General features: G+C 37.0%; 4 protein-coding genes and 3 long non-coding RNA genes across 13 annotated transcripts; 5 read left to right on the top strand and 2 right to left on the bottom strand.

The window, feature by feature from the left end:
* Positions 1-36,207: 36,207 nt before the first annotated feature.
* On the bottom strand, positions 36,208-42,986 carry LOC126810262 (angiopoietin-4). The gene is made up of 3 exons (XM_050535287.2): positions 42,638-42,986; positions 37,886-37,964; positions 36,208-36,959 (listed from the first exon to the last, which is right to left on the bottom strand). Exons 1-3 carry the CDS (start codon positions 42,926-42,928, stop codon positions 36,298-36,300), a joined length of 1,032 nt encoding a protein of 343 aa, XP_050391244.1. The 5' UTR covers positions 42,929-42,986; the 3' UTR covers positions 36,208-36,297.
* Positions 42,987-57,015: 14,029 nt separating this feature from the next.
* On the top strand, positions 57,016-67,632 carry LOC126810250 (uncharacterized). 3 transcript variants are annotated; one of them, XM_050535264.1, is made up of 7 exons: positions 57,016-57,155; positions 58,194-58,255; positions 59,546-59,869; positions 61,072-61,383; positions 62,522-62,650; positions 64,462-64,540; positions 65,650-67,632. In XM_050535264.1, the coding sequence occupies exons 2-7, from the start codon at positions 58,198-58,200 to the stop codon at positions 66,104-66,106; spliced, it is 1,359 nt and encodes a 452-aa protein (XP_050391221.1). In that variant the 5' UTR covers positions 57,016-57,155; positions 58,194-58,197; the 3' UTR covers positions 66,107-67,632. The 3 variants fall into 3 exon arrangements, with proteins under 3 accessions (XP_050391221.1, XP_050391220.1, XP_050391218.1); XM_050535263.2 differs by having other exon boundaries at positions 57,031-57,213; XM_050535261.2 differs by lacking the exon at positions 57,016-57,155 and adding an exon at positions 57,324-57,698.
* Positions 67,633-69,179: 1,547 nt separating this feature from the next.
* LOC126810238 (uncharacterized) lies at positions 69,180-79,675 on the top strand. Of its 2 annotated transcripts, none has more exons than XM_056098891.1 (7): positions 69,180-69,258; positions 73,748-73,806; positions 74,605-74,937; positions 75,335-75,411; positions 76,102-76,138; positions 77,114-77,198; positions 78,046-79,675. In XM_056098891.1, exons 2-7 carry the CDS (start codon positions 73,752-73,754, stop codon positions 78,776-78,778), a joined length of 1,320 nt encoding a protein of 439 aa, XP_055954866.1. In that variant the 5' UTR covers positions 69,180-69,258; positions 73,748-73,751; the 3' UTR covers positions 78,779-79,675. The 2 variants fall into 2 exon arrangements, with proteins under 2 accessions (XP_055954866.1, XP_050391198.1); XM_050535241.2 differs by having other exon boundaries at positions 75,335-75,715; positions 76,058-76,138.
* Positions 79,676-81,154: 1,479 nt separating this feature from the next.
* On the bottom strand, positions 81,155-86,422 carry LOC126810244 (uncharacterized). 2 transcript variants are annotated; one of them, XM_050535249.2, is made up of 6 exons: positions 86,163-86,422; positions 85,204-85,265; positions 84,028-84,342; positions 83,064-83,300; positions 82,418-82,493; positions 81,155-82,195 (listed from the first exon to the last, which is right to left on the bottom strand). In XM_050535249.2, the coding sequence occupies exons 2-6, from the start codon at positions 85,259-85,261 to the stop codon at positions 81,349-81,351; spliced, it is 1,533 nt and encodes a 510-aa protein (XP_050391206.1). In that variant the 5' UTR covers positions 85,262-85,265; positions 86,163-86,422; the 3' UTR covers positions 81,155-81,348. The 2 variants fall into 2 exon arrangements, with proteins under 2 accessions (XP_050391206.1, XP_050391207.1); XM_050535250.2 differs by lacking the exons at positions 85,204-85,265; positions 86,163-86,422 and having other exon boundaries at positions 84,028-84,447.
* An 18,367-nt stretch (positions 86,423-104,789) lies between these two features.
* On the top strand, positions 104,790-119,263 carry LOC130010808 (uncharacterized). Of its 3 annotated transcripts, none has more exons than XR_008786085.1 (3): positions 104,790-105,002; positions 118,269-118,385; positions 118,563-119,263. It is a non-coding gene; the product is annotated as an uncharacterized LOC130010808 (long non-coding RNA). The 3 variants fall into 3 exon arrangements; XR_008786086.1 differs by lacking the exon at positions 104,790-105,002 and adding an exon at positions 111,238-111,411; XR_008786087.1 differs by lacking the exon at positions 104,790-105,002 and adding an exon at positions 114,897-115,050.
* On the top strand, positions 108,009-109,101 carry LOC130010810 (uncharacterized). Its single transcript, XR_008786089.1, has 3 exons — positions 108,009-108,325; positions 108,574-108,619; positions 108,849-109,101. It is a non-coding gene; the product is annotated as an uncharacterized LOC130010810 (long non-coding RNA).
* A 5,887-nt stretch (positions 119,264-125,150) lies between the features above and the next one.
* Positions 125,151-142,375, top strand: LOC130010809 (uncharacterized). The gene is made up of 5 exons (XR_008786088.1): positions 125,151-125,228; positions 136,842-136,958; positions 137,747-137,917; positions 140,970-141,086; positions 141,782-142,375. It is a non-coding gene; the product is annotated as an uncharacterized LOC130010809 (long non-coding RNA).
* The last annotated feature ends 1,804 nt before the right edge of the window (positions 142,376-144,179 follow it).

The raw sequence follows: 144,179 nt of genomic DNA, 5'->3' as shown, positions 1-144,179 counted from the left end.
GGTAATCCTCACCTATATAGAACCAGAGATGGCTGATAAATCATTTGAAGTCAACTGTGGGCTTGACTATGTTGGACGTATGGAACTACTACATCGGAAAACTTGGTGTAGTAATGTCAACTTCAATCGCTCCATGATAGAATATGAACAAGGATTTGGAAACATCATTGAGAATTATTGGATCGGATTCAACAAATTAAATGCCGTTATGTATAGCCGACCTTCTACGTACAGCTTGCGAATCATGTTATATAAGGGTGACTGGAGCTCCTGTGAGCTCTACTACAATGGATTTCAAATAGGAAAAAAATCGTCTGGATACAGCTTTGCTTCTAGTTCCACCACAACCTCTGCCCATCAAGCTGATTGTGGTGATTCAATGGCTGGAAGTCTGAATTTAATTGGAAATTCTTTCTCTACCTATGATGTTGATTATACTGGGGTCAATCAATGTGCGAAAAAGCTTGGAGGTGGCTGGTGGTTCGATGATAGTCCTGATAGTACAAGAAGTTTCTTAACTGGTTCTATAGATGTTCCATTTCGAATATGTTCTGGCTGGATGATCTAGATGGAGAATTATTCTATCGATTTTCCTGTTATATACTTTAGTATGTCTCGCATCTATAACAGTACACTATTAATATTTGTATTAGTAGTCTGTAAAAAGTGTTTGTTTTGTTTTTGTATTTAGTTAATTTATTCATATAACTCTGTAATATAGGTTATTTTCTCTCTTATTTATTATCAAACATTTGGCGCTGATAGCCCGGTTGATGCTGCCGTACACTTGAAGAAAATTAATTTCATAAATTATTACAGATATTATAGTACATTTAATATTACCTTCGACAACACGTTGGCAGTTATTACCATAGAATCCCATCGGACATGTTGTAGCATCAGTTCCATTCCCTCCAATATTCTACAAATAAAAAAGACACTAGACTAGAAATGGTTCCAATACGGACAACTTCCCTTAATGTTCAGTAAATCTGGTCCCAAAAGGTACTACACGTAGCCTTAACATACAATTAACGAATCCACATTAAAATCAAAGGGAAACCTTACAGCATAATTATTTGATTTTACGTGGGCAACGTCATGACAACTTATTTGTGTACATACAATGTAAAACGCATTACCACAAAAATAAACTGTTTGGTGCTTACTTCATACTTCTGTGTTTGTGATTAAAAGCATTTATTTCAAAACAAATTATGCCAAAATGTGTTAAAATTATTAGTTTGAGACGTTTTTACTTGTCACAGTGGCTTAATGGGTAAGACGTTGAAGGTCTCGCGTTCGATAGCTGCGTTGGCCGAGATATCCAATGGGACTTTCCGACGTGGTTCCATCTTGTCAATGGTGCAGGGCAGTGGGCTTTGCAAGGGATAATGTATAGTTGTTTGGATGGGATGAAACAGAGGCCATGTGTACACATTAGCGTGCACGTACACGATCCCTTGACAGTTCGTATTCGATATCAGAGTAGGCCGTAGTGCTGCTGTCCGGGCCAAATTCCTCGCATAGCACATTGTATGGTGTATATTCTCCCTCACCTCCTGTCTCTCTCTCCATATCTTAGTATTATGTTTCCGTAAAACGTGTAAATTTGAGCTTTGTGTTGACTGCTGTATTTCCAAGATGTTGCTAATGAAATTGAATGTTTGGGTCCAATGACACCTGATATTTCAAGATTTCATCGGTGGACGACCACCGGAACCTAATATCCCGAGTCCACCACTGGTAATACGTACAGTTTTAATAGTTATAATACCTTTCTGTAACAGGTACAACTAGTAGAATCACCTGATATAATAGAATCAGTACCATGTTGATATAATATACATCTTGAATACTCACCTTCCTGTAACAGGTACAACTAGTAGAATCACCTGATAGAATACAATCAGTACCTTGTTGATATAATATACACGTTGAATACTCACCTTCCTGTAACAGGTACAACTAGTAGAATCACCAGATAGAATACAATCAGTACCATGTTGGTATAATTGACATGTTGAATCAGACGAACAGAAAGCAAATCGTCGACATTCAGGATTCTCACCACAGGTATTACCACAATCTAGACTGGAACGAGCAGTAGTTGATATCAGAAAATCGTCTTCCTCACACGTATCTGCACTAATCTTACTTTCCGAATAAGAAGAATACTGAAACATCTTTATCAAAATTGTTTGTTTTTATTTCAATTAATTCAATAAGGAAAGTCATTTCTCTATCCTTCCATTTGAATACAGATTATATCTGTTTTTAATATTCCTTGTGCTACTCAAATTATTTATTTCGTACGTAAACTGGGAATAAAATAAGCCTTTTTACAACCAACGCTTGATTCGTAGCTGGACTGTGTCAATATTAGGGCCGGATTATGGGCCGAGGGGCAAATACGTCCACCCTTCCAGCTGCTTCGTCATTAGTGAGGTGTAAATGAGGAGAGGAGGTGTAAAGAGTATATAAATATATTGGCAACTAGAGAAGCAAATTGGTACCCATCGGAAAACACTTACTTTGGACATACTTCCTCCCCGATCTCCAGAAGGTTTTTTCAATCTGAAATTCTAACGCTCCTCTGATGTTCGGTATCGAGGGCAAGGCTTAGCCTGTGCGCTATAGCTCATTAAGTCAAGTGCCGGGGTTTCGATTTCCAGCTTGTACGTGATAATAATGAGTGGTATCGTCTGTCCAACTTCGTGCGTTTTCTCCGGTCCCACCAGTTTCTCCCCACAGCTAACAGATAAACGCACAATCGAACCAGTTGAACGTGAAATGAAATTAGATTTAACGTCATACAGTGTGCTGTGATGGTAATATCGGACGATCAGTGGTGCTAAAACCAATTCTTATATCTGCATGGGACCTTGTACGTACATAGCACCGTTTTTTTCAACCTATCCTGGCGACTACACGTCCCTTGTCAAACCCCTGTCCTACATCCCAGACAAGAACCCACGCCGAAAAACTTTATCGATCAACGCCGGGATCGAACGCGGCACCTCCACCCCAACGTACCAACGTCTTACTCAGCTAATAACCGAGGCTCTGACATATTAAACAGTAGTAATGGAGATTTGTTTCAATCCAGCCAAACATAAATAGTAACAGTCTCTGCTCGATTAGTGATTCTTGGATTCAATTTTATTTACCAAATTGTACTGTTATGCTCCTAATCTGGGCTAATGAAGACGCGCATACGCCATACAGTGTGCTATGAGGCAAATTTTGCCCGGGCAGCGGCACTACGGCCTACTCTTATATCGAATTCCAACTGCCAAGGGATCTATACGTGCACGCCAATGTGTACACGGGACTTCGGTTTTTCTTCCCATCCGAACGACTAGACAGCCGTCCTGGTCAGGGCCTCCGTCCTGCAAGGGGAAACCACGCTGGAAAATCTGGATGGACTTTCTTGGCCAATGCAGGGATCGAACACCCGACCCCCAGGCTAGCGAGCCAGCGTCTTACCCACTTAGCCACGTGATCCCCTAGGTTAATTAAACACGTACAGCTAGTATAATCATCGGCCATAACATAATACTAGTCTGTTTGTACCATATATAACTTAAATAATAATAAATAATAATATGTATTTCTTATTACACACATTACATAATAAAAATAATCTCAATGTGTAGTACAAAAGCATATAACATGGAAATAATATGATATAAAAGCATAATACAACCAGTACCATGCTGATATATCCGTCTTAATCTCACTGGGTATCGAAAGTTCTATATCAAACATGTTTGCTTTTAGTAATAGAAGGAATTGTAAACAATCATTAATGTCAGTGAAAGAATGAACGAAAGTGCAACAACTCGGATGCTGTTCGATTCGGGCATAATGAATTGTGTATGGGGTCTGTTTATTAATCAAGCGTGCCCCACACAAAATAAAATAAACACTGGGACGACGAAAACTACTGGTATATTCAATAATCGTAATAGAATAGTAAGTACAGGGAAACCGCATAGAATTACACAAAACAAATCCACAGGCAAGACACAATACGCAGAAATCACAAACGAATCCACATATCAGATTAAGTAAATGGATCCGGGGGGTAGCCACAAGCTTCCACTACGCTGTACAGTCCCGAGACTGTAGTGATAAACACTTCACTCAAAAATGAAATCAAATAATAAGTAATATAACACCCAAAAATTGTGTAATACTATTACGATTCATAATCTGCTAAATGCCATATGAAATATGAATGTAAACATATTGAAGTAAAAAATTGCCATATTGGTGAAATCTATAAAACAAAAAGCCAGGTACTGTAGCCTAAAACCAAATGGTACATGATATAGTGAGAACCATTTTAAACTTTAAAAGAATTGAGGTGTACTGACTACAAAGTTAGAGCATACGTACCATTTACCAAAAGACAAATGAAAAAAAAACAATACTAAATACAAAGAAGCAAACGGAGAGATTCAACATTAAATTTTATTTAATAGCTCAACGACTGTCGAGCTACTTCACTCCTTCCAGGAATTTGTAGGCTAGGCACGTGACTAGTACTGACGGTGATCGTGGTAGATAACTGCCATCATGCTGTAATGGAACTGAGCTCAGCTCAGCTACGTACGAGGCGCGAAAAACTACAAAAGTACATGGACGCAACGTATTACGTATCCGTATTGTGGCGATACGCATACGTGATACAAATGGAAAAAATTCCGCTTGCCAGAAGTCTCTATTGTATAATATATAATGTGTATTGGTTAGTTAAAATTGATAGCAATCATACTTTCGTCATTAAGAGGCGTAATATCACGAAGGTGTTAAAATTGTGACTATTGATTGATATACATCACTATTAGCCAGTTTATGTATTCAATAGTGAAGGTTGTTATAAATAGTCATGATATTACACTTGAAGTGGCACATTTTACTCTAGTTACATCTGCGTATTAAACATGCATTATGCAAGAGCAAAATCTGCTTAATACAAGTCTTTCTTTAGGCCTGAAATGTTATCTAAATGATCAATTAGACATTAATTAACTTATCCAGACCATAATAAACTCTCGATGTCAAGGCTAGCCTTCGATGTAGGCTGCATTAGCTTCCTATATGCCGCTAACGGCCAAAGATAATTAAATCAGAAAACGTGGATAATCGAGACTATGCTGTTTATATTAATGATTTTAGTAATGATGACCGAGACTATGCAAATATTTCACCCGCTTCTTTCTCGGCTCATAGTGGATCAATTTGACTGAAATTTTCAGCAAATTACCATTACACTATCTAGTTTTTAACTATTATAGCGAGAACTGCCATCTCTTTAACTTATCTCCCATAATGTATCTTTAATGACAACTGTATAATTTCTAATGACTTTCTATACATACTAGTTTAAAATAATGATCACTGTTATGATTTAATGACAATAGATTTCATCACTATAAGGCCAAGGTTCATAAGTCAATGGTATCAGCTTACCAGTGAGAGAAAGAGAGAGATGGGGTTTAACGTCCACTCGACACAAACTAGGTCATTTCGGGACTAACATGGTTTTAATTTTATTTCAATAATTCGCTTGCGTGTAGGGGTCTTTAGCAGTGGGAGGAAACCAGAGGACCCGGAGAAAACCTACGAGGTTGGACAGGCGACCCTACTCCTTGTCACGTACAACCGGGGTTTCGAAACCACGCCAGTCGACTCAATGACAGACTTTATGATACAGCGCGCGCCTTGTTATTGTATAGGTAAAAAAAAATCATCCGGTAGTTGGATTCGGCCACTATGTAAAATTAATTACTATCAAGTGTCGTCATCTGATCATTTTTTGACGCCAAATATTTCACATATGGTTACAATTATAGACAATGTGATCAAATCCGTATAGAAGGGACATAACTCGTATATCCCACAACGTTCAATAAAACTACGGCTTAATCATTATTCGGCACGCAGGTACACACATATATTAAGTAACTCAATATAGTAACTTTTGTTGGTGTCTATGTAGTTTAAAGTACTCAATATAGTAACTTTTGTTGGTGTCTATCCACCATCAGTTACTTTAGTATCGATGTCTGATAGAGGCTAGCCTCATCGTTACCACACGTAAACTGGAAATAAAGTAACATGTGTACAGATAATGCTTGATTTATACTTTGGCTTGGAGAAATAGCAGGACCCGCGTAGGGGTACAGGGGCCAATGCACCCACCCAACCCGGTTGCTTCCTAAATATAAAAAGTGTAAATGCGGAGAGCGGACGTAAGCCCCCAGCGTAAGAGTATATACATATTTTGGCAACTAGAGGGGCAAATTGGTGCCCATTGAAAAACACTTACTTTTAAAATACTTCCTCCCCAATCTCTAAACATTTCTTCAGTCCGAAATTCTAACACTCCTGTATCTTATCTCCCTTAATATGTGTGTGTGTGTGTGGTGGGTGGGTGTGTGGGTGGGGGCACGGCGGGGGGGGGGGGCTTAACTGAAAATGGGCTACAAGCACACATGATTAAGTTGAAAATGAAATGAATTGAAATGGGATCTAACACTAACATCCTGCTGTTCTGTTCCGACTTTCCTGATAAATACGGATATTTGTTATACAGTGTTATGATGGTAGTTTTGCACGGTAAGTGGCGATAAAACCAATTGTTTTGTCAGCAATTGAAGAGATCTTTTACTTGCAAGTCCATGACACCGTTTTTACAACCTATACGAGCGACTACATGTTGTCCCTTTTCAGACCCTTCCCCTAGATCACTGACAAGAACCCACGCCGAAAAATTCCCTGATAAACTTTATCAGTCAACGCCTGAGTCGAAAGCGGAACCTCCACGCCAGGGAATCAAGGTATTACTCACTTAGACACCGTGGCTCTGACATATTAATCTGTAGTAATGGAGATTGTTTGATTTAGGCCCAACATAAATAGTAAGAGTCTCTCCTTGGTGAACAATGTGGGTTTCCCAGTGAGTTTAGTTCTGCGCAGAAGGTAAGAAGTATTCCAGTAGGCTTATTTTCAAAGCCGGTAATCTTGGACTTTTAATCCAGCTTTCTATTTGTGTTACGAAATTGTGGTTAATGAAACACGTACAGCAAGTATAATCATCGGCCATAATATTATACTAATCGGTTTATACCAAATATATTTTAAATAATAATATTTATTTCTTATTATACGCATTACATGATAAAAAAATATATCTCAATGTGTAGTACAAAAACATATAATATGGCATATATAATTTAAATAATAATTCATATTTATATAAATGTGCATTTGGCATAAATGGAGCGGAGTCAGTTATGGCATTGTCGATGAGAAAATGTATAATGTTTCGGAACTTTCTTTGTCAAAAAAAAAAAAAACAAACAAAAAATAAAAACAACCCAAAACACTGTATCGGCATTCCGACTGTTTATAACACATTTAGCATCTTCTGAGTAAATATAGACTTTAGTTAAATACGTAATACATTTATAATAAGTGTCATTTTTGGTGTTGGGCCCACTTCAGTAACAATATTGTACTGAATATTCAGTATTGTTGTTTAGGACCGCGGATGGGGTGGGGCGTCTTGGGTTTTGTTCAATATATAGAGAATATCCTACTCGTCTTTTTTTATATCAAAAAATATCAACACGTCGATAATAAAGTAAAAAGGTCATTGTTTCCATCAAGGTCAATTAAATAAAAATAATTCAGTTTTGATAAAAAAAAAAAGAAGTTATTTTTAATAAAAAAAATGAACTTTTCTTTGAAAATACAAAAAAAGTAGTTCCTTTTTAACTGACCAATCGCCTTAGGAGATATCGCAGTAGATTATAAAATTTACCGTGTTTTTTTCCATTCCTGGAAAGATTCTAGAGGTACACGAAATTTACCAGACCAAGCTTCCATACATTTCCTGATTTTAGATTATTATGCAACATTTTGAAATTTGTTTTACTTTGTTGTTCTCGAAATTGTGGTCCAAAGTGGAAAACTCTTTTAAGATTTTTATCGCCAACAAGATCGAACTTTCCTGTGAGTATATGGTCCTGAAACTTATCTTTTAAAAGGACAGTTGACGCATTGACATGTTGTATTATCGTAATTGTCAATATATTCATGTACGTTCAGAAATGAAATGAAATGGGGTTTAACGTCCTACTGTTCTGCTCCTATACTGGGCTAATGAAGACGGGCATACGCCATACAGTGTGCTATGAGGGGAATTTTGCCCGGGCAGCGGCACTATCGCCCACTCTTATATCGAATTCCAACTGCCTGGGGATCTTTTACGTGCATTCCAATATATACACGGGACCTCGGTTTTTTGTCAGGCCCTCCGTCCTGCACCACTGACAAGGGGAAACCACGTCGGAAAATCTGGATGAACTTTCTCGGCCAATGTCCGGATCGAACACCCGATCTTCAATAGTTTCATGATAGTTAAATATTTTATTACGAATTCGGTGAAGCAATTTACATAGCAATTTGCTGGTGAATTTTTAGGAATAGTATATGGTATAGATTTAATTAATGATCGGTTTCTCTAAAGATGCTATTCAATCCAATGTAGGGGGGGGGTGGATGGCTGAATGGTTAGCGTGCGCGCTGTATCATAAAGTCTGTCATTGAGTCAACTGGCGTGGTTTGGAATCCCCGGTTGTACGTGACAAGGAGTAGGGTCGCCTGTCCAACCTCGTGGGTTTTCTCCGGGTCCTCCGCTTTCCTCCCACTGCTAAAGACCCCTATGCGCAAGCGAATTATTGAAATGAAATTAAACCATATGTTAGTCCCGAAATGACCTAGTTTGTGTCGAGTGGACGTTAAACCCCATCTCTCTCTCTCTCTCTCTCTCTCTCAATCCAATGTCTTGTATATTTTTATCTTTCAAAAGGATTATACATAACACATCAAGTATTGATCAAATCGATTATAACATCTTAATATTGAGCACGAAAAAGTTCATTGAGTATATAAGCGGGATTTCTTATCAAGACTAGTTCATTTACTAACCGAATCCCAATTGATAAAAACAGGTGTATTCATGTATAGCTAATATTAAATTAGAATCATTATCACCATATTTAATAATATTTCATCTAGATCATGCAGCCAGAACATATTTGAAATTAGGACTACCCTGGAACACCAACCACCTGGTGGACGGATATGTGACGGCATAATACGCCCATGAATACAAAAAAGAATAAAGTTATGCCCATGACAAATTGCATACGATTTTCAACAAATGTTTTTGAACCAATAAAATTATATTTTCAATTCTAACCTTTTTTCTATATAGTTTAATATCTAATTATCGCCACCGAGATCATGAAATGTGTTCAAATAGAATATTTAGCGTAATGTTTTTTATTTAGTTTAATATTTTTTCATTATTATCTACCAGTTGTCAAACACCATTACTGGGATCATTAAATGCGATACAAAAGATCTTCTAGGTTACACAAACCACTGGGATTATTTGTCTCTTAAAAAAACCCAAAAAACATATTGATATAACTTTTAACGACATGGCATGACAATGCAGCGAGAACAACAATACAAACCTCAAATATTTGAATAATTCAGATCTTCCATTGACCCAAGAGCAAAACAATGTAATATTAACTGTGGGCCAATGAAAAGTCTGCCTATTAATAGAAGAAGTTCAGTGTCCTTATTCCATACACCTTAAACAAATATATACTCTTTAAAAAAAAGTAGGGGATATTCAGAATCAATACAAAACTGCGGAAATGTACTGTTGGTTTTATTAGAGGTAAACAGTGTATGTTAATAACCGGCCACTTGCCTACACATGAACAAAAACAGTTCATATGGGCGGCTTATCTGACGGCCCCATTTCTCTCGCAAAGAGATACACCGTCAAAAGTGAAAATGGACGTTTTTGATTTTTGTCTTAATAATGACTAATTGCTCCACCAATCCTCAGACATTCAGCAATTCGTCATGGCATGCTCCTAATCACCCGTCCAATCACGATTTGGGGCAATCTGACCCACTCCTCTTTCAGTGCCACGGCCAATTCTTACAGTGTTGTCGGTTGACGTCGACGAACACGTCTCCCGATCAAATTAAACGTAACACACTAAAGCAAAGATACGCTAAATAGTAAATATTATGCAAGAAACGATAGGAAAGCAAACATGGATAGATAAACCAGCACGCGGCAGTTTTCATCAACCCTTTCTTGAAGCGTCAAATTTGAAAATGAACCCCTCCCAGGTATATGGCGCTATTGCGTGTAGCATGTGCAGCTCAGTAGTTCTGTTGGGACGATAAGTTCTTCATCTGTGAACATACTCTCAAAGCATGTCAAATGTCCATGACTATTTATCACATCACAACCTGCATAGGTATTTGCATTTTAATACCCCCTACTATTTTTGAAGAGTATATTACATGAAGACCTTAACTCGTAGCAGATGAGAAGGATTGCCTAATAAAACAAAATATATTGTAAGGTTTTATACTCCAGGTTCCTGATCATCAGAATGAATTGAATGTTTTCTTCCTCTCGCCTTGGAAATAAGCTGCAAGACACGCGGGTTTTCTGGTGTTTTATCCAAGTGCCAATGGTGCAGGATGACCTGACAAAGAGCTTTCAATTCGTTCGGACGGAACGAAAAACCGAGATCCTGTTGACACAGTGACGTGCACGTAAAATTTCCCTTGGTAGTTGGAATTGTCCGGGCTAAAGTTCTTTCATAGCACACCGTATGCCTGTTATCATTAGCCCAGTCAGAGTAGGACGTTAAACCCCATTTCATTTCATTTTTCTATACATCATATCAAGTGATTGGATCCGGGACGAGTCGTAAACTTCACCGTGCTGTTTCCTCCAGGGCCTGCCGTGAGTAATACAGACTTCACCCAAAATGAAAACAAGGGAAACAAACGAAGAAAAATAAAATGGAAATACTGCCTATAGGTTGTATATATTGTACTGATATAGATTTCTTTAAAATAAATCAGATTATAGGATGAGACAATTTTATTGATTATATTCAAAACATTTTGAAACCTTCTAAGATTTAATTTAAGTCTTATTCTGGAAATAAATCTTTATTTTATTATCCACTGAAAACATTATTCAATTACATTTCTGTATATTTAAAAAAACACATATTTTGAAACATGAGATTTCAATTAAGTCGGATTACCGTAAGTATTACATATTAATTAATAATCCATCAATAACATTAGTCCCGAAATGACCTAGCTTGTGTCGAGTGGACGTTAAACCCCATTTCTCTCTCTCTCTCTCCATCAATAACACATCACATTATAGATATACGCCCATTACATGGTTGTTGAAAGTTTTTTTTTTTTATTATATAAAACCCGTTTACTTTTAATGTCAATAAAAAAAACATGCATTATGCAAGAGCTAAATCTGCCCACTGCAGGTCTTTCTTAAGGCCTTAAATGTTATATAAACTATTAATTAGACATTAATTAACTTTTCCAGACCATAATCAACTCTAGATGTCATCTGTTTGGAAGGATTTTAAACTGATTTGAATCCGATCTGCGATGCACCAGTGTGTAGCTAATAATAAAATGGAATCCTTATTTAATTTTTAAATAAGTTTATGATCGCCATGTTCAGTACTTCTCCATCTAGATCATCCAGCCAGAACATATCTGACGTTGAACCTTCTACAAAACCAGTTAAGAAACTCCTGGTACCATTAGGACTATCCTCGAACCACCAGCCACCTCCAAACCTTTTAGCACATTGATTGACCCTAGTGTAATCAGCATTATAAGTAGAGAGGGGATTTCCAGTTAAATCCATACTCCCAGTCATCGAATCTCCACAACCAAATTTAGAGAGTGGGATGTAACTAGCACTAAAGCTGTAACCAGAGGATTTGATGATCCGAAACCCGTCATAGTAGATCCTGCAGGGGCCCCAGTCAATCTTAAATAACATGATTTGTAATTTGAAGGTGGACGATGGGCTATACATAATATCCAATAAGTTCTTGAATCCGATCCAATAATTCCCGAAGATGTTCCCAAAACCTTGTTCATATTCTATCATGGAGCGGTTGAAATTGACAAAACTAACCAGGTTTGCCTGTGTAGTATAATGGTGCTTAATCCGCCATATTCAAGCCTACACTTTACTTCAATTGGTTCGTTGGCAATCGCAGGATTTATATACGTCAGAATGTCTGTGATTTGAAATTTCGACTGCATATTCCTGTTAAAAGCATCTTTACAGTCTGTAAAGCAAAACAACAGATAATAGATTTTTGGCATAAAATTGTACTGCATCTCAAAGTTTCGTTATCGGATGGTCAGTTTTTGAATTACTTGAATTGTACCTCATGTTAAGTAATCGGGTGGCAAGGTTCCTCCTCCGGCATTGGTCGAGATGTTTGGGAACATGTCAAGCCCTTATAAACGCGTCGGCGTGCATGTACAATCCACCTTGCCATTTGGCGTTTGAAGAGGGTACAAGCCCTGATGTATTTCTGAGCAACTGCCCAATGTACACCTCACGAAGCTTATATTTATGCTGATATTTTATTAGATGTTTCTAAAACACTGATTTTATATGCCGAGGCAACGCGAATATTTATTATCTCTCTGACGTCGGGTTCATGATAAGAATAACACTATAGATACAACGTTCCGGGGTAGCACAGACCTTTCCTTCAAACTTTGTGAACAGATTATAAGAGATGATTTTTGGTCTATCGAATTTTCCTGTGATATACCTGCTATAGTTTGTCTCGCATCTATAACCGTACACTTTTAATATGTGTATTTGTAATCTGTAAAAAGTCATTTTTTGTTTTTGTATTTTGTAAATTTATTCATATAACTCTGTGATATACGTTAGTTTACTTCTTATTTATTATCATACATTTGGCGCGAATACCCCGGTTGGTGCTGACGTACACTTAAGATCGTATATTTCATTAATTCTTACAGATATACTACATTGTTAATATTACCTTCCACAACATGTTGGCAATTATTACCATAGTACCCCATCGGACATGTTATAGCATCAGTTCCATTCCTTCCAATACTCTACAAATAAAAAAGACACTAGACTAGAAATGGTTCCAAAACAAACAACTTCCCCTAATGTTCAGTAAATCTGGTCCCAAAATATACTACATGAAGCCTTAACATACAATTAACGAATCCACATTAAAATCAAAGTGAACTCTTACAGAATATTTTTTTTTTTACGTGGGCAACGTTTTGACAACTTATTTGTGTACATATACAACATGTCGCTTTTAAAATGTAAAACGCATTACCACAAAAATAAACTGTTTGGTGCTTGGTTTATACTTCTGTGTTTGTGATAAAAGCTTTTATTTCAAAACAAATTATGCCAAAATGTGTTGAAAATTATTTTTACTTGCCACATTGGCTTAATGTGTAAGACGTTGAAGGTATCCTGTTCGATAGCTGCGTTGGCCGAGAAAGGTCAATGGGACTTTTCGACGTGGGCTTTGTAAGGAACAACGTATAGTTGTTTGGATGGGACGAAACAGAGGCCATGTGTACACATCAGCGTGAACGTACAAGATCCACTGACAGTTTGATATAAGAAAAGGCCGTAATGCTGCTGTCCGGGCAAAATTGCACACTGTATGGTGCATGTTCTCCCTTTCTCTCTCTCTCCCTCGTAGTATTATGGTTCCGTGCAACGTGTAAATTTGAGCTTTCTGTTGGCTGCTGTATTCCCAAATTGTTGCTTATCAAATTGAATGTGTGTGTCCAATGACACCGATATTTCAAGATTTCATCGGTGGACGACCGCCGGAACCAAATATCCTGGATCCACCACTCGTATTACGTACATAGTTATGATACTCACCTTTCTGTAACAGGTACTACTAGTAGAATAACCTGATAGAATACAATCAGTACCATGTTGGTATAATATACATGTTGAATACTCACCTTTCTGTAACAGGTACAACTAGTAGAATAACCTGATATAATACAATCAGTACCTTGTTGATATAATGTACATGTTGAATACTCACCTTTCTGTAACAGGTACAACCAGTAGAATCACCTGTTAGAATACAATCAGTACCTTGTTGATATAATATACATGTTGAATCAGACGAACAGAACGCAAATATTCGACATTCAGGATTCACACCACAAGAACTTCCACATTCTAGTTTGGAACGAGTAGTAGTTTTTTTTTTTTTTTTTTTTTTTTTTTTTTTTACATCAGATTTCTACAAGCATATATTAAGTACATTTATATCTTAAATGATAAAATACATTATTCTATATAAATGGTGAGTCGCAGGGTTCCTACTATACACAGATCTAAGTACATAAATCCATCAATGGGGAATCGTTATGGAGGCAATCTGTTAATTCTTAAAAAGATATTTCCATTTATTTGTGTATAATTCTGGAGATATCTCAATCTCCATTTTAGCATGCTCTACTAAAAAGCTTTCATACTTATTAATATTGAGCATTTCGTTTCGTAGTTTAGCCCGATATATATAGAATTTAGTTAAAATAATTACATGATTAATGAAAATCCATTCAGTATTACTTATATAATTTGATTTGTTAGTTAGACCAAGGTGTATTATATGTGTTTTTATATTTATCTTTATATTACCACGATCTAGGATAGTATGAAGATGATTCCATATTATTTGTGAAAATGGGCAAAGGACAAAGAGATGTTCTACATTTTCTATATTAGATTCACAGAAAGTGCAGAGTGTGTTATCAACTTTTCTAATTTTGAATAATTTATCATTTGTGAATATAATCCTATGGAGATATTTGTATTCAAAACTCCTCAGTTTTGTACTAAGACATACAGTGTTTATTATTTTGAATATATTTTCTACGTCTAAATCACTTAACTCGGTATCTAGAATGTGTTCCCATTCTTTAATGGCTTTTGGCCTGCTGAACTTTGCTTGTATTCGGCTATCATAAATATTTTTTACGTTTACGTTGTGAAAATAGGTATTATATATTTTGTAAAAATTAGTATTTATATCTTCCAAGGGAGTTCTATTACAATTAAAATTTGTATGTACCGCACTTTCAAACTCGCTCGCTTCCTGTACATACTGCAAGATACACTTTTCTATTCCTTTTAAGATAAATTGATGTTTTTCTAAATATTGATTATCGATCTTATTTATTTTATCAAAATATTCACTAATGTACCGAATATTATTGTTAAAAAGAAAGTTTAAAAATATAGTTTTATTATTAATCTTTATATTTGTATTATTCCAAATAATTTGATTTTCAGTGTGGGCAATGTTCTTTATATGCATAGTGTAGATTGTATACCAGTTGGCATACAGGTTTTTATAAAAAGGAATTTTTAGATTTAACTTATCTGGAAAGTTGCATGCAGGTAATAAATTTCCACCATATTCAGCCATAATGAATTCATATGGTATGAGCCATGTTTGGATTGGTGACTGATATATTTTTTTAATCCAAAAAATGCTATTACATATTAGGAATTCTTTTAAGTCAATCATTTTTAATCCGCAATTTTTATTTTTTTTGTATAAGAATGTCTCGCTTTATTCTGTCAGGACCGTTCCATATAAATTTGTAAAAAATTGTGTTTAGTTGTTGAATAGTAGAATCCGGTACTGGATTAACAGTGGCCGGGTAAAGAATTCTTGGAATGCAGAATGTTTTAATTATTTGTATTTTTCCAATTAAAGATAATTTATGTTTATCCCATACTTTTAATATTTGTTCTATTTCATTTATTTTATTTCTAAAGTTTAATTCACTAGTAATTTGAGTATCTTTTGAAAAAAGGATCCCGAGGATTTTTATAAATTTTTCGCACAATACTATACCGGTTGATTTTGATTTTTGCATTAAATTCATATCACAGCTATTTAAATCTATTGCTTCTGTTTTATTAACGTTAATTATAAGCCCCGAAACTAAACCGAAAAGTCGCAAAACCTCAAGCAAATGTCGTGCAGAGCTAAAATCTTTTAATAATGCCGTTATATCATCAGCAAAGGCTACAACTTTTATGGATTTTTGACCAAATTTTATTCCATTTATATTTATATCGTCTCTAATAGCGCATAACAACAGTTCTATGATCAAATTAAAAAGATTGGATGACATTGGATCGCCTTGTCGTACACCCCGTTTTACATGAAAATAAGGGGTTGTAAATCCATTGTTTATTACACAACAGGTGATATTTTTGTAAAGGGTTTTTATCCATCTAATAAAGTTACGTCCGAAACCGTACGACGATAAAGCTTGTATTAAAAAGTTATGGTTTATGCTATCGAAGGCTTTTTGGAAATCTATAGCCAAAAGAAAGCCTATTATTCTTTTTTGTTTCGCAAGATCGAAACAGTCGGAGATAATACGGGTATTTTCATGAATGTGGCGACCTGATATAAACGCGGATTGATTTGGGTGTATTAATTGGTTCAAAAATGGTTTTAATCTATTAGACAAAACTTTGCTTATCAGCTTCACATCGACATTAATAAGCGTAATGGGTCTCCAGTTAGTTAAGCATGTTCTATCTTTATTACCTTTAGGAATGAGTTTAATAACTGATTGACGTTGTGTTACGGATAAAGATTCTTCTTCAAAGCTACAGTTATACGAGTCTAATAATAATACATAAATATCTGGCCAAAAATGTCGATAAAATTCAATTGTGATACCATCATTTCCTGGAGATTTATTTATTTTAAACGAGTTTAAGGCCTTCTGAAGTTCGAAATAGTCAACTTTGAATTCAAATAAATCCTTCTGGTATTCATTTAGCCTTTCTACGGGTCTAAAATTTGTTATAAAATTGTTTTCCTTTTTAAAAGACGTATCTTTCGACGCATATAAATTTTTATAAAATAGAAATATTTCATCCGAAATTTCAATGGGGTCAAATATAGCAGAATCGTCTGATTTTTTAAGCTTATTTATTGTCGTAGCACATTTTCTATCTTTTTCTAAGTTTAAAAATAATTTTGTGTTTTTTTCACCATTTTCATACCAGTTTTGTTTAGATCTAATAATTGCTCCTTGCGTATCATCAATGTAAATGTTATCTAATGATTGTTTAACTTCAGTATATTGATCATAAAGTTTTTTCGATAATTTTGTTGTCACAAGGTTCCTGTTTACTGATAAGGGATTCAATCTTGACCAGTTCTTCAATTAGACTATTTTTTACAGCTTTTTTAAGTTTTTGTTTCTTTTTGGAATATCCTATAGAAGATTCCTTTATCTTAAATTTATTGAAATCCCATAAACCATTTTTATTTTGTTTGTCAAAATATTTACTTTTCCATATCGGTATTGATGATTTTATCATTTTAGTATATGTCTTGTCTTTTGTTAGCGAAGAGTTAAATATCCACAGATTTGGTCCGCGTGGATAATTGTTTATTTTGATATGTAAATGAATTGATGAGTGATCAGTAAAGGAAGTTGGCTTTATTGTACATGATTTTATACAATCTTGAAGTTTTTCCGATATCAGCCAAAAATCGATTCGACTTTGTATCAAAGGCTTCCTTTGTTTCCAAGTAAAACGATTATTATATTGATTTAGATTTCTGAATATATCTAAGAGGTTAAAATAATTAATTATATTGGATATGGCAGTTTGGCCTTTTCTTTTCAGTTTATAATTGCCGCCATATCTATCAAGTTGAACATTAAGGACATTATTAAAATCTCCGCCAATTACCATTGAGAACGTGTCAAGTTCACTACATAGCTGTTGTAAAGATTTAAGTAATCTTGTATAATAAATGTACTGGTCATTGTCAGATATAGGGCTATATGTATTGACTAAAACTAAGATATCATTATAGACACTTATTACTAAAATGTTAAAATAACCTTTTTCATCGGATTCGTTTTTAATAACATTTATGTTATTGTTATTTTATAAAAAAATAGCTGTCCCTGCTGAGTTGGTTCTACTATGTGAAAACAATATGCGATCAGCCCATTCGTTCTGCCAATCGGTTTCATCGCATACACTGCTGTGAGTTTCTTGAAGGAAATTAATAGCACATGATTGTTCGTTTAACCAATTAAATATCTTTTTTCTTTTTAAAGCATTTCGAATTCCTCTTACATTGATGGACAGAAGTTTAATTGACGTCATTTAATACTATTTAAAAGTAAATAAACAAATTTAAAGCTTTGGAGGGGATAATAGATCTGTGTGTATGGAAGCCCGAGTAGTAGTTGACGACAGGTCATCTTCTTCCTTGCACGTGTCTGTAATAATCTTTGTTTCCGAATAGTAAGAATATAGATGCATCTGGGTGACATGAATTATCGTCGAAACGATTGCTAAAGAGAAGAGTGCAATCATATTTTACAATTCAATTCTCACTATTTACAATGAACGACCAGTCTTCCTCTGAAACAGTCCGTAATGTCATCTAATCTCACTGCGATTTGCTAGTATGCATGTTTGTCACGTGTTCGTAATTTGAAGAAGCTGGGTTTTTTTTAAAAGCTAAGATATAATATCTATTTATGAGATAAGTTCGCATCACTTCAATTGCTGCTTTTACTCCATACACATGGAATCGATTAAATATGCATCTGTGATAGTGTGAAGTATGCCCTAAGATTATTGAAATATCTTTATCAAAACTGTTTGTTTTTATTTCAATTAATTCAAGACGGTATTGAACTATAAAGCAATTTCTCTATCCTTCTATTTGGATACAGATTATACCTGTGTTTGATATTCCTTGTGCTACTCAAAATATTTATTTCGTGCGTAAACTGGGAATAAAATAACCCTGTCTACAATCAACGCTTTATTCGTGTCAATATCAAGGCCGGAGTAGGGGTCCAGGGGCAAATACGCCCACCCCACCCCGTTACTTCGTCTTTATATAAAGTGTGAGGTGTAAATGCGGAGATGAGGTGTAAAGAGTATATAAATATATTGCCAACTTGAGAAGCAAATTGGTACCCAAAGGAAAACACTTACTTTTGACATACTTCCTCCCCGATCTCTAGATAGATTTTTTCAATCTAAAATTCTAACGCTCCTCTGATGTCCCGTATTGAGGGAAAGGCTAGTCTGTGCGCTATAGCTCATTAAGTCAAGTGCCGGGGTTTCGATTTCCAGCTTGTACGTGATAATAATGAGTGGGATCGTCTGTCCAACTTCATGCGTTTTCTCCGGTTCCACCGGTTTCTCCCAACAGCTAACAGATAAAACCACAAGCGAACCAGTTGAACATGAAATGAAATTGGATTTAACGTCCTACTATTCTGCTTCGACTTGGCTTATGAAGACGGGCATACGTCATACAGTGTGCCATAGCACCGTTTTTCAACCTCTCCGAGCGACAACACGTCCCTTGTCAGACCCTGTCCTACATCCCCGACAAAACTTTATCGACCAACACCGGGTTCGAACGCGGGGCCTCTACCGCAGGGTACTCACGTCTTACTCAGCGAATCACCGAGGCTCTGACATATTAAACAGCCGTAATGGAGATTTGTTTCAATCCAGCCAAACATAAATAGTAACAGTCTCTTCTCGATTAGTGAACGATATGAGTAGGTTTATTTTCAAAGCCGGTAATCTTGAATTCAATTTTATTTACCAAATTGTGGTTAATGAAACAGAAATGAAGACGAGCATACGCCATACGGTGTGCTATGAGGGAAATTTGCCCGGGCAGCGGAACTACGGCCTAGTCTTATATCGAATTCCAACTGCCAAGGGATCTTTACGTGCACGCCAATGTGTACACGGGACTTCGGTTTTTCGTCCCATCCGAACGACTAGACAGCTGTCCTGGTCAGGCCCTCCGTCCTGCAAGTGGAAACCACGCTGGAAAATCTGGATGAACTTTCTTGGCCAATGCAGGAATCGAACACCCGACCCCCAGGCTAGAGAGCCAGCGTCTTACCCACTTAGCCACGTGATCTCCTAGGTTAATTAAACACGTACAGCTAGTATAATTATCGGCCATAACATAATACTAGTCTGTTTGTACCATATATAACTTAAATAATAATAAATAATAATATTTATTTTTTATTACACACATTACATAATAAAAATAATCTCAATGTGTAGTACAAAAACAGATAATATGAAAATAATATGACATAACAGCATAATACAACCAGTACCATGCTGATATATCCGTCTTAATCACACTGGGTATCGAAAGTTCTATATCAACCATGTTTGCTTTTAGTAATGGAAGGAATTTTAAACAATCATTAATGTCAGTGAAAGAATCAACGAAAGTGCAACAACTCGGATGCTGTTCGATTCGGGCATAATGAATTGTGTATGGGGTCTGTTTATTAATCAAGCGTGCCCCACACAAAATAAAATAAACACTGGGACGACGAAAACTACTGGTATATTCAATAATCGTATTTGAATAGTAAGTACAGGGAAACCGCATAGAATTACACAAAACAAATCTACAGACAAGACACAATACGCAGAAATCACAAACAAATCCACATATCAGATTAAGTGAATGGATCCTTCCACTACGCTGTACAGTCCCGAGACTGTAGTGATACACACTTCACTCAAAAATGAAATCTAATAATAAGGAATATAACACCTAAACATTGTGTAATATTAGTACGAGTCATGATCTGCTATATACCTATGAAATATTACCATATTGGTGAAATCTATATAAAAAGCCAGGTACTGTAATCCTAAAACCAAATGGTCCATGTTATAGTGAGAACTATTTTAAACTTTTAAAAGAAATGAGGTGTACTGACTACAAAGTTATGGCATACGTACCATTTACCAAAAACAAATGAAAAAAACAATACTAAATACAAAGAAGCAAACGGAGAGAGTGCAACCTGTCGCGACGTCTGCCAAATGACGTTAAGAGTTAAATGTAATAAAAACCAACAGTAAAATGGTCGATATTCATGTTAAGACAACGCCAAAAGGTTAATCAAGTGTCAATTTAGGAACTAATCGGAATTTTATTTTGGAAAAGAATAGCTCTTTATCGTTACATATTATTAATCGTAATGCTTGTGAATCGGAAACATTATATAGCGTGACATCTGGTATGTTGCTATAAATTGACGGGTATTTTGTCACTTGTGTCGAAAATGACGATAAAATTTACTGTTAACTGTATTAACATCCAACTCAAGAACAAATGAAGTTATAATGCCAGAATTTTGTTTATTTAATATTTCTGGGGATATATTTCACTTGAAAGTTCCGTACCATTGATATGTGTTATGTCATCGGAAGATATAGTTTAAAATGTTAGCTACTTTGTAATCAGTTTTTCTTTTATGATCCTGAAAGCAGATTTCATATTTATATAAATGTACATTTGCCATAAATGGGGTGGGGTCAGTTCCCATTGGTAAACCTATTGTTTGCTGTTTTATCTGATCCGCCAACCGCAAATATGGCATTGTTAATGAGAACGAGTATAATGTTTTGGAACTTTTCTTTGTCGGTATTCCGACGTTTTCCTAGCCCATTTAGCGGCTTCTGGTTAAATGGCCATCAAGTGTCTGTCTTCCCTGAAAGCTCCATTGGAAGCTTTATCCCAAACCAATCCATATCATCTTTATGATCTGAATGTTGAAGCATGGAGTTTAAAAGTCAAACGTTTCTATTGATTTATCATTAAGTGTTTGATTGATTTTATCTAAAGTTTCTACGATTGGTTTGTTGTTAGCAATTATAAAAAAAAATAGTAATGCTATTAATGTAACCGCGGAGTGTTCAGCTCCAAATCTCATGTTGGGTTAGGCATAATTTAAGTCCCTTAGTTATTGTTTTAGCCAGAGGATATTATGTATCTCAATTTTACCGGGTTTTTATGGAATTTAGGTATAGAATAAATGTAACGCAGTGTATCTATTTTAACATTATCTGTAATATCATTGCTCAAGTTGAAAGTATATTGATTATGTGAAATATCTAGTTTAGTTATATCTGTAATGCACTGTATAAGTGTCATTTTTGGTGTTGGGCCAAAGTCCAACTTCAGGCATTTAGTAGCAGATGTATTGATGTTTAGAACAGCAGATGAGGCTTGTCTTGGGTTTTGTTTAATATACTTTATTCTCTTTGACAAGAGATCAAAAGTCGTGTTTTTCCATTCTCCGAAAGATTATAGAGGTGCACGAAATTTATCAGACCAAGCCAATCTGCAATACATTTCCTGATATGAGATTTTAGATTATTATGCAACTTTTTGAAATTTGTTTTACTTGGTTGTTCTCGAAATTGTGGTCTAAAGCGGAAAGGGTTTTGAAGATTTTTATCTTCAACTATATCGAAGTATCCTCTGAGCATGTGGTCGTGAAATTTATCTTTTAAAAAAACAGTAATTGTCAATAAATTCTTGCATGTTCAGATCTTCAAGAGTTTTATGGTAGGCCTATTTACCGAAACTCAATTTATGAAACATTTGTATTCATTTATAGCTAATATTAAATTAGAATCATTATCGCCAAATTTAATAATTCTCCATCTAGATCATCCAGCCAGAACATATTTGAAATTGAACCATATATAGAACCCGTTAAGAAACTTCTGGTACAATCAGGACTATCCTCGAACCACCAGCCACCGCCAAGCCTTTTCGCACATTGATTGACCCCAGTGTAATCAACATCATAGGTAGAGAAAGGATTTCCAATTAAATTCATGCTTCCGGTCATTGAATCACCGCAATCAGCGTGATGGTCAGAGGTTGTGGCGGAACTAGAAGTAAAGTTGTATCCAGATGATTTATTTCCTATCTGAAATCCATTGTAGTAGAGCTCACATAAACTCCAATCTGCTTTATATAACATGAGTTGTAACCTGTAAGTAGACGATCGGCTATACATAACGGCATTTAATTTGTTGAATCCGATCCAATAATTCTCAATGATGTTTCCAAATCCTTGCTCATATTCTAACATAGAGCGATTGAAGTTGACATTACTACACCACGTTTTTCGATGGAGTAGTTCCATACGTCCAACATAGTCGAGCCCACAGTTGACTTCAAATGGTTCATCAGCCATTCCTGGTTTTATATAGGTGAGGATTACCGCGTGTGTAAAGTTCGCCTGGATATTCCTGTTAAAAGCATCTTTACAATCTGCAAAGCAAAGATATAGATTGTTGTTAATGGTATCCCCCTGCTGTCCATTGGCCACGCCAAATCACTGGAATATCGACTTGTTTGTTCCTGGTTCAAACCCCGGCTTTGGACGAGAAGGATCTTCGATAATTTGCAAGTCCCTAATGTTCGGATGGGACAGGACGTTATCAAACCTCCACAAATATGTCACGTACAGTAACCTTTGGGGTGTGAATAGGAAGACGATTACATCATGATTAATATCCGGTAACAATTTACACTAGTATCCGATAATTATAAGCGTCGGTATTTTGTCGTCGTCCCTGTCCGTCCACCCGTCCACAATATGTTTGTAGACACTCTAAAGGTCACAATTTTTATCGGATTTTGAAATATAGGTTTATCTCTCAATGCTCACGGTTCCTGTCGATATTTGCATGTATCGGGTCGTAACTTCATGGATTATGGCCCATGATTGTACGCCAAATCAAGTTGTTAGCTTGTGGACACTCTCGAGGTCACAAGTTTGATCAGATTTTGATGGGCTGCTTTCCACGTCTGACATAAAAACCCATTGTGCTACAGATGATGATTGAGTTCAAATTTTAGGAACCGAAACGAAACGGTCCGACACAATGGCCGCCCCTTGTATGCATTTGTGTATGCATTTCGATATTTGCGCATTTCAGGCCATAGCGTCCTGGGTCATAACCGTTGTTCTCTATCCATCTCTTGCAAAATGTGGGCGTATATTGCCTTGCAGCCACCAGTTTAATTTTTTTTAAACCTGTGATTTAGCTACATTTTTTTTGGTTTATGTAAGATTTCATTTATTGATTCATGTAAGATTTAGTTAGAAATGAAATGAAATGGGGTTTAAAGTCCTACTGTTCTGCTTCTATACTGGGCTAATGAAGACGTACATACGACATACAGTGTGCTATGAGGGAAATTTTGCCCGGGCAGCGGCACTACGGCCTACTATTTTATCGAATTCCAACTGCCAAGGGATCTTTTACGTGCATTCCAATGTGTACACGGGACCTCGGTTTTATGTCTCATCCGAAGGACTAGGCAGCTGTCCTTGTCAGAGATTTAGATAGAGCTACAATAGTTAAAAATAGATGATGAGAAATAACATGTCTTGAAAGTCTCAGTATCATCCAAAGTCTCCGACATTGAAAACACGAATTATTTGTAAATTTAAACCAAAACTGGTGTTGTCATCTTACCGGGAAAAGATGCGCTTCGAATATCCAAGATTTTACCATTGGTACAGGAATCGTGTACCATCATGCGTTTCAGCGCCATTTGTAACAAGCTACTAGAACAACGAGGCTAGGCATATTCCACAATATGTGGAGCGCATGCGCGGTAAATACTATCGGTGTAGACTGGAATAACCAGACGCTATACATTATTACATTATTTTATGCTTTGCGACCCGTTTGTGTCAATTGCTAGGCCCTAAATATTAGTTAGTTTAGTTAGTGTTAGTTGTATTTTACGTCCGCTTCCACCGAGGTGATATCGCAGACAAGCTAAATATTAGCGATTTATCTTCTTTAAATAGTACCGATTATCGGGTACCATGCAAACTGTTCAGCTTTGGAAGTGGATGGGATATCGATAATTAATTGATTATTACAGTCAAACACGCGCGAAATTAAAACATTTAACGATTAATTGGATAATCGAGACTTGACCTCGAATGTCAAGTACCGGTGCTGCGATAATGAACAATGTATGCTAGGTCTTGCCAATTCTTCCAGCATTCAGAACCTTGGTCAGAATAAAGTAACTGGATATTCGAGACTTAACCTCGATGGTCAAGTACCGTTGCTACGATAATAAACACTCTACGCTTGATCTTGCCAAATCTTCCAACATTCACAACCTCGGTCAGAATAAAGTAATTTGAATGATATTTTCTATATAATCATTTTCATCATTTATTTTCATTTTTCATTATTTATTTGTGAATAAAGTAATTTGAATGATATTTTCTATATAATCATTTTCATCATTTATTTTCATTTTTCATTATTTATTTGTGAACTAGTTTAGCAAGAACGGTCAGCTCTGTATCTAAATCTTACATAATGCATCTTTAAAATGTAAATTGTTTTGGCATAATCACTTATAAGATGTGTGATAATCATGTTTATTTCTTAAAACACGTGTGGGTCCAGGGTTAGACCACAGTTAATGATATCTGTCTTCAAAAAATAACATAAAAGCAACAGGACACACCCCATCCCCACCGATGTTTAAAAGTCATTTAATATCGCCGAATATATTAGAACATGGCGTATAGGTATATTGGATGTAAGCACCGACTGTGGAGCATCTTTAAATCGAGAATTATCCCTTTATGACCAACTGAGAAATTGATACACCATCAAATGGGGCTCACAATTTATAAAATATCAAGCTATCGGTTAAAGTCAAACATAGTGTATCTTGTTTGTGTCAGTTGCTAGGTTTATATACATATACTATACTAAAATCATATTTCTAATATTACCTTCGACAATGTTTTGGCAGTTTGTACCATAATATCCCATCGGACATGTAGTAGAACTATCCCCATTCCTTCCAATATTCTACAAATAAAATACATCAAGCTTATTGACAGTCTACGTACCTGTATCGGCTATTTCCTTGTGGCATAACGCTAAACGACGTAACAGCATTCCTTACTTTGCAAGAACTACGATTAGATCATAATATTATTCAGCAAACACTTGTTTCTTTTGAATTGCATTAATCATATTTCGTAATACGGTCTGTTTCATGAAATTAACGTCAACCGTGGTTAACTACAACAGCCATCATGAAGTCGTATAACCGGAACGTTAATGTATAGAAATGAATGGGGTTAAACGTCCTACTGTTCAGCTCCAACGGGCAATCGCCATACAAAGTGTTGTAGGACTTTAACCCCATTTCATTACATTTCGTATAACTGGCACATCTAATACGGTCCATCCTCAAACTACAATACTTACCTTCCTGTAACAGGTGCAACTAGTAGAATCACCTGATAGAATACAATCAGTACCATGTTGATATAATATACATGTTGAATCAGACGAACAGAACGCAAATCGTCGACATTCAGGATTCACACCACAAGAACTTCCACATTCTAGACTGGAACGAGTAGTAGTTGACGACAGGAAATGTGTTTCCTTACACGTATCTGAAATAATCTTGGTTTCTGAATAGTCAGAAGATGGGTGAGTCTGAACAACATAAAATATCGTCGACACGATGCTTAAATACAACAGCTGGATCATATCTTATAATTCAATTGTGTCTTTTTACACTTATACTAAAATATACCAATTTCCACACGGGTTGCCCCGAGGTTAGGTTTGCTCCGACTCGCACCGATATTAAGTCGTTTTAAAGATATTACCCGTTAATTCCAATGCTCTTTGTTCTCAACGGCTGGGTCATATTTTACAGTTCAATTTTGTCTTTATACAATTATTATACTAAAATGCAACAACGTTCATACTGGACACCCCGCGATTAGGTTTGCCCCGACTCGAACCGATATTACGCCGTTATATAGATATTAACCGTTAATTCCACCGCCGCTCCTTCCCAAGTGCGGTGTTGTTGATTGGCGCGTAGTCTCAATGAATTTCAATAAGCAGATGATAAATTGTTATAATCGATATAGAAAACATTCAATATTGATCGATGCAATTGTCTGAAGGGATGTAAAAGAGACGGGGATAAACATCTAAGGAGATGTTACCCCGGTTCCAGCCGGAAAATATCTACTGTGATAGAGACCGAAAGATATTGTCTACTATATAGCAATACAATATCCTAAGGTTAAACCTATAACAATTCAAAGTCAACACAGACCCATAATTCAATAATAATAAAAAAAATAATAGAATCTCACGAGAGAGAGAGAGAGAGAGAGAGAGAGAGAGAGAGAGAGAGATGGGGTTTAACGTCCACTCGGCACAAACTAGGTCATTTCGGGACTAACATATGTTTTTTAAAATTTTATTTTAATAATTCGCTTGCGCATAGGGGTCTTTAGCAGTGGGAGGAAATCGGAGGACCCGGAGAAAACCCACGAGGTTGGACAGTATTTCTTAAAATTTTGATTGTATCTTAGTTTAAGTTTTCGTGAATAAGGGCCCTGTAACTTAAACACATACAGCGGGATATAAAATTCCAATCCAGTATGTCAAAGATAAAAAAATCCTCCTAAACCATCCAACACTAATTTCGTGTCCCGTCTTCATTAGCCCAGTCGGAGGAGAACAGTAGGACGTTAAACCCCATTTCGTTTCATTTCACTTCGACTTTGAGACATAAAAGGCCAATAATGCAGTCAAACATCAACTGAATCCAACGAAACACTAATTTGATATGCAACTGGGTAGTGTACTAAATTTCAATCAAATATGCCAACGATTAATTTAAAACAACTTTCTGGAATACAAAAAAAACGGGACGGCGAAAAGTCCGTAACCCCCTTCGGTTTCCATCAGGCCATTTAAGATTTTCGATAATCATACAAATTGTTCCATTCAATGTCACACACTGATCAATAATACCCCCGTCTGACCGGAGTGACGTCCTTAATGAGCTTCTACGGCGACGGAAAAGGGTCCTAGAGCGCATAAAGATCGCCATAAGCGTGGTGGAAACGCCAGAAATCGTGCTGTGGTCTTCATGGTCGCCGTGTCACGGCGTTATTTTTTGAGCATGTTCAAAACAAACGCCAACGTTCTGCGATGTGACATGGACAGCTGTGAGAACGCGGCTTTTTTCAAGTTTGTTATTTTTGGGGACATTTTATCGCGTTGTGTTCACGTTTGCCGGCGACCTTGTGAAATTTTTTGGTTGCCGTATGGTCGCAGCAGCGCAGTAAGAAAGCCACCCGGTCTGACGAGGGCATAACCAAGTGTGACGGGCAATGTGCCAAGTGTACTAATAGTTACAATATTGGACCCGTGTGACGTATTTCATTGAAATGCACGTGCTGGATAGTGTCTATATTTTAAATTGCGTAATATATAGATATTGCCCTCGTGCTATCGCACTCGTACATTATCAATATAATTATTACTTAATTTCTCGCACTTGACCATTAAAGTACACATACACATCCCTACAACGCATCAATATAATCTTGCAGTCTATATAAGGAACATTAAAAGGAGGCAAGTCGCTAACTAAATATCATCCACAGTTCTCGATACTGCAAAAAAGACTTATTGGTCAATTTAAATCAACACTGATATTTTTATCTTCCCGTGAAAAGACGGACTTCTGATATCCTATATTAAGACAAAATAAAAATGTTACGATTGTACCAGCATGCATTTCAGCGCCATTTGTAACAATGGACTCGAAGAACGAGGATAGACAAATTTAACAGGAGAATACTACATGTGTAGACTGGAATAACCAGACGCCAAAGATTGCCATTAAATTTAGACTCTTCGCGTATTTTGTCAAACATAATATAAATTACAGTAAAAACAGAAACGATTGAATGTAAATCAGTTTATACACATTCATATTACATTATTATATGCGTTGCAAGCCATTTGTGTTTATTTCTATTTGCCAAAAAATAGATATTTAGGCCCCTTTAAGCCCATGTATCTCACTGTTTAATGGATGTAGTAGAAGGGGGAGAGGGGAGGGGGGCTGTTTTATTACTTCTATCTAGAAATATATTTACTCCTTTCAGGATTGTGATACCATTGTTTTCTACAGCGCTGAACATTCAGTCGTCGGACTGTTCGTTATTCGGATTCAGTTTTTAAAGCTGTATTATTTTTGTTCAAAAATGACAAACGGTACAACCAACCATATTCAACCACGTACGAACGGGATTGTCGCTTACCTGTCGCTGTGTTTCCATCCCTCAGTGGGTCAGTAACTTATTTATAAAAACAAATGTCCAACATCCGTACAGCCTGGATATGATATATACTCATTGAGTAAGCATATTATTTACTCACACAAGGCCAACCAGTTACCATATCCAATCAAGACAACGGGGAATTCACATACCTAACAAGTCTCTGTGCGCATGCAGCAAAATCAAACTGAACCTTTAAAACTCCTTTGTCTACACCAATAATCCACCGGCTACATCAAAAGAAATTTAAACATGCATTATGCAAGAGCTAAAACTGCCTATTGCCTATCTTTTTTTATGCCTGAAATGTTATCTAAATTATTATTTAGACATTAATTAACTTATGCAGATCATAATCAACTCTAGATGGCACCGCTAGGCTGTGATGTTTATTGGATTAGGTTCCGATTTATTATTCGACTTCCATTCATAATTGCATCATAAAATGGTTAATCGGAGACTTTGTTTTTTATCCTACCGACTTTAGTAATGATGATCGAGGCTATAGGCAGAAAATTTCAATCGCTAAAATCATTTTGACTGAAATTTCCAGCAAATTCCCTTTACAGTATCTCTAGTCCCTCGGATGAGACGAAAAACCGAGGTCCCGTGTATACATTGGAATGCACGTAAACGATCCCTTGGCAGTTGGAATTCGATATAAGAGTAGGCGGTAGTGCCGCTACCCGGGCAAAATTTCCCTCATAGCACACTGTATGGCGTATGCCCGTCTTCATTAGCCCAGGTTAGGAGCAGAACAGTAGGACGTTAAATCTCATTTCATTTCATTTCATTTCATTTACAGTATCTATTTTTTTTTAACTTTTATTTAATTTCCAGCTATTTATCTAATCTCCCATACTGTATCTTTAAACTGCTAAGATTTATGCGTCTTTAAATGGAATCAGACTAAATTAATTGATGGAACGGTATAAACAAACAATGTACAATAACTACTCGTATTCATATATGTCTATATCAAATATATGGCTTTGTTGCTCCCTGGTCACTGTTAACCCCCATCAATTAACTATATTTAAGTTTTAATTATCCTTTGATCAATTTAACTATTATCTTGTATTATAACAGCATTTATCTATGGCTTCTTTTTTGTTTTACTATAAATATCACCTTTTAGTTTAACTAAATTCGGCTCTCCTATGTCTTGTCTGCGATATCACTTATGTGGAAGCAGACGTTAAACACCAAGAACTACTACTACTACTACTACTACTACTTAACTAAATATCATTTGTGCTTGATAACGATAAGAGAATACTTGTCGAAACGTCGTGCTATACTTATAAACCAGTGATTGTATTTCCATATAAACTGTGTTGTGTTTTTGTATTCATTACCTTTTTAATAAGACATGTATGCATCAATATGTATAGATAAAAAAATATGACCAAAGGCATAAACAAATATTTTCTTTTTGTCTCAACTACGTGATTGATGGAATATGAAAACATTCTTTTGTGACCAAAGGTATATTTACAAAGCAGCGTTATTCAGAAACGGATTGTGTTGGAGATCAATGTTCTGTTTCCTTATGTAAATATTTAATCCTCATGTAAACTCAAAATACCAGTTTATGGGTAAAAAGCAACACCCTAGACTGTGTGTTACTGAATTCGATTAATGTTATATAAATTAGTATTTGTTAAGATGACAAACCCATAATCAACTCGCTGACTCCGATGTTAAGTAGATTAGCACACCGAAGCCATTTGACATTTCAACAATAAGATACATACATTGTATGTCGAACCTTATGTAAAATGTATACTCGACAGATCGCAACGTAGTGTTTTAGCAAAATTACGTTGTGGGTCATTGCCCTTAGCAATAGAAACTGGACGCTTTGTAAGACCAGTGACATTATTAAAAGACAGAAAATGTAATTATTGCCACACGTCAAATATAGAGGATGAGACTCACTTCTTGTGTACATGCGATTGCTACTTTGACCTGAGACGAAAGCTATGGAACGCCGCTGCCACCATAAACCCACATTTCCCAACACTGACATCAACTCACCAGCTATGTTCCCTAATGACCAATTCGCACCTGGTAAAAATCCTAGCTGCCACTGTTAACAAAAATTTTTTTATCGCAGAAAATATTTTAACATATGATGACACTTTGATTACTTTTATTTTATATGCCTATTTGTTTTTAGTTACTTAATGTGTTCTTATTCTAATCGATTTATATTGTGATTGCTAAAATACTAAAGAACATGTAATAGGAAAATATTATTGTTAGTACGATTCAAATTTTCATTTTATTTTTATCTTTGTTACTACATGTATTTATTTTTTTTTATCGAATGTAGATGATTAAAATCATGCTTGTTGTGTCTCGTAGGCCTTAAAGGCCGGACATTGTAGACTTATAATTTTTGTTTTTTCGCAAATTGTGTTTTTATTGCTATTGTACAATGTGTAACACATTAATAAAACAATTCTTCCTCTTCTTCTTCTTCTTCATAATCGAGACATAGTTTTGAACTCCTTATCCAATTCTTACATAATGCATCTTTAACATGAATTAAGATAGTATACGTTCTAATCATAAAACTATATGAATATTTGGAAACAGAATTCTAAATGTATTTTAGATGAACTAAGCAATCCATCTAAATCCAAACAGCAATATTATTATGGAACTTATTTGATGTCATATGTGCTGGTCTTCAGATAGTCATTGGCGAACCAGCTCTCCTAGCCTTTTCCCTGTCGAGATGAGCACAATTCGCCATTCCCATTAGATATGTTTCTTTGAAAAACTGGATCCTAAGATTGATTCCATAAATGTCAACCGATAATGTGTTTCTAAAGTTATATTCCAACCTTTAGAACCGATTCCGATTTCATTTTTCGGTCCAGGATGGGGTACTGGTTTAGTTTCAGCCTGTCTTTCTTAAAGATGCATTATGTACAAGCTAATTAACCCCTTTTGTCTGGCTTCAAATGTGTTATACATTATTAGTGAGACATTTATTCACACGACAACCTCATAATCAACTCTCTAGACAATTAGATGGCAAATATATTAAGTGGATTAGACAATGTCCGCCATGTTTTCGTTAAAAATTAATATGACCAAACAGGCATTTAGCCTAGTGCAAACGTTAAGGTTTTATAACTCAAAATACGGTAGTATGACATCAACTTCCAACATACTCATTTCCATGTGGACGTATTATGCCATCGCCCCTGTCCTTCCATCCACAATTTGTTTGTGGACTCTCTACAGGTCACAATTTCCCTTTCGATATTGACATGTTGCTGACCAAAACTTCATGGATTATGACCCTTGGTTGTACGAGGAATCAGGTTTTTAGCTTGTGGACACTCGTAGAGGTCACAATTTTCATCTGAGTTTGATAAAACGTGATATGCATATTTATAACCCAACGATCTTGGTTCTTTTCGATATTCGACCAGATCGGATCAAACCTCACTGAATTATGGTCCCTGATTGTTTCCAACTTGTGTTCTCACTGCGGTCACAATTTTTATCCGATTTAAAACAAACAACGTTCGAATATATCACCGTTACACAATAATGTAAGTTGAGTTCGAATTTCGGGACAATCGAAACGAAACTGCCCGACAAAATGGCCGCTCTTTATATGCTATGCCAATTGTGTAAACATGTGTAATACGAAGGTTGTGGACCCCTAGAGGTCATAATTTTTATCAGATTTCAAAGTATATCTTTATATCCAAAATCCCTTTCGATATTTACGCATTCAGACCATAACTCTCTGGATTATGGCCCCTGATTGTACGAAAAATTGCTTTTGTTTTTTAGCTTGTTCTCTATCCATCTCTTGCCAAATGTGTGCGTATCGTACCTGACAACCGTTGGTTCATTATCTGTGTACTAACTAGTGTAACAGGAACAGCTATATATCTACATTTTACACAATGCATGGTAGTTTGATGTTAACCCTGCCTCTGAAAAAGGGAGGGGGGGGGACTGCGTGCGTATTAGAGCATGGCGTGGTTTCGATTCCAATCTTGTACGACAAGGAGTTGGTCAAATGTCGTACGTGGTTATTTTTCTCCGGGTCCTTCCGGCAAGCGAATTATTGATATACGATTGACGAGTTTGTTAGTCCCAGTACAGACCCGTGTAGCACCACGCGTCGTCTGTCATACGTGAAAAGCGGGCCACACACTTAAACCGGTTGCCACATCCGGCTTTTCATATTTTGGAACAACCCTTGATCGTCTAGTATTGTCTCTTGTCGCATCTGTAATTCTTTAACTGGTTAGGACGCATTTTTAAATGTCATTCTGACATTCTACATTAATAACGGCTTCACGTTGTGATTGAATATACTGCATCATAAATAGTATAATTAACAGGAACAACAAATACAAGAGTTTCTTGATAACAATTTTATATTAAGCTCCGATACATAGGGTACAAGCATAGATTATAATCAATCCCTATCCCTCAACCCAAATGTTGACACTTGGACCTCAGCGGACTCTCCTAACGAATTTCCTCTCTCAAATCTTCATGAAGTCTACCCTTGAGCGCACATTCTACGAATTATATACTTTCAGATTCACAGCCATTAATTATTCTATTGGCTAATTATGATGTAATTAATCATGTGATTGGTCACTCATGCCAAATATGAAATGGTAACTTTCATATCACGAGCTTTTAGACATAGAATTTTTCCTTGGCCTTAGACCTCTTTTCCTGTTATTCTCACAATATTTCATAAACAATTAAATTAGCGTTTTAAATAAATTCATATCGTAGCTACTATTTTGACAATGAAGTATAATTCAAGGTCATAATATTATTACTCGTATGTGTTCTTTTGCACAAACCCCGCCCCTTTTTCTGATACGAGACATATAAAGCTGATATTTTTAGTTGTTTGGTGGATATCTTAGTTATATTTATACTATTCAAAAAAAGTAGGGGATATTTGATTTTGGGGGCATAATACTAAAATATGCAAATGACTACGAAAAAAGTCACTATAGAACCTAACAGAAGAAACATTTCCAGTTACATGTGACGCCCAAACGCACCAATAGCTACCGCATGGAATGCAGGTGATGCTTGGGATCATCATGGGGGTCCAACCCAAGATTTGCACGACTCTGACGTTGAATGTTACAGTCATTGTGGCATTGAATTCCAGGGTGGAAACATCAGTTTAATTGTTTTAGTGACCAGAAAACAAATTTTGATATGCGTCGGCTTACCCAAAATGAAAGGTTACGTGCCCTTGGCATGCTACAGATCGGCACAACACAGGCGGTTGTGGCGCGGACGATGAATGTTTCTCAGTCTGTCATAAGCAGGCTATGGTCCAGATACCGTGATACACAATCTGTACAGGACAGACCACGCTCAGGTCGACCAAGGGCGACAACTCAAGCCCAGGATCGATTTATCCGTACCTTGGCCTTGAGAAATCGTGTCATCACAGCAAATCAGATCAGCGCTCGTCTTCAAACAGACACTGGTGTGAGAGTGAGTGGCCAGACGATTCGGAATCGACTGCATAGGGGTCACCTTCGCGCCCGACGTCCTCGCGTGATCTCTTGTTTGAGAGATCATCACATTCAGGCAAGACGTCGTTGGTGTAGGGATCGTCAACACTGGGATAATCGACGCTGGAGCAATGTGATGTTTTCAGATGAGTCAAGGTTCACTGTTGGTTTTTTTGACAGACGTAGGAGGGTGTGGCGTCGTCGAAACGAGCGCTTCCAAGACGTTAACGTCATCAGACATGATCGATTTGGGGGTGGTTCTGTTATGGTGTGGGGAGGCATCACTGTTGCTGGAAGAACGGATTTACATGTTGTTGCAGGGCGTGTTACAGGCCAGTACTACCGGGACAACATCTTGGCAGTCCATGTTGTGCCGTTCGCACGACGTCATGGCCGCCGTTTCATCTTCCAGGATGACAACGCAAGATGTCACAGGGCCAGGATCGTTACAGGTCACCTCCAACAACAGAACATCACCACATTACCTTGGCCAGCACTGAGTCCCGACCTCTCCCCCATCGAGCATGTCTGGGACATGCTTGGACAGAGGTTACGTCAACGTCAACAACGTCCTGCCAATGTCCAAGAACTTGCTGCTGCGTTGCAACAGGAATGGGACAATCTGGACCAAAATGACCTTAGACGTATCATTAGGAGTATGCCACGTCGGATCAATGCTTGTTTGGCAAACAGAGGAGGATTTACCCGTTACTGACTTGGTTGTGATGCTGTGGTAACTTTGCTGTTTGACCCCGGGTATCATTTTACCCTTATAATGGTCAGTCTGTGCCTTACTTAGTCTAACGATCATTTGGAATAAATCGATGAATGTGAACTTCATTTCATTTTGTCATTTGTTTCTTCGTCAGTTTCATTAGGTGACTTTAATAACACTTAAAAATCAAATATCCCCTACTTTTTTTGAATAGTATATAAAACATTGAATTTTGAAGAGCAGATCATTGCTAATTAAAGGGAGATAAGTCATGTATTGTTTGTGAGAACTGCACCGTTGCCGTATTTACCCCACCCTCTCAAAAGTAGTCAGTGAAACCCAAACACAAAATTTCAAATAAAAATCTTTACAAACACTATTCAATACTATATTTCTATGTTATTTTTATTTGTACACATTAGATATTTCCCTTGTCAGTGATGCAGGACAGAGGGACTGACGAGGACAGTTGTCTAGTCGTTCGGATGAGACGAAAAACTGAGGTCGAGTGTACACATTGGCGTGCACGTAAAAGATCCCCTGACAGTTGGAATTCGATATAAGAGTAGGCCGTAGTGCCGCTGTCAGGGCAAAATTTCCCTCAAAGCACACTGTATGGCGTATGCCCGTCTTGACTAGCCCAGTTCGAAGTAAAACAGTAGGACGTTAAACCCAATTTCCTTTTTATTTACATTAGATATGACTTTCGAAACATGTATTAGATATTGAAGTTTAGTCGAAGACAAGTTTCGAATGTAGACATTGAAAGATTATTATACGGCAACTATCAGTTACCACCGTGGTAATGATAGGTATCGTAGGTAAAGCACGCCATGCTTACGGAATCAATCCATTGAACTTTGTATTGCAACTACAGATGATTAGGAACATTGACGTTTCTTGAGAATAGGGATAACTGTGTTAATGATGAAATGTAATACTAATGTTTATAAAAGTCAAGTTCCATCTAAGAACTGAATCCAAAATTTTGGAAAGTCCAGTATACTACTTCGTTAAGACGAATTTCACCATATTCAGTAATTCTCCATCTAGATTATCCAACCAGAACGTATCTGACGTAGAACCATCTACTGTGCCAGTTAGGAAACTTCTGCTACACTGAGGACTATCTTCGAACCACCAGCCACCTCCAAGCCTATTCGCACATTGATTGACGCCAGTATAATCATCATCATAAGTAGAGAATGGATTGCCAATTAAATTCAAACTTCCGGTCATTGAATCACCACAATCAGCGTGATCCGGAGAGGGTGTGGTAGAACTAGAACCAAAGCTGTATCCTGAGGATTTATTTCCTATCTGAAATCCTTCATAGTAGATCGAACAAGGGATCCAGGCAGTATTAAATACCATAATTTGTAGCCTGTACGTAGACGGTGAACCAAGCATAATATCAAGTAGAGTGTTGAATCCGATCCAATAATTCGAATCAAAGTTCCCAAACCTTTGTTCATATTCTGTAGTTGATCGATTAAAGTTGATAAAGCTACAATATCTTTTCCTGTGCATTAATAGGGTGCTTCCACCATTTCCGAAACCACACTTTACTTCAACGGGTTCTGCGGCAATCGTTGGTTTTATATACGTGGGAATATCTTTAATTTGAAAGCTCGAGTGGATATTCTTGTTATACGCATCTTTACAGTCTGTAAAGCAAAAACAAAACAAAACAAACATTAGGGTTTATTTTTCATTAATAATAATATATCCATTGGCTGTCCATTTCCGACTGACACTGTCTTAGTCGGCCACATGGAACTGGTCTCTCGGCTTAACAGTCCGTGGAAGGAATTGTGGCATAGACCGAGAACCCCCGAGACAACTCGGGTCCTTTGCGGACGAGACCAAAAGACGGATGCTACTTTCCAGGCAAATTTCACGTACAACAAAATTGATAATTACTATAATCTAGAAATTACTTAAATATTTTGCTGAGGCTAATACAAAAATTTTAAAAAATCGATAAACTTAAAAAAAAACTAATAATGCTACGTCCCCACTGTCGTGCAAATTATTACAATAGGATTGTCCCGGCCCTCGTGTTGTTACAATGGGGATCACGTGGCTAAGTGGGTAAGACGCTGGCTCGCTAGCCTGGAGGTCGTCGGGTGTTCGATCCCTGCATTGGCCGAGAAAGGTCATCCAGATTTTCCAGCGTGGTTTCCCCTTGTCAGTGATGCAGGACAGAGGGCCTGACAAGGACAGCTGTCTAGTCGTTCGGATGGGACGAAAAACCGAGTCCCGTGTATACATTGGCGTACACGTAAAAGATCCCTTGGCAGTTGGAATTCGATATAAGAGTAGGCCGTAGTGCCGCTGCCCGGGCAAAATTTCATTTCATTGTTGTTACAATATATTACTTAATGTCTCGCTCTTGCTACGAAGTTCCATACAGTGTAGAGTCCATGACTTGATCGACTCTAATCAGATATGCATACCCCATGAATTGGGGTGTGTATTTGAGCTTTTAACATACACACTCACTAAAGAGAATGCGTGTATTATGTGTTTGATTAAACATTTGTTTGAATGTTCGTACAGGCTATGCGGAAACAATATTACTAAATATTACCTTGGGCAACGTTCTGGCAGTTGTTACCATAGAAACCCACCGCACATGTGGTAGTATCATCTGCATTCCTTCCAATATTCTACAAATAGAATAGATAAATTTAGACCTTGGCTGGCTCAAGCTATGTCGGTTTAACTTTAAACAAATCTATGTAACTTTACGGATTCGTGGAACTTTGTACATTTCCAGAAAACGAGTTAACTATTGCACTACTAACATTTGCCTACCGGTGTCTGTGATTCTCCCAAAACGGGAAGTCCAAAAAATAAGGATAATGCGACTTAATGATCGGGGTGCCTTTATTTCCCGGGTATTTGTATTCTGATGTAAAAATTAGAACTCCCGAAAATTCACAAAAATGAAATTAAATGGGGTTTAACGTCCTACTGTTCTGCTCCTAACCTGGGCTAATGAAGACGGGCATACGCCATACAGTGTGCTATGAGGGAAATTTTTCCCGGGCAGCGGCGCTACGGCCTACTCTTATATCGAATTCAAGCTGCCAAGGGATCTTTTACGTGCACGCCAATGTATACACGGGACCTCGGTTTTTCGTCCCATCCGAAGGACTAGACAGCTGTCCTTGTCAGGCCCTCGATCCTGCATCAGTGACAAGGGGAAACCACGCCGGAAAATCTGGATGAACTTTCTCGGCAAATGCAGGGATCGAACACCCGACCTCCAGGCTAGCGAGCCAGCGAAAATTCACAACTAAACGAAGAAATGTTATATGATAATACGAGAAGGCGTCTATTTTAAATGGGGAGCCACGGTGGCTAAGTGAGTAAGACAGGAGATCGCGGGTTCGATCCAGGTGTTGGCCGAGAAAGTTCATTGGGATCTTCCAAGGTTGTTTCAACCTCTTAGGGTGCAGGATGGAGGGGCTAGCAAAGGACAGCGGTCTAGTCGTTTGGATGAGACGTAAAAGATCCCTTGGCAGTTGGAATTCAATATAAGAGTAGGCTGTAGCGCCACCGTCCGGGCAAAATGTCTCTTATAGCACACTGTGTGACGTATGTCCATCACCATTATACCAATCGGAGCAGAACAGTTTGGACGTTTCATTTCATTTTTTCTATACACATATCCATCCAGCAAGACTTGCGGCTTACCCCTCTGAGAAATTACGAATTCGACTTCACGAAGTCCCGCCATATACACATGAAACAATGTTATTGTTAATAAATAAATAAACTAATATTTCTACTTTGAAAATACACAAACTAATTGTTATAAAAGAAATCTAATAAGATAACTAAATGTTTGACTGAATGATAGTGAACTTGAAGAATAAATGAACAAAATTTCGTTCGTTCGTTCGTTTCTGGGGTTTTACGTCCACTTCCACCTAAGGTGATATCGTAGTCAAGGATGTTTCCTAAGAAACTTACTGGAGGAAGCCGTATGGATTATGCTTTGGTCCAGTTTAATTTGAGACATAGTGTCTTAGCAGGGAATGCCAAAGTTAAAAATCTCATCGAAAGGAGCGAACAAAATTTGATGATGATGATGAGTTAGTTGTATTTTACGTATTTTACGTCCGCTTCCACCGAGGTGATATCGCAGACAAAATTTGAAACAATTCATCTTATATAGATAAGCAAGTATTAAACTCAATGTTATCTCCAAATATTACAAATATTTGTCAAAACAAAAATGTACTCTGAGTTGATGTTTTTGCTTTGATGTTAAAAAACAAGCTATATTATAATGAATAAGCTATTTTAACAATAATCATTACCTTAATTAGATCTCTTAATCAGTGGAACAGTTCATTGCTGATTATTTGGGGGTCAGGATTTTGAGGGTAATAAAATTTGTAGTCGAAATGGGGTGTAGTCGAAATGGGACGTAGTCGAAATGGGAGTGAACCAAAAATTGTTAGTATAATCAGACAGGAATCATTAAGTAGGTGTTATGTTACTGAGAACGGGCCGTTTGTTGCGTTCTATATTGAGGGAATCCTGTGCGCAAGATTCTACTACAATACGTAAGGGTTGGGGGGGGGGGGGGTGTTTACTCGCTTGGCTGTTTCGTTCTCAATTATCCTAAAAATAAATTAGTCTCTAAATCAGATGAGGTTGTGCAACATGTATGTTTATTTCCAGAGTGAATATATATGTCGCACTCTGCTTGAGTTTATATACATGTTGGTAACCAGGTCTGATTTAGAGCGTCCTAGGATTAACTCATTAAACAATTAGCACAATAGATTTAATTATAAGAATACAGTTTGAATGAGCTTAAGTTATATATCTCTAGACGTTTTGGTAATTAAAACAATTAGATTAATTTACAACTAATCTATCAAGACTATAAGACTATAAGAAATGTGTAATAATAAAATATATGTATATACGAAATGAACATGTGTAGTAATAATAAAATATATATAAAACTTTAAATACATAATATTTCACAATTAATGTTGTATGTACATGTAGAGTTATACTTTACTCTATCACATTACTAACGTGTTAAAACCGTGACTATTGGTTGATATATACGTGATTATAAGCTCTGTTTGTGTATTCAATAGTGATGGGTGTTATATTTTACTTAATTGTTACTCTATACATAACTCTACTGCCAGGATTTTTAAATGTATGGCGGTATATTAGATTCAAAATTCTAACATGCTATCGTCTAATTTCTTACTTCCATTCATGTAATTTCTAACTTCCATTCATGTAATTTCTAAATTAAGACAATGTATAATCCAACTTCTTTATTTGTTCAATGTAAATTTTAATTCTGTTTCATCTTATTTCTATTATTAAGACGAAAAATGTCTACTTCATTGTCGCTTTACATGTTAAACATGAACGTCAAACAAATTTAGAATTTTGATACTTCTACCTAGCAACCGTCATTATGACGTCGTTTGGTGTCGCCACCGTGTGCTCAATTTGGCGATTGAGCACCTGATCGGACCATTCTGTTGATAAAAATGACTCGCTCTTCGTCAGGTTGAATGGCTTGGCGGAGTATTAAAATTGAATACATCGAGAGAGAGAGAGTGAGAGAGAGAGGGGGTTTAACGTCCACGCGACACAAACTAAGTCATTTCGGGACTAATGTATGGCTCAATTTTATTTTAATAATTCATTCGCTTGCGTGTAGGATCTTTAGCAGTGGGAGGAACCTGGAGGACTCGGAGAAGAAAACCCATGAGGTTGGACAGGCGAACATACTCCTTGGCACGTACAACCGGGAAATCGAAACCACACCAGTTGACTCGATAACAGACCTTATGATACAAAGCGCACGTGCTAACCATTCGGCCATCCAACCCCCCAAACAACATCGAACGTGATATGGTTTGCAAATACTGTTTCAAATATAAGCTAAACAGCATTTTCTTATTTTTATTTACGGCAAGTGCAGGATTTGGAGAATTTTATTTGATTTTTTTTTTTACAATTGAGCCAATTATTATTTATATACTGTACGGTCTATATTAACACAGGGTACAATTTTATGGATACACAATTACTGAGTTTAATACTCGACGTTTCGACGAGGATACACTCGTCTTTATCAAGCCCGTCTCTCTCTCTCTCTCTCTCTCTCAGCAAATTTCAGTCCAACCTTCAACCCGACGAAGGACGAGTCGTTTATATCAACATAATGGTCCCGACCAGGTGCGCAATCACCCAATGAGCACGCAGTGGCGACACCAAACGACTTCATAATGATGGCTGCTAGGTAGAATGTAAAAATTCTAAATTCGTTGATGTTGGTGTTAAACGTGTAAAGCATCAATGAAGAAGACGTTTTTCGTCTAAATAATAGAAATAATATGAAACAGAATTAAAATTTACACTGTACAAATATAGAAGTTGGATTATACATTGTCTTAATTTAAAAGTTACATGCATAGAAGTTAGAAATTACATGAATAGAAGTTAAAAAATACACGAACAGAAGTTAGAAGTTAGACGAAAGCATTTTAGAATTTTGAATCTAATATACCGCCATATAAATGTGTAAATGACACTACAGCTCCTAAATAGTTTTGTGGAATCCGTTACCGGTTCAGTTGCGTCAAAATCGTCATTCAAGAACATTTAAAACTCACTATTTTCAGTCAAGTTATAGCCTAACTATGGCACGGGGGGGGGGGGGGCTAAAGACTTTTTCTGAAGATCTATTTTGCCAAGCGGCACTAACACATTTTTTTGTGGAGATTTGGCGCTATAGAAATGGACACGGACATTGAGTCCATTGGGTTTTGTTCTTATGTCAATCTGATTATTATTTCGTTTCGTTTTTTTATAGTTCAAAATTTCGTTTTATTTGTATTTACTACACTTTGATCTGGAAGAGTTGTTATATAACCGGCAATGTGGATGATATGAGAGATAAGCCATTGAAACGATCTGTTACGGCGAGGTTTTGGCGTGAGGTGCACGGAACTTTGGGTAAACCATTAAGCTAGAACCTACTCTATTGCACTGATAAGCACCCCCCACTATTTCCCCATCCTAACGACTAGATACTAGATGAAGATGACGAATGATTAAGACTAAAATGCGTGTAGGAAAGGCTAATGCCGTGTAATTAATATTATACACTTTGAACTGAGGCCTCTAGATCTCCAGGTTCAAAGTTTCAGCCTATCAAGCCTTCTTATATGGGCACATCTAGTAATATCACCAGTTATAATACTCACCTTTCTATAACAGGTACAACTAGTATAATCACCTGATAGAATACAATGTTGATATAATATACATGTTGAATACTCACCTTTCTGTAACAAGTACAACTAGTAGAATCACCTGATATAATACAATCAGTACCATGTTGATATAAAGTACATGTTGATTTAGACGAACAGAAAACAAATCGTCGACATTCAGCATTCTCACCACAAGAAATTCCACAATCTAGACTGGAATGAGTAGTAGTTGATAACAGAAACTCGTTGTCCTTGCACGTATCTGTAATAATCTTGGTTTCCGAATAGTCAGAAGATGGGTGGGTTTGAACTACATAAAATATCGTCGACACGATGCTTAAATACAGCAACAGGATCATATTTTATAATTCACTTTTGTCCTTTTAAAATTATTACATTAAAATACACCAATGTTCATGCCGGGGATCCCGCGATTAGGTTTGCTCCGACTCGCGCCGATATTAAGTCGTTTTATGGATATTAACCGTTAATTCCACTGCTGTTTGTTCTCAAGAGTGATGTTGATTATTGGCACGTAGTCACAATGAATTTCAATAGACAGATGATTTATTAAAGATAAATTATTATAATCGATCTAGAAAACATTCAATATTGATCGGTGTAATTGTTTGAAGGGATGTATAAAAGACAGAGATAAACATCTAAGGAGATGTTACCCCTGTTCCAGCCGGAAAATATCTACTGTGACCGAGACTGAAAGATATTGTGTGCTAAATAACAATTCAATATCCCAATGTTAAACCTAAAACAAAATATTGATTGATTTTAATTCAATACAGGCCAATAATTCAATGAAAAAATAATAGAATCGCAAGAAATGCAAATTTGATCTGTGTACCATACACACAGCGGGATACAAATGTCCAATCAAGTATGTCAAAATTAAAAAAAAAAACAACAACTCCTAAACAATTCACTCTGATTTCGAGTCCCGTCTTCATTAGTCGAGTCGGAGGAGAACAGTAGGCCGTTAAACCCCATTTCATTTCGATTTTGATTCATAAAAGGCCAATAATGCAGTCAAACATTAACTGAATCCAACGAAACACTATATTGATGTGCAGCTGAGTAGTGTACTAAATTTAAATCAAATATGCCAACGATTAATTTAAAACAACTTTCTAGAATACAAAAACAAATGGAACAGCGAGACGTTCGTAACCCCCTTCGGTTTCAGTAAGGCCATTTAAGATTGTCGAGATAATCATACAAAATGATTCCATTCAGTGTCACACACTGCTCAATAATAACCCCGTCAGACCGGTCCCGTGTACATATTGGCGTGCACGTAAAATATCCCTTAGCAGTTGGAATTCTATATAAGAGTAGGTCGTAGTGCCGCTGCTCGGGCAAAATTTCCCTCATAACACACTGTATGGCGTATGCCTGTCTTCATTAGCCCAGTATAGGAGCAGAACAGTAGGACGTTAAACCCCATTTCATTTCATTTCATTTCCCGTCAGACTAGGGTGACGTCCTTAATGTGCTGCTACGTTGACGGAAAATGGTCCCGGGGCGCGTCAAGGTCGCCATAAGCGTGGTGGAAATGTCAGATATCGCACTGTGGTCTTCATGGTTGCCAAGTCACGGTGTTTGTTTTGAGCGTGTTCAAAACAAACGTCAACGTTCTGCGATATGACCTGGAAAGCTGTCAGAACGCGAATTCTTTTCAAGTTTGTAATTTTTTTGAACATTTTATCGCGTTGTGTTCACGTTTGCCGGCGACTTTGTGAATTATCTGGTCACCGTACAGTCGCAGCAGAACAGTAAGCACGTCTCCCAGTCTGATGGGGGCATAACCAAGTGTTTCAGGTTACAAAAATGAATTTCTGGATATGACTCTCTGAATTAATCACAAAACGTTTACGTTTCTCGTGGGGGTTCATATAGCTAACGCATTGTTGTTGATCAATTGCATACGGCAAAAGTAACCCAATAGAGACTTTTGGCAAACGTAAATTATTGGTCCGTATTGCGTATCCGTAACGATTTTGCGTGTGCCGTCATCAATGCGTGTGTATTTCTCATACTTGATACGGCACACGGATACGGCAGCACGTATGGAACAGCTTTCATACGGAAAAGGTCCGTATAACATCGTCATCTTTTTACCGTATGTTTTGCTACTTTTAGACGCTGAAATGTTGTGCCGTAGCATTTTATGAATGTGTATCCTAGAACACGAAGGTGTGTATTTGACGTGATTTTAACCATGGCAAAGACTGCAGGAATTTAATTATTACTTTTGATGAGCTTTTCATATGTTTCCTGTCTGTCGGCACGCTGGTTGATCTACGTGCTAAATTTAGGGAGGTGGGACCTTGCAAATCTGTAAAAGGGGTATATACTTTCTGAGATGATACATTCATGAAGATTTTTAATAAGATTCGACACTATATTTTTTAAAAAAAATTGTAAATAACTCAGCGACTGTCGAACGACTTCACTCTCGTCAGGAATTTGTAGGCTAGGTACTTGACTAGTACTGATGTTGATCTTGGTAGATAACTGCCATTATGCTGTAATAAACTACGCTCAGCTCAGCTACCCATACGTACGCGGCGCGAAGTCTGCCGAAGCTCTAAAACTAATTAACGCAACGTATCACGTGACGATACGGATACGTTATACGGATGGGAAAAATTCCACTTGCCAAAAGTCTCTAATATTTCAAATGAATCTATACCTACGTATAGTATAATCGGAAAGCTAAAGATTGATAACATCGATACTATCCCTTTAAGTTCAGTTTACCCGGAACTACCTTAGTTTATTTTTGTTTTGTTTTTGAAAAATAGGTTTATTTTAATTTCATTAAATTAGTAAACATTGTCCATGAACGAATTTGCAGTAAAAAAAAGTTTAATTTTGCAAAATTATCTGAATCATCTAACGTCACCAAGACAATGTCAATCAACTAATCGGCGTTATAGGAACTTTGTTTTTATCTTAACTGTGATTTTTACTGTCAATAAAGTAATGAAGTGTATATAATTAGCCTATGTTTGTTTGATCAGCACTGCGCTAATCACAAAATGAAACATCAGTAGCTCTTCAACTGTATGTGACGTTATTTTTTAAAAAAAAAAAAATCTAGATTCTATTTTTTTTTTCTTTTGGAGGTCAGTTCATTCAGATTTTCCGGCGTGGTTTCCCCTTGTTAGTGATGCAGGATGGTGGGCCTGACAAGGACAGCTGTCTAGTCGTTCAGATGGGACGAAAAACCGAGGTCGCGTGTACAGATTGGCGTGCACGTAAAAGATCCCTTGTCAGTTGGAATTCGATATAAGAGTAGGCCGTTGCGCCGCTGCCCGGGCAAAATTTCCCTCATAGCCCACTGTATGGCGCATGCCCGTCTTCATTAGCCCAGGACGTTAAACCCCATTTCATTTCATTTCTTTTGGAGGTGGTGTGTGTGTGGGGGGGGAGGGGGCATCGGTTTCAAGCACGCGCTTTAGACCATAACATCTGTCATTGAGTCGTGGTCTGGACTCACCGCTTGTACGTGGCAAGAAGTAAGATTGCATGTGAAACCTCGTTGGTTTTCTCCATGTACTCATGTCCCCCCCCCCCCCCCCCACACACACACACTGCTACAGACGCCTACACGCAAGCGATTTATTGCATTAAGGTTGATCCATATGTTTTTCGCGACATGACCTTATTTGTATCTAGTGGACATTCAACTCCATTTCATGAGTTTAAATGACTTAAACAAGGTTAAAGGCTTAATATTAGTGATTCTATCAACGGTCAATGCATAGCGCCTTGAGTATGCATATTAACATAGATCTGTGCGCGGTATACATATTCTAAGAAAAAAAATATAAATATCTTTTACCCATGAACTGGGAACAGTGCACCCTGTGTACAAAGCAATGTTACAAGATTTGTCTCATAGTTGCATCAACTGCATATGCAAATTGACCTAACAACTAGTCCCGAGTGCTCGGCATTTTCGGGTGTTTTTTCCTTGTCGGTGGTTCAGTAGCGAGGGCATAGCATGGAACATTGTCTAGTCATTGGGATGGGAAGAACAACAGAGTTTGCGTGTGCACATTGGCGTGTATATAAAAGAACCCTAGACTGTTGGAATTCGAAATAAGAATGGGTCGTAGCGCCGTTGTCCCGGTACAATTTCCCGGATAGCACACTGTCTGGCATATGTATTTCTTCGTTATTCTTCGTCTTATTTGGCACAGACGGTCTGTTACGGCGAGTTCTTAGCGTGCGATGTACGTTAAAATATTGCTTTTTATTGGATACATTTTATCTGTTAACTTCCCGGTTAATCGAGAGCCAGACAGCCGTATGAATGGGGCTTAACCTATTTGTTATGGCCAGCTCAATTTTTGTCAAGGTTGCTGAGATGTAAATAAGGTTAGGGCACGTGATTGTTGGCGAAATGGTAGGCTCTGGTTAGGGTAAGCCCTGTTTACATCTCGTAACCTATGACGAAAAATTGAGAGAGAGAGAGAGAGAGAGAGAGAGAGAGAGAGAGAGGGAGGGTCCACTCGACACAGCCTAGGTCATTTCGGGACTAACACATTGTCCAATTTTTTTTCAATAATTCGCTTGTGCGTTTGGTCTTTAGCATTGGGAGGAAAAAACTCCACGAGATTGGATAGGCGACCCTACTCCTTGTCACGTGCAACCAGTCGACTCAATGACAGACCTTATGATACAGCGCGCACGTGCTAACCATTCGGTCATCCAACCCCCCCACGACAAATTGAGCTGACCTTATCATTTAACACTAACCGTATTAATGGCATGGTTCCACGTGCCAGGAATTTGTCCTGTTACTAGTTCCAATGAAACCTGATACTTCTTCACTAGTGGGAATTATTTTTATAGTTTTCCGTACATCAAGTCTTCATACGATTTATTTCTGTTTATGGACTATTCGTGTTTATACATTCCTTGTGTTTATCACGTACATTATTTATAGTTCTCTACCTGGTTGTTCAATAACATCGATCATCTGAGATACAAATAATTTTATAGCAAATTCTTAATTATGCTTACTGTCTGTCTAACACACTTATTTCTATAAAATCAATTCCTGTAACTTAGCTGGTTTTTACTAACGTTTCTTATATCAACATTGCCTAACATGTATTTCTTATCAGTTTATCCCCATAACACAAATATTGATTCATTGTCTTCATCTTCAAAAACTAACTTTAATTATCACAGGCATATTGTTTTAGCTCTGTATATAGACTCCACGTTGATTATCTAATATCTATAGCTTTGTTATTTTTGCGACAAGATTCATGTAAAAGTTAAACAGAGAAAATATAAGTATTTATAAATGTTTACTAATCAAGGGCATTATATGACGAATTACATACATTATTTTTTGATACAAATCTAATTTTATTGACGATTATCATTTCGCTAAGGGCAGTGCTCATCCTATCATTGTCCAAATGCTTTACATCGAATATGAAAGTTGTTTTTTTACAAACTGTAGTCTCTATCGCGAAAAGGGGGGGGGGGGATAACTCCGGAACGCCAAATATTGCTAAAGTTCGTTTTCTTATGACGCGAATGTTTCATTTGTATATGCCAGATTTATAGCCTTTGATCGTTTTAAAAATCTGTGTCGACGCTCTAGGTACCAAACTGATCAACCAATTGTTTACTTACTGATACGGTCATGAGACAAAGGTGGATATTGATTTTCAAGAATTTCCGATAAATAATTCAAGAGTTATGTCCCTTGACGAAATGTATCCACAATGTTTAAGGTTCCATGCCACATAGGTCTAAACTGCGAAAGGATAATCTCTATCGTGTGCACAGGCCTCTGCGCGCATACGCCCACGCCAGGGATCGAAATAAGTATCTTTAACTTTATGAAACGATTCTTCACATTCTACAAAAATAAGGGTAAAAATATATACTGAGCGCCATGGAAAACGCATCACTTTTTTTTTCCCAAATATTTTATTCATAGGTGGTTTTGTATGTATAATATTATGCAATACTATGTACTATTGTTTCACACACAGCTCCCAAACGCAAAACATATCGGCCCGTGTGCACAAAAACAAATTGCACGAGATGCACATGAAAAACCCAATATTCACGTGCAGCATTGTGTGTGAGCACTTTAAAAGAATGCATGTTTTCAACTTAATGTGCAGTACATGAACTGTGAAACGTCAACCTGTCGTAATTTGTTGTTGGACGTGTGAAGGAATCGAGCTAGAGATGCCGAGACTTACTGAAAATCAACGGAATGAAGCCATGTGAATGTCCAGGGCTGGGATGTCTGCACGTGCTATTGCCAGACATTTCAATTGTCATCAGTCCACTATTGTAAGGTTGGTGGAACGTGTTCGAGTTACTGGATCAACACGTGACCGTCAACGTCCTGGTCCACAACGCGTTACAACCCAGGCTCAAGACCGCTACACCCGGTCACTCATCTGCGTGACAGATTCCGCCCAGCGACTCGAACAGGTGCAGCAGTCGTCGGAAGACAAGGACCAGTAAGTGCCAACACGGTAAGACGTCGTCTAAGAGAAGTAGGACTCCATGCACGACGACCTTATGTTGGAGCTATCCACAGGGATCATCAAGGTCAGCGGCGTTTGATATGGGCTCAAGGACACCAGACATGGAGAAAAGTAGACTGGCTTAGTGTGCTCTTCAGTGATGAGAGTCGCTTTCATCTTTATCACGCTGATGGCCGTCAACGTGTGTGGGACGTCTTGGGGAACGTCTTGCAGACTGCTGCCTCTTCGAAACTAATCGATGGGGTGGGGGTAGTGTAATGGTGTGGGGAGGCTTCACATTTCATCACCGGACCGCCCTACACATTTTCAGGGGTCGCGTTAATGCCGTAGCCTACCGTGATGATGGCCCGTGGAGGGCACACGCGCTACTGACATCTGTGTCGTACTTGCATTGCTGAGTCGGAAGTCATTTTCCAAGGCGCCTAGTACACATATGATATTTTTTTTTAAAAACGTAATCCGCATACTTGTGAATTGTTGGGTTACAAGCACACTGGTGGATCTCGGTAGTGTCATATGAGCCCCTCAGACGCCACGCCACAGAATCCGGGACGTTATCTGCTGTAATGACAAGGAGAGGTGGAAGCCAGAAATGGTGACAAATGAATCGTGCTTAACGTCCTCTCGATATAAATCAGGCCAGCTCGGTCAGGGGCGCTGATGATGTGCTGTTCTCCCATCATGACATTTTTTGAAATTCTAGTATAGAAGCAATGAAGTTTTCTTGTTTTACCAGTTAAACCCCGTCAGATCCAAAATGCGAGATCATTTAACATCCTGGCCAGAAGGTGTCCCATAGAGTTGATTATTATGGACTTGTGAGAATAAATGTTTATATAATAATTTATATAGAATTTGAAACCCGACAAGGATCGACCCGTAATAAGCTGATTTCGCTGTAAAGATGTCGGTGACGATGTTTTAAAAGCACATTCCGTCTGGCGATATTAAATACATGAAAACCACTTGCCAGAAGCTGATTTGGCTGTAAAGATGGCGGTGACGGTGTTTTTAAAACACATTCCGCCCAAAGATAATAAATACAGATAATACCTGTTTCACAATAACCCGGTTGGAGATCATGTATAGAGTTGCACCAATGTACATCGTGACCAGAAGTCGAGTATGTGTGATAGTGTTTGAGATACAATCTATGTCACATACAATGTATGTGCTTTACATTCCCTGGGTTTAGCTGCCACGCATTGCTTATTTGGCGCAAAATTCGATTTTGTTCGAAGAACAACGTAAACATTTCATTCTTGGTGGATGAATGAGAACTAACTCACTAGCGAAATAAAATCGCTTAAGAAATCATTAGGCGTGGTGTTATGCAGTAATTCAGTCCATAACTGATGTGCCTTGGGAAGTCGATAAAACATTACTAGCCGCAATACAACTAAATACTACCCAATACCACCTCAATATTGTAAAAAACTAACAGAATACTTCAACCAAATAAAATTCTTAGAAAACTTGCAAAAATGTACGGCGAAAGTGACGGCCAATATCTCGACCGTTCAATTACCTCCCTTGGTCATCCACTACTAACAAATTAACCCATGATGGAGGGTAAATTGGACCAAAGTCTATTCCTAACGTGGTTTAGATTATATGGGTTACAAGCTATTCCTGTTCCTCAATACCTTTAAATTTCTTATTAAAATATTGTTTAAAAGAATTATATTTATAAACGGCGAGCATGTTGGACTCAAGTTGGGTCTAGTGTACCGCTGACCATTAACCCTTGCTATCAGAAATCAATCCATTTCTGTAAAAACATAATGGGGCATTTTCCTAAAAATCAGATAAATGATTAATTTTATTACCCAATATTACCCCAAATAGGATAAAAATACAATTATTTTAAATAACAACACGTTTATTTCTGGAAACTAAATTATTTATTCAATGTTTAGCCGTTTTATTTATCTCTGATGCTATTCAAATGTTTGCACATTTAATTGGAATAAACTAATCGATATTGAAGTAATTGAAGAATTCTGTCTGTTTTGGTTAATAAAAAGATAGTATATGGTTTGTATGTTGTAGTATTAGGGTATAATTGGGAGATATTTGGTCATATTTGGCTATACTTTTAAACGTTAGATCTACCGGACACTGATATTATCAATGTACTTTTCCAGTTTTAACTATCAAAATCGTAAAAGCTTTTTTTTTTTATTTAATTGAAGTATTTTCACAGTTAAAAGGTATTATGTCGTGGTATTTGGTAGTATTTAATTAGTATTAAGTAAATCGTCATGCTGAGTTACTACAATCCAACTTAAGAAGTATAATTGCTTGACATAATCACCGAAGACGTAGGATAGTAATGCTTGTTTTCCAATTTAATTGGACTTATTAAAGGGACAATAACACTCTTGCTGGCTTGACAGCTCCAGAAAATAAAAAAATAACCTTATTCTAAGTACTAGATGTGTTAGTGTCTTAACTGTTGTGTAAATTATCCATTAAATCCTATTTTACTTGTACAGAGGGTTCCAAAATATTTTTCAATCCAAGTCACATTTGAAAAGCTTTACGTCAGACTTTTCAAATCATTTAGTTGAATTTTTCCAATTTTTTAAATTAGGTATGTTAAGATGAAATGTGTATCATCAATCAATTGGAATATTGTAAAATAGTACAATTTGTTGACCAGAATAAAGATTGGGACATATTATTCAATTACAACAAGAGTGGTATTGCGCCTTTAATAAAGGGAGACTATGTCTATGTGCTGGCCCAGTTTCAGACCACAATTAATGATACTTTTTTTTAAAAAACATTATATCAGTTCAATTTACCGCACAGCCACCAAGCTCCCTATTTAGCACAGACCATGTTAAAAAAATGGTGTTAACCTGCAAAGATCAGAGTTGTACTTGATCTAAGTTCAGATTACCATGGAGCATGTTTTAACCTATAATTATATGGCCATCAACTGAGATAATTATTGATACATCATCTATTGTAGCTTACACTTATGGGCATATCTAAGCTTCCGGGTCCTCCGGTTTCCTCCCACTGCTAAAGAACCCTACGCGCAAGCGAATTATTGAAATAAAATTAAACCGTATGTTAGTCCCGAAATGACCTAGTTTGTGTCGAGTGGACGTTAAACCCCATTTCTCTCTCTCTCTACATATCTAAGCTACCGGTTAAAGACAAACATAACGTATCTTCAGGTATCTAAACAATTGACATGAATGATTAGATAACATCGTGTGAATGTGTGTGTCATTTTCCAGCGTAACACTAATAATCAACAAAGAATTTATAACATTATCAAAGTAATCAACACAGACCGGCGCTTGCGAGTTTTAATCTCACCGATAATTGATTGGTGATTGCTTGTTAATCTTTTCTGGCTTCACACCCATTGAGTGTTAATCTCACCGATAATTGGATGCTTCACACCCACCGATTGAAGTACGGATTATACGGTGTCGATTCAATGGAAATTATGTGACGGGACGGCTGATTGGTGTCGTAATCCGGAACATACAGAATCCGGATTTACCAGCTATTTATTGGCTGAAGTAATAAGTAAATAAATTGGGACATGAAAATCATGTCGGATGTCACAGCAATCCGGAGTGATCAGACATCGGATGAGACAGAGTCCACTGTATAATTAGTGTTCATTATTACAGATATAATATTCTAAAATCATGTTGATAATATTACCTTCGACGACGTTATGGCAATTATATTTGTACCATATAATCCCATAGGATATGCAAGAGTCAATCTCCATTTCGTCCAATATTCTACAAATAGAATATGCAAAGCCAGACCATCCATGCATCTATAATGATTAAGAGATTTAAACTCTTAACTAATCATTTATTTACTATTTATAAGAGTACATTTTGTCAAGTTTATCATTTCGTATTCGACCTTCATCTGCGTATACGATTAAATTTTGTCAAGAGTATTATGTCTAATTCAACCTTTACCTGCATAATGGAAAAACCCCGTAGTAAGCGTACTCGTGTAGAATTAACCGTAAAATCAAAAGTAGAACTTATGAAAAAGAGTGACCCTAGAAGCCAAAGACAATTGACCGAAGAATTTGGAACTGGTAAGGACCATGTACAGACTATTTTCAAAAGAAAGGCAGACATTCTTGTTGGATACGAAAGAAAAAAAGAGACAGCGACAGGAAACGTCTCCGTGTTTGCTCGCCGATGGAAGAATTAAACACTCTGATGTGGTCGTGGTTTCAGCGTGTGGGTGGAAAAGGTGCCAATGTTCTGATCTATGCTTCGCGAAAAAGCTTCGCCATTCGCCAGAGAACTAAACATTCCTGAATCTGATTTTAAAGCATCAAATGGATTTAGAGAAAGGCACATTTCATTTTTAAAGATATGCGGTGAAAGTGGTAGCGTAGATGACGAACGTTGTGAAATAATGGACCGATAGGGTACCTGACAGTGTCATTGGTTACCAGACCCAGGATATCTACAGCATGGATGAGACACGAGTGAATTATCGCGGCCTCCCCGATAAAACGCTCTCTGTTCGTGGTGAAACTTGTTCTGGTGTCAAAAGATCAAAATACAGACTTACTGTTATGCTTTGTGTCAACATGTTGGGAGAATTTGAAAAGGTGCTTCAGAAATTTGATTTCTTGTAGGTCGGTTAAGTGGAGACCCAATAAAAAGCACGGATGACATGATTTTAATCGAAAACTGAAGATAAATAAAAGAAACGTTTTGCTATTCATGAACAATGCACCGGGCCACCTGGATATGAAACTATCAAATGTCAAGATCGTGTATAAAACCCAGTACACCCAGCCCTATGAAAGAGTCCCAAGAAGTAACGAATTCATCAATTTAGTGTCCATCACTTTAACTTGAAACATAAACACATGCAACATATAAAACTATTACATACGTATTCTACAATTGTCACTGCACTGTATATACCTTAATGTCCTTCTAACAAGCACAACTTTTTAATTATAGGTCTTGAATATCCAACAATTACTTTTTTGAAAATTCAATAAGAACCCGCGAAAGAGGCCACATACCACAGGCTATATTATTATGAAAATCACCAACTTTAAAATTCCGTGTACATTAGTTAGCCCAATAGGAGCAGGGCAGTGGGTCGTTAAACCCCATTCCATTCCATTTCATTCCATTTTCAACATGTCCCGTGTTTGATACCGTTGTTGGCCGAAAATGATCATCGAGGTTCTGTACCGGCGTAGCTACCCCTTATCAGTGTTGCAGGGCGGAAACTACTTGGATATACTTATATGAGATACGGCTTATTCGGATATCAAGTGAGTAAATAAGATTATATCTACTACTTGTTATATCCGTACCCTATGAAATGAAATGAAATGGGATTTAACGTCGTACTGTTCTACTCCTAACCTGGGCTAATGAAGACGGTCATACGCCATGTGAGTGTGCTATGAGGGATATTTTGCTTGGGCAGCGGCGCTACGGCCTACTCTTATATCGAATTCCAACTGCCAAGGGATCTTTTACATTCACGCCAATGTGTATACGGAACCTCGGTTTCTCGTCCCATCCGAACGACTAGACAGATGTCCTTGTCAGGCCCTCCGTCCTGCATCACTGACAAGGGGAAACCACGCCTGAAAATCTGGATGAACTTTCTTGGCCAATGCAGGGATCGAACCCGTACCCTATGGATCTTGTAATAAGAACTAGAAATAAATAAAATGGTGAATAACGTTCTACTCGTCTGCACCGACTGCGCTAATGAAGACGGACATATACGCCATGTAGTGGTGGGCTACGGGGGCTACGGCCTACTCTTACATCAAATTCCAATTGTCACTTTTCTTTTATGTGCACACCCACGTACACGGAACCTCTTTTTGTCCCATCCGAACGACTACACCCCCTGTACAAGACACAATTAACGTTGTATAATTAGTACACGAGTTGTGTACTCCATGGTTACGGGTTCAATATTGTAATTAACAAAGAAATACATAGCATAAAAACGATGAGGCGTAAGCCGGCGTAAACGATTGCCGTTCCATTTGAACTGTTCACGTATTCCACACGACATAATTGATAAGAAATTACAATATTTGTTTCAAAAATTGAAAATAAATCACTTTATATATGAAAAATGGTTCTAAAAGCACATATTAGAACCATTTTTGTCTAATTGGAGGTTCAAATAGATAGAGCCATGCACCCTTTAACATCGTAATGTTTTGCTCTGACTGTGTCTGTTGAGGTTAAATAAAATTTCATGAAAGAAAAAAACAACAACAAAAAAACCCCAAGCAGTCAAAGACCATTTAAAACAGTTTGAATAACTGTTATTTATGCAGAAAGAAGAATTAAGTACACTTATAATACATTTGTCAGGCTGAGGCGTTTTTATTACTAAGCGAACAATTTTAAAAGATAAATGTACAAACATCCAAATTATCAGGTGAGGAATTTGTGTTTCTTAGTAAGTTTACCTTTACATGTTTTCAAATTTATGTCGCCTATGGCTTTTTTATTGCTTTTTCTTTTATTTGCGTTCACGTGGGCATAACATAACTCAGCTGTTAATACTAGTTATTACTGATTCAAAAACATGCTATTATGCTTTGTCAAAACGTATCTTTTTAATTTTAAATCAGTATTCATCATATCTTGAGCAGATTGTTATTAGAAAAAAATGCTGAACAATAACGGAGAAAAAGGTTAGTGTGGTTCAGATCCATGTACAATTGGCATGCCAATGTGTACACAAGATATCGAGTTTCCATCCTATCCGATCGACTATACAACTCTCTTTATCAGGCCTTCCGTTCTGCACCACATACAAGGGGAAACCGCGCCAGAACCCGAGACCTCCAGGTCAGCTCTTCACTGAGGCACTTTGGCTCCCCCAATTAAATGAATGCTATTAATTTTGAGTAATATTCAAAATAACCGTTGAGCTCAAAAACTCCCAAAAAATGAATAATAACAAACAATAAGCATATTATATAATAGTTTGTGTGCCGGTTTAGAAGTCATGATTCTTATAGTAATGGATACAATGAACTGGTCATTATCTTGAACTGTCATTTCTCAATGCCATATAAGTAAAACCACTTTTACGAAACTATTTTCGGACATCAACATATTTATCATAAATCCAAGAACCCTTGAATTCCTTTTGAGTGAGCTACAACCTTCATCGCTGAGCCACAGTGACGTACATGGGTCATGGTACAAGCTCTATATGGACAAGAGTTCTATCGGGGTTTTCTGAGGAACAAATATCAAGAATCTTGGGCAGTGATCCAGTGCCTTGCCGAGCCACAGTGGAGCGTTTTAGTAATGGGACAAGCTCTAAATGGAAATTGTAATTAGGGTATTTATTGTAGATCCGAGAACTGCATCGTGATTTTCCGACATGGTCCCCCCTCCCTTGTCAGTGGTGCAGCGGGACTGATTACCTGACAAGGTCATCTGTCTGGTCCTTGGGATAGGACGAAAAACCGAGGTCACGTGTATACATTGGCATGCACGTAAAAGATCCCTTGGCAGTTGGAATTCAATATGAGACTGGACCATAGTGTCGTTGCCCGGGAAAAATTTACGTCACAGCACACTGCATGGAGATTGCCCGTCTTCATCAGCCCAGTCTGATCAGAACAGTAGGACGTTAAAGCCCATTACATTTCATTTTCATTTTCAATTTAGATATACGAATTCATGACCCGTAGTTATCAAGCCCTCGCCTTACTCACTGAGTCACGGTGGCTCTCATTCCACAGTGGATAAGCTCTATATAATATTTTATTTTACTCGACCTATTTAAATTCGATAGAGTATATCACGCGTAGTTAACGTGTATAGTGTGTATTTGTACACCAGGAAGTATAATTACAAAACGGATAGAATAGGCGAGGGGTCACTTAATTAGATGATATATTCATATTACACACAAATATAACCAGCTAAACATTGCATACTCATAGCTGTCCCATATAGATATAAATTACAAGTCAGTTGAATAGAGGACAACGTTTAATACATTCTAACAGGTGGGTATATGAATAATTGGAACGTATTGAGATGAAATTATCAATATAATAACATTAGGTAAGTTATGACAATTATATTCACGTGTTCTTAAAATAACTATGATTTACTATAGTTAATTTACTCGCTAGCCTGAAGGTCGCGTGTTCGATCCCTGAATTGGCCGAAAAAGTTCATCTGGAATTTCCGACGTGGTTTCCCCTTGTTAGTTGTGCAGGACAGAGAGCCTGACAAGGACAACTGTTTAGTCCTTCGGATGATATAAAAACCGAGGCCCCGTGTACACATTGGCGTGCAAGTATATAGATCCTTTGACAGTTGTAATTCGATATAAGAGTAAGCCAAAGTGCCGCTGCCCAAGCAAAATGTCCCGTCTTCATTAGCCCAGTCAGAGATGAACAGTGGGACAATAAACCCCATTTCATTTAATTTCATTTTTACAGTTGTGGGGCCGGGTGGGCGTGAATACACTGCCGTCTCTAGAAGGTTGGATATATGAATGAAAGGGTCGTATTGAGTTTAAATTGTCAATACAATAACATTAGGTAGGTTATGGTGTTCGTATTTACTCATCTGCAAACATGTTCTAAAAATAACTATAATGTGACATGTTTACTGGGGGGGTTTAAAATAGCGGCGTGAAGTTTAGACATATGAATGAATTGGTCGCATTCAATTGAACTTGTCAATGTGATAAGTTATGACGTTCGCTTTATCTTAAGATATCTATATTACACTATATAGTTAATGTGACATAATCATTTGTATGTGTGGGTGGTGTCATGAATTAAAATTTATTGCACTTGACATGAAATGTTTAACATTTTAATTTTCTACACTAACAGAGATAATGAAGACGGGCATACGAAATACAGCGTGTGGTATGGGGGACATTTTGCCTGGACATTTTGCTGCCTCCTTTTCGTGCAAGCCAACAGACACACTCGATTTTCGCCCCATCCGTATGTTGTTCAATTTCGGGCATCCTAGACTCGTCTAAAACGAGTTAAAGTATAGTTTCTTTCTGATTCTATTTGCAGGGAGATGGTCAGACAGTATCACGCATTAACAACTGTAATATGCATTTGTATCACACTGACTGGTAATTCAAAATTGCATTTTATTAAATTTCAGTGCTGTGTTTTTGTATATGAAATCTTCATACTTAAAGATACATTATGAGCTAGCAGTTTAAAAAATTGATAATGTAAAGGGTATTTGATGAAAATTTCAGTCAAATTACATTTTATTAAATTTCAGTGATGTGTTTTGTATATGAAATCTTCATACTTAAAGATACATTATGAGCTAGCAGTTTAAAAAAAATGATAATGTAAAGGGTATTTGATGAAAATTTCAGTCAAATTGACTCACTCTGAACCGAGAATTTGGCGATTGAATTTTCGGCCTAGCCTCGATCATCATTACTAAAGTCGGTACTATAAAAACATAGTCACGATTATCCATTTCATGATTTAATCATGAATGAAAGGTGAGCAGCAAATCGGATCCTAATCCGGTAAATATCGCAGACTAACGATGACATCGATAGTTGATTATTGTCTGGATAAGTTAAATAATGTCTGATTAATAATTTAGATAACATTTCATGCCTAATCCGGTAAATATCGCAGACTAACGATGACATCGATAGTTGATTATTGTCTGGATAAGTTAAATAATGTCTGATTAATAATTTAGATAATATTTCATGCCTAAAGAAAAGGCCTGCAATAGCCAGATTTAGCTTGTATAATATTGGCGTGCACGTAAAAGATCCCTTGGCAGTTGAAATTCGATATAAGGGAAAACTTCCCTCATAGCATACTGTATGGCGTATTTCCGTCTTCATTAGCCAAGTTTAGGAGCAGAACAGTAGGACGTTAAACCCCATTTCATTTCATTTCTTGCATAATATATGTTTAATATGTCCGTGAATGAAATATAGATTTAATAAATGTGTCTATATTTTTAAATATAAAAATTAAATTCAGTAAAAATGTAAGCTGGGTGAATATTACAATTTAATTCAGTTAAATATTATTGATAATTGGACGAATTTAAAACAAATTGATTCTGATTTGGCTTTAAAGACAAGAACATTGATGCCGTCATATCCCCCCCCCCCCCCCCCAATAAAAGCAAAAGTAGAATAAATATCAAAATTAAATTCAGTTATATGTTATTGACAATTTGATTAAAAAAAAATATACTGATTTGGCTTTAAAACCAAGAAGATTGACGACGTCATATCCTTCCAGCAATAAAGTAAAAGTAGAATAAGTAAATTTAAATCTATTTTGTAAACAATTAATATCTAAACTAGGCAGTGAGTAATCAATTACAAATTAAAGAAAACTGAGATCGTAACAAATGTAATTCTGTTTTGTAGGAGGTCTTGTTCACTACCAGTGTTATTCCACAAAATGTCCAAAAGCAGAGATTAAATGTGGACCAGATTATCATATAGCTTTAACAGAAATACGATATGGATTTAAAAATAAATCGTGTAATAGTCCGACGCAGTGTGATGCGACATGTTGTAATTATGAATCAGGGGACTGTTTAACAAGCTATGAAGACGATAAGTTGAATTTGGCATATGACCACTGTCAGCTCTATGATAAATGTCAAATAGACATCGAACGAATAACAGCTGAGGAATGTGGGAGAGGCTGGTCATCATTCACAAAGATTGAATATGAATGTATTGCTGGTAAGTGCTTTGAACACCCATGTTTTGTCCCCGCCTTTCGAGGAAAGCAGGGGACTATTAAAATGGGTTCGCCCGTCTGTCTGTCTGTCCGCCACCCGTTTTGGGACACAATAATTCTCATTCTTATTGAGCTAGAATGTTCAAACTTGGTGAGGGTGTTGATTCGGTCAATACCTTGATGACGTTCGAAGATGAGCATTTTCTACTTAGGGTAAGCAGAGATAAGCAATTTGATTGCTTGATGCTTTGGGACACGATGACTTTAGTTCTAATTAAGTGATAGTTATGAAACTTGGTGTACAGTTTCATAACATCACTACCTTGACTAATGAAACTTAGTGTATAGTTTGATTGCTCGATATTTTTGAAAAAAAATGTGCAATTATTTAATAGTTTTCATCTATTTATTTTGGGATTTCGGCGGGAAATATCATCCTCACTGTTACCTTGTTTGATTTGATATCACAATTACGGGTACTTAAATTAAGCGGATTTTGCATGGAGTGAATGTGGGTTAAACGATCTACTTTTCAGCACCAACCGTGCCAATGAAAATTGGCATATAATATGCAATATGCTGTGAATAACATTATGTTACCAGATAACAGGCGTATAATCAATGAATTGTTGCTTGTGCGTTCATTCGAATGGCTCTGATATACAAAGCTCCGATACCCAAAGCCAAAGCTCTGATACCCAAAGGGGGTGGATGGCTGAATGGTTAGTGTGTGCGATCTGTATCATACGGTGTGTCATTGAGTCAACTGGCGTGGTTTCGATTCCCCGGTTGTACGTAACAAGGAGTTGGATAGCCTCTCCAACCTCGTGGGTTTTCTCCGAAACGACCGAGTTTGTGTCGAGTGGACGTTAAACCCAATTACTCCCCTTTCTCTCTCTCTCTCTCTCTCTCTCTCTCTCTCTCTCTGTGATACCCAAAGCCCTATTTTAAAAGCCACGTTTTATACCGTATGTTTGCAATATTAAAAACTATTTCCTCATCTTCACCAATTCTGTCGAATACACTTGTTTGTGGTTGGAAGGAATGCATCGGTGGTGCATTTACGCGATCTTGAAACATTTATTTACATAGGTTACCGCCTTGATGTGATGTACATTGTACAAAATGATATTTGCAATCATCAATTTATAAAAGTGAAAAGGTTTTCTTTGCAATTCGGTATAGATTTGTAATTTTATTTCAGATTCTGATATACAGATGGACCTAGTAGAAGGTAATAAATCCAGTATACTGTACAACATGGCTCATAGTAATTTGGCAGATGTTGTTTGTAGGGTGACATCAAACAGTGACGTCAAAATAAAAATTCAACAACTTAGCCTACAAGCACCATCGAACAGTGAACGGAAACTGACCATTGTCAATTCGACAGAGACTGTGGTGGCTTACGATGAGACATATAAGTTCTACAAAGAACTTGGTAAACATGGCACTCCTATCACAGTTACTATTAGAGATTTGGATAAATCTGATATCATCTGGATTAGTTTTGAAGGTACTGTATATTATCTACCAGGTCCAGTAGGACATTGTGTAGTATGATCACACTGGATATACAAAAGAACACCAAATATATCCTAACGTCTTCAATTATCCCCTTGTGTGATCGTCCAATATTATATCCATGCCTGTAAGAGAAAACATGTATGTGCGAGAAGGGGGAGTGTCCGGACATCATATTTTGTAAAGATCGCCCGAAATTAATCACATCAGAAGCAATTGGAGCTCAAGAAAGCTCATCAAATTTCATTTACAATTGGAGCACAAGAAAGCGCATTAAATTTTATTTACAATTATGAATATGTTTTAAAGTCAATAAGTTGTATCTGTTTGTCACTGGGTGGGTGGGGGGGCGCGAATGATTAGCACGCGCGCGCTGTATCATAAGGCCTCACATTGTGTCAACTGTATGTGACAAGGAGTAGGATTGCCTGTCCAACCTCGTGGGTTTTCTCCGGATCCTCCGGTTACCTCCCACTGCTCAAGACCCCTACGCGCAAGTGAAATAATGAAATAAAAGTAGACCTAAATGACTTAGTTTGTGTCGAGTGGACGTTAACCCCCCTCTCTCTCTCTCTCTCTCTCTCTCTCTCTCTCTCTCTCTGTTTGTCTTTAGCAAACTGTGCGTCACGGTGGTTAAGTGTGTAAGACGATGGCTCGATCCCTCCATTGACTGAGAAAGTTCATCTTGATTTTCCGGCGTGGGTTCCCCTTGTCAGTGGTGCAGGACGGAGGGCCTGACGTACAAGGACAGCGGTCTAGTGGTTCGGATGGGACAAAAACCCGTGGTCCCGTGTACACATTGGCGTGCACGTAAAAGATTCCTTAGCAGTTGGAATTCGATATAAGAGTAGGCCATAGTGCCGCTGTCCGGGCGAAATTTCCCTCATAGCACAGTGTATGGCGTATGCACGTCTTCACTAACCCATTCAGAGTAGGACATTAAACCCCATCTCATTTCTTTTCAAATGATTGCAGGGCAACAGTTCCCCTTACCTAGTTTGATTCACTGAGAAATTTGTTTTACTAAAAATAGATCAATGTGAAATAAGATAATTATAGCAATCAATAAACGATGTGCACAAAATAATGAAATCGCTGATCATTGTTGTAACCAGTCCTCCATATTGCAGGTGTCGATGTATACATAAATTGTGAAAAATTGCCGAGCCGTGTCGGTGATCAGAATGGTGCTAATACCGAGAAGAGTTCTCCCGATAAGCAATCTCCCAATGAGCAACCCCCCGATGAGCAACCTCCCGGTAAGTTATTCACAACAATAACTTAAAAATGCAACCTCCCGGTAAGTTATTCACAACAATAACTTAAAAATGCATTATGTAAAATTTAGATAAAGAGTTGGCCGTTTTGTAGGTGTTCAAAATCAGGGTGGGGGGGGGGTCAAGGAATTGTTGATGGAGGGGGTCCGCCAGGAAATTTGACCGTTGGCAGTTCATGATGCCATCATCATCTCCAAATTACGTAGGCATACATACACACGGAGCTTTTTAAAGGGAGAAATCCAACATCCCGCTTGACGTCAATTAAAAGGATCACATTGTGATTCAATATTATTGATGCACAGCATTAATTGTGGTAGCACATGTGTCTATATCATTAACTCACGCTTTGAATGCCCGTCCCATCTCACAATTTGATGATAAAGGGTAAAGCAAACGACCGTGGCACTGTTCTCATAAAAATGCTTTCTTACAAAACAAAAATGTTATGTAGATGATCAGAGGGTGGGGGCCTCCCCCACCCACTATGGATCCAACCCTGCAAATCTATTTACATCTCGACCATCCAATGATTCAGAGAGTTGATTATGTGAATAAAGGGCTAAACCCTTTACATAAAATTTCATGCCAGAAAACCTGCAATAGACAGGTCCAGCTATTACATATTGCATCTTTAAGATAAATTGGACTGCAAAAACAAGTCGGTACAGTTCACGATGCATCTTGTGGCGTGGCGTGTGTGTGTGACCGAGAGAGTTTGTGGGTGTGTTAGTTCATACACAATCTCACCAAAAGTCTTAATTATTATTGGTATGTGGCTTTCGACCGTTTTGTTGCTTGCTGATCCAAATAACCTGTAAATGTAATCGAACATCTAATACCATATCTTAGTTGACATGTGTTTAATGTCATCGAACATCTAATACCCTACCTCAGCTGACATCTTGTATGTAAAAATGAATTAAGTGAGGGTTAATGACACGTCAGCTCCAGCCGGGCTCTTGTCTTGTATGCAAAAGTCATCTCATCTCAGACGACATGTTGGGTGTAGAAGTCATTTAGTATGTTATACCTTATCTCAGCCGACATGCAGCCTAGAATTGTGAGTTACGACCAGAGTTAGCGCTGGTTCTGTTTACATCTCGTAAGCATGGCGAAATCTGGAATTGGCCTGATTATTTAGATCTAACTGTTGTGTGTAACCGCCATTGAGTAATATTATACCTTATTTCATCTAAAACGGTGTGTCTAAACTGACACGCTGTATATAATCTGTGTATAAATCTCGACCGCCTTGCGTTACGTCATCTCGACTGACGTGCTGTGTGTACACGTCATTGAGTATATGTGTGTAAATGTAATCTCGGCCGTCTTGTTACGTCCTCTCGACTAACATGCTGTGTGTAAACGTCATTGAGTATATTTGTGTAACGGTAATCTCGGTCGTCTTATTACGTTTTTAAAAATCTTGTAGGTAATCTCGAACGTCTTGTTACGTTTGTAAAAATAAATCTTGTAGGTAACCTCGATCGTCTTGTTGCGTTTTAAAAATAAATCTTGTAAGTAACCTCGGTCGTCTTCTTACGTTTTAAAAATAAATCTTGTAAGTAACCTCGGTCGTCTTCTTACGTTTTAAAAATAAATCTTGTAGGTAACCTCGGTCGTCTTGTTACGTTTTAAAAATAAATCTTGTAGGTAACCTCGGTCGTCTTTTTACGATTTAAAAATAAACCGTGTAGGTAACCTCGGTCGTCTTGTTTACTTTTAAAAATAAATCTTGTCACTAATTAAATACCCCGATTAAATTTCCTGTCTATATTCTCTCTTCACAGTGTGGATTTATATCATCGTCGGTATAGTTGGTTTATTGTTGGTTGTTATCATCATAGTAGTTATCTATTTCCTGCACAAGTAAGTTTATATAATTTCTTTAAAGCGAGCCTTTTTAAATATTTCCCTAACCTCAACAAGTATTATTTTCTCTATCTATATCACATACATATGTAAGTTATGTATATATGTGACACACAAGAAAGTTTTTTTTATATCTTTTTAACCCACAAGAAAGGTTTATTTTTCAATCTATTTAACCCACAATTAAGTCGGTGTCTATCTTTTAATTGGATTTCATTTGTGAAATGAAATGGGGTTTAACGTCCTACTGTTCTGCTCATGCTGGGCTAATAAAAACGTGCATACGCCATACACTGTGCTATGAGAAACATTTTGCCCGGACATTGGCGCTACGACGTACTCTTACATTCAATGGCCAAGGGATCTTTTACGTACACATGACCTCTGTTACCGTCCCATTCAAGCGACTACACCACTGACAAGTGGAAACCACATTTATTGTTGCTCTTAGTGTTTAACGTCCGCTTCCACCGACGCTGATATCGCAGACAGATCTTATTTTTCATTTGTATTATCTTAGCGCACGCGCAGGGGTCTTTACTGTGGGAGGAAACCTGAATACACGGAGTAAACCAACGAGGTTGAGAAGGCGACCCTATCTCCAAACCACATCCGCTCACACCATTGATTGAAACCACAACCGCAAGCCAGAGGTGACCGGCCATCTAGATCACTAGGCCATCCCAACACCGGGAATAATATCATATGTAATCAACTTGACGTGATAATTTACAACTTACAAAAGGTTTACTTGTTTTCTTTTGTATTTAATAAAATCCATTGTTGTGTCTTTGACATACCTCACTGACTCCTATCATCGCTGGTCATTTCTTTTGCTACTTTTGTTTCGGAGGATTCACGAAGCATACCCCATCCCTCCCAACCAAAACAAATCCAAAAACAATTGCCTTTCGCAAACCAATTCCACAATAAATTACTAGTACATGGTCATTATCATTAAAATTATTCACATAATGTTGTTATCATCCTGTAGCCTACAACTCCAAATATTTAACACAGTCCCCAGATTAAAAACTAACCCGATTTGGAGTGTATTTGGCTAGTCGCCTTAATATAATGTGTTTCTGTTTATGGAATTATTCCAGGCGGTCAAAGAAGAAGACTTCTATAGCAGCGAGACTTGATACAACCAGTAACAATTACACCTACTCTGAAATTCCCTTAACAGGTACACCCGAGCTGAATACAGCTGATTCCAGTGTACACTACAGAGTTCCCGATCAAACTGTGGAATATAAATACACGGAGCCAGCGCCAATTACACACAGCGAATTAAACGTAGCTGCTTCTGATACCCACCCAGAACTTTCAGATGATTATGACCATCTGGGTGAATTAAGAAAGGGTGGTCAACCCATAAACACCACTCATTATCATCATTTACCCATGAACAAAGGGTATCCAGCAAGTAACGATGATTATAATCATCTGGGTGCTCTCAAGGTAGATAACTCTACCGTCGATGATACGTATAACCACCTTGGTGGTGTGAGTAAGGACAAACTTGATGATGATGATTTGTACAATCATTTAAAGAAATGAACGCCTTTAGATGCAAAATACTCAAATAAACATTAAAATGCGTTGATATCAAATATATGTTTTTACTACTTGTATTATCTATAACCGAGACCAATTGGTCATTAAGCTAGTAGAACGCTAGATCGGAGACGGTCCTGCACATATGACGTCAAATGTAGATTGGTCCAGGGTTAGTGCTAGATCTGTTTAGATATCGATACTTTGCCTAACCCTTACCCTAAACCTAACCCACAATCCGCATATGACGTCATATGTGCTAAAATTTGCAGGACCGTCTCCGATCTAGCGTTCTCCAATGAGCTATTTTGAAGTCTCAAAGAGTCACATCTCATAGATATATCTATTTTTTAAGTTTGATATTGGATTCATATTTGAACAAAAATATGTTATCAATAACTGTCATGACAATAAGTTGCTCGACGTGTCTATAATGTTAAATGTACCATAATGTAATCATACATCAACAATTTTGTAATGTTATCTTGCTGAAGAGCAGGCTTTCTCATTCTAAGAACTAAAAAAATATATTATTAAATTCGTCAATCTGATTAAAACACAGATCCTAATGCGTTTCGTTTTTATAGTTCAAAATTTCGTTTTACTTGTCTTTACTACATTAGGAAGTGTTGTTATCATTGACGTGTTCTGAATGGTGTGAGAGATTAGCCAATGACACGGTCTGTTACTGCGAGCATTAGGCGTAATCCACTAGTAACATCAATGCTGATTGGTTAATTACATGTCTGACGTCATAGGGTCAAAAGCCGTTCGTATGACCTCTGACTCGACCTTTCGCTACAACCGGTCAGATCTTCATGTAGTGTAGGTCATCGAAAGTATAAAAAAAACGAATCGAAATATAGATCTGTATTGTAATCCGATTGTAAATTAGTTAAATATAATATAATCATCAAACTTAGTGTACCACCAGTACGTTCCCGTGTACCGTGATTTTTCATATTCCTAAAGCATCCATCTTATTTATCAAATTGTGCATATGATTGATTCTAGTATTGATCTCATTACTCGATAAAGGCGGAACCTTTATTCGATAAATTTGGTTTTGAAATGAAATGGGGTTTAACGTTCTACTTTCATGCTTCGACTGGGCTAATGAAAACGGACATACGCCATACAGTGTGTTATGAGTGAAATTTTGCACCGACTGACAAGGGGAAGCCACACCAGTGATTCCCAGGCTAGCGAGCCAACGTCTGACTCACTTAGCCAGTAACTAGTATGTATGTAGTTTAATCATACTGTTAATATCAATTGTACGGAGATGGACAGTTCTTACAAGTATACACAAGATGATATTTTCCTGAATGACATGACGTAAAATCAAACAATATTATGGTTCCAATTTGCACATTTTTTTAAACAAATAAAGTAGCATAACGTATAGTTACATTGCTTGTAAAGTGTGTGTTAGTAAGGAAACGTAATAAAATGTTATTAATGTCTTCCAATATTTAGATATTACAATTGTCAAATATTTCCTGTTTAAAATTTGATTTTCAGATTCATTGAAGTTGTTATTGTTCTCTTTACGTTTTGTCATTCCAATGTATACACGGGACCTCGGATTTTCGTCTCATCCGAAGGACTAGACAGCTGTCCTTGTCAGGCCCTCCGTCCTGCATCACTGACAAGGGGAAAACACGCCGGAAAATCTGGATGAACTATCTCGGCAAATGCAGGGATCGAACACCCGACCTCCAGGCTAGCGAGCCAGCGTCTTACCCACTTAGCCACGTGATCCCATGGGTCCATATGGACCCCAGTTATAATTCAAGTTTTTACGTACAGATATATTTGAATTAAAAGGCAGTGGTTTGGTTTTTATTTGTATTCATATTTGACATCTGAAAAACAACTAAATTTTTATCCAAAAACATTTTAGTGGCATATGGAAAAGATTTAATAATTCTCACCAAATTGCTACTTAGTGTACTATGTGATAAAGAGGTTAAATGGGAATTCATGCTTGATATAAAAACCATTCAATATTTAGAATTCATCAGTTAATTTCTGGTATTTGTAACTTGCAGATGCTAAATGAGAGAATACTCAGACATGTGCAATATGGTATCAGGCAGCAAACACATTAGCAAAATCTCTACTGCGTGTTATAAGTTGGACCCCTTGTTCCCTTCAAGCGTTGGACCTGATTCGCATGTAACATAAGTCTGCATGTGGGAAGCATATGAATACCGATCTCTTTGCTACGTGTAAAATGTATAGGAGACAAAGTCACTAAATTTCAGAGAACAGTGCCTAGTAGTTATTACAAAACACTATAAAACATGTGCACGGGGTTCACGGAGACCCCACATGAACCGACAAGGGTTAACGTCCTACTTTTCTGCACCAACTGGAAAAATGAAGACGGGCATGCACCATACAGTATACTATGATGGAAATGTTGTCGGCACTACCGCTTATTCTTATTTCAAATTCCAACTGTCAAGGAATTGTTTCGTGCATTCCAGTGTGTACGCGGTACCTCGATTTTTTTTTTATCTCAACCGAATGACTAGACAGCTCTCCTTGTCAGCCCCCCTGTCCTGCACCACCGACAAGCGGGAAACTACCCCGGAACATCCTTGCCCAAAGCAGGGATTAAACACGCGCCCTTCATGCTAGCGAGCCATAACCTTACCCACTTAGCCGACGTAGCTCCATGGTTTGGAAAGGGTAAGTACCCTACCAATAAATATACTTAACATAGAACAATAGGCGTTGGCTACTTTATTTCGTTTGACGAGACGTTACAACAAGATTGTTTTAAAAATAAAACTTATAACCTTTTAGCTGTAGGAGATATACAAGATATGGTGAAATAACTACTTAAACCATCTTGAATAATCTGAAAACTGTCGTCGGACGAAAGGGGGGAGGGGGTGACGAAAACATCCCCTCACGTGAAGGTTTGATGTATAATGCATAGCTACAGAAAATTCACACAAGCCAGGATTTAACAATAAAACGGTGAATCATCAGTATCGGTTTCTATTCACGGTTTACACACAAGGAAATATTTATGACATCATATTTAACTGTGTCAGGTAGTATGCGCCAGGTATCGAACAGGTAACAACTAAAACTGGTTTAACTTTAATGCAAGTTGCATGGTTGATGTGTCTTTAAACGTGAGTATTATTTTGTTTTATCTGTGTATGAACCCCAATGATATCTGAATTATTATCTTAACAAATAGCTTTATCTTTTTAAAAAGAAATATATTGTCAAAGCTGCGTTTCCTCGATTTACATCTTTATAATACTCGCACAGTATTTATTGATATCGTTTAATCACTTTATGTATCTCGCATTGGTCATGGGGGGGGGGGGGGGGGTGGATGGCCGAATGGTTAGCACATGCGCGCTGTATCACGGGGCCTGTCATTGAGTTAACTGGCGTGGTTTCGAATCCCCGGATGTACGTGACAAGGAGTAGGATTGCCTGTCCAACCCCGTGGGTTTTCTCCGGATCCTCCGGTTTCCTCCCACTGCTAAAGGCCCCTACGCGCAAGCGAATTATTGAATTAACCTTAAACCATATGTTAGTCCCGAAATGACCTAGTCTGTGTCGAGTTGACGTTAAAAATACCTCATGATGTTTGGTGCAATAGTATGGAGGAACAAACGGCTCTTTATTCTGTGTGTGTAATTCTAAGTTCTAATTCGTAGTCCTTAATTCTTATTGTTTCTTCATTTGTTATCGAATTGCGACATTTCTATACTAAAATGTTAATTTTAGTATACGAATATCGATATACGGCAACAAATGAAGAAATAAGAATTAAGAACACTGACTAAAGAACTAAGAATTAAAAACACTGATTTAACTAAGAATTAAGAACACTCAATAGATAGCTTTTTGTTCTTCCATACAGTATTTCCCGGTTTGAGATTTTCTGCTTGTACGTAACAAGGAGTAGGATGGCGTGTCCAGCCTCGCGGGTTTCTCCGGGTCCTCCGGTTTCCCTATCAGCTAAAGACTCCTAACCTCATATTTTAGTTAGCGTAAAATGAACGTTAAACCCCATTTCCCTCCCTTTCTCTCTTATGCTTATTACCCGGAGCACGCCCACGAGGTTGATCTCCAGGCCGCACAACGCCCACGCTAGGTATCGAAACTACGACCGAAAGCTGGATCGAAACTACGACCGACGGTTTAGTTAAACATTGAAGCTCTAGACCCGTAGGACATGCCAACGCCATCATTACATGTTATACATATAGATAACACGAGGAAATTTTATGTATTGAAACGAAACTAAAATTACAATAAAACACCCATGAACAAAAGCAAAAAAAAAAAAAAAAAAAAAAATGAACAGGATATGAATATGTTACAGTATTGAATGACTTAACATCATTTTAAAGGAGCTCTTTGACGTGGCTTTTATAGAATAAAGTTGTTTAATTTGTGGCGAAAGACTGCAATTAACTGAAGCTCTGTGATTTTCGCAAACCAGGAGGTCCCTTATTCGATAAGGGTGTTGGCCGAGAAAGTTCATCTGGATTTTCCGGCATGATTCCCCTTGTCAGTGGTGCAGGACGGAGGGCCTGGGAAGGGACAGTATATATTCGTATAGTCATTCGGATTGGAGGATTCATTGACAGCTGGAATTCCCTCATAGCACACTGTATGACGTCTGCATTAGCCCAGTCGGAGAAGAGCAGTAGGAAGTTAAACCCCTTTTCTTTTTAGCCCAAGGAAGCACAATCCTTCAGTTACTATATTGGTTTGACAATCGGCCAACAATGTCACGGTAGAGTATGTGTCGAAGTAATAGTGGTGAGTTATAGTCGCAAATGTGAAGTCAAGAAAACCATTAAGGAATTCAATTTCTTAATCTAACGATGATAATAAAAATCTTCACAGTAAATAGGTCATATTGTGCTATTCATTTTCATTCTTAAATCCACGGTTGTTCATGGTGTGTCATGTGACATCACGAAGTCCTCCTTTAAATGTTTGAACACTATTACAGATGCACATGTACTATGTAAGAGCTAAATCTGCATATTGTAGGTCTTTATGTTGGCTTGGGGGCAAGGGGGGGGGGGCGGTGATGGCCGAACGGTTAGCACGTGCGCGCTGTATATAAGGCCTGTCATTGAGTCAACTGGTGTGGTTTCGAATAAACGGTTGTACGTGACAAGGAGTAGGGTCGCCTGTCCAACCTCGTGGGTTTTCTCCGGGTCCCCCGGTTTCCTCCCACTGCTAAAGACTGCTACGCGCAAGCGAATTATTGAAATAAAATCAAACCATTTGTTGGTCTCGAAATGACCTAGTTTGTGTCGAGAGGACGTTAAACCCCATGTTTCTCTCTCTCTCTCTCTCTCTCTCTCACTCTCTTTCTCTCTCTCACCCTCTCTCTCTCTCTCTCTCTCTCTCTCTCTCTCTCTCTCTCACTCTCTTCCTCTCTCTCACCCTCTCTCTCTCTCTCTCTCTCTCTCACTCTCTTCCTCTCTCTCACCCTCTCTCTCTCTCTCTCTCTCTCACTCTCTTTCTCTCTCTCACCCTCTCTCTCTCTCTCTCTCTCACTCTCTTCCTCTCTCTCACCCTCTCTCTCTCTCTCTCTCTCTCTCACTCTCTTCCTCTCTCTCACCCTCTCTCTCTCTCTCTCTCTCTCTCTCACTCTCTTCCTCTCTCTCACCCTCTCTCACTCTCTCTCTCTCACTCTCTTCCTCTCTCTCACCCTCTCTCTCTCTCTCACTCTCTTCCTCTCTCTCACCCTCTCTCTCTCTCTCTCTCTTTCTCTCTCACTCTCTTCCTCTCTCTCACCCTCTCTCTCTCTCTCTCTCACTCTCTTCCTCTCTCTCACCCTCTCTCTCTCTTTCTCTCTCACTCTCTTCCTCTCTCTCACCCTCTCTCTCTCTCTCTCTCTCACTCTCTTCCTCTCTCTCACCCTCCCTCTCTCTCTCTCTCTCTTTCTCTCTCACTCTCTTCCTCTCTCTCACCCTCTCTCTCTCTCTCTCTCTCACTCTCTTCCTCTCTCTCACCCTCTCTCTCTCTCTCTCTCTCTCTCTCTCTCTCTTTATTTTGGCTTATTTAAATGGATTAAATGGATTTACAAATTTCACGATAAAATGGATAATCAAGACTTAGCCTCGATTGTCAAATACCATTGTTATGACGATAATCAATCCACATCTTCAATCAGGTATAACTTGGCTCAGAATAAAGTAAAATGAAATGAAATGGAGTTTAACGTCCTACTGTTCTGCTCCTAACCTGGGCTAATGAAGACGGGCCAGAATAAAGTAAACGGAATGAAATTTTCAATATATTAATTTCTCATTATATTATTGCGAACTGTTACAGCCAGAACGGTCAGCTCTTTATCTAAATCTCACATACTGAATCTTGAAATTATGTCTGAAAAACTAGTAACTCACTTATATATCAAAATTGAATTCGAACCAAATTTGTGGTTTCTAGGGCATAGGGTATCCAATCGTTTGATTTTGAAAGCAGTTAGACGCATGACACAACCTAGCAACTTCCTTCATTTGTCTAGTATGCCACATAAAAACCTATTAACTCAATAGTCAAATCAATGGATAAGCTGCGATTTAATATTCATACATTAAGTTTTACTTTGTTTTCTCAAGGTAAGTTACTAGGTGTTGCCTTCTGACGGGAGGAATGTAGTTGTATAAAACTGTTGGACACGTGATAGAACATACACAAAACAACACCGACGCGATTATAAACTAGTAATGATATGACTCATCTTGAAGGAAGTTTTATTAAAGGGTATATCGCTCTATTCTCTGGATCTTAAAATAGATGAATGTAACATGAATGTATAAAAAGTGATTTACATTCAGGTTTTATATTTTTTATTGCAATTTTAATCAGTTATGATCGGTGAAATAATTTATACAATATATTTTGTCAAGTAAGATATCATAACATTAATGTATAATGATAATAAATAGTGTATAAAAAAGAGCCATTGGCTAGAAACATGCGATGACCGTATGTTAGATGTATTAATTCCCCCAAGTAGAAGTTATATGTACGTTGTAGATGTGGGTCACATGATTTTGGGAACTATTTGGTGCACGCAAGGTCTCGCCGCAGGTGGAGATGCTCGTTAAATAATTATAATAATGGTTTAAAGTTAATGTCTCATTCTCGTTAAATAATTATAATTATTATGGGGTTTAACGTTAATGTCATATGTTCGTTAAATAATTATAATATATGGAATTTAACGTCAGTGTCACATGTTCGTTAAATATTTATAATATATGGAGTTTAAAGTTAATGTCATATGTTCGTTAAAGGGTTTAACCTTAATTCCATATGTTCGTTAAATAATTATAATAATGGGTTTAACTTTAATGGCATATGTTCGTTATAAGGGTTTAACGGTAACACGTCCGGGCTTGTCTTCGATCCCATGTCACTTGACTTAAAATCCAAAGCGCACATACCCCACCCAGTGTAAATTATTACAGGATTTTGTATGCAGTTAAGTAATATCCGTGTCTGGTGAATGTCTGTATTGTGAGTAATAGTGTTGGGATTTGTCTCCCTTTTGGAACTTCAAAGATGATAAAGATCCATATATATATCATGTAACTTATAATTAATTTGACTTTATAATTATTTCAGTAAAATGGGGATGTTGTTGATGATTGTAACAGTAATTACTGTATTTATAATTACATCAGGTAATATGGATTTATTTCTAAGATAATCTCGTGATTCAAGAATATTGCATGTTTCTAGATAATAAGGGTATAAGTAGTATTAAAACAGCCCTGTTTGTAAATATTGAAGGGTAAATCCAGGATATCACACTGGCAATCCCGTGTCTGGAATTCTACTAAACGTGTAAAATAAACTCTGCTCGTGGACCTTGATCATGCAAAAGGGTCTCCAATTGCAACCGACGTTTGTTTTACCGATTTGAGACATAAAACTGTGGACAGTTCATTTCTTGGGGTAACGTTGGACTTTAATTTAAGCTGTATCCGTTTATATGCGTTGGCATAAGACCGTCTTTCTTAGTTTTCAAATTATTTTGTCGGTCAGAGGTGTTGAGGGCTTTTGTGAGACTTGTGGGGCTCTTCAGTTAATGAATTAATTGCATAATTATTAATTCCATCACTGACAACGTAAAATCGATCTACAGAACATACACATTTAAATAAAATAAAACCAAGTAAGAACAATCCAAACCATGACAAAATTCGAAGTCCTAAAAAAACGGTATAGGCAAAATAGTGTAATAAGGCAAAATAGTGTAATCAGCATATGGAAGAAGTTATGCACCGTGTAATCGAACTACAGATAAGAGTATCCGAATTGTTTTCCAGACTCACAGTTTAGCTATTTGAAGAATTATCTTGAAATATATTTTATTTTCAAACTTGATCACAATCTCTTGTAAAATACAATTATGACAATATAAAACAGGGTCCCGGCTTAGATTTTGGTGTATGTTTACTTTTGTTTTGTTCCAACAGATGCTTTCAAAGTATTGGAGGAGTGTCATAATATTGGTACTAATATTACATGCCCAAATGGTTACAGAGTCAACATAACTAATGGTTTTTATGGATTGAAGTCGACAAACTGTCAAGTCTTGGAACCCAAATGTTGTAGCTTTCAGGAAAAAAGTAATGATAGACTAGCTGAATATTCAAACTCTGATTTCAAGACGATCTACAACCAATGTATGTACCATCAATCATGTTTTGTAAACCTTACGTCAACAGACAACAGGAACAATACCTGTTGTAAAAATTATTCACGATTTGGAAGAATTGAATACGAATGTGAGCCGGTTAATATTCTAGGTAATTATAATTTGCAGATAGAAGATGAAAAAAAACCCCTCAAAATGTCATCCTCAAATTGTTAGCAAGACTTTATTATGGACCTTTGTTGTCGCCATTGATTTAATTCTAAGGTACTACAACAGTAACTGCTGTGAAGAGTCAACAAATACCTGAAAGAGTGAACATACCTTACCCACTGACGGTATCGTATATCACGAGTCCATTGTCCTGAACATTCCCTCATAACATGGTCCCCATGAATTGTCTGGTCAATCATAGCTACTCGATGACACTAATTCGGACAGCCCCCATTCTTTTTTTAAAACGGCATTCCTGCTTGTAATAAAAAATGTACATAGTATTATAAATGTAATTACAATTACACCTGGAATTATCAATCTAAATGTTATTCCAGATCTGTCCAACCAAACGAACCAGATGAGAACAGGTGTTCCTAATGTTAGTTTGGTGTATGATGATGAAAGCTCGTCTTCAACTACGTATTCACGGGATCGAACCTGTTTGATACAATCAGAAGGTGAAATCCGGGTCAGTGTTGTCGATATACTATTGAAGTCACTTCAACCAAGGCACAGTTTAAACTTCTCCAAAACTAGCACACCTTCCTATTCAATATGTAACAAAAGACTATCGATTATTGACGGCGAAAAGCAACCAAGGTTGTGCATGGGTAATGGGAATAAGACTGAAACATATCTTGGTAAATATCAAGGTCCAGTAGCCGTTCTATTTAGAGATAATCAACCTGGCGATAAAATGATAATAGATTTGTCAGGTGAGTTAAAATATTTATTGCATTATCCTTAAAGAAGTGCTTTAGAAAACAGGCGTCTTATAACTGCTTTAATTGGTACAAATACCACGACAATTTACAGTCATACACAATCAAAACTTATGTCTAAGTCCCTAGGGAAAAATCATCGGCGATGTGCACATAAACGAAACGTGGAGAAGAAATTTGGGCAAAATGAATTCGCAGTTATCCCTAGAAAACATATATAATTAATAACATACACAATCAAATTTAAAAGCAATCAACCAAATACAAAAAAGAACAAAAAGCCTTGTCAAAGTAAATAAAATCCACAAATGTTGACATATTTTGTTTTCATTTCAGCCGAAGGGAAACTGAATATAACGTGTAATGTGGTAATTTTCTCTGGTGGAAACCCCGCGGTTGATATGATAGATACATCAGGTAAAATACAAGAATTGAAATTATATTCTTTATTATTGTAATTAAAGGTTATTGGACTGATACAAATATATCCCAGATCCATAAACGAGGTAATTCTGACCCCCCTGAACAAATTTCAAAAAAAATGAAATGGGGTTCAACGTCCTAGTATTCTGCTCCGATCTGGGCTAATGAAGACGGACATACGCCAGCGACACTACGGCCTACTCTTATATCGAATTCCAACTGTCAAGGGAACATTTACGTGCACGCCAATGTGTACACGGGACCTCGGTTTTTGTCCCATCCGAACGACTAGACAGGTGTCCATGTCAGGTCTTCCGTCCTGCATCACTGACAAGAAGGGAACCACGCCGACAATTCTGGATGAACTTTCTCAGCCAATGCAGGGATCAAACACACGACCGCCTGGCTAGTGAGCCAGCATCCTACCCACTGTGACCCCAAATTTAAAAAAAAAGAAAAGATATTCCATGTGAAAATCATAATTAACAGACCCCATACAAGTTAATTGCTAGTGCCGACATTCCGTTATCATACAATATTTCATGTAAATAAACTATAAACATACTTATGGAAAACAGCTACTGATTTATTTAGGCGACGTTTCGAAGAGTATTCTCTCGACGTTTTAAAGTGTAAGAGGATACTGCCACGTCGCCTAAATAAATCAGTAGCTGTTTTCCATAAGTTTGTTTATAGTGTATTTATCTGCCCAGTTACTAAATGCCACTTAAAGAATATTATCGTCATCAGTATGGAGATGTGGCAGTATCCTCTTACACTTTAAAACGTTGAGAGAATACTCTTCGAAACGTCGCCTAAATAAATCAGTAGCTGTTTTCCATAAATATGTCTGTAGTTTATTTATCTGCCCAGTTACTAAATGACACTTAAAGAATAATATTTCATGTGAAATACAAAATTGATCTTTGTTTACATGGTTCGAATATAGATATATTATAACTATTTCAGTGTTGTATATAATCATTGTGTCTGTGATCGTGCTAGTCCTTCTGGTCATGGTGGGTATAGTCCTTGTTTGCTGTTGGTTCAGAAGGTATGTTTATCTCAATTTGATTTAAATGTTGGAGGACCACATCCCACACAAACAAAACCGATAAGATTACCCCACGGACAGGACAAAAACCACATTGGCATTGCAAGAATTATACACACAATATCAAATAAAGCGATTGGATCCGAGACCAGCCATAGGCTTCAATTCATATATAATGTACGGTCTTTCTTAAACAAATGAAATAACATTTCACATACGACGATCTTGAAGGTAATCTGACGGACTCCCTTTAGCGCCAGTCTCTAACTGTGGACCTATAATGTGTCGAGTCACCGTACGCCACTCAAAGCATGTCTAGTTTGGGCGAAAGCACGAGAGCAATGTATGCCACTTAATAAGGTAATTTATCGTCTGATTGGTCAAGTCTAATGGGGCGTTATCCCGTTTTCATGTTTTGCTCCGAACTGGGCTAATGAAGACGGGCATACACCATACAGTGTGCTATGAGGGAAATTTTGCCCGGACAGCGGCACTACGGCCCACCCCCACATCGAACTCCAACTGTCAATGGATCTTTTACGTGCACGCCAATGTGTACACGGGACCTCGGTTTTTCGTCTCATCCGAATGACTAGACAGCTGTCCTTGTCTGGAATACAGAACAGAATTGACATATCATTTTACTGCAATAGCCATACATGCATAATATATATTAGTCAGCCATTTAAAGGTATTGGAAGGTATCACGTATTAAGTAAGCGAACCAGCCTATTGAATAATACCCGTCATTAAATGGAGTAGTATAATACATTTGTAATCTGTGTATTCTGTATATCGGTATGTTATGCAATTGATCGCTATTTACATACATTCTATTAACTTTCAGACGTAAACAAAGACGGAAGAAATGTTCTGAACAAGTAACCGCAACCAATTCCACTAATGCATATGAGTATATAGATACAGAATTGCCTGATGGTGTTCGAAAGGGTTATCTTTTATTGCCCAAAAAGGACAAATCTTTAACGCTACGTTTCGTTAAAACAGTCGCAATGGATAACTGTCCTGCAGGTTCCGAAGGTTCGTATTGTCACATCGTCAAACACCATGAACCTTTTCACGATCAATCGCCGATTCTTTCGGGTTATAAACATATTTGCCAAATTCAAACTCAACAATCCGATCACGACAGCAAACTGGACAAGGATGTTTATTGTGACCAACAAGCAGAGCCGCTAGAAGAAGATACACCAGGTAGCTTCGATATCAAGAAAGACATATCCACAACGCTTCAATTAAGACCGGGTGAAAATAGTGAACTACTGAGGGAAATTGCAAATGAATTTGGGAATGAATTATCTGCAATAAGCGATGGGTTGTCAGAACCCAAACCGTCAGATGTAGATAACGATTTTGATCACTACGAACAACTTGGCCAAACCAAGTTCGTCAACCGCCCAGCTATATCTACTGATGAAAAAGACACATATAATCGTTTGGACATCCATAACCTAAACAAAAGTAAAAGTAGACAATTATGCGATAATTATGATCATTTGGGTGCGTTTAAGGAGGACATTAGTGATCAAAATGTGCATTATAACCGTCTTCAATTTTAGCATAAGGGTTGTCACATTATTCAGAGCTGGAGGCTTGTTACTAATTTAGGGTAAATGCTGGTTAATAATTTGGGGTAAAGATGGTCACATTATTCAGAGCTGACAGATTGTTACTAATATTTTTCGAGAATTATAAAATACTTGTTAGTTTTAATAAATCAAATGGTAGGTTAGCACCAGATTATCTTTTAAATGGAACTTTGGTTGTGATTTTGTAACGGAACTGCAACAGCAGATCAAGAATCAAAAGACTTTTAATCAATGTAAATCCGCACTAAAGACGTTCCTGTTCCGATAGTTTTACCCGTAGGGCCATTACTTAAAGCGTTTTGAGCATGTGTCAACATGGAGAAGACGCTATATAAAGCCTCATTAGTATTATTATTATTAATATGACAAAGAAGTCAAAAAAGCAACAGTGCCGCCATATGTCAAAACCTGCTGTGCATTATTATATATTCCTCTGAAAAAAGAAGCTTTCGCTTAAATGACACACTGGCTGGAATGAGTCTTTTTTAACATTTGCGTTCTGTCACACCCCATTTGTCTTGTACGCTTTCTATGTAGCAAATGTCACAGATCGGTTGCAAATAAACTGTACATAACATATATCTCATAGTAGTTTCAACAAAACATCCTTTACCCAACAGTTTCTGTATAACATCTTAAGCATATCAGAGATTTTAGTAAGCAATTAATGACCGAATACCGAGTGTTGTTCTCCAGATTGCATAAAACCTATCATTATCGGCAATAGGGTATTAATTTACATTTTACATATAATCACAGGTAAATTCATTTTATCAGAGCAATTAATAGAGGATGCGAGCACCTTCCATGGGAGTTAAAGTCACATTTTCGCGGAAGTTAATCTATCATAAGAATATTATATACTTTATATGTACTGATCATTTATGGAAGCCTATTGCGGCTGTGTGTTAACATCTCAACATTCGGGGGGGGGGGGGGGCGAATGGTAAGCACGTGCGCGCTGTATCATAAGGTCTGTCATTGAGTCAACTGGCGGGGTTTCGAATCCCCGGTTGTACGTGACAAGGAGTAGGGTCGCCTGTCCAACATCGTGGGTTTACTCCGGGTCCTCCGGTTTCCTCCCACTGCTAAAGACCCCTACGCGCAAGCGAATTATGGAAATAAAATTGAACCATATGTTAGTCCCGAAATGACCTAGTTTGTGTCGACTGAACGTTAAACCCCATTTCTCTCTCTCGCTCACTGAGCCATTATAATATAATTACTGTATGTTACCTTCTTAACTAAAGCCCTGCATCGGCCGAGAAAGTTCATCCAGATTTTACGGCGGTCACCCTTGCAAGTGATTTAGGACGGAGGGCCCGACAAGGATAGCTGTCTAGACATACGGATGGGACAAAAAAACGAGGTCCCATGTATACATTGGCGTGCATGTAAAATATCGCTTGACAGTTGGAATTGGATACAAGAGTACGCCGTAGTGCCGCTGTCCGGGCAAAATTTCCCTCATATCACACTGTATGGCGTATGAGCGTCTTCATTAGCAAATTCGGAGCAGAACAGTAGGATGTTAAACCCCATTTCATTTCATTACTTAAATACTGTACACCCAATCTGATTAAAACAAAACATTATATTTCGTTTCGTTTTTTTTATAGTTTTAAGTTTTTGTTTTACTTGCCTTTACTACAATTAGATCTGAAAGTGTTGTTATATAACCTGGGTGCTGGCTGTTGTGAGGGAATAGCCAATAAAACCGTGTGTTGCGGCGACTTCTTGGCGTGTGGTGCACGAAACTGTAGTTATCCCACTAGAAACATCGACGCTGAATGGTTCATCAAATGTCTGACGTCATAGGCGCAAAAGCCGCAGGTATGACCCTTGATGCGACCTTCCAATACAACCGGTCATATCTCCATTTAGTGGAGGTCATCAAAAGTATAAAGTATAAAAAACGAAACGAAATACAGATCTGTATTATAATCAGATTGCTATACACCAAACGTAGCAGTAAAATTTCACTTTTAAATCATTAAATAAAAATCTTCTCCAAATTAACTGTTAAATACAGTTATAGGTCATTCCATTTCTCTGGATGTTCTTGTGTCGGAGTATTATGATGATCTTACTACCACAAAGAGCCTAACGCGAAACAATCATATAAAATATTACGGGGGGGGGGGTATCTCGATTGCTTTCTACACCCGGTCAAATATAGATTTGTTACAGTTGTTTTCATCATTTCTGGTTTATATCTGACAATGTCAAATGTCATAATAAATTACCCTTAGTGACAACTGTTCGCCGTGATAAACCCGAGGCAGATGGGGGTGTAAAGTAGACATATTTTCACATATACCTTTAACTACCACTTTGAACACAATCTGTAATCGAAAATGTTTATACCTTTATATAACGCATTCTATATTTTACTATACATTGGTTAACATTTTTAAACATTATTAAACACAGTAGTCCGAATTACTTCAAGTTTGGATTTCTGGAAGAGGATAATCTTCGTAGGTAGTAATATTGGAGTAATCTCCCATTTTATTGCTCGGTTGAATATTTAACCCGTATTAACTAATCTTCTGTGTCGGTTCATATGGCATATTTAAATTGTCGCTACGCGCGCTCTTAGCTAGTTCGTATTTAACATCTGTGTCGTGATTAACGTAATCAATATGGTTGTAGACGTCTTCATTTATCAGTTCGCTCTTTACAGCACCACGATCGGTGTAGTTGCCACGAGTCATCTGATTGTGTGTATCATCACAATGGTCATTAACTGATCCATGGTTTACATATGCTACATCTTTTCTGTCGGCTTGTGGAATCTCGTTGCTCCTGATGTCACCAATCTGGTCATAATCATCTGCAGCGTTTTCACCAAACACGTCATGAAGGTGACTGTAATCAACCCCGCGTGTAATGCGCTCGACAGATGTCCGGTTTTTAAAATCATTTAGATGATGGTAATTGTCATCTTTACTAACATCACCAAGATGATTGTAGTCAGCACCTTCCATCCCGCCAGATGTCCTATTTTTAAAATCATTCAGATGATGGTAATTGTCACCCTTGCTAACCTCACCAAGATGATTGTAGTCAGAATCTGACACTTCGTGTGTGAAGTCAGATGTCAGATGATGGTAATTATCATTACGAAGATGATTATATTCACCATCGGATCGGTCATCTATACGAATATTGTTCGTATTTACACCGTGTAAATGGCTATAAGTATCATCATGTTTCCTGTTGTCATGTAAATGGTAACAGTCATTAGATAATACATAGCTCGGAGTTTTATCGTTCCTCAATTCAGGATTACTGGTGCAGCCATCAGTAGGTGTTTCGGATACTGGATTTGTAACCTTTGAACTCTCTTTGAAGCGACTATCAATAAAAGTACTAATCGTGTGTCTGAAATATATATATATATATATATATATATATATATATATATATATATAAAATAATAATTAAGGTAAAGTTGAATGGTTGAGTACTATTTCCGTGTGGCATGTTAATGTAGAATTTGTTTAACTACAGAATACAACTAATTAATTTTAACCGACAATTGCAAGGGTTTATTTTTGGAAGCAACCCAAGTTACATGCAAATTATAAAATTACTATACATTACCGTTTATAAATGATGACAAGAACCACGACAACCAAAAGTAAACTTCCCATGACGCTGCCAACAATAACAGAGGCATCTACAAAATATCAATATAAACACATAAGTATAAATATCTAACAACATACAGAGTTGTCTATATCAACATCAATATAATCAGTATTGCAGTAAGGATCCCAAGACGCTAACGGGACGAACTTGGGTACTGGCATCTACAGCAATAACAAGATAATCAGTGCTGTAGTAACCATCTCATGGCGCTGCTAAGAAGGGCTGGGGTATTGGTATCTACAATCAATATCAAGATAACCAGCCTTGCAGTAACCACCCCATGGCGTTGCCCGGAAGAACTGGGTACTCTTATCTACAATCAGTACAAAGAAAGCCAGTCTTGCAGTAAACATCCCATGACGCTACGAAAAATATACGGGAACTGGACAAATTGTCTTTGAAAGAGGATTCAGACAGCCGTGTATCGTTTGGCCAGTCGTAATTCAAATATATTTACATGATATCTGTTCAATACTGGGCCTTGAATTTATTTATAAATACAGAAATGGGACAGTAATATTAACAAATTTAAACAACACTGTCATTTCTAGTTTCCACACAACTGTGAAAATATTAAATATTCAAAATAATTAATCACCTGTATTATGTTTATAATTATAATTTATGATATTCGTTTCATCAATATCGGTAGTTTCTGGTTTTCTGTGCATACCCCTTTCAATAAACCATTCGGTGGATTGACGAACTCTAATACTGGCTGTATCTGTCGAGTTATTTTTTGCTGGAGTTGATCTTATGATTTTGCCTGGTTCAGACACCTCTGTTGTACTTTGTCGATTTAGAGTAGTTCTTGTTTGCGATTCAGTTGGTAATGCTGAAATGATTTGATTTATAATATTACCGCTTGCCAAAGTCATTGCAAGATAATTAAAAACAGACCAACCTGGAACTAGTCTCTATCATTCCGACACATGGTATACGAATACTAGTATGAACACATAGCCAACATTTGAGGATATTTATGTTATTGAAGAGATTTCCAGGTACTTTAAGTTTATATGCACTTTTGACATTACAGAAAATCTTTCTGCATTTCCTATTCAACACCCAATACACCTAAGGTTTTTGTCTCCAGTTAAGGGTCATGCCTATGATTTCTTTTAACTGACTTTAGCCATTAAAAGCGTTCCATCGCTTTGCACAAGCACCCGAGAGTTTGGTTATATGTATGTAATTGATTATTCAGTTACAATAAGTCGAATGTGGACGCCAATTATCTGTAATCGAAAATGTCTAATTCTCTATATTACCTGGTTCTGAATATACACACAAAGCTATATATAGGTTTATACTAACTCCTTGGTCATTGCTTGGCTAACTATATCCATCAATCCAGGGACGGAACATGCTCTATGGTGCAAGCAAGGAACTCTTAGCAATTTAAAATTATATTGCTGCACAAACACAAGTTCCCCCATAGCACAATGTGTGGCGTGTATGCCTAATCTTCTTGATTCCCGTTGGGAGAAAAACAGTGGGAAGCTAAATCCCTTTCTTTCATTTATTTATCCATATTAATCAATTTTAAAAAACGAACCTACCTGTCCTACAGTCATACTTTACAATTGAGTACTGATAAGGAATATGAAATCCATTGTTCTTACAAACTGGGATAGAGTTATCTGATGAACGGAAATTACAAGCCTGTTTTCCTTCACAATCGTTAAGCTTTATTTCGTTCGTATCGGTAAAACTAATATTACAGTGTGGGTTTAAACAGTTGCTCCTTCTGTATCTGAAATATGTGAATCCATAGCAAGACGATATAATACTAATCAGTTCTCCCTTATCACATCTTAACATGTGCCAAGAGCAATACGTATTAGTTGTCCCACTGCAAGCATAACTGTGCAATCCTACAAAAGAAAACATTTAGGAAGCTGTTGTTATTGGTGAAAATAATTGTATACATTATTGATCGACTCAAGCTACAGTATCATGGGATGTAACATCTACACCTCTCCATCGTTTAGGTCGTAATGTACCGTGTTTACCAGACAAGGCCAAATAACTGACTTAACCAACCAAAATGACGTATTGGGGCCATTAAACTTTTAACTGTCATCCTACATACATATGCTACTAGCTAAGCTAATAATATATATATACCCAATGTCAGCAGAACTTGTGTTAGAGAGTACAATATTTGGTTCATTATGTTCAAATCGGATCTTTTTTATTAATAGTGATATCTGCACTATTTTTAATCACATAAAGAACGACTGCTTTAGTTGACATGCAAATTGACGACGCTGATAACTTCGTCTTTATCAAGCATATGTTTTCATTTACTAGATAAAGACAAGAGTATCAGTGTCTTACTGTTCATTACTAAATGCCACTCAATGAAGTTATTTTTAATCAATCATTTGTATGATTTATTTTAATCAGGATTTAATTGTATTAAAGCTGTCGTTTGTGTTAGAGCAGCTGCCATCTTGGATCTTAGGTGTCATTTTGAATCAATTATAAGTGCACATGGATCAAAATTAACAAAATTACAACCTTTCATATTTCTACAAGAAAAATGATAACTAATTATCTTGCGAAAATATTTTCATTGTTATTGGTATTTTCTTTTTACCGTATTTCCGACATTATTAAAAAAACTATCAACTCAAGTCCATTTTGTGCAGCACATTTGTCTTATATTAACAACACCTTATTTTTTTTATCTGATACATGAATATTAAATACAGATTAAAATGTTAACAAACCGGAAGTCACAGGTAGTAGACAAAGAGTCACAGCGACCATGCCGTTCATCATATTCATGCTTCTAAAAAAAGAAGGTATACATGTATAATAATCTATATATACACGGGATACATTGACAATGTTATTTGTGTTCGTTCGAAGTTCCTCTAGCCAAGCAAATGATACGATTTCAAACGATAATGAGATTATTTATAAATATTTCACAGTTAATAATTCATAGTGACATTGATAACAAAATGTATTACTTTAGATGTTAATAGGAAATATGCATTTTCTTTATATTGACAAAGAGAGAGGGAGAGGGAGAGAAAGAGAGAGGGAGAGAGAAAGGGAGAGAGAGAGGGAGAGAGAGAGAGAGACGTCCTCTGGACACAAACTAGGTCATTTCGAGAGAGAAAGAGAGAGTTTAACGTCCACTCAACACAAACTAGGTCATTTCGGGACTAACACATGGTTCAATATTCTTTAGCAGTGGGAGGAAACCCACGAGGTTGTACAGGCAACCCTATTCCTTGTAACGTACAACCGGGGATTCAAAACCACGCCAGTTGACTCAATGATAGGCCTTATGATACCTCACGCGCGTGCTAACCATTCGCCCCCCCCCAAAGACATAGAATTCGCCAGTCAAAACAAACGGCTGGCATTATATAAGTTTACCTTTTCTGGACAGACTAGGTGATTTCTGGACTAACAATTTAAGGTACATTTTGTTATTTTCAATAATTCGCTTGCACTTAGAGGACCTAAACTGGGGGGCTTGGAAAACGAATGTGGTATCAGAGACGAGCTTACTCCTTGTTATGTACCAGCTTAGAATAGAATCCACTCGACGTGACTTAATGACAGACCTTATGTTTTAAAGCGTACGAATTCGACCTCTTGGTTACAATACCCCTCCGGCCCCACCCCCACCCCGACCCCGACCACCCTAATAAAAATAAGCTAAATTTCTTACCGTCTAATATTGTAATACCCTTAACTGCATAATATGCATTCACAATGTTCATTACACGCATAAATATCAACCTTATCTAACTTTCTTGTCCCATCTTTACGTAGTTTATCAATCGGGAACAAGTACAGGTATCGTACTGCATATTGGTGTAGTTATTATAGTGTAGGCGGTATATTATGTTATCGGGATGGCGTGACGCGGATAACGTTCAGGCAATACAAACAAAGCTTTTCAAGAAACATGGCAATATACCTTGGGCATGGCCAGCCATAGCCTGTTATATTTCTAGTATCTATATACATAAGACTGCATTTTTCGGATAAATCTGAAGAGTGTCATATATCACGCACTGTCTTCATCTTATAAGAAAACTGATTTTTGCTGAATAGTCAAATCCATTAAAAAATTATGTTATTGGTTTCTTAAAGGACACTAGTGGTGTCAGTCATTATCACATACCTGATAGACCTGGTTAAACACGTTCCAAATAAAATTTTAACACAGAGATCATTGATGCGTAACGAAGAGCTGAAGAAATGGAAGTGACGCATACAATAGAAAACATGAGTTATCCTTCTATATAACTAACTGAAGTAACGAGCGATAACAGCTACACGGGCGAATTTCTGCCCACTGATAATTCCTTCGAATGATATCTGACAATTTATAAAACAATAATACACTGTTACTCTAGATGAGAAAACGAAAAAAAGGGGGGGGGGGTGGATGGTGGAATAGTTAGCAAGTGTCAAGTGGACGTTGAACCCCATCTCCCTTTCTCTCTCTAGTTCTCTCTCTCTCTCTCACGAAAAAAAATATAACAAAATAGAAAAAAGTCTGTGCATTTACCATGTTTTTGTTAAGTTTTGAATGAATAAAACAAGCGAATGTATGGGCTATTTCTATTTGTGTCGGTTTCTCGTATCTAGTGACGTGACATTCAGTTACTTTGATTTTAAGTGTGAGATATCACAGTCTAATATAACAACTTTCCGTCTTTTATCTAACCCTGTGAATGGTTGGGTAAACCAATGAAACCAATGACTGGAGAGAGAGAGAGAGAGAGAGAGAGATGTCGCCACAACTCTTATTAAATCCAGTTTAGAACCCCGATGTATTTTATCAAAACGATATAGCAAAACAGTTTATTGGATCTTTCACATCCTGATGTATAAAAAACATTCAACACATTGTATCAGTTCACATGTTAATCCCTAGTATTAAAATTGAAATTAGAGTAGATGCTGTTATATTATTTGAACATATGAATTCATATTCATAATAAAACAATACTTGACATTTGAAACAAAAAAAAATTAATAAAGGCTTGTGTTTCTGTTCAAAAAGCTAATTATAATGTATGTGTTATTGATGTTTTGTTAACAGATAAAGAGTGGATATGTCCACTCACTGATTCCCTTATATTATTAAGAACAGATTGTCAATTAAAGGGTTACATTAAATTGACAATCAAATAAGATTTATCTGCTCCAACTCATCTACTCCGGATTAGCTCTCACGATATGTTTTGTAGCTGTTGGTGCAGTTTGGAAATCCGAGTACAGTAAAACGATCGGAGGACCCCCATTTATTTTTATCAAGAATCCCGATCACATAAGGGTCCCTCGTCAAGGGACTAACCGTCGTTGTTATACAACTAGCGTTAAGCACGAATCTGGTAGGATATATATTTTAGATTATGTTGCTTTAAACCACGCCCAGTTTACCATGCATACATCATTGCATTTATTGATCACAGCGTCGTATGATTCATGTAGAATATCTTTTTTAAAACTGGTAAAACAATTCGAGGCATCAACCAAAGCTCCAAGGGCGTTGACTGGTAAACTGGCATAACTAGATATCTGGTAAAAAATAGACAGTGTATCAGAGTGTCAACAAAAGTTCCGACAACGCTTTGTGATTAATCGAGAATATTTGGATATATGTTTTTAACACCAGTAAAAGTCTATCAGCTATCAGGGTATCAGCCATAGTTCTAGCAAGAAAATGTATTGTCACACAAAGAAAGACTTGCTGATATTGCAAATATTTTTACTAGTGATCCCATCTGTTGCCGGTTGTGAGTATACAGTTTTCATATATTTTGAAAGTATCAGTGTATTAGATACAAACAATGCATGATCGTTATTCTGGACATTAACCTCTTGGGAAGGCATCCGAGGACAATCGTGATATTCACCCTCTTGCATATTGCAATAGTCCACGCAGGATAAAGAATACACAATGCAACAGATTATTACTGCTACATGTAGACTCAACAAATAAATTTATTGTGAAATTGTCAACGTTAGATATGTACACTTGGTGTATTAAATCAGAATGAGTTAGATCCACTAAACGTTCATCAAACGTTGCCAAACCTTTTCACAGTTCTTATTGTTGAATATATTCAAAGGTCAAAATGGTGCTTTTTTGTTCTAATATACAAGCCCATGTTTTTAATACGACAAATATGGCACTAAACCATTTAGAAGACAGGGTGCATGGCTATTAATCGCCCTTCGTGTGTAGGCCTATGACTGATAAATGACATCCCACTCCTCACTCGTTACACGAAATAAAGTTTTTTAGTGGTCTAGTACAAACATTTTGAGATATATGTTAGCGTTTTTGGCAATTGCATGTCGAAATATGTTTTCATATTCGAAAGGATTAAAGATAAATTATTAATATATCCATAGAGCAAAAACCCTGAAAAATTTAGTAAATAATTAATATCTCCATAGAACATAACCCCGAAAAATTTCAACATAAGATATGTAAATTATTGATATATCCATAAAACATAACCCCGAAAGATTTAGTAAATTATTAATTTCTCCATAGAGCAGAGCCCCGAAAGATTTAGTAAATTATATATCTCCATAGAGCATAACCCCGGAATATTCACCCGATTAGATTTTATTACATACTTCGAGAAGGTATTTGTTGAGTAATAAAACCTTCTAGTAGTTTATCGAGGGCTGGCCGTCCTTACCGCACGGTACAAATAAAACCTTCTAGTAGTTTATCGGGGTTCGGGTGTTTCCTGAGTCCAAAATGCCCGCTTTATATACTATTCAAAAAAAGTAGGGGATATTTGATTTTGGGGGCATAATACTAAAATATGCAAATGACTACGAAAAAAGTCACTATAGAACCTAACAGAAGAAACATTTCCAGTTACATGTAACGCACCAATAGCTACCGCATGGAATGCAGGTGATGCTTGGGATCATCATGGGGGTCCAACCCAAGATTTGCACGACTCTGACTTTGAATGTTACAGTCATTGTGGCATTGAATTCCAGGGTGGAAACATCAGTTTAATTGTTTTAGTGACCAGAAAACAAATTTTGATATGCGTCGGCTTACCCAAAATGAAAGGTTACGTGCCCTTGGCATGCTACAGATCGGCACAACACAGGCGGTTGTGGCGCGGACGATGAATGTTTCTCAGTCTGTTATAAGCAGGATATGGTCCAGATACCGTGATACACAATCTGTACAGGACAGACCACGCCCAGGTCGACAACTCAAGCCCAGGATCGATTTATCCGTACCTTGGCCTTGAGAAATCGTGTCATCACAGCAAATCAGATCAGCGCTCGTCGTCAAACAGACACTGGTGTGAGAGTGAGTGGCCAGACGATTCGGAATCGACTGCATAGGGGTCACCTTCGCGCCCGACGTCCTCGCGTGATCCCTTGTTTGAGAGATCATCACATTCAGGCAAGACGTCGTTGGTGTAGGGATCGTCAACACTGGGATAATCGACGGTGGAGCAATGTGATGTTTTCAGATGAGTCAAGGTTCACTGTTGATTTTTTAGACAGACGTAGGAGGGTGTGGCGTCGTCGAAACGAGCGCTTCCAAGACGTTAACGTCATCAGACATGATCGATTTGGGGGTGGTTCTGTTATGGTGTGGGGAGGCATCACTGTTGCTGGAAGAACGGCTTTACATGTTGTTGCAGGGCGTGTTACAGGCCAGTACTACCGGGACAACATCTTGGCAGTCCATATTATGCCGTTTGCACGACGTCATGGCCGCCGTTTCATCTTCCAGGATGACGACGCAAGATGTCACAGGGCCAGGATCTTTATAGGTTACCTCCAACAACAGAACATCACCACATTACCTTGGCCAGCACTGAGTCCCGACCTCTCCCCCACCGAGCATGTCTGGGACATGCTTGGACAGAGGTTACGTCAACGTCAACAACGTCCTGCCAATGTCCAAGAACTTGCTGCTGCGTTGCAACAGGAATGGGACAATCTGGACCAAAATGACCTTAGACGTCTCATTAGGAGTATGCCACGTCGGATCAATGCTTGTTTGGCAAACAGAGGAGGATTTACCCGTTACTGACTTGGTTGTGATGTTGTGGTAACTTTGCTGTTTGACCCCGGGTATCATTTTACCCTTATAATGGTCAGTCTGTGCCTTACTTAGTCTAACGATCATTTGGAATAAATCGATGAATGTGAACTTCATTTCATTTTGTCATTTGTTTCTTCGTCAGTTTCATTAGGTGACTTTAATAACACTTAAAAATCAAATATCCCCTACTTTTTTTGAATAGTATATAAATTTGAATTTTGGGGATAACTAACCCGAACCCTAACCCTAACTAAAAGACTGAACTTGGGTCTAATTTAGTTTTTACTTCTCTTAAAAGGGTCAGGGTTCGGGTTAGTATTCCCCTAAATACTCATTTGTATAAAGCGGCCATTTTGGTATGAGTTCTGGCTTGTTCTGGAATTTGTTGCTTCTAGTGGTCATAATATTTGTACCGTGCGGTAAGGACGGCCAGCCCTCGATAAACTACTAGAAGGTTTTATTACTCAACAAATACCTTCTCGAAGTATGTAATAAAATCTAATCAGGTGGAATATTTAAACATAAGATAGAGCATAGAGCATAACCCCGGAAGAGGGAATAAGTCCACTTTGGTTCTTCCTAGGATCTAGAATAACAACATCGTCACCATAACGGATATATAACTCTTTATGGTTTCAACGAAATTTGAATACTGCTCAGGATAAGGTGTTCAAAGGCTGGCGCCTGCCCATATTGGGGCTGTGTAGATATATCTTTCAGTGGGGAATGTATGTCATGTTAAAAATAAATATTGTTAGAGCGGAATTATTGCAGTGGTCATTACATTATAAGTTACCATTCGAGAAGTACACTTTGGTAACAAATATATGGTGTCTTGTTCTATCACTAATGCGATGTTGTCCTTTCTAAACATTACGAAACTGACTCGAACTACTACTAAAACTACTACATTCCTGCAAATGCTTCGATACGCATCTCAGTGGAAATATTAATCTAAAATATATTTCACGATGTTTCTTTTTCTATTTTGAAAACATGATACAGAACAAAGTTTGCTAGGCGTATTAAGAAATCGCTGACACTTTTCATACAGGAAACCTACTGAAATTCGGAATGAGCTAATATGGTACATTTCAATTTAATGAATCTTCTGAATGTGATACATGAGAAAATAGGGGTGATGGTTATCTGGATTCACTGACGACTACAAAGTTTTAGGAGTTATTATTCCTTTCTTATGTTTAATATAATAAAATTTTTAATAATTTGTTTTATGTCCTTCCCTCATGAGTCGCCATCTGCATATGTCTGCTTACCTTTATCAAAATATTGATGCTTTGAGTAGGACTTTAAACCCCATTTCATTTATATTTCAGATCAAGATGGGTGGGTACTTTGTGGAAGTATTATTGGAGTATCCGTTATAGTTGCTGTCTTAATGTTGTTTGTTTTCTGGATAAAATTTAAGTCTTTGGATCATGAACCAACATTGGATAGATCAACAATATCAGCATAAATATTACAACTTCCACATAATGCTTCAATGGATAATTGGGAGATACCAAGACGAAATATTTAATTGGATGTGTTTATGATGCCGACTACTGAATAAACAAACATAAAACTTTAAGAAAAACAAAATAAGAAATTGTAACACAAATTTGAAATTTATTGGCCAATAACACTTCTCCGATTTATTGCCTTATAATGGCTTATCATCGTATCATCGATGTTAGCATCCAAAGAGTATAATTCACGACTTTTTGTATAAAAAATATAACGGAAAGCATTATATTCACAACGAATCAAAACTAATAGACATTGTAAAATATTAGATTTTATTAATGAAATTAAGTTGATCGGAGTTTTGTAACTCGACCTGTTATCCTTATAACCTTTTTGTTTGAAATTTATGTGGCAGAAACAATCTGTATTAGGCCTATATTGAACCAAAATTTTATACCCTGGGTCAATACCTGTAGCTAGTGAAATCTATTTAAATCTGTATAAGGGTAATTACGCCTAAATAAATGTGTCAAGCAGGATAACGTTTTAAGGATGTGCACATACCTAGGTAGTTGTTAACATGTCGGCACTATAATGGGGTTACCGTGTGCTATGAGGGATCGGGCACCGGCACTATGGTCTACTCTTATCCTGAATTCCAACTGCCAAGGGATTTTTTACGTGCACGCCAATGTATAAACCTGACCTCGGTTTGTCCTCCCACCCGAACGACTAGACAAGGGGAAACCACGTCGGAAATTATGATGAACCTTCTCGGCCAATGCAGCGATCAGACACGCGAACTTCAGACTAGCGACCCAGCGTCTTACCCATCTAGCCGTCCGTTCACATTTGTATCTGGACCCCCAACAGTTGACAATGTTTATGAGAGGACGAACCATATCAATATTGAGCTTCCCACAACCTTTCTGTACCGCCGTTTGCCGAAACCTTTCTGAAAGCGATAAAGTCCACAGATTTTATCGGATGTATTTCAAATTTGGCTCGTAACATCGGGCTATGAGAGCACAAATCATATATATAATCGTTTCCGAAGTAAAACCCCTTTTCCGAAAACATCGTGGACCCAATAGAGGCTACCGGGTTTAACACAGTTTTTGTCTACTTTGCTGTGAATGTGAAGCATTGGAATGGTGAGAGGAGGAGTCCTATTGGTGAGCCCTGTTCTCAATCATCTATTTCGAAATATGGGTGTATCTTACTATTTCCTTAAATGTTTACCTGTAATGTACTTAAGGCTTAATTATGTCCCTTTATGTAGGCGTGTTCTAAATCTAGATATCTATTATATTAACATTACATTTGATTCTATATTCGTATGCAACTGTTTCAAGAAAAATAATACACTTTAATTACAATTTAAAAAACCCAAACAATACTGTGAACGTATCTACACTGCAATAGATATGGCAGTAGAATAATAATGCCACCACTCTGATTCAAACAGGTGTTTTGTTTTCAGTTGAATGCATATCTGTGGCCTGTACCCATAGGTTGTTGTTCGGTTTCTCCATTAGGCCCGTTGTTATAGTAGCATAATGCGTTTGTGGGTGTGCATGTATGCACGGAACAAAACCTGCGTTGAAACAACACAAACATGTGTAAATTTATAAAAGTTATTTATTGTTTAGTCAACGATATGAAATTTACACTCATGGGATGACATTATTTTTTTAAACATGACCCATGCAGTAGTAGTCAACTTCAGTCAATATTGTACTTTCATTATCGCTTTACAGCGATTCTTAGAAATTAAACTGAGTTTCTTAGAAATAGAAATTACATTGTGTTTCATAGAAGTTAAATTACATACCGAGTAGAAGTGTAACGTACTATCGTCAATATTGTACTTTCATTATCGTTTTACATTCACTAAGAATGGTGTTTTGAAGAAATTAAAATGAATTTCTTAGAAATAGAAATTAAATTTGTGTTTCGTAGAAATTAAATTACAAACCGATGAAAAAAAAAAAAAAAAAAAAAAATGCCTGATCCCCCAGGCATGTAAAATACCCTATGTTATTATATATAGTTATAGTAGACTGTTATTAAGTGCACCTGTGTAATTTAATCTTAAAATGATATGCCCCAGATACGCGTTGGTATAAAGCTGAATGTTGATGTGAATTGCCTGCATTTACAATAGGCAACCACGTTACACAGAGTAAAATGAAGATCTTAGCGCTTGTGCTTGTAATATACTGTACCCTGCTAATCCCGATTTCAGATAAGAGACTTTTTATGTTTCATTGCTCAGATGAATACAAAATAAACTACACACATCTTAAACGTTACATTAAAGGAATTGCCCCAAAAGACTGTTAGATGTGTGGGTTTTTTTTATGTTGTTTGACGATAAGTTTCTGAACATTTATGGCCAAATGTGGGAGCTCCCCAATATATGGTATAGTACGGTGCTACTATCATCTAAATGATCATACCCTATCACTCTGTATGATGCCACATTCCACAAGATTTGAAAATCTTAATGTTTTCCCCACAAGAGTTCCGCAAGGTATTTGAACGAAACGATTTTTTTTTATATTTTCCAATATCCTCCCAGATTCCCCATGGCTTACACTCTGTGTCTACTACATTTGACAAGATTTTCGACTTATGCGTGTTTTTAGTCTGTGCTGTTTTTCACCATAAAGGCCATTTTATGTTAAATATTTTCCTTGTTTTTAACAAGGAGAGGCCATGTTTCTTTCCAATAGAGGATGAAGCTGTCTTTGTAAGGTGCGATAATGTATTTATAATTTGAAGTTACGATGGGCATCATGTTATTACTAGCATGTGTACATTTAAAGTTAAATTTAAATTAAGCATAATGATACTATCTGGTGTATATCTAATGTTACATTGAACGTAATGTTATAACTCCCTGGTGTATATTTAATGTTAAATTGAACATACTGTTATAACTCCCTGGTGCATATTTTAAATTAAATTGAACATAATGTTATTACCCCTTGGTGTATATTTAAAATTACGATTATCATACTAATTATTATTACTATCTGATGGATATTTAAAGTGACATTGGAATTAATATTATTATTACAATCTGGTGTATATTTAAAGTGACAATGGAACTAATTTTATTATTACTATCTGGTGGATATTTAAAGTGACAATGGACCTATTACTATCTGTATATAAAGATTTGTTGATTACACAATTTTAACATGAAGTTATATATTAACTTAGTATAAATGATTAACTATCAATAAAATAACGCCATTAATACCGTATTATCTATTGCAATAAAGATATCAGAAGTTCGAAGTTCGTTCAAACTATTGCTTCTTTTAGCTATACCAAGAAAGTTATTGTTAAATGGTTTTAACAGCATTAAGTAATTGGACTGGAACTGACAGGTGAAAATTCTATGGAATACATTCACTGCTTATTACTGGGAGGGAAGGGGCAATGGCTAGCACGTGCGCGCTGTATTATAAGGTCTGTCATTGGGTCAACTGGCATGGTTTCGAGTCCGCGGTTGTACGTGACAAGGAGTAGTGCCGCCTGTCCAACCTCGTGGGTTTTCTGCGTGTCCTCCGGTTTCCTCCAACTGCTAAAGACCCCTACGCGCAAGAGAATTATGGAAATAAAATTGAACCATGTGTTAGTCCCGTAATGACCTAGTTTGTTTCGAGTTGACGTTAACCCCCATTTCTCTATTACTGAGCGACGTAGCTCAGTAAGAAGCTGTATTGTATTCCATAGCATTGCCACCTGTTTAAGATATTGTTACTCTTTCTTCGATATGTGATACCACTTACTGTCTATATATGTCTCTATGTCTGGTGTATCTTGTGTCGCACGTGTAAAACACATATATACAGTGAAAATTGTACAAGCAAAGTTTACATTTGAAACCAGAATTTAGTAGACAGAAATCAATTATAACCATTTAAAGATACATTATGGGAGATTAGATAAAGAGCTGACATTTCGCACTATAATATTTAGAAACTAGATGATGTGAAGGCAATATGCTGAAAATTTCAGTCAAATTGATCCACTATGAACCGAGATTTTAGCTATTGAATTTTCGGCCTTGCCTCGATCATCATTACTAAACTCCGTACGATAAAAAAACATACTCTGGATTATCCATTTCATGATTAAATTATGAATGGAAGTCGGATAGGAAATCCGAACCTAAGCCAATAAACATCGCAGACTAGCGATGACATCGATAGTTGATTATGGTCTGGATAAGTTAATTTATGTCTAATTAATAATTTAGATAATATTTCAGGCCTAAAGAAAGACCTGCAATAGACAGATTTAGCTCTTGCATAATGTATGTTAAATAAACGGCATGTAGATATATAGCTCGATGTAAAGTTGCATTCATACATGAAGGGGAGTGAATATCATCTTTAGGAGACGCCACCATGATAAGTAAGGCAAACTTGGTTATGGAGTGGTATTTTAAAACCGTATTGGTGTTTTATGTGGTTATAGGACACTTTGCTGTTCAGATATGATTTTGGCGACCCCGAAAACCCATAGTTTGGCTTATTACTTGATCACATTACTAACACGGAAATTTTCCGCCACATGTGGCCACCATTTTCGAATGGGCGGTCATTAAGGACTACCTTTTTGTCGGAACATACTTTATGTGTATATCTGCATTTATCGACTCAGCCAAAATTAATGCTCCATTATTGTTATCGCTGGGTCGGTTTCCCAGAATTTGTTTAATTTACCTTGATGTCCGGGTACAATTCTTGTAACTCGTATTGCGCATGTAACCATATATAGGCATGGTATTATCATATGTATCTCAAAATGACTGACGTATCGATTTAGTGTTTATCGTGTACGTAAAAACATAATCCTTCTACATAATTCCATAGTTCTTTTCTGTCCCATATATGCCCGCCTACAGAAAATTGTTCTGCATAAGTAACTTTTAATGTCGGTATATCCGTATGTTGCTCTTACTGGTGTCCTATTTACTGATATGCCCAAGCCCATCTACACATTCCTCGTTTAGACATACATCGCGGTGCTTTATTCAGACATAAGACCCATATTTTCGAAAATGGATTAGAGCTAATCTGAGATTTAATCTCCAAATTTCTGAACAGTCATATTCTGAAACGCTGATTAAATTTTAAATGAATATTTTGTAAACTTTGATTAACCTAACCAGTGAGTTAATAATTGTTCGTGAATACCATAAATGTGATATTCTGGAAGGTTGACTTAACTCATCTTAGGCGAGTAGCTTAAGAATGAATTAAGTGCACTGATATGCCATTATGATGTATTATTTGTTTATAGAAATTATGCATCATTGATTTCAAACAAATTGCACTTGTATTTAGCCACGAAAGCAACAAGTTCACATTGACATTTCAATTATCCCGATAAAGAGATATAGGACACGAAAGACAGTCGTGCGGAATGAACTAATAAGTGCATTTATTCTCGCTTATTGAAGTTTGGTAACTACAAATTTTCGCCTTCTTTTCCCGTTTTTGTAAATAAAGTTTTTTAATCATAAGGTACAGTATGGCGCAGTTGTACACAAATTCCGCATTCAATGAGCAACGAAAATATATGAAAGGAAATTCAAAAATAGTTTCCAAACATGATAGTTTTTAAATTTGAACTCCATACAAAGTTTTAATCCGGGGGTCCACAAGTAAGAGAAAGGTATTTTTTACTCAGACAATATAGCCAGACAGACTTGAATGCTAATTGGTGTTAAGATGTCTGTAGTTAAAATAAAGTTGGGCCCAATAAACTGGTAGATCAAAGGCCTTTTGAGCGCTCATGCCCGGTGTGATTTTAACAATTGACTCCAAATGCGTTGACAAGAAAATAAGTAAAACTGTTATTGAATGTGATTTGTTGATAAAATCAACGTACTATAGGCTACATTTTGTCTGCGATATCATCTCGGTGGAAGCGGACATTAAATGAAGTGATTTCACACAATTAATTTAACATTTAACAACGTGCTGAAATGATTTTGGAGCAGTGATATGCAACTTACATCAAATCAATCAAACATATACCACTTCATTTCACTGACCATAAAGCAGTGGAACTAAATATCACCCTTAACAATCTTAAATGGGGTAAAGGATATTGGAAACTTAACAATTCTATTCTAGATGATAAAAACTACCAAAATCAAATTAAAACATTCTGGTCAAGCTGGCAAAACAAAAAATACCAAATCATTGACAACATACAATGGTGGGAAAAAGGTAAAGCCGCTATTAGAAATATTACACAAAATTACTGTCAAGCCTTAGCAGTTGAGAACAAACATAACCTCAGTAACCTTTATCAACAACTGGAATCCCTAGAAAATGAAATACCTAGTAAGAATAACTCTATAAACGAGATTAAATCAAAAATTTAGCTTATAGAATATAATACCAAACAAGGCTACGTTATACGTTCAAAATTAGAAATACCCCAAATTGATGTATCTACTAATTCTAAAATATATAAATTAGCAGAAGTTAAAAAGGGTGCAAAAAAACAAATTAAACAACTGATCAATCAAAATAATACAATCTGTGACAATAAACAAGATATATTAGACACAATTCACCAATTCTACCAACAACTATATACTTCTCAAAATATTAATGATAACTTAATGAAGTCCTATATCGAAAACAGTGACATAAACACACTAACAAACACGGAAAGAGATTCAATATCACATTTTATATCTAGAGATGAAGTCCTTAAGGCGTTACAAAAATTTAGAACAAACCGTAGCCCGGGTATAGATGGTATTCCAGGAGATTTGTACATAAAATTCTTTGACATTATAGGAAACGATTTAACAGAAGTATTAAACAACATCTATCTACAGGGGGAATTATCTAACACAATGAGAACTGGTATCATAACAATTAACTACAAGAATAAAGGCGACCATCGATTACTCAAGAACTATAGACCGATAAGCCTGTTATGTGTGGACTATAAAATCATAACAAAAATTCTAAGCACAAGAATAAATTCTGTTATTAACAAATTAATCTCTAATACACAAACAGGAGCTGGACCAAATAAAAGCATTTTTGATAACCTATATTCAATAGATACAATACTAAATTATATAAACACAAATGAGTCCAGTGCCTATATTGAACACAACTATATCATAAATCTACTTAAACATATTAATTTCCCAAATTACATCCTTAACTGGGTTACAATATTGTTTAAAAACTTGATAAGTAAAGTCCAAGTAAATGGATCCTTTTCCCAAAATATTAAAATTAACCGATCGATTCGTCAAGGATGTCCACTATCCATGATTCTATACTCATTGTGTATCAACCCCCTTGCTTCATACTTAAACAAAAACATCCTCATAAAAGGCATCGGGATCCCTAACCACCCTTCAGAGATTAAGTTATTTCAGCATGCAGATGACTGTTCTGCTATAATATCTAGACTTTCTTCATACAGCACTCTCCTCAAACAATTCAAAACATTTGGCTCTATATCTGGCTCCAAACTAAACCATGATAAAACTGAAATCCTTTCTGTTGGAAAACCATCACACTACTCCTATCCTGTAAATATAAATATTAATATTAAAACAGACGCTATAAAATTACTAGGCATTTGGTTTGGCTCAAATAAAATAGAAAAGAACTGGCTACCCCTTGTTCAAATAATCAATTCAACCATCCAGACATGGGAAAATCACTCTCTTTCATATAAAGAAAAAGTATGCATCTTAAACACCTATATACTCAGCAAACTATGGTTTGTTGCTAGGATAGTTCCTCCCTCAAACTCAATTATTAAAAACATAAATAAAATAATCTACAATTTCATCTGGGAAAATAAAAGTGAAACAATTAATCGAAACACCTTGAACCTAGAGCATAAAAATGGTGGCCTTAAAGTGCCAAACATTCGACTAAAAATCCAGGCAATGCAACAACAACTTATAGTAAAAGCAATCAAAGACAACAACAGTCCCTGGTTAGGCCTATACATATACTGGCTAGGATTTACTACAAGGGATACTCTGCCAAGATATGCATCCAATAATTATACCCACTCGGAAAAACTCCCCCAATCATATATAGATATAACAGAAACTTACATTAGCCTCAAATCATCCATCAAATATACATACAATACAAAACTTAAAGACATATACTGGTCCCTAATTGTCTTATTACAGACACAACCAAAAATAAATAAACAATTACCTCATGTTGACTTTTCAAAAGTCTGGACAAACCTCTATAAATGCTCCTCCTTATCTGAAAAAGAAAAGGATTTCATGTATACAATCATCAATAATGCAGTACTAACAAAAGATATTATGCTATACAGAAATATATATACTATCAACTATAAATGCCACTATTGTAACCGAGCAACTGAATCTTACCATCATTTATTTCTGAATTGCCCCAAATTAAAATTCTATAAATGTTTCATTACTACACATATAAACAACATTCATCTCACCAAAGAATTCAAAATCAACAACAATACAATCCATCTACACAATATAAAATCTAAATACATTCATGATATATACCTATACCTGTCGATCATATGGTCTAACCGAACACACCCTCTATCCACCAATATTTCACAAGAGCTTATATACCAATTCTATACAAAAAGAAAACAAAAATAAAGATTACTCTCTCAAGCTCGAGTCTTCACTACCTTATGACCCTCCTTAAGCCTAGGTTTGTGTCGTCATGTCTGAATTTATACTCTGCAACTTCTCCCATGAAATATTGACTTTGCTACTATAATAAGTAGCTACAACCATAGACATCTTCTTATATTTCTTTGTATATGAGCACTCATTGCAAATTTTTTTTTTTTTAAGAAGGATTTAGGCCTACAAGCGAAAATAACCAAACACCTGTAGGCCTACCCCATATAAATTCTGGAAAATTTTGGCTTAATTGATAAACCAATATTATACAAAAGGAAATAAAATCGAAATCACCAAGCTTCAGCCTACTCTGCCTTACCGAATTCTCCTGTATAAGGCAAGTTATCGTCCTGTATGAAGCTTCCATATTAATTACTCTACTATATGACTAAACAGACCGTGCTATTTACTTTAAGTTGTCACAACTTGACATCTTAGTCATCTTTCGTTTTCGTTAAATGGCACTATCTCACTCTGTCATATAAATAAAATACCTATACACCCACTGAAATATGTCCAACAGTAAAATAGAAATCTATTAAAAACATTTAAACACTAACTCAAGTTTTACCCAGTTGTTTTACCGCTATTCAGTCACTGTAATCAACACTCAACTCTAACATTAACATGGCCATCATAACATCCCACAATTCCCTATGCACGTTCTTTTTGTGCTGGGAAACATCACACTCTCTTTCAACCAGACGCTTTTCCACTACAGACTTCAAATATATTTTTAGCTGTATATAAGAAAGTAGCTATAATATAGGAACTTTAATTGTATTTTGTATTATATTACCGTTTGTATATATCATCTCATATTGACTTTGTATATAACAATTGTAAATAAATTTAAAAAAAAAAAAAAAAAAAAGAAAAGCAAAAAAAAAGCTAATGGTCACATAGAATACAAGACCGCAGGTTTGTGAATATTTATATAAAAAAAATAATACCATGTATGTAATTTAGCATCGATATTGTTTCTCTGTATAATATTAGTATTTCGTTTCCTTAAAAAAAACTCCAACAATTTAAACCGGAAGTTCATGTTTATAATATGGCGCGGTCAGGAAAAAAATTTCGGCATGTTATTATCAAATCTGTTCAATTTTTCTGAAATCATGCTTAATTAACATTAGTTGTTGGGCGCTACGATGTTGTTCAAATACTTACATTACAGAATCACATTATGATTAAAGCAGAAACGGTTCGACTTGAACCAGCAGGTAAGAATCTGTTTTGAAATTATATCTTGGGAGGTTGGATTGGCGTTGGAGACCCGATTGGCGGCCATTTTGATTCTTGTTTCATGATTTTTTTTATATTATAACGATTTTGCCAAGAGTAGACATAAACGCGGACACAGACTAGAAAAAAATCTTTTTACACTTTTGTGTTAGTTGAATTGTAATCTTATTTATGTTTAAAAAAACAACCTTAAATATAATAAGCAGACGGAAGATATGGACGAACAACAAGAAGAAGTTATGGAGGTCCCAACAACTGAACCTATGGAAGTAGAAGAATCGTTTACAGCCGAAACCCGATACGATGTGCCAGTTCCGGTTATGGAGTCCTCCATCTCAGACGATGCCGACGTTAGTGTCTTCTGCGACGAAGAACCCGTAGTGGTGTATCACTATAAACCTCAGAATGCCTCGTTCGGCATTTCTGTCCAAACGAGGCAAAAACATGTCAAAATTTTTGCCCCGATTTTGCCTCGTTGTAACGAGGTAAAAAAAAAATACCTCGTTTCTCTGGAGTTCCCAAACGTGTTTTTTTTTAAATTGCCCTGTTTTTGGAACGAGGTATTTTGTTCAGAACGAGGCTGGGTAAAATTGCCTCGTTTACTAAACGAGGTATTTTATCCAAGATAATTATTAGCGGTACTTGCTGTCAACAAATAGAGCCATACAAATAATGTTCGGGCCATCATGTGGCCAATTGCAGATCTACAAATTAGATTATTTATTTGGGACATGATATTGTTCATAGTTATGGCTTACTACACTGGAGTTCTATTATGTATAATAAACGCTTCCCGAGCGAAACAAAACATAACAATGTCACGTGACAATATTACATATGGCGGATACAAGCGTTCTTTGATTACATGCTGTTTGGTTTGATTATTAAATAATACGACAATCTGTATATATGGGAAATGGAGAATGAATTTCCCCAAATCCAAAACTAGATGACTGGAATATTTATTGAATGGAAAGTAAATATTTTATAAACAAAAATATTCGGATTTGCAGTATCCTAGCTTGGATGGATTTGTGATTTGAATCTCGAACTCAGTGTTTTATACATTTTATTATAAAATTGTAATAAATGTTTTACATGAATGAATAAAATCTAAAATTTAAAACAGTACAATAACATTGTGATTTGACGCTCTACAAATCACTAAGAGTATAACAATTGCTTGTTGAAAAAGCGTTAATAATATGTTTTTTTCCATTTATTATTTTTTAAAAATATATTCAAAAAGAATGCGTCTTTTACAGATTTCAATATAACCACAAATGGTTGATTGTTTTAATGCTAAGATAAGTATTAATGGTTTGTATTTGAAAATCAAATTATATAAGCGAAAAATAGTAGATACATTATGTATATCTTAAAACACGCCCTTCTCAGTTACTACTTCGGCGAATATCATTTGATAATTTAGATGATCAGAATTAAACACCGTTTTGCTATGTTATTATTTTTTTATGATTGGGTGGGGGTATACTTAATTAGGGGATTGGATTGAAAGATTATAGCTACCATCTTATGGAGACAGAATGTGTGGTGCATTTACGGTCTTATAAAGCTCTATTCTCACATAAAGAATTCTTGATTCGCACGGAAGTGTTTTAGCCGTGATCATTTTAAGTCATGCTTATGCCAAGATCTGGGTAAGTGTTAATTTAACTAGATATCAGAAAAGTACCACGTTTTCATAAATGTACTCTTTAGATAATTTGTACAATATTTATCAGTTCACTAGTTACAATAAAATCATGCATTATAGCTATTTTTATTTATTTATCCCTGGTGCTTCAAATTCAATTTAGGGTGCCTCAACATATTTAAAAATATGTTTTAAAGCTTTAGGTCATTTTATTATATCTTTCTACCATAAATAATAGCCCGAATTTAGGTATACCAAAAGTTAAAGAAATATAAACAGTTTTTGAGTCATTCAGATATGACTGCCAAAATTGTCACCAACACACATGTCGTGTTTAGGCTAAAATCTAACCAGACGGTATTGTCAATACATAATAAAATATATATTGCATTAATCAATTCCATTCCGCAATTGGTTTGTCCCAAACTCGTCATTTGTGTTCATGGGCATCAGGGTCGAGATGGCAACGTTATATGTTTTATTCGTCTAATTTACTATAAAACATCATTCGGTTTGCCTCACGGGTTAACGGCATATTAATAGCTTTATTCACTGAGATGGTTCCTTTACTTATAGTTTATTTTTCGAATTGCTTTTTGTATTTATTTAAATGGAAATATTAACAACATTCTATAAGTCAATCCACGAACATACCCAATTTCAATATTTGCGTGTTGACCTTTAACATCACACTTAGATCCTGTACGCTTTGTGTCTTCCAGTCAATACATGTCATGAAGAACTCTTTAGACATAATTTCGTTTATAATACTTTACTCGTTTCTATTGAGTTGTTTAGCAGAAGTAACCCATGACAATAATATGTTGAGACGACTACGTAACAGAATAGGACGATTCAATGTTATTAAAATGACACAATGACAATTTTAATTTTATTACCAACCCTTTCACAATATTTGAATGAAATATCTCACACAGGGTGTTAATCTGTTTTCAGTTTCTATTCCAATTCAATAAAACATTTAATACATGTCTTGGCTTGATTCATTATTTACAATTTAATACGTTAATCGTGTATTTTAAATAATACAGTTCAAGAGATCAAAACATTTCCGAATTTATACATTCAACATTACACGTAGACCTAAATGTATTTTTCAAATACGTGTATAAACATGTATATGAAATATATTATAAACAGATATGCTATGACCAGAGTTGCCATTATCTTTATTATTCGACTGGAAAACTCCTGTCATTCACTCTGTCGTTCGACTGATCCATCATTCACGTTGTCATTTCCGAATTGCCTGCATTTACAATAGGCAACCACGTTACACAGAGTAAAATGAAGATCTTAGCGCTTGTGCTTGTAATATACTGTACCCTGCTAATCCCGATTTCAGGTAAGAGACTTTTTATGTTTCATTGCTCAGATGAATACAAAATAAACTACACACATCTTAAACGTTACATTAAAGGAATTGCCCCAAAAGACTGTTAGATGTGTGGGTTTTTTTTATGTTGTTTGACGACACGTTTCTGAACATTTATGGCCAAATGTGGGAGCTCCCCAATATATGGTATAGTACGGTGCTACTATCATCAAAATGATCATACCCTATCACTCTGTATGATGCCACATTCCACAAGATTTGAAAATCTTAATGTTTTCCCCACAAGAGTTCCGCAAGGTATTTGAACGAAACGATTTTTTTTTATATTTTCCAATATCCTCCCAGATTCCCCATTGCTTACACTCTGTGTCTACTACATTTGACAAGATTTTCGACTTATGCGTGTTTTTAGTCTGTGCTGTTTTTCACCATAAAGGCCATTTTATGTTAAATATTGTCCTTGGTTTTAACAAGGAGATGCCATGTTTCTTTCCAATAGAGGATGAAGCTGTCTTTAATACCGTATTATCTATTGCAATAAAGATATCAGAAGTTCGAAGTTCGTTCAAACTATTGCTTCTTTTAGCTATACCAAGAAAGTTATTGTTAAATGGTTTTAACAGCATTAAGTAATTGGACTGGAACTGACAGGTGAAAATTCTATGGAATACATTCACTGCTTATTACTGGGAGGGAAGGGGCAATGGCTAGCACGTGCGCGCTGTATTATAAGGTCTGTCATTGGGTCAACTGGCATGGTTTCGAGTCCGCGGTTGTACATGACAAGGAGTAGTGCCGCCTGTCCAACCTCGTGGGTTTTCTGCGTGTCCTCCGGTTTCCTCCAACTGCTAAAGACCCCTACGCGCAAGAGAATTATGGAAATAAAATTGAACCATGTGTTAGTCCCGTAATGACCTAGTTTGTTTCGAGTTGACGTTAACCCCCATTTCTCTATTACTGAGCGACGTAGCTCAGTTAGAAGCTGTATTGTATTCCATAGCATTGCCACCTGTTTAAGATATTGTAACTCTTTCTTCGATATGTGATACCACTTACTGTCTATATATGTCTCTATGTCTGGTGTATCTTGTGTCGCACGTGTAAAACACATATATACAGTGAAAATTGTACAAGCAAAGTTTACATTTGAAACCAGAATTTAGTAGACAGAAATCAATTATAACCATTTAAAGATACATTATGGGAGATTAGATAAAGAGCTGACATTTCGCACTATAATAGTTAGAAACTAGATAATGTGAAGGCAATATGCTGAAAATTTCAGTCAAATTGATCCACTATGAACCGAGATTTTAGCTATTGAATTTTCGGCCTTGCCTCGATCATCATTACTAAACTCCGTACGATAAAAAAAACATAGTCTGGATTATCCATTTCATGATTAAATTATGAATGGAAGTCGAATAGGAAATCCGAACCTAAGCCAATAAACATCGCAGACTAGCGATGACATCGATAGTTGATTATGGTCTGGATAAGTTAATTTATGTCTATTTAATAATTTAGATAATATTTCAGGCCGAAAGAAAGACCTGCAATAGACAGATTTAGCTCTTGCATAATGTATGTTAAATAAACGGCATGTAGATATATAGCTCGATGTAAAGTTGCATTCATACATGAAGGGGAGTGAATATCATCTTTAGGAGACGCCACCATGATACGTAAGGCAAACTTGGTTATTGAGTGGTATTTTAAAACCGTATTGGTGTTTTATGTGGTTATAGGACACTTTGCTGTTCAGATATAATTTTGGCGACCCCGAAAACCCATAGTTTGGCTTATTACTTGATCACATTACTAACACGGAAATTTTCCGCCACATGTGGCCACCATTTTCGAATGGGCGGTCATTAAGGACTACCTTTTTGTCGGAACATACTTTATGTGTATATCTGCATTTATCGACTCAGCCAAAATTAATGCTCCATTATTGTTATCGCTGGGTCGGTTTCCCAGAATTTGTTTAATTTACCTTGATGTCCGGGTACAATTCTTGTAACTCGTATTGCGCATGTAACCATATATAGGCATGGTATTATCATATGTATCTCAAAATGAATGACGTATCGATTTAGTGTTTATCGTGTACGTAAAAACATAATCCTTCTACATAATTCCATAGTTCTTTTCTGTCCCATGTATGCCCGCCTACAGAAAATTGTTCTGCATAAGTAACTTTTAATGTCGGTATATCCGTATGTTGCTCTTACTGGTGTCCTATTTACTGATATGCCCAAGCCCATCTACACATTCCTCGTTTAGACATACATCGCGGTGCTTTATTCAGACATAAGACCCATATTTTCGAAAATGGATTAGAGCTAATCTGAGATTTAATTTCCAAATTTCTGAACAGTCATATTCTGACACGCTGATTAAATTTTAAATGAATATTTTGTAAACTTTGATTAACCTAACCAGTGAGTTAATAATTGTTCGTGAATACCATAAATGTGATATTCTGGAAGGTTGACTTAACTCATCTTAGGCGAGTAGCTTAAGAATGAATTAAGTGCACTGATATGCCATTATGATGTATTATTTGTTTATAGAAATTATGCATCATTGATTTCAAACAAATTGCACTTATATTTAGCCACGAAAGCAACAAGTTCACATTGACATTTCAATTATCCCGATAAAGAGATATAGGACACGAAAGACAGTCGTGCGGAATGAACTAATAAGTGCATTTATTCTCGCTTATTGAAGTTTGGTAACTACAAATTTTCGCCTTCTTTTCCCGTTTTTGTAAATAAAGTTTTTTAATCATAAGGTACAGTATGGCGCAGTTGTACACAAATTCCGCATTCAATGAGCAACGAAAATATATGAAAGGAAATTCAAAAATAGTTTCCAAACATGATACGTTTTTAAATTTGAACTCCATACAAAGTTTTAATCCGGGGGTCCACAAGTAAGAGAAAGGTATTTTTTACTCAGACAATATTGTCAGACAGACTTGAATGCTAATTGGTGTCAAGATGTCTGTAGTTAAAATAAAGTTGGGCCCAATAAACTGGTAGATCAAAGGCCTGTTGAGCGCTCATGCCCGGTGTGATTTTAACAATTGACTCCAAATGCGTTGACAAGAAAATAAGTAAAACTGTTATTGAATGTGATTGGTTGATAAAATCAACGTACTATAGGCTACATTTTGTCTGCGATATCATCTCGGTGGAAGCGGACATTAAATGAAGTGATTTCACACAATTAATTTAACATTTAACAACGTGCTGAAATGATTTTGGAGCAGTGATATGTTTGACAAATGTAAGCTAATGGTCACATAGAATACAAGACCGCAGGTTTGTGAATATTTATATAAAAAAAATAATACCATGTATGTAATTTAGCATCGATATTGTTTCTCTGTATAATATTAGTATTTCGTTTCCTTAAAAAAAACTCCAACAATTTAAACCGGAAGTTCATGTTTATAATATGGCGCGGTCAGGAAAAAAATTTCGGCATGTTATTATCAAATCTGTTCAATTTTTCTGAAATCATGCTTAATTAACATTAGTTGTTCGGCGCTACGATACTTACATTACAGAATCACATTATGATTAAAGCAGAAACGGTTCGACTTGAACCAGCAGGTAAGAATCTGTTTTGAAATTATATCTTGGGAGGTTGGATTGGCGTTGGAGACCCGATTGGCGGCCATTTTGATTCTTGTTTCATGATTTTTTTTTATATTATAACGATTTTGCCAAGAGTAGACATAAACGCGGGCACAGACTAGAAAAAAATCTTTTTACACTTTTGTGTTAGTTGAATTGTAATTTAATTTATGTTTAAAAAAACAACCTTAAATCTAATAAGCAGACGGAAGATATGGACGAACAACAAGAAGAAGTTATGGAGGTCCCAACAACTGAACCTATGGAAGTAGAAGAATCGTTTACAGCCGAAACCCGATACGATGTGCCAGTTCCGGTTATGGAGTCCTCCATCTCAGACGATGCCGACGTTAGTGTCTTCTGCGACGAAGAACCCGTAGTGGTGTATCACTATAAACCTCAGAATGCCTCGTTCGGCATTTCTGTCCAAACGAGGCAAAAACGTGTCAAAATTTTTGCCCCGATTTTGCCTCGTTGTAACGAGGTAAAAAATATACCTCGTTTCTCTGGAGTTCCCAAACGTGTTTTTTTTTAAATTGCCCTGTTTTTGGAACGAGGTATTTTGTTCAGAATGAGGCTGGGTAAAATTGCCTCGTTTACTAAACGAGGTATTTTATCCAAGATAATTATTAGCGGTATTTGCTGTCAACAAATAGAGCCATACAAATAATGTTCGGACCATCATGTGGCCAATTGCAGATCTACAAATTAGATTATTTATTTGGGACATGATATTGTTCATAGTTATGGCTTACTACACTGGAGTTCTATTATGTATAATAAACGCTTCCCGAGCGAAACAAAACATAACAATGTCACGTGACAATATTACATATGGCGGATACAAGCGTTCTTTGATTACATGCTGTTTGGTTTGATTATTAAATAATACGGCAATCTGTATATATGGGAAATGGAGAATGAATTTCCCCAAATCCAAAACTAGATGACTGGAATATTTATTGAATGGAAAGTAAATATTTTATAAACAAAAATATTCGGATTTGCAGTATCCTAGCTTGGATGGATTTGTGATTTGAATCTCGAACTCAGTGTTTTATACATTTTATTATAAAATTGTAATAAATGTTTTACATGAATGAATAAAATCTACAATTTAAAACAGTACAATAACATTGTGATTTGACGCTCTACAAATCACTAAGAGTATAACAATTGCTTGTTGAAAAAGCGTTAATAATATGTTTTTTTCCATTTATTATTTTTTAAAAATATATTCAAAAAGAATGCGTCTTTTACAGATTTCAATATAACCACAAATGGTTGATTGTTTTAATGCTAAGATAAGTATTATTGGTTTGTATTTGAAAATCAAATTATATAAGCGAAAAATAGTAAGATACATTATGTATATCTTAAAACACGCCCTTCTCAGTTACTACTTCGGCGAATATCATTTGATAAGTGTTAATTTAACTAGATATCAGAAAAGTACCACGTTTTCATAAATGTACTCTTTAGATAAATTGTACAATATTTATCAGTTCACTAGTTACAATAAAATCATGCATTATAGCTATTTTTATTTATTTATCCCTGGTGCTTCAAATTCAATTTAGGGTGCCTCAACATATTTAAAAATATGTTTTAAAGCTTTAGGTCATTTTATTATATCTTTCTACCATAAATAATAGCCCGAATTTAGGTATACCAAAAGTTAAAGAAATATAAACAGTTTTTGAGTCATTCAGATATGACTGCCAAAATTGTCACCAACACACATGTCGTGTTTAGGCTAAAATCTAACCAGAAAAGTATTGTCAATACATAATAAAATATATATTGCATTAATCAATTCCATTCCGCAATTGGTTTGTCCTAAACTCGTCATTTGTGTTCATGGGCATCAGGGTCGAGATGGCAACGTTATATGTTTTATTCGTCTAATTTACTATAAAACATCATTCGGTTTGCCTCACGGGTTAACGGCATATTAATAGCTTTATTCACTGAGATGGTTCCTTTACTTAAAGTTTATTTTTCGAATTGCTTTTTGTATTTATTTAAATGGAAATATTAACAACATTCTATAAGTCAATCCACGAACATACCCAATTTCAATATTTGCGTGTTGACCTTTAACATCACACTTAGATCCTGTACGCTTTGTGTCTTCCAGTCAATACATGTCATGAAGAACTCTTTAGACATAATTTCGTTTATAATACTTTACTCGTTTCTATTGAGTTGTTTAGCAGAAGTAACCCATGACAACAATATGTTGAGACGACTACGTAACAGAATAGGACGATTCAATGTTATTAAAATGACACAATGACAATTTTAATTTTATTACCAACCCTTTCACAATATTTGAATGAAATATCTCACACAGGGTGTTAATCTGTTTTCAGTTTCTATTCCAATTCAATAAAACATTTAATACATGTCTTGGCTTGATTCATTATTTACAATTTAATACGTTAATCGTGTATTTTAAATAATACAGTTCAAGAGATCAAAACATTTCCGAATTTATACATTCAACATTACACGTAGACCTAAATGTATTTTTCAAATACGTGTATAAACATTTATATGAAATATATTATAAACAGATATGCAATGACCAGAGTTGCCATTATCTTTATTATTCGACTGGAAAACTCCTGTCAAGCGTTGGTATAAAGCTGAATGTTGATGTGAATTGCCTGCATTTACAATAGGCAACCACGTTACACAGAGTAAAATGAAGATCTTAGCGCTTGTGCTTGTAATATACTGTACCCTGCTAATCCCGATTTCTGGTAAGAGACTTTTTATGTTTCATTGCTCAGATGAATACAAAATAAACTACACACATCTTAAACGTTACATTAAAGGAATTGCCCCAAAAGACTGTTAGATGTGTGGGTTTTTTTTATGTTGTTTGACGACAAGTTTCTGAACATTTATGGCCAAATGTGGGAGCTCCCCAATATATGGTATAGTACGGTGCTACTATCATCAAAATGATCATACCCTATCACTCTGTATGATGCCACATTCCACAAGATTTGAAAATCTTAATGTTTTCCCCACAAGAGTTCCGCAAGGTATTTGAACGAAACGATTTTTTTTTATATTTTCCAATATCCTCCCAGATTCCCCATGGCTTACACTCTGTGTCTACTACATTTGACAAGATTTTCGACTTATGCGTGTTTTTAGTCTGTGCTGTTTTTCACCATAAAGGCCATTTTATGTTAAATATTTTCCTTGGTTTTAACAAGGAGAGGCCATGTTTCTTTCCAATAGAGGATGAAGCTGTCTTTGTAAGGTGCGATAATGTATTTATAATTTGAAGTTACGATGGGCATCATGTTATTACTAGCATGTGTACATTTAAAGTTAAATTTAAATTAAGCATAATGATACTATCTGGTGTATATCTAATGTTACATTGAACATAATGTTATAACTCCCTGGTGTATATTTAATGTTAAATTGAACATACTGTTATAACTCCCTGGTGCATATTTTAAATTAAATTGAACATAATGTTATTACACCTTGGTGTATATTTAAAATTACGATTATCATACTAATTATTATTACTATCTGATGGATATTTAAAGTGACATTGGAATTAATATTATTATTACAATCTGGTGTATATTTAAAGTGACAATGGAACTAATTTTATTATTACTATCTGGTGGATATTTAAAGTGACAATGGACCTATTACTATCTGTATATAAAGATTTGTTGATTACACAATTTTAACATCAAGTAATATATTAACTTAGTATAAATGATTAACTATCAATAAAATAACGCCATTAATACCGTATTATCTATTGCAATAAAGATATCAGAAGTTCAAAGTTCGTTCAAACTATTGCTTCTTTTAGCTATACCAAGAAAGTTATTGTTAAATGGTTTTAACAGCATTAAGTAATTGGACTGGAACTGACAGGTGAAAATTCTATGGAATACATTCACTGCTTATTACTGGGAGGGAAGGGGCAATGGCTAGCACGTGCGCGCTGTATTATAAGGTCTGTCATTGGGTCAACTGGCATGGTTTTTATGTGGTTATAGGACACTTTGCTGTTCAGATATGATTTTGGCGACCCCGAAAACCCATAGTTTGGCTTATTACTTGATCACATTACTAACACGGAAATTTTCCGCCACATGTGGCCACCATTTTCGAATGGGCGGTCATTAAGGACTACCTTTTTGTCGGAACATACTTTATGTGTATATCTGCATTTATCGACTCAGCCAAAATTAATGCTCCATTATTGTTATCGCTGGGTCGGTTTCCCAGAATTTGTTTAATTTACCTTGATGTCCGGGTACAATTCTTGTAACTCGTATTGCGCATGTAACCATATATAGGCATGGTATTATCATATGTATCTCAAAATGACTGACGTATCGATTTAGTGTTTATCGTGTACGTAAAAACATAATCCTTCTACATAATTCCATAGTTCTTTTCTGTCCCATGTATGCCCGCCTACAGAAAATTGTTCTGCATAAGTAACTTTTAATGTCGGTATATCCGTATGTTGCTCTTACTGGTGTCCTATTTACTGATATGCCCAAGCCCATCTACACATTCCTCGTTTAGACATACATCGCGGTGCTTTATTCAGACATAAGACCCATATTTTCGAAAATGGATTAGAGCTAATCTGAGATTTAATCTCCAAATTTCTGAACAGTCATATTCTGAAACGCTGATTAAATTTTAAATGAATATTTTGTAAACTTTGATTAACCTAACCAGTGAGTTAATAATTGTTCGTGAATACCATAAATGTGATATTCTGGAAGGTTGACTTAACTCATCTTAGGCGAGTAGCTTAAGAATGAATTTAGTGCACTGATATGCCATTATGATGTATTATTTGTTTATAGAAATTATAGTAGTTTGGTAACTACAAATTTTCGCCTTCTTTTCCCGTTTTTGTAAATAAAGTTTTTTAATCATAAGGTACAGTTAGCGCAGTTGTACACAAATTCCGCATTCAATGAGCAACGAAAATATATGAAAGGAAATTCAAAAATAGTTTCCAAACATGATACGTTTATATTATGTGTATATGTATAAATGATGAATCGACAGAAGTGATGTGAATGTAAATTTTAAAAATAGTAATTACATTTCAATCTTTCCAAGCAGTGTCGGATTTACCTTTGCGCTTGGCATACTGAAACCTGGGAGGTCTCGGGCCTAGCTAGGTTTGTAATATTTTTATTTTACACTGTCATCCCCCTTTGGCGTTGCACAAACATACTTTTATTTTCGGCTAGTTGCAAGGGTTGGCGATTGGAAGGAGCCTCGTATTCCAGCAGTGTTTCCATGCTTATAATCTAACTTACAATTGTGGGAAAGTTTTATATTATAAGAACCCTAAAAGCGACGAAATAAATAAAGAATAGCGATATTGCAAGTTTATACAAACGTAACAAGCAATGATTATTTTGAATGTTAATCAAGGAGATGTTCCTATAGTAGATGCCATTAAAACAAACATTTCCAAAATAAAAGCAGGGGCACATCTCTTTGATTTAAATTAAGTCTGTTCCTGTGCCTCTTTGCCATCTGAAGAACAGAACAAATGTGTAATATATTGTAACAACAAGAGTGTTTTTACAATATATTACGCAATGTCTTAAGCTCGAGACCATTAAACAACTTAAAATACAGACACTTGCACGTGCTTTGCAATGAAAAACGTCACTCGGGTTCAATATTTTAACTAGTTACACTTGGCACATTGCCCGTACGATTATTTGAAATAATGGTACACCAACATCAAAGAATGACGTCACATCTGTATTTTAAATAAATTTATTTGACACACCCACACACCCAAGTCTTACTCTTCTGCTCGTTCCAAGCTAATAATGACGTTCATACGCCATACTGTGTTTTATGAAGGACAATTTGCCTGGGAAATGGCCCAAGGTCTACTCCTATTTCGGATTTCAAATGGAGTGGCAATTACGCCAAGGTGTACCACGATACCCTTTTTGTACAATAATCCCGACGAACTTTAACGGCCAACACCGGGAACGTATGGGAGGATAACGTTGCCAATATTATTTCAATGTTCACGGTGCAACATATATATGTTAGCAGTTCAAAATACGTAATTTAGTTTTACAATTTGAAATTTCCAACCCGGATCTAAGTGATAGCGGTTGAACCTTTTCACGTGAGATACTTTTATGAATTACTCTATAGACATATTTCTTTCATAAGACGACTACAAAACAGAATAACAATATTTAATGTTTAATATGTGGGTGTGTAGATATGTTTACTATAACATACAATATTATAATACACCATTTCACCAACTTTATTCTTATATATCACACGAAGTAAAATGGCGCCCTTGGTTGTAATATATTGTATTCTGCTGGTTCCGATTTCAGTTACCGGTAAGTGAGTGTTATATGTCATTGCTCGGAGAATTATATAATTCATATGTATAAAAAATAAACTACATACAACCCAGGTGTGGTCATTGCAAAAGACTCTTAGATATGAATTTTGTTTATCCCGAATGCAAGCAGATTTATGTTGTTTGACGACAATTAAGTTTCTACACGTTCATGCCAAGGTTTGGAAGAAGCTTTTTATACACCTACATTTTCATGTGGACGTATATTGTTGTTACCCCTGGCCCGGACGTCCGGCCACAGTCTACAGGTCACAAATTTATCCAATTTTGATGGAACTTAAAATATACGTTTATCTCCCAAAGATCACGGTTCCTGTCGATATTGGCATTGATCGGAACGTAACGTCATATGTCCCATGATTGTGCGACCTTTAGAAATCACAATTCTTGTCCGACTTAAAAAAAAACCCCAAAATAGGTTTTTATATATCACTGTTACACCATGATGCCGGTTGAGTTCGTATTTCGTAAAATATCATGGTCGTTCCCTGTACGCAAATAGTGTAAAAGTATGGAATATCAAGGTTGTAAGACCCACGAGGAGTCACAGATTATATCCGATTTTGATGAAACTTAAAATGCATGGTTATATCCCAAAGATCTCCGTCGATATTAACGCACAACGGACTGAAATTTCCTGGGTTATAACCCCTGACCAATTGTACGAAAAAAATCAAGATTTTAGCTTGTGGACGCTCTAGATGTCAAAATAATTTTATCCCATTTCAAAATTCGTTTACATATATCATCGTGTTTTTAGCTTCCCGCTTAACATTTTTCGTTAGATTTATGTAAAGTTTACGACATTTTGCTTAACCTCCAATAATGGTAACATTTTACTGTTGAATGTACGTTACTTTTACGTCAGGATGGGTATGTTTACTTTTCTGTTAGAAAATTAGGTAAATCTAACATAAATTTTCTGACGGTTTTCAAACCATTTTTTTTTTCGCTTTGAATATTTGTGGATTAAATAACAATACCACTGTATGTTATAATTGATAAATGACATAAGTATCACTGGTTATCAACTGAAGGTTAATCAAACGTAATCATCCTATCCCTTAGTTTATGGTTAGTTTTATGTGATGATATAACCGTTAATTTAACGTTAGGTTTCTAACGTTAATGTAACGTTAAATTTCCAAGGGTAATTTTACATTAGTTTTATTTCAGAATTTTAACCGTTAATTTTATTTCAGAATTTTAACCGTTAATTTACCGTCAGTTTTCTAACGTAAATTTAACTTTAGTTTTCTAACGTAAATGTAACAATTAAATTACTGTTAGTTCTTGATTGTTAGTTATCTAATCGTAATTTTGACCATATCAGAATTCTTCCAATTCTGATTGATGAAATATTAGAATTTTAATCTCACCTTTAAATAAAGTCAGACAAAGTAGAAATTTGACCAAATTCAATATGTCGTAAACAAATTAGATCTCTATCGTGTTTACGGGTTTTTCGGAAAAGGTCGCTAATTTGTCACAGAACAATCAATATTTATAAGATTTCGTCTGCACGCCGCCGACATTGGCACCGTGAAGGGACATATGTTTAGATTGTTTGGACTTTTTAGTTTCCCTAAAACTCGTGATGACCTGCAACTAAATTCAGAACTTATTGCCAGTGTTAAGCAGTAGCAGCTTTTACCGATAAATCTCTCTTTAAAGCAGCCCCTGCTTATTCCTGGCGCAATAGGTTCTGAATTTATATGCAAAATACTCAGATTACGGAACAAATTAGCCCAATGCTTCCACCAAATTTGAAAAAAGATATGTTAAAAACTATAGCGGGCTGAATTTTGGATAGGGTATATCCGCTCGTGACCCCGATGTTTTCCCCAAAAATTGAAAAAGATTTATAGCGGTTATTGCCGTCACAAAGTTTTCAGCAAGGTTAGGGGAAGGTAACTTTTTTTGCACTGCTCGAAAAATATTACAGTCCGAATGTTGGGGGCAGCGTACGCCTAAGCGGATGCGGATTATGACGTGTTGTTATTAAATTGTTCAATTTACAAATTTCCAGGATTTCCAATAATGATAACCTATTTCATATTTACCACGAAGTTTATGTAAATCTTGATATTAATTTACTGTGTATACGTAGATGAGCCTGACAAATTAGGATGGGGGAGGAGCAAACTGTTCTGTCAACAGACCCCATGATCCTTTGATTTCATCCCATCGTCAAATACCCATACGGCGAAAGGGAATTATTGAAATTCCATTTCCAAACAATTGATGAAACAAATAAGGAATATTGCATGGAAACTGTCAAAGTTATCGGATTTCGGACATTTTATTTTGTCAGCTAGAATTTAAAAAAAAGAGTTAAAAATTCCCCACAAAATATTATATAATCTTTTTTGGTGCTGTGCCCAAAAAATCTTACAGTGCGAATGTTGAGGAACAGGGTGCGCCAATGCCAACCATGATTTCTGTGTTGTTATTAAATTGTTTAATTTACTAATTTGCCTGATTGACAAATATCATGATCATCATTATAGACATGCTATGTTAGCCAATTCAGCATGTATATATTTTTGCGTATACTTATTATAAGTGTACATTTTGTATTTGTATTTTGTATCATAATTATCAATAAGGAGATGAATTGTTTTGCGTTTTGACTTGTTTTTAAATAGTTACAAGAGTTCCGCAAGATATTTGAACCAAACGATTTTTTTTTTATTTTCCAATATCCTCCCAGATTCCCCATGGCTAACAGTCTTTGTCGTAACACATTTGACAAGTTTTTGGATTTCAACGTGTTTTTAGTCTGTGCTGTTTTTTACCAGTTAAAAAAATAAAGGCCGTTTTATGTTTAATATTTTTCCATGGATTTTAACTAGGAGAGGCCATGGTTATTTCCAATATGACAAAATTAGTTATATTTATCTACTTATTGAGGATAAAGATGTCTTTGTAAGGCGCTATAATGTATACTATTTAGAATTTGCCATAATTTCATGGACAGAGCCACAGTCTGAAATTCAGAGATAAGCTATTGATGTTTGGTATTAAGAAGTCGCATTGTATTTTTTTTAAAAATAATATAATATATTTTATTTGTCTATACCTGGAAAGTGATTGGAAGGAAATGGTATTGTAGGTAGAATTGTTCTGTCATCTTTTGATATGACGGTCCCTTAATAACTGATTAATTTAATGGATCTCTTTATTTTATTCTAGGTTTAGATTGTTACACTTGTCCTTTTCACACTGAGTCTGCTGACTGCAGTTCACTTAACAATACTATAGAAGTGGAATCATTCAATTTCACCTGTGTTCAGATCAAGCAAACTAAAGGTAAACAGCATTATATCAGCATTATTTCTGTTTCTACAGATTGAGCATTTTATAATTGACGATGTTTTTTTTTTATTTCTGATATCTGAATGTATGAATATGTCACTATGACTAAATCGTATCAACTCGTCGTCTTTTGGCTCTATTTGGATATTCATTATTTTATTATTGTTACAGGTACAGAACTGTGTCAGAAATATCCTGATGCAGGCTATCAACTAAGATGTACCAACACCGTAGGTTCTTCAAGTTCATCAAGGACATGTAGTCATAGCTGTGAAAGGAATGGAGCCAGTAAAGGGCGTGGTTTGAATAAAGTTACGATGGGCATCATGTTATTACTAGCATGTGTACATTTAAAGTTAAATTTAAATTAAGCATAATGATACTATCTGGTGTATATCTATTGTTAAATTGAACATAATGCTATAACTCCCTGGTGCATATTTAAAATTAAATTGAACATAATGTTATAACTTCCAGGTATATATATTAAATTAAATTGAACATAATTCTATAACTCCCTGATTTATATTTCATGTTAAATTGAACATAATGCTATAATTCCTTGGTGTATATTTAAAATTACGATTATCATACTAATTATTATTACTATCTGTTGGATATTTTAAGTGACATTGGAACCAATACTATTATTACTATCTACTATATTTAAAGTGACATTGGACCTAATTTTATTATTACAATCTGGTGTATATTTAAAGTGACAATGGACCTATTACTATCTATATATAAAGATTTGTTGATTACACAATTTTAACATCAAGTTAATTAATAACTTAGTATAAATGATTAACTATCAATAAAATAACGCCATTAATACCGTATTATCTATTGCAATAAAAACATCAGAAGTATGAAGTTCGTTCAAACTATTGCTTCCGTTAGCTATACACCATGGCAGTAGTCGTATACTAAGCAAGTTATTGTTAAATGGTTTTAATGGCATTAAGTAATTGGACAGGAACTTACAGGTGACAATTGTATGGAATACATTCACTGCGTATTACTGGGCGGGTGGGGGGGGCGAATGGCTAGCTTGTGTGCGCTGTATTATAAGGTCTGTCATTGAGTTAACTGGCGTGGTTTCGAGTCCGCGGTTGTACGCGACAAGGAGTAGTGTCGCCTGTCCAACTTCGTGGGTTTTCTCCGGGTCCTCTGGTTTCCTCCAACTGCTAAAGGCCCCTACGCGCAAGTTAGTCCCGAAATGACCTAGTTTGTGTCGAGTGGACGTTAAACACCATTTCACTATTACTGGGCGACGTAGCTCAGTAAGACGCATTGTCACCTGTATAAGATAATGTTACTCTTTCTGGGACATGTCACACTACTTATTGTCTATATGTGTCTCCATCGAAAATAAGAAATTAGGAAAAACGATGGGCGCTATTTAGTCGAAAACACTCAGTGTACATGTACTTCGAAGATTTTGATAAGCAGTCATTCAATAAATTTTCGGGGAGCGCGAGGCCCCCATACACCGCAACGATTGATTGGTTGTTCGAGATTTTGAATTCGGGTAAGTCACCTAGTGTAGGCTATATTGAACCACATTGAACTTGCTGTATTCACGGGCTGAAATAATAGGAAAAAGGGTTTGTGTCAGTTAAATTTTCAAAATTTTGTCCCGACGGTCCCATCTCCGTGGATTGTAAACGATTGATTGGCTGATTGGAGTTCGACCACTTTGAAGTTGCTGTATTCACGGTCTGGAATAGCAAGAAAACGCCTTTGCGGCCATCAAATTTTCCAAATGTTCTTTTTTGTGGAGCGTGCGTCCTACACGGTATCTTAGCAATTATAGTTTGAACGTGTTTAACCAGTTTTATCACATATACGATAATGACTGACACCAATATTGTTTAATAAACGGCTCACATAAGGGTCGTGTACATTGCTCGATGTACACCTGCATTCAAACATGAAGGGGATTGAATATCATCTTTATCAGATGTCATCATGATGAGTAAGGCAAACTTGGTTATTATGTGGAATTTTAAATCCGTCTTGGAGTTTCATTTGATTATTGCACACTTCACTGTTCAAATATGAAATTGCCGAGCCCGAAAATCTACAGTTTGGCGTATTGCACGATCACATATTACTAAACATGGATATTTCCAGCCTCTTGTGACCACCATCTACGAATTAGTGGTGATATCGGACTACCTTTTAGTGGGAACATACTTTATGTGTATATCTGCATTTATCGTCTCGGCTAAAATTAGTGATCCATTGGGTTATTCATTACTCTTAAGAATTATCCAATTTTATTGATTAATTTTAATTAATTTCTTTGTCATATCGGTCAACTTTTTGTTTAATCTTTGACATAACATCGGTATGAATGTGAGCGGATATCTGGCATTATATCTGAAATAAGTGTAACTACCAAACAGATGTCTGGCTGCCTTAATTAATTAAGAACGGCTTTACAGTTATTAGACCATGTAATAAATTTGTAAACAAGACAATAAGGACATGATAGAGAGTATCATGTTTCTGTCCCAAAACAAAGATATGTAATATTTTTGTGGAAAATTTAAAACAAATAAAACATCCCTGAAAGGAAGCGTGCATTATTGTTATCGCTGGGTCGGCTTCCGAGAATATTTTAATTTGCCTTGATGTCCGGGTACAATTCTTGTATCTCGTATTGCGCATGTAACCATATATAGGCATGGCATTATCATATGTATCTCAAAATGGCCGAAGTATTCCATTTAATGTGTACGTAGAAACATAATCCTTCTACATAACTTCATATTTCATTTCTTTCCTATCTACTCTATGCCCACCCACAGAAAATGGTTCTGCATAAGTAATTTTCAATGTCGGTATTTTCGTATGTTGCTCTTACTGGTGTCCTATTTACTGATATGCCCAAGCCCATCTACACATCCCCCGTTTAGACTACCATTGTGGGTGCTTTATTCAAACATCAGACCTATATTTTCGAAAATGGATTAGTGCTAATCTGAGATTTAATCTCCAAATTTCTGAACAGTCATATTCTGAAAAGCTGATTAAATTTTAAATGAATATTTTGTAAACTTTGATTAACCTAATCAGTGTGTTAATCATTGTTCGCGAATGCCATAAATATGATATTCTGGAACGTTGACTTAAATCATCTTAGACGAGTAGCTTAAGGATGAATTAAGTGCACTGATACGCCATTATGGTGTATTAATTGTTCGTAGAAATTATGCGTCATTGATTTCAATCAAATTGCACTTATATTTTGCTACGAAAGCAAAAAGTGCACATTGACCGTACATTTTATTTTCCCTATCGCTTTGCCAACATTTCAATTATCCCAATAAAGAGATATAGGACACTAAAGTCAGTTGTGCGGAACGAACTAGTAAGTACATTTATTCTAGCTCATTCAAGTTTGGTAACTACAAATATAGGCCTTCTTTTCGCGTTTTTATAAATACAGGATTTTAATCTTAAACATAGAAAGAGCTAAATCTGCTAATTGTAGGTCTTTCTTTAGGCCTGAAATGTTATCTAAATTATTAAATATACATTAATGAACTTATCCAGACCATAATCAACTATTATAGTGAGAACTACCAGCACTTTTACCTAATCTCCCGTGATGTATCTTTAATGTACACAAATTTCGCATTTATTGAGGAACGAAAATATATGAAAGGAAATTCAAAAATAGTTTCGAAACATGATACGTTTATGTTTATATGTATAAATGATCAATCGACAGAAGTGATGTGAAAGTAAATTTTAAAATTAGTAATTACATTTAAATCTGTCCGAGCAGTGTCGGGTTTACCTATGGGCTTTGCAGACTGAAACCTACGGGGTATCGGGTCTAGGTTTATACTGTTATTGTACACTGTCATCCTCCTTGATTTTGCCCAAACACACTTTCATTTTCCTCTAGTCGCGAGGGTGGGCGATTGGAAGGAGTCTCCTTATCCGGCACAGTTCCCAAGCTTATAATCCCACTTACAATTGTCGGAAAGTAATATTATAAGAACCCTAAAAGCCAAACAATAAGGAGTCTCCTTATCCGGCACAGTTCCCAAGCTTATAATCCCACTTACAATTGTCGGAAAGTAATATTATAAGAACCCTAAAAGCCAAACAATAAATAACGAATAGCGATATTGCAAGTTTATACAAACAATGATTATTGGAACCAGTAGACGTGGTACAAGGGTTAATCAGCGAACTGGATGTATGAGATGTGTTGTTGACGTTTGGGAAAGTAGGACGAGGGGAAATGTGTAGGGAGTGAAGTGCTGTAAAGGGATAGTTAGATGTATTATGAATGGTTAGAGTGGCTGTGGTGTTACGGTGAAATACTATGCCGCCACCGTAACACCACAGCTTTATGATTTGTTAGACAGGAGTGATGTAATGGGTGTCAACAACTGGGTATGCTGGTAACGTCGCAACGTAGCCGTGAAATATATATTGTGGGGGGGGGGGGAGGGCGAAAACGGAAAAATATACAATGTTGACAGTTTGTGCCAGGCATGAGGCTGCGCAGACCGAGCGGCAGCTCGATAGGGAGTGTGTGGGACGGTCACCCTCGTAAAAATTTTTTTTTTTTAAATTTCTGTTTTCTGTAAGCAGTGAAAACACTATTTTGGCATTGTTTGCGGGGTTAAACCTAAAAATCACATTAATACACCTATTGCACGATATTGTGAAACTAGCTGACGAAGACAGCTCGGGCGGCGATTGTTCGACTCGGGGCTGCTCTGTCAGTATCTAACAAACGCATTTAGTTCGCGTACAACTTTTAAAAACCGAATGTCAGTATGGTATTTCTCACATAATTGGTTATCGCAAAAACAGAGTAAACTGAAAGCGAGTAATCTCGACTCAAACCTATAGTCTATAGCCTACTTACAGTACTACACTCGTCACCCTATATTATTGTTTGTGGACGGTTTACTACTCAGTGATAAGCCTGCGCCGCAAAAAGAGGTCTCGCCTTTTATTATTAGTATAATGACTTCCTCATGTGCGGCAGGTTAGTTTGCTTCTAAAAACACCGTTTTCCGTTCCAAAAAATACAAAAGTAATTTTCTACCAGATGAGCATGGTTCTTTTCACCGAGACTAGATAATTTCTCTCGGTGTAAGGATATAGATATGGATAAGTTCATACAAGGTCAATAAATCCGCGGTCACGTCGGGTCCCACTGTTGAGAAAATAAACCGATGGGTTTGTTTAGTAGCAAATCGAGCGTGAATCAACTGAGTTTGTACTGAAAATTTTTTGAGTGATATGTATGAACTGTCTTCACACATTCGGTTTATAATTATCGATACACAGGTAGAGTGGCAAGTGTTGTACTTCACAGACTGTTTACCTCCGAACTACCTCCGCACGAAATCCCCGATTTGGGTACTTGTTAAAAGAAAAAGAAATAGTACCTGTGCGCATGCCAGTAAAAAAAACCTAAGAGTTCGCGCATAAAAATGCCCGAACGTACCAGGCGCCAGGTCATCCAGCCCGACTGAAATAACTTGTTTAAATATAGATGTACATTTTATGTTTAGTTGTCTAAATGTTCGTCCACATTCGTGTCTGTTCTGTAAAATATTCGTGTAGTGCTGTATGATGTATATCTGTTATTTAACGTCTCTTCCCATCACTTATTATTTGTTAATCCTTTTAAATCCTATTGGCTAATCACATTGTAAATAATATCACTATGTATGTATAGCATGTTATTGTCTAAGATATCACCTCGGTGAACGCGGGCGTAAAATAAAGCTATTTCACTCACACACACACGCGTCTTACTCTTCTGCTCGTTCCAAGCTAATAATGACGTTCATACGCAATACAGCGTTCTATGAAGGACAATTTGCCCGGGAAGCGGCCCAAGGCCTGCTCTTATTTCGGATTTCAAATGGAATGGCAATTACGCCAATGTGTACCACGATACCCTTTTTCGTACGATATGAACGACTAGACTCTTCTCCCCTATCGGCCTGCACAATTGACGCAAGGGGAAACCATACCACATAATCCCGACGAACTTTAACGGCCAACACCGGGAGGGGGATCACGGTGGCTAAGTGGATAAGACGCTGGCTCGCTAAGCCTGGAGGTCGGGTGTTCGATCCCTGCATTGGTTGAGAAAGTTCATCCAGATTTCCCGACGTGGTTCTCCCTTGTCAGTGATGCAGGACGGATGGACTGACAAGGACAGTTGTCTAGTCGCTCGGGTGGGACGGAAAACCGAGGTCCCGTGTAAACCTTGGCGTGTATAAGAGTAGTCCGTAGTGCCACTGTCCGGGCAAAATTTCCCTCATACTCATAGCACACTCTATGGCATATGCCCGTCTTCATTAGCAGAACAGTAGGACGTTAAAGCCCATTTCATTTCTTTTCCTTTCCAACACCGGGAACGTATGGGAGGATAACGTTGCCAATATTATTTCAATGTTCACGGTGCAACATATATATGTTAGCAGTTCAAAATACGTAATTTAGTTTTACAATTTGCAATTTCCAACCCTGATCTAAGTGTTAGCGAACAAGTGTCATACTTAGGTTGAACCCTTTCCCGTGGGATATTTTTATGAATTACTCTATAGACATATTTCTTTCATAAGACGACTACAAAACAGAATACCAATACTTAATGTTTACTAACACAACATAAATTACTGTCGATGTCAGTGCTTGTGGCTGTGTATGTATGTTTACTATAACATAAAATATTATAATACACCATTTCACCAACTTTATTCTTATATATCACACGAATTAAAATGGCGTCCTTAGTTGTAATATATTTTATTCTGCTGGTTCCGATTTCAGTTACAGGTAGGTGACTTTTATATGTTTTTGATCGGAGAATCATATAAATCATATGAATAACAAATAAACTACACACAACCCAGGTGTAGTTAGTGCAAAAGATTCTTAGATATAAATTTTGTTCATCCCGAATTCAAACATAAAAGATTTATATTGTTTGACGACAAGTTTCTACACATTCATGTCAAGGTATGGGAGCTTTTTTTACACCCATATTTTCATGTGGACATATATTGTTGTCGCCCCTGACTCGGACGTCTGGCCACAGTCTACAGGTCACAATTTGTACCCAATTTTGACGGAATTTGAAATAAAGGTTTATCTCCCAAAGATCACGGTTCCTTTCGATATTGGCGAGAATTAGTGTCTGTACGAGCACGCTGATATAGCTGACGGCGGACTTCTAACTTAGTTTTCCTCCATGTCTTTTCTGCCTTGCGCCTAGTAAGTTTTGATTCACGAATATCATCAGAAAACCATTTTCTGTTGGGTCTTAGGATTATTTCCTTGGCAACTGTCGGTGCATGATTATCAAATATATTTGAGAGTGTGATATTATACAGTTGAATTTGATCTTCAATTGAATTAATTAATTGAAGACGATCTAGTAATTTACTATTTTCTATAGATGTTTTGAATGCGTTGACATCTTAATGTTTGGTCTTTCTTTTGAGGTTTTGAGTTTTCGGTTTCTTCAAGCACAATTGACTAATGATGGTGAAATGATCAGATATTAGATCGTTTTTAATATCTAAGTTAAGTATGGTTGTATTATCCCTTGTGATGACCAAGTCAAGAATATGACCTTTACAGTGAGTAGAGTCGATGACATGGTGCTTTAAGTTAAACGAATGAAGAATGCTCTGGAATTCTATTGTTTTCGGATCATCTAAAAGATATATATGAATATTAAAATCACCAGAGATAAAGACTTCCTTCTGGTTAGTTAAGCTGTTTTGTGGGTGTCTGGTGGTCTATAGGAGTTCTTGAAAGAATTAATATTGGCCTTGTTGACAGTAGAGTATGGTGGTCTATAGATAGAGATGTAGCTGATTACTTTGCTGTCGAACTGTACATCAGTCTGCAGGTATTCAAAGCTAGTGTATTTTGGACCTTGAATACATCGGACTTTAAGAGACGTTTTGTAGAGAAAAGCCAAACCGCCACCTGTTCTTTCTGTTCGGTTTGATAGAAAATAGCCATCATTTTCGGGTACTAACTTGTTGATAACATAATTATCATTGTCTCTCGTCCAAGATTCAGTTAAAATAACAATGTCAAAATCATTTTCTACAAAATATTCATTTAATTCATTTCTAGCTGGGGGATTGGATGGCTGAATGATTAGCGTGCGCGCGCTATATCATAAAGTTTGTCATTGAGTCGACTGGCGTGGTTTCGAATCCCCGGTTGTACGTGACAAGGAGTAGGGTCGCATGTCCAACCTCGTGGGTTTTCTCCGGGCCCTTCGGTTTCCTCCCACTGTTAAAGACCCCTATGCGCAAGCGAATTATTGAAATAAAATTAAACCATATGTTAGTCCCGAAATGACCTAGTTTGTGTCGAGTGGACGTTAAACCACATTTCTCTCTCTCTCTTTATTTCTAACTGATCTACAACTAAGTAAACAAGTGTTCATCAATCTATTATTATGATGCAGACTGTCTTTATCTGAGTTTTTATAGTTGTTGCAGACGTGAGCTAGTTCCCCCTTGTGCCAAAATGAACTAGCCCGTCTGTGACGTGTATTCATTTTCTGCACGTGCGAGGTGGGTTTTATATAAAGGCCTGCGTTGGTCCATATTTCCCCCTACTTTTGCTACTTCGAATTGGACTTCAAATTCTACTGTGACTTTGGAGGTGCATCAGTGTTAGAGGAGTTATACCTTGCTTTAGTGTGCAAATTGGATATTTTGGATTGCTTATAGTAAGTAGAAAGCTTTAGTCATCTATTAATACTAGGCTGAAATATATGTAAGCTTTGATATGTATTTTATGTTGCATGTTGCTTAGTAGAGTTGTGGCTATATGTAATCCTATTAATAACTAAATTGTCCGTCAGTCTGTCTGATAGCACCCCTCAACCCATTAAGCCTTACACCCGGCCATCTCTGGTTTAAGAGGGTATATTTCAAGGGGGATTAGACTTGGGAAATACAGGATAAAACCCCGATTTTACTATAAATGGCGCTGTCGCTTTTGAACTTTTGTGGGTAGGGTGTTAGTGGGAGTTAGTTTAAAATTCCCGTTTCCCCTGGATTGAGTGGATATAATTCACCTAATTACCCATTGTAAATTATAAAAAGTAGTAGTGATTGTAATTTCGTATTTGATATATTTATTAGGGTAATTGTAGTTCATATTGCAATGGGGCAAACCCACATATTACATATTATTTAAATTGTTGACATAGTATACTCGAAAGCGCGGGAAAGTACTAGCCGTCACCTAGGTAACGCATGCTTTTTGAGTGCTTGGGGTTAGCTCTAGCTATATCGGTAGTATTAGCCATTTAGAACATTCAACAAATAATTTAGATTACCTCACTTTGGATTATAAAATTTCTCTCACTTTTATTAATAATCTGCAGGGATATTAAGTTGTACTTACTGATATTTATTGGTCTAGGTTTGCGTTAGGTGGAAAATATAATTAATTAAGGAATTTCCCGATAGGCATTTGGCCGGAAGTAAATAACCAAAATGGCCGACTTTTGAGAAAATAGTCAAACTTTTGAGAAAATAGTCAAACTTTTGAGAAAATAGTCAAACTTTTGGGAAAGTTTTAGATTAAGTTTAATTCTTGACTTGATTAAGTTGAATTATTTTCTTAGATTACTTTTATAGTAAAACCCCTATATCTTAGGTTACTTGAAAGGGTTATCTGTTAGATTTTTGTTGCAAATAAACTTAGGTTACGTAAATCAACAATAATATCATGGCAGAAAAATTAGATTTTGGAACCGAGTCTAAATGGCCTGTTAAATCAGAACCCTTTGGCTATAGGGAAGCTTTTCTTGAGGAGGCAGAGGTATTTTTAGAGCATCCACGGTCATGTATACAACCCCCTTTGTACACAAGTCAAGATGTGAGAAGTAGGGAACCCCAACCTTACCCCCAATACATTTGAAAAGGAGGGGAGATTTGTAAGACATGACAATAGACATCACCCAAGGGAAGATTCCTTTAATCCCTCAACTATTCCTCGCTGTTTAGTTTATAACGGGAAATCAGATGGAAGTTGGGATACTTTTAGTGATAAGTTTATCCGTTTTGCCCTGTCCCAGCCCTGGGGGTCTCATAGCTCTCGGTGTAAGGATTATCTATGTTATTGTTTAACGGATAAGGCAGCGGAATACTTTACAAGTATAACTCGGAGATTTCCTTGCATGAATTTTAAATCAACTTTAGAAATGATGCAAAAACGCTTCGTAGGTCAAACAATTCCGGAGGCTGCTCAAGTTGAGTTTCAGACCGCAACTCAAGGTCTCAATGAGTCGATAAGTTATTGGAGCGATCGTGTACAACAGTTAGCATTCCGAGCTTACTCTGGTTTGTCGTCGGATGATTTTATAGCTAGGCAATCTGTTTTGAAATTGGTTTCGGGATGTAATAATCCAGAAGCGGGCAGATTTGTCGCTAATTTGAGATTAATTGATATTGAGGAAGCGGTTGAACGGTTGCAGTGGTTCACTCATGTCAACAGCGTAATTCCGTTAAAATCTAATTGAGATAGGAATAGGGGTAGTGGTTATCCCGGGGGAGATAGAGAGGGAGGATCCCTAAATGTGCCTGAGTTTGGAAATTTTCCCCGAACCGATAGAAATGATGACTATGATTCGGCTAAGTTTACGTCTCGTCAATCTCGATCCTCGCTCCCTCGACGAGTATATAAAGACCCGAGATCTCCTCGTGTTAGTCGTACTTATTACTACCCCGAGTCAAGATCACCCAGTCTCTCTCAAGTAGGATTTAGGAAATTGCCTCAAGCAGATATGCAAACAGCAGTGGAATATAGTCCGGTATATCCCCATGTACGTAGGACTAGTGCTTCGCCTGTGCGCAATCAAGTTAAACCTCCCAGTTTAAATGTTAAGGCCACCCCTGAAAAACCTAAAGAGGAGTCTGAAATAGGACAAATGAAGACTGAAATAACTCAACTTAAAGACATGATAGCCACTTTAATTTTAACTTTAAATAGGAGAAGGTCCTCCCCTTCACCTAACAGGGCAAGTGTGACATGTTTCGGATGTGCACAGGTGGGTCATTATAAGAGTGAATGCCATTTGCGACCTTCTAATTCGCAATTACCTCCCTCTGCAATGAAACAATTAAGCTTTAAAGACAGTGATAATTTAAACGATCAAGGGACGAGGCAGTAGGCCTTCCCTCGATCCCTGTTGAAGAAGGCCCAAACCTGAAACAAGCACCTCTACCTGAACCTGTAGACAGATATCATGTTGACATTGCCCCTATCTCCAAGGTTGGGAGGAGTGATAGTGTTTCTAACCCTGATGATGAAATTTCTGTTGCTAGATTACCCTCTGTTATTGCATATAGAGTCCCTTTAACAATAGAAAATTTAGTTACTGAGTCGTTGATTGACACTGATTCGGATTGTACTATAATATCGCCTGAGGTTTATGATCAGATCGAAATTAAGCCACCCAAAATTAGGGATATTACCATACAATTAGCAGCCGAAAATATGACATTTCCTGGATTCTGGATTGGCCCCGTTACTCTCCGAATAGGGTCTTTTACGTTTACAGATAATGTCTATGTAGCTCCAATAGCTGATACAGCTTTACTTGGCTTAAATTTTCTTAGAAAATGGAAAGTTATTATTGACTTTTTACATGCGTGTTTAATAGTAGGCGATGAGACTATACCCATAGTAACAGGACTAAGGCCTACGTGTAATACTGATAGTACTCCATATACTGCCCAAGTTATGGTCCCTACTAAAACTATTATTACGGCTAGGTCAGTCACTCGTCTACCTTGTAAAATGGATAGGACATTAAATGATTATATGATAGAGCCTATAGAAAGTGAACAGTTACTTATCGGTCGTACTCTTCATTCGAATACTGATTACCCTACGGTATGTTTGATTAATGTGTCTGATAAGGAAATTGTTTTGAAATCTAATGACATAATTGGACAAGCCTATGAGGTTGGAAAGGAATCCATATTTCCTATCCCCTTAGGAGATTCTTTCCCGGGGTCCCCCACACTTAATCCTGTAGGTCCCTCCAAGGTCAATGAAGGATTAAATGAAGATGGTATCCAGGAGATACCTGAACATTTAGTTTCTTTATATGAACGATCAATTAAGCATTTGTCAAGCGTCCAAGCAAAGCAATTAGCTGAATTATTGATTTGAGTTAAGTGATGTTTTTGCTCAAACTGAATATGATTTAGGAAATTTCACTTCTATAGAACATGCCATTCACACAGGGGATGCCTTGCCCATTAAGGAACGGATGCGTAGGACACCTTTGTGTTTTGCCTCTGAGGAGGAAGCCCATTTAAAGAAAATGTTGAAAGCAGGTGTTATTGAACCTTCCACTTCGGATTGGGCGTCGGCCCCCGTATTGATACGCAAACCTGACGGAAATGTAAGATGGTGCATTGACTATCGAGCTCTTAATGCAGTTACGACTAAGGATGTATATCCTTTACCTATTATCGAAGAATGTTTAGATACCCTTGCAGGTAATCAATGGTTCTCTAAGTTAGATGCGAACTCTGCATATTGGCAGATCAAAGTCAAACCCGAAGATCAAATGAAAACAGCCTTTCTGACTAAATTTGGGCTCTTCGAATTTAAGCGTATGTCATTTGGACTTTCCAATAGTCCCCCCACGTATAGTCGCGCTGCAAATTTAGTTTTACAAGGCCTTAACTGGAATATATCGTTGGCTTTTATTGATGATGTGCTAGTTATGGGGCAAAAATTTGAAGATCACATATTTAATCTTAGAACATATTTAGCACGTTTCCGTCAGTACGGGTTAAAAATGAAACCTAAAAAGTGTGAATTATTCCGGCAAGAAGTAGAGTTCCTAGGCCGTTTTGTGAGCAATAATAGTATAAAAATGAGTGATAAACACTTAGCCCCGGTGAGAGATGGGCCAATTCCTAAAAATACCAGGGAGGTAGATTAATTCCTGGGATTCGCTAATTATCATCGTGTCTTTTTAAAAGGGTACGCAGAGAAGGCGCTGGCCTTATATTCTATCATGGGTAAAAAAAACCTTTTTATTGGGGGGAGGAGCAGCAAGAGGCTTTTGAAAATATAAAGACTGCTTTAATAACTACCCCAGTTTTAGCATTACCTAGTCAAACAGAACCTTTTGTTTTGGATACTGACGCGAGTAATTTGGCAGTAGCTGCAGAATTAAGTCAGATCCAGGATGGGCAAGAGAGAGTAATAGCCTATTCAAGTTTTTCTCTAACACCTGAACAGCAGCGTTATTGTACGACGCGGAAAGAATTACTGGCGGTTGTTCGATTTACCCGTCAATTTAGGCATTATCTCTTGGGTCATCCTTTTACGGTCAGGACTGACCATAATAGTCTCACCTGGTTAAGTTTAAACGCCCTAATGGACAGTTAGGTGGATGGAAGAACTTGCCCAATATGATATGACTGTAAAATATCGATCAGGTTCCAAACACTTAAATGCAGTCGCCCTGTCTAGGATACCTGTGTCAGGCCCTTGTCCTGATTTTGCCCTGAATGTACGTACTAGTAATTTGCCCTGTGGAGGTTGTAAATATTGTGTAAAAGCCCATGAAAATTGGTATGAATATCAAACTAATGTCGAGGAAGCTGCCCCCTTAATCCCACCCACAAATAAATAAAAACATCTTCCACCCTATTTCCGTATTCCCCGGGGAGGGTTAGCTATTCCTAGTGCAGAAATAGTTAGCAAACGTGTGTTGGCCGTACGTTCCCTGGCTCGAGCGATTCCGGGAGTAGGAGAATCATTGTGGGAGGTCATGGATAAATTAAATAGGGATAGGCTCATACCCACAGATAGTAAGGTGGATCCGGCTACTTTTGGGGCATTCCGGGAATTGGCAAGGCAGTCGGGTTGGGTACCTATTAAGGATTTCTCCCTCCATCCTCTAAGACACCCAGCCCTATTGACTCACTGGAGGGCTTTGGCTACCTTGGTGGGGTATCTTTCTCCGGGGGATCGGAAGATCTTCCGGGAGATGTTTTCTTAAGGGGTAAGGAAAAGCAAATGTTAGGACATGGGAGCGGGTCCCCGGGAGATCGGTGAGTGGAGCAAAAGAGGTTTCCAATAAGGTGGAAGTAAATAGAATGGTGGAATTTAAGAAATAGAATGGCAGGTAATTGATTATGGTCTTTATTGTCCTCTCACCCTGGGGGAGGGGGGAGCTAGTGTATCCCGGAGCCTTTTCCCCGGTCCCTGATTGCTCAATTTGAGTGGTTTGGGGGCCTGGGTAGAAGGCCCAGGTGTTGGCGGGCCTTTCCCCGTGCAAGAGAGAGAGGTCAGGGGCGGACAATGGAGAGAGGGGGGTCTCCTCTGCCAGCCGCTTCAGCTCCGGAAGCGGTGGGGGGGGGGGCTTCTCCCTTCTTGGAGGCCAGACCACTGTCACCCTCACCTGTCCCTGAGTCTACAGGTAACTCAGGGCAGGTGAGGGCCCGCAGAGGCTTTGGCCTCCTCCAGCTCGCCCCTGCCCCCTTGAGTCTGGAGGACGGTTTGGGGAGAGTAGGGGAGCAACTGTATCCAGGGGATTGCTGGGCAGTCCCCGGGGGCAGCCGGTGCCTCTGATGTCAATGTCGTTCCCTAGGAGAGAGTCCTCCAGCCAGAGGAGGACTCGAAGACGTCGGGAGCGTCAGAGGCGTCGGGTACAGATGGGGGTCGTCTCGGAGGGTGGCCCTTCCATTCGCCTCTCGCCACATCAGTGGCGGCTGGTAATGGATAGGATCACCCGCCGGGAGAGGCGTGTTTCAGCCTGCTGCTCCCACTGTTGTCCTTCCCACCATGCGCACTAAATCTTGGGGGATAATTTTTTTTGTCTTTAGTTCATTTTCCTTTAGTCCCTGTTTTTTTTGTTGCTTTCGTTTTATTTAGTTCAGGGAGGATGGTTTTTATGGGTTTTTTTTGTTTTTAGGGAAGGCCGCTCTAACTATCCTGTACTATATTCCTCTGTAACCTATCCTAAACTATGTGTTTCCTTTTCCCTTGTACTTTCCTGTTTCTATCTGTGAGCTTATCTATCTTCTATTTTCTGGTCTAGATTCGAACTTTTTGATACTCTTCTGTCCCCTTTATCCTTCTTATGGACCAAACCTATCCTAGGGATGGGGGGATGGGAGTTATTTTGGGGGGATATTTGAATATATGAGTTTTTTTCCCTAAGGGGGGGGGGGGTGTTGCAGGCGTGGGCTAGTTCCCCCTTGTGCCAAAATGGACTAGCCCGTCTGTGACGTGTATTCATTTTCTGCACGTGCGTGGTGGGTTTTATATAAAGGCCTGCGTTTGGTCCATATTTCCCCCTACTTTTGCTACTTCGAATTGGACTTCAAATTCTACTGTGACTTTGGAGGTGCATCAGTGTTAAGAGGAGTTATACCTTGCTTTAGGGTGCAAATTGGATATTTTGGATTGCTTATAGTAAGTAGAAAGCTTTAGTCATCTATTAATACTAGGCTGAAATATATGTAAGCTTTGATATGTATTTTATGTTGCATGTTGCTTAGTAGAGTAGTGGCTGTATGTAATCCTATTAATAACTAAATTGTCCGTCAGTCTGTCTGATAGCACCCCTCAACCCATTAAGCCTGGTTTAAGTGGGTGTATTTCAAGGGGGATTAGACTTGGGAAATACAGGAGAAAACCCCGATTTTACTATATAGTTAATACTATAGATTGTTGTTATTGACTTAACTGGTTTTCTTCATATTTTCTATCAGCTGTTATGATTGTCCTGATATGTCGTCTGACCCCTCTCACTCCTCACTTTGTTTTAGGTTTTATTATTTTAGGCAAAGATTGAAACACCTCTTCATTCAGTTTATTATGAGAACAATGTTTACCAATCTGTAGTAACTCTGATCTTCTGTAGGTGATCATGATGACTACTGATCAGGTTCAGTGAGTTCCTACTAACTATGTAGATATTTAGATAGAAAACAAAAACCCCAAAATAAACCACACTCTTAATTGCAAATATAATAATTTTCAAATAAAAACTAAAATATTTTACAATAAAAATGTCCAACAAGGTATTATGCTGACACAGTACAAAAATTACAAAGTAAAACTTCAACTGGAATTTAAAAAAGACTAACTTCAGAGAGTTCCTACTCACTATATAAATATTTAAATAAAACGCACACACTTAATTGCAAATATCCAAATAAAAACTGAAATAGCTTCCAATACAAAATGTCCACCAAGGTCCTTTGCTGCTACAGTCCAAAAATCACAAAGTAAAACTTTAACAGGAATTTGAGAAAGACTAAAATACACAGAGCACATTCATAGTGCTGCCTCTGTGAGGGCGCTACAACTTATATGCAAAATACTCAGAATGCGGAACAAAACATAGGGGAACCAAATTAGCTCAATGCTTCCACCGAATTTGAAAAAAAGATATGTTAAAAACTATAGCGGGGTAACTCTAAAACGAAAGTCGTGGAACGTCGATTTTGTATAGGGTATATCCGCTCGTGACCCCGATGTTTTCCTCAAAAATTGATCTATAGCGGTTATTGCCTTCACAAAGTTTTCAGCAAGGTTAGGGGTAGGTAACTCTAAAACAGAAAGTCGTGGAACGCGGATTGTGGATAGAGTATGTCCACTCTTTACCCCAATGTTTCCTTGTGTATCAATAGAGTTCGTCATATCATGACCCCCCCGCCCCCATGCTTTTTTTTTGCACTGCCCGACAAATCTTACAGCCCGAATGTTGGGAGCTGCGTACGCCTAAGCGGATGCGGATTATGGCGTGTTGTTATTAAATTGTTCAATTTACCAATTTCCAGGATTTCCAATAATTATAACCTATTTCATATTTACCACGAAGTTTATGTAAATATTAATTTACTGTGTATACGTAGATGAGCCTGACGAATTAGGATGGGGGAGGAGCAAACTCTCCTGTCATCAGACCCCTGGATCCTCTGATTTCCTCCCAGACCCATACGCGAAAGGGAATTATTGAAATTCCGTTTCCAAACAATTGTTGAAACAAATAAGGATTAATGCATGAAAACTGTCACATCCGTCAATATGGGTCGCTCAAGACCCAAGAGTTATCGGATTTCGGACATTTTATTTTGTCAACTAGAAGGTAAAAAAAAAACGAGTTAAGGCCCGGTCCCACTGCACTTACGGATGCAAAGAGGATGTAAAACGGGGAAAAAACGTGCCCTGCGTTTGAAAGCGCCATGCACCCGTTGTGTACTCATTGCATACGTGTTTCATACGCTCTATCCATCGAGCATCCGTTCACTTTGATTTCATCCGCGCAAAAAGTTTTGAGCTCCACAAAACTTTTATAACGGATGAAATTTCTGCCGTGTACGATGTAAATGCGCGACATATACGAGCACCAAACGTTCCATGCCCGTTATCATCCGTTAAACCTAAACTGTATCATCTCTGCATCCTCTGGGCATCCTCGCAACTCACATCCGCTCCAGCTGAAAACGGAAAGAGGGAGGAAAGATAAGGTACATTGAACGTCTATACATCGTTAGTAGCAAGGAAATAGAAAGGATGTAAGCGTATGCATCTGGTATATAACGTTTTCAAAACGGACAAAGCGTTTCTATCTGGGATGTATCTGGTATATTGAAGGATGTCGGAGCTGTCATCCACTTCCATCCGCTAGGCTTCCGATGAACATCCATTTAGCATCCCCGCTACATACTTCCCACGTTCGTCCTTTTCCGTTCTGTGTTCGCAAATTTTCGTCAATTTTGTCCATTTCTGGAGCGGATGAAAACGGATGGAACCACCCCCGAAAGTTTGCTCGTCCGCTGTGTCCTTTTTGCATACGTTGTGTGTCCATCAGCCACTGGGACCGGGCCTTTAAAAATTCTGCACATAATAATAATATAATATCTTTTTTTAGTGCTGTGCCCGAAAAATCTTACAGTGCGAATGTTTAGGGACAGGGTGCGCCAATGCCGACCATGAATTAAATGTTGTTATTAAATTGTTAAATTTACTAATTTGCCTGATTAACAAATGTTATGATCATCACTATAGACCTACTGCTGTGTTAGCCAATACAACGTGTATATATTTTTGCGTATATTTATTATAAGTGTACATTTTGTATTTGTATCATAATTATCAATAAGAAGATGAATTGTTTTGCTTTTTGACTTGTTTTGAAATAGTTACATTTTTGTCAATATGTGTTCTTAACATGAAACTTATCTAAATAAAATATTACTTATATTTAAATATCTCAATGTATGCGACAAGATGGCCGCTGTGCGGCAGTTTATATATTAAATAGGTCATGAGCCGGTTCGTTGTATATTGTTCGTTCTATTCACCTTTTCATATGACGATCGTTGATAAGTGAATTATATAATTGATCTTTTTATTTTATTCTAGGTTTCGATTGTTACACCTGTCCTTACAAAACCGAGCCTGAAAACTGCAGTTCATTTAACAATCCTATAGAAATGGAATCATTCAATTTCACCTGTAAAGGGGTCAAGCAAACCAAAGGTATACAGGACCCTCTCTTTTCTCAATATTCGTAAGCTAGAAATGAAATAAAATGGGACTTAACATTCAATGTTCTGCACACCGATTGGGATACCGATAATGGAACGCCATACAGTGTGCTATGAAGAAAATTGTGCCTGGGCAGCGGCACGACGGAAAATCAAAATGAACTTCCTCGGCCCACTCAGGGATCAAACACGGGGACTCCAGGTTAGCGAGCCGACACCTAACTGAGTCACCCCGTCCCCTTTTCCGAGAAAACTGTTTTATAACGGACGGTCGCGTGAAAAGGGCGCATGTCTTTACTATGCCCACATCACTAGGGGTTGGATGGCCGAATGGTTAGCAAGAGAGAGAGGGAGAGGGAGGGCGAGACAAACACTAGGTCATTTCGGGACTGACATATGGTTCAATTTTATTTCACTAATTCGCTTGCGCGTAGGGGTTTTAGCAGTTGGATGAAATCGGGGGACCCGGAGAAAACCCACGAGGTTGGACAGGCGACCCTACTCCTTGTCACGTACAACCTGGGAATCGAAACCACGCCAGTTTACTCAACGACAAATCTTATAATACAACACGCTCGCGTTAACCATCCGGCCATCCGAATGGTTATCACGAATCCGAGATCGACAGGTTAGCGAACCAGCTTATTACACTTTGAGCAACTGTGGCCCCAATTGCAGAATTGAAAGAAGTAAACAAATATATGGAATGATAGTAATTAATCACCGACCAGACACTCCACACAATGACCTTTCATCAGCATTATTTTATTTTTATTACAGGTGAAGAACTGTGTAAGAAATACCCTGATGCTGGGTATACCCTGACGTGTACTGAATCCGCAGGTGGTGTAACCAACTCAAAGGGATGTGGATATAGATGTAAAACTAATGGAGCCAGTGATGGACATGAATTAAATAAAGTTACGATGGGCATAATGCTATTACTTTCTGGTGTATATTTAAAATTAAATTGAAGATTACGTTATTACCCCCAGGGATATATTTAACATTACGATTAGCATAGTAATTATTATTTATCGTTCGATGATGAGAATTTTCTGCTTAGGCTAACGAGCAATACGCATTTTGATTGGTCACGACTTTGGAACATAACAACTTATCTTCTAATTGAGGTAGAATGTTTAAACTTGATGTAGATGATCGTCTTGACTGAGTTCAATGATTAACATATCGAGCTAAAGCTAAGCAAAGATAAGCAATTTCCTGCTTTTGGACAAGATAACTTTGATTGTATCTGATAGAGAGTGATGAAACTTAGTGTATAGTTGATAATCAGTTTGACTGCTTGATACTTTGGAAAAAAATAGATGTGCGATTAATTAAAATGTGTCATATATTTATTTGGGGATTTCGGCGGGGGACATCAGCCTTACTGTTGGCTTGTTATTTTAGGCAAAGATTGAAACACCTCTTCATTCAGTTTATTATGAGAACAATGTTTACCAATCTGTAGTAACTCTGATCTTCTGTAGGTGATCATGATGACTACTGATCAGGTTCAGTGAGTTCCTACTAACTATGTAGATATTTAGATAGAAAACAAAAACCCCAAAATAAACCACACTCTTAATTGCAAATATAATAATTTTCAAATAAAAACTAAAATATTTTACAATAAAAATGTCCAAAAAGGTATTATGCTGACACAGTACAAAAATTACAAAGTAAAACTTCAACTGGAATTTAAAAAAGACTAACTTCAGAGAGTTCCTACTCACTATATAAATATTTAAATAAAACGCACACACTTAATTGCAAATATCCAAATAAAAACTGAAATAGCTTCCAATACAAAATGTCCACCAAGGTCCTTTGCTGCTACAGTCCAAAAATCACAAAGTAAAACTTTAACAGGAATTTGAGAAAGACTAAAATACACAGAGCACATTCATAGTGCTGCCTCTGTGAGGGCGCTACAACTTATATGCAAAATACTCAGAATGCGGAACAAAACATAGGGGAACCAAATTAGCTCAATGCTTCCACCGAATTTGAAAAAAAGATATGTTAAAAACTATAGCGGGGTAACTCTAAAACGAAAGTCGTGGAACGTCGATTTTGTATAGGGTATATCCGCTCGTGACCCCGATGTTTTCCTCAAAAATTGATCTATAGCGGTTATTGCCTTCACAAAGTTTTCAGCAAGGTTAGGGGTAGGTAACTCTAAAACAGAAAGTCGTGGAACGCGGATTGTGGATAGGGTATGTCCACTCTTTACCCCAATGTTTCCTTGTGTATCAATAGAGTTCGTCATATCATGACCCCCCCCCCCCCCATGCTTTTTTTTTGCACTGCCCGACAAATCTTACAGCCCGAATGTTGGGAGCTGCGTACGCCTAAGTGGAGGCGGATTATGGCGTGTTGTTATTAAATTGTTCAATTTACCAATTTCCAGGATTTCCAATAATTATAACCTATTTCATATTTACCACGAAGTTTATGTAAATATTAATTTACTGTGTATACGTAGATGAGCCTGACGAATTAGGATGGGGGAGGAGCAAACTCTCCTGTCATCAGACCCCTGGATCCTCTGATTTCCTCCCAGACCCATACGCGAAAGGGAATTATTGAAATTCCGTTTCCAAACAATTGTTGAAACAAATAAGGATTAATGCATGAAAACTGTCACATCCGTCAATATGGGTGGCTCAAGACCCAAGAGTTATCGGATTTCGGACATTTTATTTTGTCAACTAGAAGGTAAAAAAAAACGAGTTAAGACCCGGTCCCACTGCACTTACGGATGCAAAGAGGATGTAAAACGGGGAAAAAACGTGCCCTGCGTTTGAAAGCGCCATGCATCCGTTGTGTACTCATTGCATACGTGTTTCATACGCTCTATCCATCGAGCATCCGTTCACTTTGATTTCATCCGCGCAAAAAGTTTTGAGCTCCACAAAACTTTTATAACGGATGAACTTTCTGCCGTGTACGATGTAAATGCGCGACATATACGAGCACCAAACGTTCCATGCCCGTTATCATCCGTTAAACCTAAACTGTATCATCTCTGCATCCTCTGGGCATCCTCGCAACTCACATCCGCTCCAGCTGAAAACGGAAAGAGGGAGGAAAGATAAGGTACATTGAACGTCTATACATCGTTAGTAGCAAGGAAATAGAAAGGATGTAAGCGTATGCATCTGGTATATAACGTTTTCAAAACTGACAAAGCGTTTCTATCTGGGATGTATCTGGTATATTGAAGGATGTCGGAGCTGTCATCCACTTCCATCCGCTAGGCTTCCGATGAACATCCATTTAGCATCCCCGCTACATACTTCCCACGTTTGTCCTTTTCCGTTCTGTGTTCGCAAATTTTCGTCAATTTTGTCCATTTCTGGAGCGGATGAAAACGGATGGAACCACCCCCGAAAGTTTGCTCGTCCGCTGTGTCCTTTTTGCATACGTTGTGTGTCCATCAGCCACTGGGACCGGGCCTTTAAAAATTCTGCACATAATAATAATATAATATCTTTTTTTAGTGCTGTGCCCGAAAAATCTTACAGTGCGAATGTTTAGGGACAGGGTGCGCCAATGCCGACCATGAATTATATGTTGTTATTAAATTGTTAAATTTACTAATTTGCCTGATTAACAAATGTTATGATCATCACTATAGACCTACTGCTGTGTTAGCCAATACAACGTGTATATATTTTTGCGTATATTTATTATAAGTGTACATTTTGTATTTGTATCATAATTATCAATAAGAAGATGAATTGTTTTGCTTTTTGACTTGTTTTGAAATAGTTACATTTTTGTCAATATGTGTTCTTAACATGAAACTTATCTAAATAAAATATTACTTATATTTAAATATCTCAATGTGTGCGACAAGATGGCCGCTGTGCGGCAGTTTATATATTAAATAGGTCATGAGCCGGTTCGTTGTATATTGTTCGTTCTATTCACCTTTTCATATGACGATCGTTGATAAGTGAATTATATAATTGATCTTTTTATTTTATTCTAGGTTTCGATTGTTACACCTGTCCTTACAAAACCGAGCCTGAAAACTGCAGTTCATTTAACAATCCTATAGAAATGGAATCATTCAATTTCACCTGTAAAGGGGTCAAGCAAACCAAAGGTATACAGGACCCTCTCTTTTCTCAATATTCGTAAGCTAGAAATGAAATAAAATGGGACTTAACATTCAATGTTCTGCACACCGATTGGGATACCGATAATGGAACGCCATACAGTGTGTTATGAAGAAAATTGTGCCTGGGCAGCGGCACGACGGAAAATCAAAATGAACTTCCTCGGCCCACTCAGGGATCAAACACGGGGACTCCAGGTTAGCGAGCCGACACCTAACTGAGTCACCCCGTCCCCTTTTCCGAGAAAACTGTTTTATAACGGACGGTCGCGTGAAAAGGGCGCATGTCTTTACTATGCCCACATCACTAGGGGTTGGATGGCCGAATGGTTAGCAAGAGAGAGAGAGAGAGAGGGAGGGCGAGACAAACACTAGGTCATTTCGGGACTGACATATGGTTCAATTTTATTTCAATAATTCGCTTGCGCGTAGGGGTTTTACCAGTTTACTCAACGACAAATCTTATGATACAACACGCTCGCGTTAACCATCCGGCCATCCGAATGGTTATCACGAATCCGAGATCGACAGGATAGCGAACCAGCTTATTACACTTTGAGCAACTGTGGCCCCAATTGCAGAATTGAAAGAAGTAAACAAATATATGGAATGATAGTAATTAATCACCGACCAGACACTCCACACAATGACCTTTCATCAGCATTATTTTATTTTTATTACAGGTGAAGAACTGTGTAAGAAATACCCTGATGGTGGGTATACCCTGACGTGTACTGAATCCGCAGGTGGTGTAACCACCAAAAAGGGATGTGGACATAGCTGTAAAACTAATGGAGCCAGTGATGGACATGATTTAAATAAAGTTACGATGGGCATAATGCTATTACTTTCTGGTGTATATTTAAAATTAAATTGAACATGGTGTTATTACCCCACGGTGTATATGTAGAATTAAATTGAACATAATGTTATTACCCCCAGGTGTATATTTAAAGTTAAATTGAACATAATAGTTTTATCAACAGTTATATATATATATAAAATTAAATTGAACATAATGCTATAACTCCCTGTGTATATTTAAAGTTAAATTGAACATTACGTTATTACCCCAAGGGATATATTTAACATTACGATTAGCATAGTAATTATTATTACTGTCTTTTGTATATTTAAAGTTAAATTGGATTTATTGTTAGTACTGTCGTGTTTATTTATAAAGATTTATTGATTACATGATTCACCGTTCACATATACATTATTATAAATGATTAACGATTACCGCTTAATAATATAAAACCATCTGTTCTATGTAGTGTTGTACACTTGCAATAGAGAGATAGAGATGGGATTTAACGTCCACTCGACACAAACTAGGTCATTTCGGGACTAACACACGGTTCAATTTTATTTCAATAATTCGCGTGCGCGTAGGGGTCTTTAGCAGTGGGAGGAAACCGGAGGACCCGGAGAAAACCCACGAGGTTGGACAGGCGACCCTACTCCTTGTCACGTACAACCGGGGATTCGAAACCACGCCAGTTGACTCAGTGACAGACCGCACAGCACGCACGTGCTAACCATTCGGCCATCCAACCCCCCACACATGGGTCGTGACATGGGTCGTGTACAAAGCAAGATATTGTCACTCTTTCTGGGACATGTGGTACCACGTATTGTCTATCTGTGTCTATATGTCCGATTTGTCCCGTATCGCACGTGTAAAACACCCATGTACCGTGACAGTTGACCGGGCAAAGTTTACATTTCGAACAAGAAAGAAATCAATTTTAGTCATTTAATAAACGGATTGCCTTAGGGTCGTGTACATAGCGCTACGTACACCTGCATTCAAACATGAAGGTGATTGAACATCATCTATATCAGATGGAAACGCACGGGTGGTAGGGTTTAGTAGCTCGCAGAAAAGTCACAAGAAACCGAATGTCTCTACTGCCAATCTCCAATCTTCTACGGTGCCGGGGGATCACGTGGCTAAGTGGGTAAGACGCTGGCTCGCTAGCCTTGAGGCCGGGTGTTCGATCCCTGCATTGGCCGAGAAAGTTCATCCAGATTTTCCGGCGTGGTTTCCCCTTGTCAGTGATGCAGGACGGAGGGCCTGACAAGGACAGTTGTCTAGTCGCTCGGGTGGGACGAAAAACCGAGGTCCCGTGTACACCTTGGCGTGCACGTAAAAGATCTCTTGACAGTTGGAATTCGATATAAGAGTAGATGTGATGCCATTTTATTATCTATGTATGTCCGTATGCACGGCTTGTCATGGAAGACACCTACATTTTAACCCGGGTATCATTTAATCTTGTGTATTTAGCAGTAATGTAATGTTAATACATCTATTCAATTTCAAATCTATGTTTGAAAATTCGTAAAAAATATTTAGATTTACCAAAAAAACATCTATTTTGTCCAGTGTATATAAACCTTTTCATTCAATATGGATAGTGGATGTCTAATTTATAAGCATTGAATATCCTGTTCAAAAAATAATTATTATACATCAACAATCAACTGGGTTGTTTATCAGGATGATATTGAGTGGAATTTGATGTATGTATAGCAAATATTTTGCTATTCAAAGATGAATTGGTCGACCCAGAAGAGAGAGAGAAGGAGAGAGGGGGCATGTCCCATTTGACACAAACTAGGTAATTTCGGACTAACATGTGGTTCAATTTGATTTCATTAATTCGCCTTAGCAGTGGGAGGAAAAGGTAGCACCCGGAGGAAATCCGCAAGGTTGGACAGACGGGCGACCCCATAAACCCATAGTTCGTGAATTACATGGTCAATATACCAACATCAAAATATCTCTAATATGAGCGCCGTGTATTACATGGTCACTTTACCAACATCAAAATATCTCTAATATGGGCGCCAATTTTGATAGAGCGGTAATGTTGGACTACCTGTTGGTCGGAACAAATTTTGATAAAGCACACACCTACATATGTGACTATGTGATTTTCCGGGCAAAATGAACCCCAATTTTTACTTTTTTCAGAGAAATTAAACGTTTGTCAAAGAGATAAATTAGGAAAATGTGGAAAAAAATGGTGGTAATAATGGCAATATCTCTTGTCATTCTGAATGGCATGGATT

The sequence above is a fragment of the Patella vulgata genome, chromosome 2 (genome assembly GCF_932274485.2).
Source record: "Patella vulgata chromosome 2, xgPatVulg1.2, whole genome shotgun sequence".
Lineage (NCBI taxonomy): Eukaryota > Metazoa > Mollusca > Gastropoda > Patellidae > Patella > Patella vulgata.
This window is presented reverse-complemented; position numbering and strand designations above follow the sequence as displayed.

What these genes read in the sequence shown, in the direction of transcription:
- LOC126810244 (XM_050535249.2), bottom strand. Translation starts at nt 85,261, where the DNA reads ATGAATATGATGAACGGCATGGTCGCTGTGACTCTTTGTCTACTACCT. An exon ending in AAAGTATGACTGTAGGACAG is followed by an intron (nt 83,301 to 84,027) that starts GTAGGTTCGTTT and finishes AAATCATTTCAG; the next exon opens with CATTACCAACTGAATCGCAA. An exon ending in TAATTATAAACATAATACAG is followed by an intron (nt 82,494 to 83,063) that starts GTGATTAATTAT and finishes GATATTTTGTAG; the next exon opens with ATGCCTCTGTTATTGTTGGC.
- LOC126810238 (XM_050535241.2), top strand. Translation starts at nt 73,752, where the DNA reads ATGGGGATGTTGTTGATGATTGTAACAGTAATTACTGTATTTATAATT. An exon ending in TGAGCCGGTTAATATTCTAG is followed by an intron (nt 74,938 to 75,334) that starts GTAATTATAATT and finishes ATGTTATTCCAG; the next exon opens with ATCTGTCCAACCAAACGAAC. An exon ending in TGATATGATAGATACATCAG is followed by an intron (nt 76,139 to 77,113) that starts GTAAAATACAAG and finishes TAACTATTTCAG; the next exon opens with TGTTGTATATAATCATTGTG.
- LOC126810262 (XM_050535287.2), bottom strand. Translation starts at nt 42,928, where the DNA reads ATGATCCTGTTGCTGTATTTAAGCATCGTGTCGACGATATTTTATGTA. An exon ending in GTTGTACTTGTTACAGAAAG is followed by an intron (nt 37,965 to 42,637) that starts GTGAGTATTCAA and finishes TTCTATTTGTAG; the next exon opens with AATATTGGAAGGAATGCAGA. An exon ending in CTGCCAGAACGTTGCCCAAG is followed by an intron (nt 36,960 to 37,885) that starts GTAATATTTAGT and finishes TTTGCTTTACAG; the next exon opens with ACTGTAAAGATGCGTATAAC.
- LOC126810250 (XM_050535261.2), top strand. Translation starts at nt 57,649, where the DNA reads ATGAATGAAAGGGTCGTATTGAGTTTAAATTGTCAATACAATAACATT. An exon ending in TGAATATGAATGTATTGCTG is followed by an intron (nt 59,870 to 61,071) that starts GTAAGTGCTTTG and finishes ATTTTATTTCAG; the next exon opens with ATTCTGATATACAGATGGAC. An exon ending in GTTATCTATTTCCTGCACAA is followed by an intron (nt 64,541 to 65,649) that starts GTAAGTTTATAT and finishes GAATTATTCCAG; the next exon opens with GCGGTCAAAGAAGAAGACTT.